This window comes from Anomaloglossus baeobatrachus, chromosome 4 (assembly GCF_048569485.1).
Source record: "Anomaloglossus baeobatrachus isolate aAnoBae1 chromosome 4, aAnoBae1.hap1, whole genome shotgun sequence".
NCBI classification, from domain to species: domain Eukaryota; kingdom Metazoa; phylum Chordata; class Amphibia; order Anura; family Aromobatidae; genus Anomaloglossus; species Anomaloglossus baeobatrachus.
Window position 1 is genome coordinate 496280078 of NC_134356.1, and position 144179 is coordinate 496424256.

At 44.2% G+C, this 144179-nt stretch overlaps 1 long non-coding RNA gene across 1 annotated transcript; it reads right to left on the minus strand.

The window, feature by feature from the left end:
- Positions 1-7458: 7458 nt before the first annotated feature.
- Positions 7459-100996, minus strand: LOC142301729 (uncharacterized). The gene is made up of 4 exons (XR_012752873.1): positions 100899-100996; positions 51426-51596; positions 50877-51040; positions 7459-7532 (listed from the first exon to the last, which is right to left on the minus strand). It is a non-coding gene; the product is annotated as an uncharacterized LOC142301729 (long non-coding RNA).
- Positions 100997-144179: the final 43183 nt, after the last annotated feature.

Below are 144179 nucleotides of genomic sequence, written 5' to 3' on the forward strand. Positions count from 1 at the left end.
TGCTCACCCACTGGGCTGCATTACCTTGACAGATGCAGAATCTCTGGCTGAATGTAGCTGGTGGGTATCTCATAGATGAAGTACCATCATTCAGCTACAACCAATGGGAAGACACCCTTTTTTATGCCCATCCTGTCTGCAGACCACTGCCAGACATAGCTATGAACCTCTGGTTATTTTTACCCCCAGTTCAGTTTTATGATTTTGTGTGCTTGTTACCTGACTACGTTTCCTGCTTGCTGTTTATGTACCTTGTTGGCCGATCCGCATTTCACCTTTGCTTGTTTTCTGATTAAGTCCTGGCCGTCCCATTCTGTTCCTGTTCCTCAATTAATGTTTTGACCCTGCCTGACTACTATTCTCTGGAACTGCAGCCTTCCACAGGTATTAATCACCTTGGGCCCTGTGCAATTCCTAATTCCTGTATAGGGGTTAAAGGGTTTCAGGGTTCTAGGGGTCCTGCTTGGGGAGTGGCTTCCCTCTAGCCTATCATTTACAGCCCATCTGAGTGTGTGGATCAAGGAAGGCGATACACCATGCTCTTTGCAGAAGGCCATGTGGGCCAGGATAGTGCTTTAAAAATTGCTGGACAACCAGGTTCAACACGTGAGCCACACAAGGCACGTGTGTCACATTGTCACAGCGAAGGGCCGCACCCATGTTTGCATCATTGTCGCACCCGGCCTTCCCTGGCTGCTGGTTGAGTGGAGACAACCATTGATGAAACTCGGTCTCCAGAGCTAACCGTCCACAACTTCTCAGCGGTGTGACTCACATTTCCCATACATTTCAAAGTAAACCTTTGACCGCCTGATGGCATTGAGCTCTGCTGCCAGCATAGTAAGGAGGTGTGTGGTATTCCTTGTGCGCAGTTACAAGGAAGGGTGGCCTGACCACACAGGGTTTGGGCAAAGGTGGAGGACCCACACGAGATTGAAGAGGCAGAAGCAGTGTATTAACTTCTACATACAGAAGGATTGACACAACTCGTGGGGACGGCAAGACTTGTACAGCAGACCCTTCTCCATCTCTCCCCACAGTAACCCATTGCCCAGTCAGCGACATGCAACGCCCCTGTCCATGCTTACTGGGCCAATTATCTGTGGTGAAAAGCACCCTGTCACACAGAGTTTCTCAAGGAATCAGTGATGTTTAGTGCGATATGCTGGTGTAGCGCGTGCACGCCTTTGTTGGAGAAGGAGTGGCGCCTGGGCATCGGCTCTTGGGGCACTGCGATGGGCATAAGGTCTCGAAAATCCTCGGTTATAAAGGTTGGAAAGGCAGCATTTTGTTAGCCAACAGTTTCCAGATGCTGAAAGTCAACCTCTAAGCCATGTCATGCCCTTCTAAAAGCATGTAAAACACAGTAAGGGGACTCCAACCACAGTCTCCCTCGTTTCCACTAACTGGGCCACACACACCCCACTTGACTGGCATCAGTTGACCCAATTTTCAAGATGAAAAAGATGCTTTGCATGAAGCACTCTCAAAAATACGCGTGCCTTTCCCGTCCCCTGGCTGACCCAGGGGAAGAAAAGTCCTCTGAGAGCCATGACTTGTTCATCTTGGTTCTTTTAGAAACACAGCGAGGGGACTCCAACCACAGTCTCCCTCGTTTCCACTAACTGGGCCACACACACCCCACTTGACTGGCATCAGTTGACCCCCTTTTTAAAAAGAAAAAGATGCTTTGCATGAATCACTCTCAAAAATACGCGTGCCTTTCCCGTCCCCTGGCTGACCCAGGGGAAGAAAAGTCCTCTTAGAGCCATGACTTGCTCATCTTGGTTTTTTTAGAAACACAGCGAGGGGACTCCAACCACAGTCTCCCTCGTTGCCACGATTTGGGCCACACACACCCCACTTGATTGGCATCGGTTGACCCAATTTTCAAGATGAAAAAGATTCTTTGCATGAAGCACTCTCAAAAATACGCGTGCCTTTCCCGTCCCCTGGCTGACCCAGGGGACGAAAAGTCCTCTTCGAGCCATGACTTGTTCATCTTGGTTTTTTTAGAAACACAGCAAGGGGACTCCAACCACAGTCTCCCTCGTTGCCACTAATTGGGCCACACACACCCCACTTGACTGGCATCGGTTGACCCAATTTTCAAGATGAAAAAGATGCTTTGCATGAAGCACTCTCAAAAATACGCGTGCCTTTCCCGTCCCCTGGCTGACCCAGGGGAAGAAAAGTCCTCTGAGAGCCATGACTTGTTCATCTTGGTTCTTTTAGAAACACAGCGAGGGGACTCCAACCACAGTCTCCCTCATTTCCACTAACTGGGCCACACACACCCCACTTGACTGGCATCAGTTGACCCAATTTTCAAGATGAAAAAGATGCTTTGCATGAAGCACTCTCAAAAATACGCGTGCCTTTCCCGTCCCCTGGCTGACCCAGGGGAAGAAAAGTCCTCTGAGAGCCATGTCCACATTGTCAGTGGACAGACACGTGTGCTTATCTGCCAGCAGACCCCCAGCAGCACTGAAGACAAGTTCCGAGAGAACGCTGGCTGCAGGACACGACAAGATCCCCAAGGCGTACGTGTCGAGCTCAGGCAATTTATCCAGATTGGAAGCCTAAAATGAGCAGGGCTCAAGTTGCACAGTAATGGCATCGATGTTTCCTTGCATATACTCATATATGTGTCTCCTCCTCTTTTTCCTTGTCCAGCTCTTTGTTTTCGCATGAGTATATGTCCTTGTCACTTTCCCATGTGTTTGTGTTGTGTTGTGAGTTGTTTATCACCTTTTGGACACCTTTGAGGGTGTTTTCTAGGTGTTTTTATGTGTTTGTGATTGCCTGCCATTGTTTCCTATGCAGTTCGAGTTCGGTTCGTCGAACGTTCGACGAACCGAACTCGAACGGGAGCTCCGTTCGGCGAACCGACCTCGAGCCGAACCGGGACCGGTTTGCTCAACTCTACTTCTGACAATCACAGCATACATCGAATTAAACAATTATTACAACTTTCTTAAGCTTTTCCCTCAGACTCGCACCCTGAATGCTGTAAATCAATTATAGCTATATTTAATCAGAAGTGTTAGAATTAAAGGGGCTGAACATGATTTTCTTCGTGGCTTATTCTTTAATAATGAAGTCAGCAAAGTCAATATTTATTCTGTCTTTTTCTCAATAAAAAAGAATATACGGGTGTTCCCAGATACAATATTTTCACATTGAAATGCAATATTTTATGTTAAATGGATGTAGTCTATAGAAATATAATTACTTATTTTACATTGACCCTGTGTAACCTCAGAAGTACATGGTTTAGATCTGGAATTTCCCATAGTTTCTTACTAGTTTGATGAGTAAAGTATTTTTTGGACTAAAAGACTAAGTTTTTTTTCCCCAAATTGAGGAGAAAAATGGGGTTACGTCTTACAGTCGAAATGTAAGTTACCTGGCTCTCTGTAAGGGGGCTGTGGCGGTGGTGGAGAGTAGAGATGAGTGAACCAGTTCGACAAAGGTTTGTTAATTTCAAGTTCAGTAAGAGCCCGAGCTTTTCCCTGATTTGTTTTAAAACAATGTTGCTATTTTTTTATAACATGTTATTCTTTTGGATAGGATTGTGGTACTGTATGATGAATTGGGGGATGTGTTTAATGAGAGTAGGAGGTGGGGACTCAAGAAAAGCCAGACGCACAAGGTTCCATTTTTTTCCTTAACATTATTTGCGGATGTTGCTGCAGTCAACCACGGCCCAGCAAACATCCACAACATTCAGACACAAGGTCTTGTATCATTGGCTGCCTAAGTCACGTCTGTCTGGATATAAAATGCAGACGTGCGGCGTTGGTGCCATTTTGTGAATGTTAAACATTAGGGAAGTTGCTACTGCCTCTACTGTCACCACTGCTAGCAGACAGTTTTTCTAAGGATTTCATGATAGGTAGTTGAGATAGATAGGAGAGTGATAGTGTAGAATAGGGACATGAAGAGTAGGGAAAGCTGTGTGCAACACAAACAATAGTGTATATTTGTAGTCTGTGCCAATTGTTGCTACTTTTTCTGTTGCCTGACCTTAATTTTTGGAATTGTGGAGACTCCAACCAGGGTCTCAAAATTGTCTATTGCCTGTAATACCATAGTTCTGGGAGCAAAAGGCCTATGCCTGTCTATCATCTTGCTTTTTCTGATGAAGGTAGAAATGTTGATTCAGGCCTTGTTACAGGGCCAATCCCAAGCATCCAGGTTGCTTTGTTGGACTATTTGTAGTCTGTCGCTAATTAATTTCACTTTTCCTGTTGCCTGATCTTAACTTTTGGAAATGTGGAGATTCCAAGTAGGGTCTCAAAATTGTCTTTTGTGTGTAGTGCCAAGGTTCTAGGAGCAAAAGGCGTATGCCTGTCTGTCATCTTGCTTTCTCTGGTGAAGGTAGAAATGTTGGTTTAAGTCTTGTTACAGGGCTGGTCCCAAGCATCCAGGTTGCTTTGTTGGACTATTTGTAGTCTATGCCAATTGTTTTCACTTTTCCTGTTACCTAACCTTTATTTTTGGAAATGTGGAGTCTTCAATTACGGCCTCCAAATTGTATTTTGTCTGTAATGCCAGGGTTCTAGGAGCAAGAGGCTTAGGCCTGTCACTCATGCATCTCTTGATTTTTTAAACTGAAAATGCCAAGCTATATTCTGTGTGTAAGTCAACGCAATGAGGCAGTGTTTAAATTAATATGGATTGAAGAACACAGTCACACAGCTGCAAAGTTGTGAACCACTATCCAGGCACAGATTGATCAATGACTATCTCCACTGAAACTTGAGTCAGGGAAGGAAATATGCGATAACGGTGCAAACCTGGTAATGGCACTACGCCTGGGCAACATTGCATGTTCACTGCATGGATCAACTTGGTTGTACAGAAATTTCTAAGGTACTATTCCAGCCTGGATGCGCTTCTGCAAAAGACACGGTCGCTGTATGCTCACCTGTTAAAATGGAAATGCCAGCCCACGTTTTGTGTGTTGCATGGAGCATACTTGCTTGGTATGCAAACACACTATGGAGAAGGGGGGAGTAACTGATGCTGTTATGTGTCTGCAATGTTTTTAAATATCAAGATTCCAAGGTAGGTCTCCAAGTTGTGTCTTGTCTGTACTGGTAGGAGTATATTAGCATCAGCCCTACACCTGTCTCTCATCCACCTCTCTATTTCTTATGTCAATAGTCTAGGAAGCTAATGGCTATGCCAAAACAGTAGTGCTGTGCTGTAAAATGTATTATTGCTGTTTTGGAAGCTTTTCAATCCCCCTAAAGGTGTTTTCTCTGCCTTGTGTTTGGCCTCCAATTGAATCAATAAGGTTAGAAAATTACAGTTGGGCAAAGGATTTGGTGAATGTATCGTTTGTTCGGTAAGGCTTGGCGAGCCGGACTTTGAAGGTTTCGCTCATCTTTAGTGGAGAGGGGTCACATCAGATAGGATTAAAGAACAAAATGATGTGGGGTCCCCCCTATTTTTCATAACCAGCACAGGTAAAGCAGCAGCTGTAGGCTGCAATCCTCACTTGTCAGCTTTACCTCGGCTGATTATGAAAAATTAAGGGGATCCCACACTTTGTTTTTTAAATTATTTATAATAATTTTAAAAAATGGTGTAGGTTCCCCTAAAATTTTTCATAACCAGCCAAGGCACAACAGACAGCTGAGGATTGCAGGATGCAGCTGCTGCTTTACCTCTGCTGGTTATGAAAAATAGGGGAGAACCCACATCATTTTTTGCTTTAATTATTTATTTTTTGGATAAATAGCTTTACTATCTATCTATTTATCCATGTATATATCTTTGCACATCATTTGCACATAAAAGCAACTTTCATTTCAGTATCATGCTTTTTTTCAGGTACGTGTCATACGGATGTCACACAGATATCACACACACGCATGGCACACGACTAACACATGGATAACAGACACACGGATGGACAAAACGGACTGTGTGTTTTTTAACAGACATGTGAAGGAGGCCTTAAGGGTACTTTACATGCTGCGATATCGGTACCGATATCGCTAGCGAGTGTACCCGCCCACGTCGGTTGTGCGTCATGGGCAAATCTCTGCCCGTGGCGCACAACATCGCTAACACCCGTCACATGGAGTTCCCTTCCCTACGACGTCGCTCTGGCCGGCGATCCGCCTCCTTTCTAAGGGGGCGGTTCGTGCGGCGTCACAGCGACGTCACACGGCAGCCGTCCAATAGCAGAGGAGGGGCGGAGATGAGCAGCCGGAACATGCCGCCCAACTCCTTCCTTCCTCATTGCCAGTGGACGAAGGTAAGGAGATGTTCGTCACTCCTGAGGTGTCACACATAGCGATGTGTGCTGCCACAGGAACGATGAACAACATCGTACCTGCAGCAGCAATGATATTTGGAAAAGGAGCGTCGTGTCGACGAGCAATGTTTTTTCCCTTTTTTGCGCTCGTTGATCGTCGCTCCTTGGTGTCACACGCTGCAATGTCGCTAACGGCGCCGGATGTGCGTCACTATCGACGTGACCCCGACGATATATCGTTAGCGAAGTCGCAACGTGTAAACCACCCTTTAGTCCTAGTCCGACCCGGAGTTTTAGTGTTCTCCTTTGATAACTGCTGTTTAATATATGTACTTACAGAATATATGTAGAATATAGAACACAGAGGTACAGTACTTTTGAGATCTAACATGTGAAATATTCCCATGGGTAGAGATATTTCTGACAGATATAATTATAGCTCTGCTTTCTAAAACACATACATTGTCCTTGATTGTCCTTGTCTAGTAGAAAGATAATACTTTAATAAAAATAGTCTGTTTAGACCTGGTCTGCTTTATAATGGTGGATTTCACATAACTGGGAGACTGGAGCAATCCAGTATAAAATGTAATCTTATGCACTGTGTCTATGCTTTTGCTTGATTTCTGACTGTAGTGCTGATACAAATCTGCTCCCTGAAAAGGGTTCATAAATAACAATTGGAATTATACAATTCATCTTACAAATCATATTGGGATGAAGGCAATGAAAAAACAATTCAATAAAAATTGTAAGATAATAGAGTTTGATGTTCACAGTCTTATCTTCCAGGGAAATGTAAAATATTGTTACTATTTGCTGTTTGCAAAGTCACAGCTGTAATAAAGATTAATTTTACAGACTAGGAGGATGCTTGCTTGCATTGGTGGTCTGTTTTTCGATGGCAAACCAAGCAGTAATTTCGGTTAAGAACACAAGTAGTTCATAATTTCCGGAAGCACATAAATTGAGAATAATTATACCGCAGATGTACAGTGGAAACACATCTGTTCACTTGTAGGCATTTGAATAATGCTGTGTGATCAAAACTTTAGACCAAGAGGTAAATTTGACACAAGTATTTTTCAGGTTGCCAAACTCGGATTTTTACAAATAGCAGAACAGGAAACGACTTGACTTTCAACTAAGTTCAAACACCTTTTACTTCTCATTAATTTAACCCACCTTGTAATAAATCCGAGAGAAAATCTGCCTGATTGCTTTTCATTCGAGGCTGCTGACATAATGTGCTTCTCTTCTGTAAGAAAACATGTTAGCGGATATTAGATGTCACTTGCTTTAAACAACAGGTCGAAGGATTAATTACTTTAGACTGCACTAAATGAACAGTATTAGAACATATTAATCATGCTAAACAAAGAACTTTGATTGTGAGTATATGGCCTCACTTCTATTATTGTTCTACTGTGTTTCCCATTCTCTGTGGTGGGGAACGTTAGGTTTCCAGATGCTACCTGTGCAGTGCTCAAAAATGACCCAGGTGGACTTGCCGACGTCTGTGGCTACTGGCATATACTTTGCTCTGCTATCTCTTAGGCCCATTTCACACGTCAGTGATTCTGGTACGTTTGTGCTTTTTTTAAGGCCTCTGCCACACTCACGTGAAAATCACGCACGTGCTGAGAGACACGTATTTCCCCTGCGTGTTGCGTGCAGGTAAGTACGTGTCTCTGGTACGTGCGGGACACGTGTGTTCTACATGTGCTATCCGCGATAGCACACGTAGAACCGGTAATTAACATACTCACCTGGTTCTTCCTGATGTCCGCGCTGCTGTCCGTGGTGCTGATCCTCGGTCTCCAGCCCTCCCGTCTCCCAGCTGCTGCTGCTGCCAGGCAGTGAAGTGAATATTCTATGAGATTAATGAGCGGCGGTCGGCAGCAAGAGGCAGCAGCAGCAGAGACAGGAGGGCTAGAGAAGGTGAGTTAATGTTTTGTTTTTCTTTCACTGACACGTGTGTTTTCTCCGACGCGTGTCACACGGGACCGCATCCACACTACACTCGTGTGGTACGGGTGCGGGCCATGTGACACCCGTGCTGCGGGAGAAAACACTGACATGTCAGCGCTTTGAAAAACGCACACACGTACAAACGCACACGGACACACGTTCCGTGTGGTTTTACGTGTGTGTGCCTGCTACAATATGGTAGCATTGCTGAACGTGTCTCCGTGCCGTCGGTACGTGTAAAAAATGACAAACACGTGTCGGCGGCACGGATGTGTGTCGCAGGCCTAAAACGTACCAGAATCACTGACATACGCAGACCCATTCTAATCAATGGGTCTGCTCACACATCAGTGATTTTTCACTGAACGTGTCTCCGTGCAGCGCGTACCCTTGGCCGTGATTCTGCACAGAGACATATCAGTTTTTCTCTGGCATCACTGATGACCCACGGACCACACTATGGTGTGGTCCGTGTGTGATCAGTGAAACACGTACCAGAAAATCAAGGACATATTAAATATTCAAAATTTTCAGCTTACCTTGCCTGTGATTCGCTGTGCCTGCTCCGCTCTTGGCAGCTCCTGCCTGGCTCATGAATATTCATGAGAGCAGAAAATGACGACCAGGAGGTAGGTGCTGAGAGCGGTGGGCGGATGCTGGAGAGCCGAGGAGTTCAGCACCATGGACAGCAGCAGTGAAGGCAGGGGAGTAATGTCCATATGCAATCACGGATCATGGATTGCACATGGACAAGCCACGTGTACCGTGAATCACGGAACACGGAGGGACATGTGCGTGTTTTACACGTCAGTGAAGAACGTCAGTGTTTTTCACTGACGTGTGAAATGGGCCCCAGGCCTCTTTCACACATCAATGCAAAACACACATGTTTTGCATGGTCCGTGGTGTAGGTGCGTATGTGTGTCCGTGTGTGTGTTTAGCGGGTGCTGTTAGTGTGCTATCTATGTGACATCCATAGCACATTAATAACATGATCTTCTATACTTACCTGTCCATGGTGCTGCTGTGTCCAGCGCTGCTGCTGCTTCCGGTCCAGTGCATATGCAATGAGCATAATGAGCGGGGGTCAGAAGCAAGTGACAGCAGTGTCGAAGACATCAGCACTGCAGACAGGTGAGTATAAAAAAATCATTTTATTTCACAGGCACGTCATTTTCTCCGGTACGTGTCACACTGATGTCACACGGATCACATCAGTGTATGGTAGGTGTCATGTGCTGCCAGAGAAAAATGGACATGTCGATGTGTGGAGCACACGGACACATGTATGCTCCATACGGACACACAGTCCATAGGAAAACATGCACATGTGCGCAAACCCATTGATTTAATGGGTATATGTGTCCCTGTGTCTCCGGTATGTGTGAAAACCGACATAACATGTATCGGAGACACGGATGTGTGAATGGGGCCTTAAAGGAAGCCTGACACATACAGAAACACTATTTATCTGCATATATAGGGTTAATCTGCATGTTAATAGCATTTAAATTCAAAAATTTTAGTCTTCAGAATTTTTATTCTGCCAACAGCCAATCATTTCCAGTCATTGGGGCTGTGCAAAGTGAACTTACCGTCCCAATAAAAGGGTTTGTAGGTCCATGGATCCCTGCCCTGAAGACACTGATCATTGCGGAATCATAATAATGTGAATTGTGTTTAAGTATGCAATGCAATTATGCATAAAGTGTAAGTGTGGCCAGCTAGTAGCCAAGTTAGATAATGCTTCCCAGTAAAGATAATAGGTTCTGCCTAGTGACAGGATGACTTAGGCAGGGAACAGTTAAGTTTTGTGGGTTGCCCACAGGAGAAGGAGCCAGCTGCAGGAAACAGCCGGAGAAATAGTTAGAAAGCTGTACTAGTGGAAAGTTTATCAAGAAGAATAAGTGTGCAAACCCGTCAGATACCTTATGCTGAAGAAGGTGGATGTTTGATGAATTTAAGGCCTGACCCTTAGGGTCAAACCGGGAAGAACGTATGCAAGGAGGACTCCAGTCAAGGACAGGTAGAGGGTCACCTCCGTTCCCAAGTCAGGAGTACCTGACCCAAACTCTAGAGAGGTTTCCTTAAAAGGGGGAATATTAATATATACCTGAGTGAACAGGACAGCTTAGAGAGTACAGTAGAGGAGCTTTGTCCAACGGCCATCAAAACTGTTATACAGAACAAGTCTCTTGGGGGGGGGGGGCGAGACCATGATCATGCTGGACTCTATGACTTTACTGTTTGAAACTGTGGTGCCAGGCAGCAAGTAGGAGTATGAGTAATAAAGAGCAATGGTAACAGGAACGATGGATCAGCCTAAAGGGAAACTGTGCCTTGAGGTTGATTGTAATGTAAAAGACTTGTTTAAGTATTGTGCCCAAAGTGATGGTGTGTTGGAATTAATGTGTGAAATATTAAGTAAAAGACTGTTGAAAAAGAAATCAGTATCTGTGTTTGTGACTCCCCAGCAGAAGAATCTTGGTCAGCAGAAGAGCCTAAACAGGTAGGGCCTGTACACACAAAGACCACACAACCAGCCAGGACCACAGTAACCACGACTCTGGAGGTGGCCAGCGTCTGGACAACTGAAGGACTGAGCCCTCGCCTGCGACTATTGCCTCGAACCACCTCCACATAATCACTTACTGTACAGTGAGCATGTCTGTAATTACGTCACTGCAATGTGATTGACAGCTGGATTTGCAGTGTACATTATCAAAGCAGGCTGTCACAATCATCTTGCCAGGGATTGAATACAGCTGGGTTCACTGTTAGGGCTTGCTCACTTTAACGTTCAAATAAAACGTGCTGTGTGAGAAAATCTCACATTGCACTTGGACCAATGATAATCATTGATGAAGGTCTGAAATGCTATTTTTTTACTTATTTATCTTGTATTTTTATTTTTTTCTCATACCGATTCAGCATGAGCAAAAAGTCGCAGCATGCTGTGATTGGGAGCATCTCTCAGAACACGCCCACACAAGTCTATGGGTGGGAGTATATGGAAAAATGAATCTCTCCTCCTCATCAGTGCTCCGATTCTCACATGTGAAATAGTTGGAGGACAAGGAATGACAATCGGATTACGCTTGCAGCAGAGATTGAGCCGAGTGCCATTAGCATATTGCATTTAAAAGTGTAGCGTTTTAAAAATTATATATCGATGTAGCAATGGTTAAAAGACATAGACCACAGCACGGAGATATCACTGCACAGAAAAGTGTAATTTGACATCTAACTCAAGATCATTCGATGGCCTTTGTAATGTTAACTTATCTTAATCCACTTAAAGGGAACCAACCACCAGGATTTTCCCACATAAAAGTAATGGTAGTGCCATGTTGGCACTAGCATAGGGATTACAATCATACATTCACTTTTCAGATTGGATCTTTGATTGCAGAAAAATACTTTGATAAAGGTCTAGAGATTGGTGAATTCTTTGATTGACATGTGCAACAGGGCGCCCCTTTGTGGGTCAGGTCCTACGTGTAAATTCCTCCTCAGGCGTCCTTTTGGTTGAAACTTTTTCTTTATTCTAATTTTGCATGGTGCTGCCATTGCCGCTGTTGGCGGCGCATGCACATTGCTAGAGTCTTCATTGTAATGGCACTGGAGTCCACGCATGTGCGCACCGTGATCTCCTGCGCCATTTTACTGCAGAAACTGTGGAGAAAATTATGAGCGGCATCAACGCATTCACAGAAGAAAAAAAAAAATCTGCGCATGCGCCAATGCCACTCATAGTCTTCTCCACAGTGTCTTCAATGAAATGGCGCCGGAGATCGTGTACGCTCATGCACTGACTCCGACACTATTTTAATGCATGCCTGCCCCATAGCACACGTCAATCATGCAATACATCAATTCCTGGACCTTTATCAATGTTCTTTTCTGAAATAAAGATCCAATCTAAAAAGTAAAGGTATGAGTTCATTCACCATACTAGTGACAGTATGGCACTGACTTTTCTTTATATGGGAAAATCCTAGTGGTTGGTTCCTTTTAAAAAGCACCTTTCACAGGCTTTTACATTATGAACTATACATTCCTGCATATTTTTGAAGTAATAAATATTACCACATTTTTCTTTCCACTTTATAGTGGAGATACAGGGTGCAGAAATTACTCGCACCTTAAGATCTTTTTTTTATTATTCAACTGAGGTTGGTGTCGGAAAATGATAGGTAAGAACTACGGATTAATATGTGTACCCATCAAAAAGGCAACAGTTTTAAAATTTTTAATTATTATAGGGATTTACTTTTTTTTGGATACATATTCAACTGAGCAGTTTATTTCAGTCAACTTTGTGGGAATGTACTCTCAACCCACTATGACTCTCCCCAGTCATAAAAAGGCTCTGACATAGTCTTTAAAAAGTGGAAAAATATATGCCTACAGAGATGGTCAGAACTGTGCCAGCCTGGTGACCACGCAGACAACACCTCCATTCCTGGTGCATCACTAAGAGGAGCGCCATCCGGAACTTCCTGTCAGTGACACGCTGAGAGTGAAGCCATCAGAGCTTCCGACCAGCGGACAGAGTAATGATCATAGACCCAGCTGGTGACCTAAGGTGGAAGATCCTACTACTATATATGCCTTCCTCTACACAACAAGCATTACCCTGATAATAGCAAAGATGGTGACCATCCAAATTTTTGGCCCCTATGGCAATGAGCATCACTTCATGTATAACAAGGGTTAAATGAGGAGGCTGATTTTACCACTTGTTTGTGAACATTATGATCAGTAGAATGAGAAGGGGGAACATATAACCCTTTGCCATTCAGCATGTACAGATACGTCCAGAAATATTTGGACAGTGACACAAGTTTTGTTATTTTAGCTGTTTACAAAAACATGTTCAGAAATACCATTACATATATAATATGGGCTGAAAGTGCACACTCCCAGCTGCAATATGAGAGTTTTCACATCCAAATCGGAGAAAGGGTTTAGGAATCATAGCTCTGTAATGCATAGCCTCCTCTTTTTGAAGGGACCAAAAGTAATTGGACAAGGGACTCTAAGGGCTGCAATTAACTCTGAAGGCGTCTCCCTCGTTAACCTGTAATCAATGAAGTAGTTAAAAGGTCTGGGGTTGATTACAGGTGTGTGGTTTTGCATTTGGAAGCTGTTGCTGTGACCAGACAACATGCGGTCTAAGGAACTCTCAATTGAGGTGAAGCAGAACATCCTGAGGCTGAAAAAAAAGAAAAAATCCATCAGAGAGATAGCAGACATGCTTGGAGTAGCAAAATCAACAGTCGGGTACATTCTGAGAAAAAAGGAATTGACTGGTGAGCTTGGGAACTCAAAAAGGCCTGGGCGTCCACGGATGACAACAGTGGTGGATGATCGCCGCATACTTTCTTTGGTGAAGAAGAACCCGTTCACAACATCAACTGAAGTCCAGAACACTCTCAGTGAAGTAGGTGTATCTGTCTCTAAGTCAACAGTAAAGAGAAGACTCCATGAAAGTAAATATAAAGGGTTTACATCTAGATGCAAACCATTCATCAATACCAAAAATAGACAGGCCAGAGTTAAATTTGCTGAAAAACACCTCATGAAGCCAGCTCAGTTCTAGAAAAGTATTCTATGGACAGATGAGACAAAGATCAACCTGTACCAGAATGATGGGAAGAAAAAGTTTGGAGAAGAAAAGGAACGTCACATGATCGAAGGCACGCCAAATCCTCTGTAAAACATGGTGGAGGCAACGTGATGGCATAGGCATACATGGCTTTCAATGGCACTGGGTCACTTGTGTTTATTGATGACATAACAGCTGTCAGGTTTCCGGGTTTTCCAGTTCTCTTTTGACAAAAGCTTGCCCTCGGTTAACATGGAGTTTACTGTTCTGTTGCCCTACTTCCTGTCCAGCTGCTTAAAAGGCCGCCTCTAAGCCTAGTCCAGTGCCTGAGTATACTGCTTGCTGTGTGCTCCTGCCTTGCTGCTTCTAATTCCTGATTGCCTTTGGATCCTCCTGAAAGAATGCCGACCGACTCTGGACCATACCCGGTTTCTTCAAGCTGTGCCTGGACTCCGTCTGCCGTCTGTGTTCAGCACTTCTGCCCGGTTCCTTCTGGTTGGTAACCACTCTGGACTATCATCCCGTACGGACACTCCTGGACTTTACCACTTGCCCCTTGTGTCCCGGCTGCTGCGCATTTAGGCCTTCCGGGGTGATTGCCGGACAGTCCCTGTATAGGGGTTCGCTCTGGTGGTCTCCCTGGGGGAGTCCGGTGCGTGGTCCCGGGAATTCCCTTCGCTCCGTTTCGGGAAAGTATTTCGTGTGTTTGTTCTGCTGTGTTTGTTCCGTTCTGTACCTACCGTGGTTACATATTATAAACATCTTGTACCAAGAACTCGTCTCTGGTTGTCATTGCCCTAACGCTATCGAAATCCTCAGAACATACAATAGTATTACAACAGCAGACAAGAGTAGCCGGATGAATTCTGAAGTGTACCGGGATATACTTTCAGCCCAGATTCAGCCAAATGCCGCAAAGTTGATCATTCGGCGCTTCATAGTACAGATGGACAATGACCCCAAGCATACAGCCAAAGCTACCCAGGAGTTCATGAGTGCAAAAAAGTGGAACATTCTGCAATGGCCAAGTCAATCACCAGATCTTAACCCAATTGAGCATGCATTTCACTTGCTCAAATCCAGACTTAAGACGGAAAGACCCACAAACAAGCAAGACCTGAAGGCTGCGGCTGTAAAGGCCTGGCAAAGCATTAAGAAGGAGGAAACCCAGCGTTTGGTGATGTCCATGGGTTCCAGACTTAAGGCAGTGATTGCCTCCATAGGATTCGCAACAAAATATTGAAAATAACAATATTTTGTTTGGGTTTGGTTTATTTGTTCAATTACTTTTGACCTCCTAAAATGTGGAGTGTTTGTAAAGAAATGTGTACAATTCCTACAATTTCTATCAGATATTTTTGTTCAAACCTTCAAATTAAACGTTACAATCTGCACTTGAATTCTGTTGTAGAGGTTTCATTTCAAATCCAATGTGGTGGCATGCAGAGCCCAACTCGCAAAAATTGTGTCACTGTCCAAATAGTTCTGGACCTAACTGTATATCAATATAATGAGGAAAGTGTAATGTGCCGCCTTCTCATTATGCTATTTCTTGTAATGCTCATATTCAATGAGTAATATCAACCTCCCTTCATTATCCTTAAAGTGATGCTCATTGTTTTAGGGGACTAAAATGGGGTCTTTAAGTTATATTAACAAATATGGCAGCCATTTAAATTATCAAACCAATGGTCATTGTATAGGGGAAGGCTATTAGTAATACTTACCTACCCAGAGTAGGTTTCCCACCTTCAGTCTGCAGCTTCTTCTGTGAAAATTCTCACTCCTTTGGTTGCTGAGAAGCTCTGATGTTGTTTTACAACTATGTTCCCAATATGTAGGTGAGAAGAAGTGCAGGGAGAGAGGTGTTCCTGATAGTGATGTGCTGGAATCTAAGACATTGTCAGCACAGTCCCTTGACCACACTGATGCCATTCTAACCATCTCTAAGAGCTGTTTATATTGGGCAGAACTGTGGGTGTATACTTTTCCTACATTATCCTACTGTCGATCAAAATCATAGTGTGTTGAAAGTAGAGATGAGTGAACCTTTCAAATGCCAAATCTTATTGAACAAACGCTACATTCGCCAAACTGTTGCGGATATGAATGACGAACCTTTTCAAATCCCATTGGATTCAATGGGAGACCAAACCTAAGGCAGAAAAAAACACCTTTAGGGGGATCAAAAAGCTCTCAAAACAGCAAAAATACATTTTACAGTGCAGCCCCATTGTTTTGGCATAGCCATTAACTTCTTAGACTATTGCCATAAGAAATATTAAGGTGGATAAGAGACAGGTGTAGGGCTGGTGCTCTCATACCCCTATCAGTACAGACAAGATACAACTTGGAGATAAATCTTGGAGTCTTGAGTAGAGTTGAGCGCGGTTCGTGGTTCGAGGTTCTCCAGTTCGGGGCTCGAGTGATTTTTGGGGCTGTTCGAGATCGAACTAGAACTCGAGCTTTTTGCAAAAGCTCGATAGTTCTAGATACGTTCGAGAACGGTTCTAGCAGCAAAAAGCAGGGCTTTTTACAGCTACAGTGTGCAGGAGCCATCGCTGGCAGCCTGCCAGAAGCTGGTAACCAAGATAAACATCGGGTATCCAAGCAAAGCGCTTTGGTTAGTAACCCGATGTTTATCTTAGTTACGTGCAGGAAGCCCACACTTCCCCGCTCAGCTCGCTCCGCCCCCTCCTGCCCGCGGCATGTACACATACACACACACACATACACACACACACACACACACACACACACCCCGCTCGGCTTACCTGCGGTGATGAAGTCCCGCCATCCCGACCTCAGCGCTGTCACTGTCCTCCATGGCCGCCGCTTGTCACATCACCTCTCGCTTCCGACCCGAGACTAACTAGCGGTGACGTCACGGACCTCTCGCGATACTTGGTGTGAAGGCGCCGGGCGGTCATTGAGCTCAGTGACAGGGGCTGTCAGTGTGCTGGAGATCAGCGCAGGTAATGTACCTCGCTGACAGCAGCACTTGTCATGCCCTGCAGAAACCTGGGCTGACCCATTGATGTTAGCTCAGGTCACTGCATTGCTCTCCCAGCCAAATGGGGAACATTCTGCTCTTCATTGACTGGGACAGTGTGGGTCGTCATGGCAACCCCTTGGATTACACCAGACCTGGATTTGTTTTTCATTCTAATAAATTGGTTAAAGAGGGAATGTTTTGGGGAGTGTTTTTTCAAATAAAAATGTGTTTGTCGTCTATTTTTTTTTATTACTGACTGGGTTGGTGATGTCGGGTATCTGATAGACGCCTGACCTCACCAACCCCAGGGCTTGATGCCAGGTGACATTACACATCTGGTATTAACCCCATATATTACCCCGTTTGCCACCGCACCAGGGCACGGGATGAGCTGGGGCGAAGCACCAGGATTGGCGCATCTAATAGATGCGCCACTTCTGGGGCGGCTGCGGCCTGCTATTTTTAGGCTGGGGAGAGTCCAATAACCATGGACCTCCCTAGTCTGAGAATATCAGGCCCCAGCTGTCTGCTTTACCTTGGCTGGTGATCCAATTTTGGGGGACCCCTACGTGTTTTTTTTTTAAATTATTTATTTAATTTAAAATAACAGCGTGGGGTGCCCTCAGTTTTGGATTACCAGCCAAGGTGAGGTTGCCAGCTGTGGTCTGCAGGCTGCAGCCGTCTGCTTTACCCTAGCTGGCTACAAAACTAGGGGGAACCCTACGTCATTTTTTTTTTCATTTTTTTGGCTAAATACAAAGCTAAGCACCCCTTAGTGCCACATGAAAGGCACCAAAGGGTGCTCCACTTTTTCTCCACTTTTTCTCCATTTTTTTCTCCATTTTTTTCTCCACTTTTTCTCCACTTTTTCTCCACTTTTTCTCCACTTTTTCTCCACTTTTTTCTCCACTTTTTCTCCACTTTTTCTCCACTTTTTTCTCCATTTTTTTCTCCACTTTTTCTCCACTTATTCTCCACTTTTTCTCCACTTTTTCTCCACTTATTCTCCACTTTTTCTCCACTTATTCTCCACTTTTTCTCCACTTTTTTCTCCACTTATTCTCCACTTTTTCTCCACTTTTTCTCCACTTTTTTCTCCACTTTTTCTCCACTTTTTCTCCACTTTTTCTCCACTTTTTCTCCACTTTTTCTCCACTTATTCTCCACTTTTTCTCCACTTATTCTCCACTTTTTCTCCACTTATTCTCCACTTTTTCTCCACTTATTCTCCACTTATTCTCCACTTTTTCTCCACTTTTTCTCCACTTTTTCTCCACTTTTTTCTCTACTTTTTCTCCACTTTTTTCTCCACTTATTCTCCACTTTTTCTCCACTTTTGCTCCACTTTTGCTCCACTTTTTCTCCACTTTTTTCTCCACTTATTCTCCACTTTTTCTCCACTTTTTCTCCACTTTTTCTCCACTTTTTCTCCACTTTTTTCTCCACTTTTTTCTCCACTTATTCTCCACTTATTCTCCACTTATTCTCCACTTATTCTCCACTTATTCTCCACTTTTTCTCCACTTTTTTCTCCACTTTTTCTCCACTTTTTCTCCACTTATTCTCCACTTTTTCTCCACTTTTTCTCCACTTTTTTCTCCACTTATTCTCCACTTTTTCTCCACTTTTTCTCCACTTTTTTCTCCACTTTTTTCTCCACTTATTCTCCACTTATTCTCCATTTTTTCTCCATTTTTTTCTCCACTTATTCTCCACTTTTTTCTCCACTTATTCTCCACTTTTTCTCCACTTTTTCTCCACTTTTGCTCCACTTTTTCTCCACTTATTCTCCACTTATTCTCCACTTTTTCTCCACTTTTTTCTCCACTTTTTTCTCCACTTATTCTCCACTTTTTCTCCATTTTTTTCTCCACTTTTTCTCCACTTTTTTCTCCACTTATTCTCCAATTTTTCCTCCACTTATTCTCCACTTTTTCTCCACTTATTCTCCACTTTTTTCTCCACTTTTTTCTCCACTTATTCTCCACTTATTCTCCATTTTTTCTCCATTTTTTTCTCCACTTATTCTCCACTTTTTTCTCCACTTATTCTCCACTTTTTCTCCACTTTTTCTCCACTTTTGCTCCACTTTTTCTCCACTTATTCTCCATTTATTCTCCACTTTTTCTCCACTTTTTCTCCACTTATTCTCCAATTTTTCCTCCACTTATTCTCCACTTTTTCTCCACTTATTCTCCACTTTTTTCTCCAGTTTTTTCTCCACTTATTCTCCACTTTTTCTCCACTTTTGCTCCACTTTTTCTCCACTTATTCTCCATTTTTTTCTCCACTTATGCTCCACTTTTTCTCCACTTATTCTCCACTTTTTCTCCACTTTTTCTCCAATTTTTTCTCCACTTTTTCTCTACTTTTTCTCCACTTTTTCTCCACTTATTCTCCACTTATTCTCCACTTTTTCTCCACTTTTTCTCCACTTTTTCTCCACTTATTCTCCACTTTTTTCTCCACTTATTCTCCACTTTTTCTCCACTTATTCTCCACTTTTTTCTCCACTTTTTTCTCCACTTTTTCTCCATTTTTTTCTCCACTTATTCTCCACTTATTCTCCACTTATTCTCCACTTATTCTCCACTTATTCTCCACTTTTTCTCCACTTTTTCTCCATTTTTTTCTCCACTTATTCTCCACTTATTCTCCACTTATTCTCCACTTTTTCTCCACTTTTTCTCCACTTTTTCTCCACTTTTTTCTCCACTTATTCTCCACTTTTTTCTCCACTTATTCTCCACTTATTCTCCACTTATTCTCCACTTATTCTCCACTTTTTCTCCACTTTTTCTCCACTTTTTCTCCACTTATTCTCCACTTATTCTCCACTTTTTCTCCACTTTTTCTCCACTTTTTTCTCCACTTATTCTCCACTTTTTCTCCACTTTTTTCTCCACTTATTCTCCACTTTTTTCTCCACTTTTTTCTCCACTTATTCTCCACTTTTTCTCCACTTTTTCTCCACTTTTTCTCCACTTATTCTCCACTTATTCTCCACTTTTTCTCCACTTTTTCTCCACTTTTTCTCCACTTATTCTCCACTTTTTTCTCCACTTATTCTCCACTTATTCTCCACTTTTTCTCCACTTTTTCTCCACTTATTCTCCACTTTTTCTCCACTTTTTTCTCCACTTTTTTCTCCACTTATTCTCCACTTTTTCTCCACTTATTCTCCACTTTTTTCTCCACTTTTTTCTCCACTTTTTCTCCACTTTTTTCTCCACTTATTCTCCACTTTTTCTCCACTTATTCTCCACTTTTTCTCCACTTTTTTCTCCACTTTTTTCTCCACTTTTTCTCCACTTTTTTCTCCACTTTATTCTCCACTTTTTCTCCACTTATTCTCCACTTTTTCTCCACTTTTTTCTCCACTTATTCTCCACTTTTTTCTCCACTTATTCTCCACTTTTTCTCCACTTATTCTCCACTTTTTTCTCCACTTTTTTCTCCACTTTTTCTCCACTTTTTCTCCACTTTTTCTCCACTTATTCTCCACTTTTTCTCCACTTTTTCTCCACTTTTTCTCCACTTATTCTCCACTTATTCTCCACTTTTTCTCCACTTATTCTCCACTTATTCTCCACTTTTTTCTCCACTTATTCTCCACTTTTTCTCCACTTATTCTCCACCTTTTCTCCATTTTTTTTCTCCACTTATTCTCCACTTTTTCTCCACTTTTTCTCCACTTTTTCTCCACTTTTTCTCCACTTTTTCTCCACTTTTTCTCCACTTTTTCTCCACTTATTCTCCACTTTTTCTCCACTTATTCTCCACTTTTTCTCCACTTATTCTCCACTTTTTCTCCACTTATTCTCCACTTATTCTCCACTTTTTCTCCACTTTTTCTCCACTTTTTCTCCACTTTTTTCTCTACTTTTTCTCCACTTTTTTCTCCACTTATTCTCCACTTTTTCTCCACTTTTGCTCCACTTTTGCTCCACTTTTTCTCCACTTTTTTCTCCACTTATTCTCCACTTTTTCTCCACTTTTTCTCCACTTTTTCTCCACTTTTTCTCCACTTTTTTCTCCACTTTTTTCTCCACTTATTCTCCACTTATTCTCCACTTATTCTCCACTTATTCTCCACTTATTCTCCACTTTTTCTCCACTTTTTTCTCCACTTTTTCTCCACTTTTTCTCCACTTATTCTCCACTTTTTCTCCACTTTTTCTCCACTTTTTTCTCCACTTATTCTCCACTTTTTCTCCACTTTTTCTCCACTTTTTTCTCCACTTTTTTCTCCACTTATTCTCCACTTATTCTCCATTTTTTCTCCATTTTTTTCTCCACTTATTCTCCACTTTTTTCTCCACTTATTCTCCACTTTTTCTCCACTTTTTCTCCACTTTTGCTCCACTTTTTCTCCACTTATTCTCCACTTATTCTCCACTTTTTCTCCACTTTTTTCTCCACTTTTTTCTCCACTTATTCTCCACTTTTTCTCCATTTTTTTCTCCACTTTTTCTCCACTTTTTTCTCCACTTATTCTCCAATTTTTCCTCCACTTATTCTCCACTTTTTCTCCACTTATTCTCCACTTTTTTCTCCACTTTTTTCTCCACTTATTCTCCACTTATTCTCCATTTTTTCTCCATTTTTTTCTCCACTTATTCTCCACTTTTTTCTCCACTTATTCTCCACTTTTTCTCCACTTTTTCTCCACTTTTGCTCCACTTTTTCTCCACTTATTCTCCACTTATTCTCCACTTTTTCTCCACTTTTTCTCCACTTATTCTCCAATTTTTCCTCCACTTATTCTCCACTTTTTCTCCACTTATTCTCCACTTTTTTCTCCAGTTTTTTCTCCACTTATTCTCCACTTTTTCTCCACTTTTGCTCCACTTTTTCTCCACTTATTCTCCATTTTTTTCTCCACTTATGCTCCACTTTTTCTCCACTTATTCTCCACTTTTTCTCCACTTTTTCTCCAATTTTTTCTCCACTTTTTCTCTACTTTTTCTCCACTTTTTCTCCACTTATTCTCCACTTATTCTCCACTTTTTCTCCACTTTTTCTCCACTTTTTTCTCCACTTATTCTCCACTTTTTTCTCCACTTATTCTCCACTTTTTCTCCACTTATTCTCCACTTTTTTCTCCACTTTTTTCTCCACTTTTTCTCCATTTTTTTCTCCACTTATTCTCCACTTATTCTCCACTTATTCTCCACTTATTCTCCACTTATTCTCCACTTTTTCTCCACTTTTTCTCCATTTTTTCTCCACTTATTCTCCACTTATTCTCCACTTATTCTCCACTTTTTCTCCACTTTTTCTCCACTTTTTCTCCACTTTTTTCTCCACTTATTCTCCACTTTTTTCTCCACTTATTCTCCACTTATTCTCCACTTATTCTCCACTTATTCTCCACTTTTTCTCCACTTTTTCTCCACTTTTTCTCCACTTATTCTCCACTTATTCTCCACTTTTTCTCCACTTTTTCTCCACTTTTTTCTCCACTTATTCTCCACTTTTTCTCCACTTTTTTCTCCACTTATTCTCCACTTTTTTCTCCACTTTTTTCTCCACTTATTCTCCACTTTTTCTCCACTTTTTCTCCACTTTTTCTCCACTTATTCTCCACTTATTCTCCACTTTTTCTCCACTTTTTCTCCACTTTTTCTCCACTTATTCTCCACTTTTTCTCCACTTATTCTCCACTTATTCTCCACTTTTTCTCCACTTTTTCTCCACTTATTCTCCACTTTTTCTCCACTTTTTTCTCCACTTTTTTCTCCACTTATTCTCCACTTTTTCTCCACTTATTCTCCACTTTTTCTCCACTTTTTTCTCCACTTTTTCTCCACTTTTTCTCCACTTATTCTCCACTTTTTCTCCACTTATTCTCCACTTTTTCTCCACTTTTTTCTCCACTTTTTTCTCCACTTTTTCTCCACTTTTTTCTCCACTTTATTCTCCACTTTTTCTCCACTTATTCTCCACTTTTTCTCCACTTTTTTCTCCACTTATTCTCCACTTTTTTCTCCACTTATTCTCCACTTTTTCTCCACTTATTCTCCACTTTTTTCTCCACTTTTTTCTCCACTTTTTCTCCACTTTTTCTCCACTTTTTCTCCACTTATTCTCCACTTTTTCTCCACTTTTTCTCCACTTTTTCTCCACTTATTCTCCACTTATTCTCCACTTTTTCTCCACTTATTCTCCACTTATTCTCCACTTTTTTCTCCACTTATTCTCCACTTTTTCTCCACTTATTCTCCACCTTTTCTCCATTTTTTTTCTCCACTTATTCTCCACTTTTTCTCCACTTTTTCTCCACTTTTTCTCCACTTTTTTCTCCACTTTTTCTCCACTTTTTCTCCACTATTTCTCCATTTTTTTTCTCCACTTATTCTCCACTTTTTCTCCACTTATTCTCCACTTTTTTCTCCACTTTTTCTCCACTTATTCTCCACTTTTTCTCCACTTTTTTCTCCACTTATTCTCCACTTTTTCTCCACTTTTTCTCCACTTTTTCTCCACTTTTTCTCCACTTTTTTCTCCACTTTTTCTCCACTTTTTCTCCACTTATTCTCCACTTTTTCTCCATTTTTTTTCTCCACTTATTCTCCACTTTTTCTCCACTTTTTCTCCACTTTTTTCTCCACTTATTCTCCACTTTTTCTCCACTTATTCTCCACTTTTTTCTCCACTTTTTTCTCCACTTTTTCTCCACTTTTTTCTCCACTTATTCTCCACTTTTTCTCCACTTATTCTCCACTTTTTCTCCACTTTTTTCTCCACTTTTTTCTCCACTTTTTCTCCACTTTTTTCTCCACTTATTCTCCACTTTTTCTCCACTTATTCTCCACTTTTTCTCCACTTTTTTCTCCACTTATTCTCCACTTTTTTCTCCACTTATTCTCCACTTTTTCTCCACTTATTCTCCACTTTTTTCTCCACTTTTTTCTCCACTTTTTCTCCACTTTTTCTCCACTTATTCTCCACTTTTTCTCCACTTATTCTCCACTTTTTTCTCCACTTTTTTCTCCACTTTTTCTCCACTTTTTTCTCCACTTTTTTCTCCACTTTTTCTCCACTTTTTCTCCACTTATTCTCCACTTTTTCTCCACTTTTTTCTCCACTTTTTTCTCCACTTATTCTCCACTTTTTCTCCACTTATTCTCCACTTTTTCTCCATTTTTTTTCTCCACTTATTCTCCACTTTTTCTCCACTTATTCTCCACTTATTCTCCACTTTTTCTCCACTTTTTCTCCACTTTTTCTCCACTTATTCTCCACTTATTCTCCACTTTTTCTCCACTTTTTCTCCACTTGTTTCTCCACTTATTCTCCACTTTTTCTCCACTTTTTTCTCCACTTATTCTCCACTTTTTTCTCCACTTTTTTCTCCACTTATTCTCCACTTTTTCTCCACTTTTTCTCCACTTTTTCTCCACTTATTCTCCACTTATTCTCCACTTTTTCTCCACTTTTTCTCCACTTTTTCTCCACTTATTCTCCACTTTTTTCTCCACTTATTCTCCACTTATTCTCCACTTTTTCTCCACTTTTTCTCCACTTATTCTCCACTTTTTCTCCACTTTTTCTCCACTTTTTTCTCCACTTATTCTCCACTTTTTCTCCACTTATTCTCCACTTTTTTCTCCACTTTTTTCTCCACTTTTTCTCCACTTTTTTCTCCACTTATTCTCCACTTTTTCTCCACTTATTCTCCACTTTTTCTCCACTTTTTTCTCCACTTTTTTCTCCACTTTTTCTCCACTTTTTTCTCCACTTTATTCTCCACTTTTTCTCCACTTATTCTCCACTTTTTCTCCACTTTTTTCTCCACTTATTCTCCACTTTTTTCTCCACTTATTCTCCACTTTTTCTCCACTTATTCTCCACTTTTTTCTCCACTTTTTTCTCCACTTTTTCTCCACTTTTTCTCCACTTTTTCTCCACTTATTCTCCACTTATTCTCCACTTTTTCTCCACTTATTCTCCACTTATTCTCCACTTTTTTCTCCACTTATTCTCCACTTTTTCTCCACTTATTCTCCACCTTTTCTCCATTTTTTTTCTCCACTTATTCTCCACTTTTTCTCCACTTTTTCTCCACTTTTTATCCACTTTTTTCTCCACTTTTTCTCCACTTTTTCTCCACTATTTCTCCATTTTTTTCTCCACTTATTCTCCACTTTTTCTCCACTTATTCTCCACTTTTTTCTCCACTTTTTTCCCACTTATTCTCCACTTTTTCTCCACTTTTTTCTCCACTTATTCTCCACTTTTTCTCCACTTTTTCTCCACTTTTTCTCCACTTTTTCTCCACTTTTTTCTCCACTTTTTCTCCACTTTTTCTCCACTTATTCTCCACTTTTTCTCCATTTTTTTTCTCCACTTATTCTCCACTTTTTCTCCACTTTTTCTCCACTTTTTTCTCCACTTATTCTCCACTTTTTCTCCACTTATTCTCCACTTTTTTCTCCACTTTTTTCTCCACTTTTTCTCCACTTTTTTCTCCACTTATTCTCCACTTTTTCTCCACTTATTCTCCACTTTTTCTCCACTTTTTTCTCCACTTTTTTCTCCACTTTTTCTCCACTTTTTTCTCCACTTATTCTCCACTTTTTCTCCACTTATTCTCCACTTTTTCTCCACTTTTTTCTCCACTTATTCTCCACTTTTTTCTCCACTTATTCTCCACTTTTTCTCCACTTATTCTCCACTTTTTTCTCCACTTTTTTCTCCACTTTTTCTCCACTTTTTCTCCACTTATTCTCCACTTTTTCTCCACTTATTCTCCACTTTTTTCTCCACTTTTTTCTCCACTTTTTCTCCACTTTTTTCTCCACTTTTTTCTCCACTTTTTCTCCACTTTTTCTCCACTTATTCTCCACTTTTTCTCCACTTTTTTCTCCACTTTTTTCTCCACTTATTCTCCACTTTTTCTCCACTTATTCTCCACTTTTTCTCCATTTTTTTTCTCTACTTATTCTCCACTTTTTCTCCACTTATTCTCCACTTTTTTCTCCACTTTTTTCTCCACTTATTCTCCACTTTTTCTCCACTTATTCTCCACTTTTTCTCCACTTTTTCTCCACTTTTTCTCCACTTTTTCTCCACTTTTTTCTCCACTTTTTCTCCACTTTTTCTCCACTTATTCTCCACTTTTTCTCCATTTTTTTTCTCCACTTATTCTCCACTTTTTCTCCACTTATTCTCCACTTTTTTCTCCACTTATTCTCCACTTTTTCTCCACTTATTCTCCACTTTTTTCTCCACTTTTTTCTCCACTTTTTCTCCACTTTTTCTCCACTTATTCTCCACTTTTTCTCCACTTATTCTCCACTTTTTTCTCCACTTTTTTCTCCACTTTTTCTCCACTTTTTTCTCCACTTTTTTCTCCACTTTTTCTCCACTTTTTCTCCACTTATTCTCCACTTTTTCTCCACTTTTTTCTCCACTTTTTTCTCCACTTATTCTCCACTTTTTCTCCACTTATTCTCCACTTTTTTCTCCACTTTTTTCTCCACTTTTTCTCCACTTTTTCCTCCACTTATTCTCCACTTTTTCTCCACTTATTCTCCACTTTTTTCTCCACTTTTTTCTCCACTTTTTCTCCACTTTTTTCTCCACTTATTCTCCACTTTTTTCTCAACTTATTCTCCACTTTTTCTCCACTTATTCTCCACTTTTTCTCCACTTTTTTCTCCACTTATTCTCCACTTTTTTCTCCACTTTTTTCTCCACTTATTCTCCACTTATTCTCCACTTTTTCTCCACTTTTTCTCCACTTATTCTCCACTTATTCTCCACTTTTTCTCCACTTTTTCTCCACTTTTTCTCCACTTATTCTCCACTTTTTTCTCCACTTATTCTCCACTTTTTCTCCACTTATTCTCCACTTATTCTCCACTTTTTTCTCCACTTATTCTCCACTTTTTCTCCACTTATTCTCCACTTTTTCTCCACTTATTCTCCACTTTTTTCTCCACTTATTCTCCACTTTTTCTCCACTTATTCTCCACTTTTTCTCCATTTTTTTTCTCCACTTATTCTCCACTTTTTCTCCACTTATTCTCCACTTTTTTCTCCACTTATTCTCCACTTTTTTCTCCACTTTTTTCTCCACTTATTCTCCACTTTTTCTCCACTTTTTTCTCCACTTATTCTCCACTTTTTCTCCACTTATTCTCCACTTTTTCTCCACTTATTCTCCACTTTTTTCTCCACTTTTTTCTCCACTTTTTCTCCACTTTTTCTCCACTTATTCTCCACTTTTTCTCCACTTATTCTCCACTTTTTTCTCCACTTTTTTCTCCACTTTTTCTCCACTTTTTTCTCCACTTTTTTCTCCACTTATTCTCCACTTTTTCTCCACTTATTCTCCACTTTTTCTCCACTTTTTTCTCCACTTTTTTCTCCACTTATTCTCCACTTTTTCTCCACTTATTCTCCACTTTTTTCTCCACTTTTTTCTCCACTTTTTCTCCACTTTTTTCTCCACTTATTCTCCACTTTTTCTCCACTTATTCTCCACTTTTTCTCCACTTTTTTCTCCACTTATTCTCCACTTTTTCTCCACTTATTCTCCACTTTTTTCTCCACTTATTCTCCACTTTTTCTCCACTTATTCTCCACTTTTTCTCCACTTTTTTCTCCACTTATTCTCCACTTTTTCTCCACTTATTCTCCACTTTTTTCTCCACTTATTCTCCACTTTTTCTCCACTTATTCTCCATTTTTTCTCCACTTATTCTCCACTTTTTCTCCACTTATTCTCCACTTTTTTCTCCACTTTTTTCTCCACTTTTTCTCCACTTTTTCTCCACTTATTCTCCACTTATTCTCCACTTTTTCTCCACTTTTTCTCCACTTTTTCTCCACTTTTTCTCCACTTTTTTCTCCACTTATTCTCCACTTTTTCTCCACTTTTTTCTCCACTTTTTCTCCACTTTTTCTCCACTTTTTCTCCACTTTTTCTCCACTTTTTCTCCACTTTTTCTCCACTTTTTCTCCACTTTTTTCTCCACTTATTCTCCACTTTTTCTCCACTTTTTCTCCACTTTTTTTCCACTTTTTTCTCCACTTTTTCTCCACTTTTTCTCCATTCTTTTTCTATGGTCGGTCTACCCATTAGCTCTGCCATGCACACTGTAGCTCTACACCTACTGCACATGTTACTTTATGATTGACATCTCTTTCGTACCAGAGCTGTCTAAGTCTACTCTGACCCCATATTTGTCATTACTATATTGTCCTTGTACTGTATTATGACATTTGTATCATGTGTTTCATTTCTTGCTGTGTTGCAATTTTTTTGCTGCATCCCAATTGTACCTCTACATTGTTCGAGTTTATGTTATTGTTCTCTCACTCTTATGTGATACTGATTATTGTCATTTTTCATGATTACATGCAGATAAGTCCAATCTGACGAAGGCTCAGGCCGAAACGTCATTTGTAACTTGTTTTGGACAAAAACATATATGCTTATGAAAATTTTTTTTTTCTTAATACGGACCAATAAAGAGTGATTTTGCATTACTATCCGTTGTGACTTACTGACTTAGTCTGGGAGATTTAGAGTGCCGAGGTTACTCACTAATTTTATCTATTATTACCTCTGAGCACCTATATACAAGTGAGCAGAGCTTCCTCTACAGTAGTTCTCCTGATTAGGCATGCCCTTACCTCATGAGCAGGGCATTGCAGCTTTGGTAGCAACCATTACGACATGGACTCTGCTGCTGTGGACCCGAGAAGAGTGAGTGCAGATTCATTGCACCCACACTCCTCACATGAAGGGTCCGCACTCCTAGAAAATGGGGGATACATTCCCTGAGTGTCTCCCCCCCATATTCTAGACGGTCCAGAGTCGTCGTGGGACCCCTTTATTTTTTTTCTTACAATAAATTGGTGAAAGAGGAAATGTTTTGGGGACTGTTTTTTCAAATAAATTTCTTTTGTCGATTTTTTTTTTTTGTTAGTACTGACAGTTTATGATGTTGAGTATCTAATAGACGCCATGACATCACAAACTGCTGGGCTTGATCTCAGGTTACTTTACAGCTAGTATCAACCCGATTTATTACCCCGTTTGCCACTGCACCAGGGCACGGGATGAGCTGGGGAGAAGCGCCAGGATTGGCGCATCTAGTGGATGCGCCACGTCTGGGGTGCCTGCGGCCTGCTATTTTTAGGCTGTGAAGGCCCAATAACTATGGACCTTCCCACCCTGAGAATACCAGACCACAGCTGTCTGCTTTACCTTGGCTGGTGAGCCAATTTGGGGGGGACCCTACTTTTATTGTGTAATTATTAATATTTATACAATAATTATAAAAAAGAGCCTGAGGGGACCTCCACATTGGATCCCCAACCACGGTAAAGCTGCCAGCTGTGGTTTTCAGGCTACAGCCGTCTGCTTTACCCTAGCTGGCTATCAAAAATGGGGGGACCCAACGTCATTTTTTTTAACTATTTTTTAAATAGAAAAAATTAATGGGCTTCCCTGTATTTTGATTGCCAACCAAGGTAACGGCAGGCAGATGGGGGTGGCAACCCATAGCTGTCTGCTTTATCTGCGCTGAGAATCAAAAATACCGCGGAGCGCTACGTCATTTTTTTAAAGATGTATTTTTACAGCACTGTGATGTCCAGCAATCAAAATACAGGGAAGCCCGTTTTATTTTTAGTTATTTAAATAAATAATTAAAAAAAATATATATGGGCTCCCGCTGCATTTTTTGTATTGCTAGCTAAGGGTAATCCAAGCAGCTACTGGCTGCTAACCCCCACTGCTTGGTGTTACCTTCACTGGCAATGGAAAATCCAGGGAAGCATTTTTTATTTTTTTTGCCAAAAAACTACAAAAAAGGACGTGAGCTTCGCCATATTTTTGTATGTTAGCCAGGTATAGCAGGCAGGTGCTGGAAGAGTTTGATACAGCGCCAGAATATGGCGCTTCTATGAAAATGCCATTTTCTGAGGCGGCTGCAGACTGCAATTCGCAGCAGTGGGGCCCAGAAAGCTCAGGCCAACCTGTGCTGCGGATTCCAATCCCCAGCTGCCTAGTTGTACCTGGCTGGACACAAAAATGGGGCGAAGCCTACGTCATTTGTTTTCTAATTATTTCATGAAATTCATGAAATGATAAAAAAAGGGCTTCCCTTTATTTTTGGTTCCCAGCCGGGTACAAATAGGCAACTGGGGGTTGGGGGCAGCCGTACCTGCCTGCTGTACCTGGCTAGCATACAAAAATATGGCGAAGCCCACATAATTTTTTCAGGGGGCAAAAAACTTCTGCATACAGTCCTGGATGGAGTATGCTGAGCCTTGTAGTTCTGCAGCTGCTGTCTATCTGTATGGAGAAGAGCAGACAGCAGCTGCAGAACTACAAGGCTCAGCATACTCCATCCAGGACTGTATGCAGAATTTTTTTGCCCACCAAAAAAATGACGTGGGCTTCGCCATATTTTTGTATGTTAGCCAGGTACAGCAGGCAGCCACGGGCTGCCTCCAACCCCCAGTTGTCTATTTGTACCCGGCTGGGAACCAAAAATATAGGGAAGCCCTTTTTTTTTAATTATTTGACTTATTTCATGAAATAATTAAAAAACAAATGACGTGGGCTTCGCCCCATTTTTGTGTCCAGCCGGGTACAACTAGGCAGCTGGGGATTGGAATCCGCAGCACAGGTTAGCCCGAGGTTTCTGGGCGCCTCTGCTTCGGATTTCAGTCCGCAGCCGTCCCAGAAAATGGCGCTTTCATAGAAGCGCCATCATCTGGCGCTGTATCCAACTCTTCCAACAGCCCTGGAGCCGCGTGGCTTGTTGGGTAATCATGAGTTAATACTGGCTTTGTTTTACTAGCCAGTATTAAGCCAGAGATTCTTAATGTCAGGCACGTTTGACCCGGCCATTAAGAATCTCCAATAAAGGGTTAAAAAAAACACCACACAGAGAAAAAATACTTTAATAGAAATAAATACACAGACACATTAGAGACTCCATCTTTATTACCCCCTGTCAGCCCTCCACGATCCTGCTCTTCTGTCTTCTTTCTTTCTAGTGTAGTAGTAGTGACGATTGTAGTGAGGATGATGTTCACCAGCCCATCATGGGCTGGGAAACCTCATCCTCAGTACAATCCTCACTACAATCGGGAAGCAGCGTGCAGCCTTCACTCCGTGAGTGATCACTGCTGGCTGTCAGCGGTAACAGCGGTAACGCTGACAGACACGTTACCATAGCAACGGTGCTCTCGGAGCCGCGGTTAGCGGTGACGTCACCGCTAACTGTGTTGCTATGGCAACGGTGATCTCCGTTAATGACCGGCTGTGTCAGCCGGTCCCTAACGGAACGGGGAGTCGACCGTGTGCTAGAGCATGTCGCCGGTACACGGCGATACACATATGTGCACCGTGTACCGGAGAGATGCACTCGCAGGTCCTACATGACGTGTCATAGTCATGTGACCAGTCTGTAGCCAATGAGATAATAGCCACGTGACTGGTCACATGGCTATTTTGACGTCACGATAGGTCCTGCATCTCTGCTGGCAGTGCAGGTCACCGGGAGGATTCAGCAATCATCGGATGGAATAGCGGCAGGAGACAGAGTGCAGAAGGGATCGCGAGGACCGGTAAGTGTTATGGCAATGTTTATTAACTGTTTGTGTACATTTATAATGCATTTTTATGTGTTTGTGATTGCCTCCCATTATAGCCTATACGTTCGAGTTCGGTTCGTCGAACGTTCGACGTCATCCATTAGGGTGACGTTTCCTGTGTTCATATCATTGAAGGGCTCAACCTGGTCCTTAAGGGCACAGGGGGCTGGTGATAGCTTTATCGTCTCCTCTTTTGCCCAGTGGCATGCCATCCTGCTAGTGCAAATGCCAAGGTCAGTGAGAGTTTGTGTGGTGGATGGATCTTTTTGCCCAAGGCCTGTGTAGATTGGAAGGGGTAAGTAGGGTTAGGCGTCTGATGCTTGTCACGCAAAGACACCCGTGGCTCAGCACGCTAGGGTCAGGTGCCGGGCTTCCACCTCCTACCGTCTTGTCCTACTAGTGCAGCCCAGTGGAGTCAACTGGGCTGCGGCAGCTGCACCATCTGTTATCTTTTTCGGCTGCCCAGTTAACGCTACCGGTGTGACCACCTGGCCTGACGTGTCCTTTACACACGTGGCCAGTCGAGAGGTGACCAGAAACGCTAATCGGGGAACCGCTCGGTCTGATGTGTCCTAGACATGTGGCCGAAAGGGTGCTTTCGCGGCGGTCTGTCGGTCAGCGCTACCTGGTCACCACTCGGTCTGTTTTCCCAGCACACATGATCAGTGTAGCACCAGATACACCGAAACGATGACTGGGTTATCGTCCGTCTGACGTGTCCCTACACATGTGACCGGTTCCCAGGTCTCCTGGGTTATCTCAGAGCCACCCAGCTCTGTATTCTCCGCCTAACCTTTGGGTTGCCAGCAGCTCCTTTGTCATGTGGAGCACGGTGGGCCCGAACTGGCGATTGGGATATTTACTGCCTTATCCTGATGTGCCAGTTCCCCCATAACACAAACAGGATGTAGTCTAGCATTTCAGTTTTAAAAATCAAGAGATGTATGAGTGACAGGATTAGGCATCTTGCTCCCACACTTCTTCCAGTGTAGATATGAAAGAGCTTGGAGACCCATCTTGAAGTCTTAAGATTTAAAAACATTTCAGGCAGACAGCAGGACAGTGGCATCAATTCCCCCCCCATTTCCTCATAGAATCTTTGCACAGGATTGATGCATTGTCCATGCAACACACAGGATGTGGCCTGGCATTTCAATTTTAAAAATCAAGAGGTGGATGAGAGACAAGTATAGCGCTGTAGTACAGACAAGACAGAGCTTGGAGACCCATCTTGGAATCTTGAGATTTATAAACATTTAAGACAGATAGCAGGACAGTGGCATCAATTGTCCCCCTCCCCTATTTCCCCATGGTGTCTCTGCACAGCAGTAAAGTATGCTTCATTCAACACACAAGATGTGGCCTCGGTGTCTCATATGGGTCAAAATCACCTGGCATAATCACTTCTGTAACACCTGACAAGCTCTCACTTACCCCGACTGTAACGGGTAAACAAGTGGTGGTTCTGTGGTTGGACCCCTGTATGAGAATAGTTTTGACAGTGACGCAGGAGGAGGATGAAGCAGCAGACATGGTTGATTTGTCGGACGGTGGATGGGTAGAACTGGTAGTCAGCACCTTAAAGCAGTAAGATTTCCACAGTAATGCACGTTGGTTGCCCATGTGCCAGTTCATACATGAAGAAGTCAATTGAATTTTTGCCTCTGCTGAGTTGTTGTTTACAATGTTAGCAGATAATGATAATTGAGTCATCCTTTGCAGTCTCAAAAAAGGTCCAGGTAAGGCAACCCTTCCTGTGAACTGCAGACTCGTGACCGCTGCTGGCCACAGCCAGGGTTTGCAACAGTTATCAACCAATAAACTCACTATTTTTTATGATTTTTTTGTCACAATGATACATCCAAGTTTTCTTTTTTTAGGGTTTTCCATGGGACTCATACAATATTGCCATCATTATGCATTTTAAGATTACATTTTGGAGACTTGTTATTCCTGTTCATTCTCTTTTAACCCCTTATCACCGAAGCCTGTTTTCACTTTGCTGACATGGCCAAATTTTAGAATTCTGATTAGTGTCATTTTATGTGGTAATAATTCTGAAACGCTTCAGTGGATCTCAGTAATTCTCAAAATGCGTTTTTGTGACACATTGTACTTCATGTTGTTTGTAAATTTAGGATGACATTTTTTATGTTTAATTGTGAAAAAATCAAACTTTTGGGGAAAATGTTGCATTTTTTCAAACTTTTAATTTTTATGCCCTAAAACCAGAGAAATATACCACTTAAAAAATTCATAAATAATAAGTCCCATATGTCTATTTTATTTCAGCACGATTTTTCAAACTTTTTTTTGTTAGGAAGTTAGAAAGATTAAAATATTATCAGCATTGTCTCATTTTTCCAACAATATTTACAAAGTCATTTTTTTAAGGCTCCACACCATATTTGTAATGACTTTGAGGGGCCTTTATGACAGAAAATATCCAAAAGTGACACAATTTTAAAAGCTACACCCATTAAAGTGCTCAAATCCACATTCAAGAAGTGTATTAACTGTTTTGTTTTTGCACAGGAATTAAAGCAGTGTGGAATAATAAAACTGGAAATGGTACTTTTTCCCAAATTTGCTTTTGTCTCACATTTTGCATTTTCATGAGGGTATCAGGCAAAAATGTCCATACATTTTGTTGTGCAATTTCCTCTGAGTACACCGATGCCCAGTATGTGGTGGAAAACTACTGTTTGGATGCACAAAAAGAAAGGAGCTCCATTTGACTTTTGAAGTGCAATATTGGTTAAAATAGTTACAGACAACATGTCGCATTTGCACAGCCTCTTCTATCCTTAAACAGTAGAAAGTCCCCACAGGTGAAAACATTTTGGAGACTTCATGCCTCAGGAAATTTGTTTAGCGGTGTGGTAAGCACTTTGAATGCACAGGTGCTTCACACAGTTTTATAGCATTGAGCAATAAAAAGGAAAAAATAAATTTTTCCCAGAAATATTGCTTTTGTCCCAAATTTGTAATTTTCACAAGGGTAACAGAACAAAATAGACCATACAATTAGTTGTGCAATGTTTCCAAAGTACACTATTAAACTAGTTCGGGGTGGAGTTTATCTTTGCAAAGATTATTTGCTATGTGTATGCGTATCTAGGCTAATTTATCTTAATGGAATATGTATCATTGGATCAGGATGTATATATATATACACACACTATATGATGGTTTAGGGGATTTATCTATTTATTCTTATAAGTAGGGGAGACTTTTTCCCTCTGTTTTCTTTATGTGGGATTGTCATCTATCTGGCTATATTTTTTATCGCAGAGATCCCCATTGAATAATTGGTTTTTCTCTATATGGGATTATTGTATATTGAGAGATTGTACTTATCTCTCTCCCTCCCTCCTTCTTTCAGATCTACATTGAATGTTGGCATAGACTCATGGATCCTATTTACAAAACCTCCTGATGAACCCCTTGGTGCTACCATACAAGGGGGGAAATGCGTCGAGGTATTAGAGGTGTTAGCTGTATCTTGAGGACTTGGGCTATCAATCAAGCACAGTATGTATGATGGACTATTGAAAAAATGGAAATCGATTGATACTATGAAGAATGATGAAATAATTTCTCTGAGGTCGGATTTCCAGTGAAGATGTGATAAATCAATTCATCCATCAAGAATTTATATCAAGGATTATCCTCCAGTAGTTGGACTCTTATCTAATCTCTGGCATCTTTTTCTCTGTGCTTCCTTGATTGCTGAAAAGGAAAATCTTCAGATTAACAGTTCAGAGGATGTTTAGATATTAACGCGAAGTCTCTGTTCTGTGGGGAATGACCATTTAGGCATTCCTTTATGTGCATTGTATTTAAATTTATAGGTCAGCTGACGGATTGCATTTAATGTGATGTCTCTGTCCTGTTGGGAGTGACCTGGGAGGCATTCCATTGTGTACATAGTTTGGAAAAGGTACCTTTGTATTTCTCCTGGCACTAACTAGTCTCTGTTGGCGATAATGGTGTTCGACCAGCGGGCATTGTGGTAAATCAATAGGGGTTTCAGAGGTAACCTTAGTCATCAGGTGAATATATCTTTTTAGGTGTCGTAAACTGGGTAATCTATCGGAGCTGGACATTGAGACGAAAATCATTTTTTTGCCTCTATGCTCAGCTCCTAAGAGGAATTGGCAAGTGGATATACACATGTTTGAATAAGAAAAATATTGTAATTTTCAGCAATTTCTAACCTTATTATATCTTCTACCATATCTGAATTTTTGGTCTCTGGTTCCCTTGTTTATCTGAAACATTGAGTCTCCTGCCTATCAAGGGAGAAGTTTATAATCTTGGGTGAATCAGGAATCTTGGTGTTGGGAAAAGTTATGTATGTATTAATATCTATCTATTGCCTATATATATGGGATTGAACCTAGTGGAGATACCGAATATATTTATGTGTCTTTGGGTGGTTTTTTTTAGCTTCATGTAATAAAGTTTATCTTTTTAATATTGGGTTTTTTTTCTTCTTAAAATAATTAATGACCCCTTCCATATATCTATATATTTAGAAAATTGATTTTTGCCTTAGTATGGCTAGCTTTTTGACTGGGCCAATTAATATCACCTCATGGGATAGTGAGGCGGAGGAGGTATTTTCTGTACAAGCTGATCATCCTAACTTTAATCTTACTCCTAATATTCGTGGTACCTAAAAAGAACTAACTTCCTGTTATAAACAATACTTGAAATCATGGTGGGAGATTAAAGGATTGGAGAACTATATTAAAAATAATATCGTTCCTAAGGGGTTACGAATTAACATTAACCCTTCCCCAAGGGCAAGCAGTAAGGAGCTTTTAAAAGCCTGGCAAGCTGAATCCATAGCTTCCTCTTTGAGGTTTATGGGCTTGCTCCTTGAGGAGGAGAGAAAGCTGTTCAGGGAAGCAGAGAGAACCTTGAATAGTCTGATTGAGAAAACCTTGGGTTTTAAATCCAATCCTGAATTCAATAAAAAAGAGAGTATTTTGCAGGGCGATATTGAAAGGTATCAAAATCAACTGAAAACTATGAAACATACTCAATTTCAGAGAGACCATAGGGAGTTTCAAACTGATAAAGCCTACAATTTCTCCGATAAAACCATTAAAAACACTATTGAAGCGTCATCATCTGAAACTGATATATCAGACTCTGAGGGGACGAAAAGAAAGTTCAGAACCAGAAACAAAGGAGGAGGGGAGCAGAGTAGAAGAGGAGGATGGTGGGATCAGAGGGAAGGATGGGGACCAGCTGTGAGAACCAGGAGCAATACAAGGAACAATCCACCGGTAGAAGGTGGGGGAGCAGTTGGTGGTGCTACACCCTCTATGGCCTCTTCCTCTTTGCCTTTGTCACCTTTTTTAGGACAGCAGGCACCCAACAACCTCCTCAACAAGAGTCGAGTACAGTAGGGTCTGATGGTTTGGGACAAATTGTTAATTTGAGTCGACAGACTTTCTCAATAGAGGAAGTACAATTGTTGTCAAAGGGGCTTTCATTTGTACCCACGACACCATTTAATCTGTTTTCTTGGGTAAAGGATTTGAATTTGTTTTGTCGTAAACTTAAATGGAAAAAGTTTTTTAAGTCGAATACTAGGGAGCAATGTCTGGCTCTGGGAGTGGAGGAGGCTGATATGGAGGTATTTGGTGACCTTATGGACCTTGTGAACAATAGTCCATCAGAGTTGGGAAATGGCCCCTTTACTGAATTAAGAAGGAAAAGCACTAAGATGCCTCCTTCTGGGGACTATGATAAGATTGAATTATTTTTACAACTGGTGGAAAAGGATTTTAGTAAGGTGAAGTCTCATAATAGGAATGTGTCCCCTAACCTCAGTCAGCGGGAGTGGGTAGCCTTGGATAATTTGGAAAAGAATAGGAGTGTTGTCCTCAAATCCTCAGATAAAGGGGGCAACATGGTTATCTTGGACCACGAGGATTACAATTCTATGTGCATGAGTATCTTGAATGATGTTAATACCTATGGGATCCTAAAGACCGATCCCACTGAGAGATTTTGTAAGGATTTAGTTGAAATTTTGGATGAGGCTTTGGATGGTGGTTTGATCTCAGCCCAGGAACATAGATTCCTGGTTCCCGTCCATCCGGTGGTACCTACCTTCTATGCACTTCCTAAATTGCATAAGGGGGTGGTGCCACTAAAGGGGAGACCTATTGTTGCCGGAATAGGCTCAATTGGTCAGAACATCAGTATCTATATTGACAAAATATTGCGGCAATTTGTCGTGTCACTATGGGGAGATAAGGTATGCACACCAGTGACTATGTAAGGGGAATACATGAAATAGCAGAAACTGCTGTGTGAATACTGACTTGAAAAATCCAATAGCTATATGTAAGAGTGAAAATGTGAAAAATGGAATCTGCATTACTGCCATGAACATATGAATCAAGAGAAATTTAGCTACTGAATTGATCAATGCAATAGAGCCCCAACACTACGCCAAAGTATTTCTCTACGTTGGGGTCCCTAGCTTGTGTGTGTCCTCTCATGCAGTTAAAAAACTTACCGTGTATGGGAAGCTGAGACCCAGGCTATTTATGCGTATGATATGGATTGGCAATAGGTGTGGTTGGGGAGGGTTCACAAACGAAAAACTACTAACAATAAGGAATAACGTTTGGAACACCATTCTAAGTCTGAACTGGGTGCAAAAACCTAAAAAAACATCACTATGGGGAGATAAGGTATGCACACCAGTGACCACCAGGCTAACTGCATGAGAGGACACACACAAGCTAGGGACCCCAACGTAGAGAAATACTTTGGCGTAGTGTTGGGGCTCTATTGCATTGATCAATTCAGTAGCTAAATTTCTCTTGATTCATATGTTCATGGCAGTAATGCAGATTCCATTTTTCACATTTTCACTCTTACATATAGCTATTGGATTGTTCAAGTCAGTATTCACACAGCAGTTTCTGCTATTTCATGTATTCCCCTTACATAGTCACTGGTGTGCATACCTTATCTCCCCATAGTGATGTTTTTTTAGGTTTTTGCACCCAGTTCAGACTTAGAATGTTATTCCTTATTTGTCGTGTCACTGTCCACGTACTTAAGGGATACATCAGATCTTTTGCTGAAATTAGAAGGGATGACAGTAGACCGGGGAACGTTTTTGGCGTCGATCGATGTGGAGGCCCTGTCACTGTCCACGAAAAACTATGTTGGGAAAACGCGACGTGAATTACGGAGGCGTATAGGAGATCATTTGGGGGATATCCGCCACAAACGGGATACCCCCGTTTCTCGGCATATTAGGGAAATCCATGGAGGAGACTCGAGTGTTTTGAAATTTGGGGTCCTTGAAGTGATCACACAAAATGAGAGAGGGGGCAATTGGGATAATAAGATCCTCAGACAGGAAACTTAGTGGATCTTTCGTATGGGGTCCGTTCAACCTTTTGGTCTTAATGAGAGTCTAACTTATAGTTGTTTTTTGGATTGATCAGTTTGGAGATTTCCTCTAGGGTAAGTTAGAGAGGTAGTTGATATTACAACCCCTGAGGGAGATGTTTCTTCCCCATGCTTCTCCGGTGTAGGGCACAGTAATTTTTAAAAAAGTTAGCAGTGGACAGACTGCGATGTCTGTCCATTATGTATAAGCCCAGAGCTTATTTAGGAAAGGGCTTTATCGTTAGTATGAGAAAGCTAATAAATGCCAGCATGATATGGTGGAAGGAAAAATTTGAGTTACCTATAGGGTGGGGAATGTCCTCAGACTATGGGATTAGTGTATAGCCCTAGAATTATATGAGCTTATTTTACTGTTATAGTGTGTATTTACAGTGGTGGTGCTATCTAATATAATATAATGGGATTTCTGATAGTGTATATTTCCCTATACAGGGTTACATTTTGGCCATGTATTTTGAATATTGAATGAAGGATTTAGCCTGGGCACCATATGTATGCAGGACTGGGACTGAGGGGAAATCAATTAGCTAAATGGTTTTGGACAGTCTGTCTGCTAAAATTATACCTCTTAATGAACGGTTGTCACACTGTCAGTTATATGGAGATGTTTGCCTTATTAGCCCACTCATGTGCAGTACTTTTAGTGCTGCACTATGCAAATCTACGTTCTGCCGTTTGGTGAATACCGCTGGCCACGTTGGAGATGTAGCAAAGCGCATGCGCTGTAAAGTGCCTGGGCTTACTGACGTCCAAAAGGACGTGGATCCTAGGCAGCGTTCATCCACCTGTTTGTGTGGATGACATGATGGAGCGCGTGCGCAGCTGCGATGACTAGTGGGCGGTCTGAGGCTGGGTGGTTCCCGCACACATTTAAAAGCTGGCTTGAGGTCGGCAGCTGACGTGCTGCTAATCTGGAAACTCCATGACAGGGGATATCATGGCAGGCTGCCTGCCCTTGCTGTTGAAGGATTTCTGAGCCTGGAAAATATTGCGGTATCACTCCTTCACAGCTCTGTATTTTCTATCTGGGGTATTTAGGGTAAGTGGTATTTATGGCATCTCTCCGGTTTTTTAACCAGCTGATTTCCCTGCTTAGTTCGGGGTGGAGTTTATCTTTGCAAAGATTATTTGCTATGTGTATGCGTATCTAGGCTAATTTATCTTAATGGAATATGTATCATTGGATCAGGATGTATATATATACACACACTTTATGATGGTTTAGGGGATTTATCTATTTATTCTTATAAGTAGGGGAGACTTTTTCACTCTGTTTTCTTTATGTGGGATTGTCATCTATCTGGCTATATTTTTTATAGCAGAGATCCCAATTGAATAATTGGTTTTTCTCTATATGGGATTATTGTATATTGAGAGATTGTACTTATTTCTCTCCCTCCCTCCTTCTTTCAGTTCTACATTGAATGTTGGCATAGACTCATGGATCCTATTTACAAAACCTCCTGATGAACCCCTTGGTGCTACCATACAAGGGGGGAAACGCGTCGAGGTATCAGAGGTGTTAGCTGTATCTTGAGGACTTGGGCTATTAATCAAGCACAGTATATATGATGGACTATTGAAAAAATGAAAATCGATTGATACTATGAAGAATGATGAAATAATTTCTCTGAGGTCGGATTTCCAGTGAAGATGTGATAAATCAATTCATCCATCAAGAATTTATATCAAGGATTATCCTCCAGTAGTTGGACTCTTATCTAATCTCTGGCATCTTTTTCTCTGTGCTTCCTTGATTGCTGAAAAGGAAAATCTTCAGATTAACAGTTCAGAGGATGTTTAGATATTAACGCGAAGTCTCTGTTCTGTGGGGAATGACCGTTTAGGCATTCCTTTATGTGCATTGTATTTAAATTTATAGGTCAGCTGACGGATTGCATTTAATGTGATGTCTCTGTCCTGTTGGGAGTGACCTGGGAGGCATTCCATTGTGTACATAGTTTGGAAAAGGTACCTTTGTATTTCTCCTGGCACTAACTAGTCTCTGTTGGCGATAATGGTGTTCGACCAGCGGGCATTGTGGTAAATCAATAGGGGTTTCAGAGGTAACCTTAGTCATCAGGTGAATATATCTTTTTAGGTGTCGTAAACTGGGTAATCTATCGGAGCTGGACATTGAGATGAAAATCATTTTTTTGCCTCTATGCTCAGCTCCTAAGAGGAATTGGCAAGTGGATATACACATGTTTGAATAAGAAAAATATTGTAATTTTCAGCAATTTCTAACCTTATTATATCTTCTACCATATCTGAATTTTTGGTCTCTGGTTCCCTTGTTTATCTGAAATATTGAGTCTCCTGCCTATCAAGGGAGAAGTTTATAATCTTGGGTGAATCAGGAATCCTGGTGTTGGGAAAAGTTATGTATGTATTAATATCTATCTATTGCCTATATATTTGGGATTGAACCTAGTGGAGATACCGAATATATTTATGTGTCTTTGGGTGTTTTTTTTAGCTTCATGTAATAAAGTTTATCTTTTTAATATTGGGGTTTTTTTCTTCTTAAAATTATTAACCCATATGTACCATATGTAGTGGAAAACTAGTTTTTTGGGGGCATGGCTGGGCTTGGAAAGGAAAGAGAACCATTTGACTTTTGGAATGTAAAATTGGCTGAAATAGATAGCGGACACCATGTGACATTTAGGTTTATGTATATGACTGCTGAACTAATAATACTGGAAAAACAGTGAGAAGGGGAATGTATAAAATATATATTAAAATTTTTTGGATACCTGCAGTTTTGGAGGTTGTTTGTGTGATCTTTAGGGAGGTAATGTAGATCCAAAGTGGTATGTAGAGTTCCATTAGTATAGTCTGATGAAGAGGGCCTGAATATCTTTTAAATTGATGGATTGTGCTCCTGTTTTGCCCCTTACTGGCTTCCATAGCTTTCAGCGAGTGAAATCACCCAGCTTTCCCTTGTGCGTGGTCCCTGAAGGAAGTAGTTTTCTGTCCGGAACTCTCCTCCACGTGTACTGCGATTCACTGCCCAAACCCGAGCGCCCACTGCTCCCATCAGATCCATGGTGCCTCTAACCACACTCCTAAGGAAAGTCTATTCCTGTTTATCCAGTGTTCGCATAACTGACCACCACTACAAGGCAATCGCACACTTACTTTACCTGCTTCTCCTGCCCAAAGCAGATCTTTAGTCATTTTACTAAGCCTGTAAACAGTCAGACTATCTTTGTCTTTTTACAGCCTCTTAATCCTCCTTTGGACACCACATTTAATCTTATCTAGGCATTACATATTTGGGCACCCTGATCATACAGCCTTCATATGCCAGGTACTAGCATCACTGTACTATCCTGTCTTGTAAGTTTTACCTAATTCTAACCTCCCCCTATTCATTGGTTTTATTCCCTTAGGCAACATTCTGCCACCTATAACATGCTGCCCCTCCATAGTCCACTATTTAGGGAAACTACAAATCCTATCCCCATCTGGGAACCCAAAGGCAAGTTTACACTTATAATCCCACTGTAATCCATTACCCCATCCCCGTCTCCCCTCCACCCCTTTTTTTGTCTCATACTCATTTTAAACCTTTTGTTTTTTCCTATACTAGTGGAACTCTGCATATCACTTTGGATCTACATTACCTTGGAAGGAGCACCATTCGACTTTTGGAGTGAAAAATTGTCTGATATAGATAGCAGATTTAGAGATGAGGTGAGCACCTTGAACTCCCAGGTGTTTCAGAGAATGTTTTAAAATTGAGCCATGAAAATTAAAGAATACATTTTTCCCACAAACATTATGCTTTTGTCCCACATTTTTAATTTTCATAAGGATAACTGGAGAAAATGGAATACACAATTTGCTGTGCAATTTCTTCTGCGTATACTGATATCCAAAATGGGGCTGAAAACTACTTTTTGGGTGCACCCCAGCGTTCTGAAGGGACATAGCACCTTTTGAATTTTTTTGAGCGCCATTTTGGCTGCAATAGATTACAAATGCCTTGTCACATTTGAATAGCCCCTGGCATGACAAAAGAGCAGAAACCCCCCCAAAGTGATTCCATTTTAAAAAATAAACTTCTAGAGGAATTTATCTAGGGTTATGATGAGCATTTTTCCCCGCCAGGTAATTCACAGAATTGTATAACATTGGGCTAATTAAATTAAAGTTTCCCATTTTTTTCAATACAATGTTCATTTGTCCCTAAGTTTATAATTTTAAAAAGGTAATAGAAGAAAACAAGCCATAAAATTTGTTATACAATTCCTCCTGAGTTTGCCAATAAAACCTATAGTTAGTAAAATAAATATTTGATACACTGCCAATTTTGCGAGGTTTCCCACCTACAAAGAACTTAAAGGTTTGTCATTTTTATCCTAGGTACACTTCAACTTCAACAGAGAGAAGCTAAAAAAATCCAGAAAATCACGTTGCATTATTTTTAAATAATTAATTTGCATTTTATGCATGAAATAAGTATTCAGCAAGAATTCTAGCTCTCACAGACCTGTTATTTTTTCTTTAAGAAGCACTCCTACTATGAACTCATTACCCATATTAATGGCACCTGTTTGAGCACATTATGTGTCCACACACTCAATTAATCACACGCCAACCTCTCCACTATGGCCAAGACCAAAGAGTTTAAGGATACGAGAGCCAAAAGTGTAGACCTGCACAAGGCTGGAATGGGTTACAGAAAATAAAGCAAGCAGCTTGGTGAGAAGGCATCAACTGTAGGTGCAATTATTAAAAAATGGAAGAAACACAAGATGACTGGGGCTCAATAGAAGATCTTGATTCATTGGGTAAGGATGATTCTGATAAAGGTCAGGAATCAACCCAGAACTATATGGGAGGACCTGGTCAATGACCTGAAGATATCTGGGACAAAAGTTTCAAAGATTACTGTTAGTAACACACTTCGCCATCATGGATTAAAATCCTGCAGGGTATGCAAGATCCCTGTGCTCTCACTAGCACTTGCCCAGGCCTATTTAAGTACACCAATGACCATTTGGATGATCCAGAGGAGGCTTGGGAGAAGGTCATGTGGTCATATGAGATCAAATTAGAACCTTTTGATATCCACTTCACTTGCCGTGTTTGAAGGAAGAGGAACGATAAGTGCAAACCCCAAAACACTGTCCCAACCGTGAAGAATGGGGTGGAAACATTACACTTTTGGGCTGCTTTTCTGCAAAGGAGACAGGACAACTTCATTGTATTGAAAGGAAGATGGATGGTGTCATGTATCACGAGATTTTGCTAAACTACTTCTTTCCCTTAATAACAGCATTAAAGATGGGTCGTAGAGAGGTCTTCCAGCATTATAGTGACCAGAAACACACAGCCAGGGCAACTAAGTAGTGGCTCTGTAAGAAGCATTTCAAGGTCCTGGAGTAGTCTGTCTCAGACAGACTAAGAACTACCTTGTTCGAAACGCGTCCTCTCGGTCACGCTCTGAACAATGCTTGGACTTTATAATATGTTTCAATACATTTCTATAAGTTTTAATCTAACTTCCTGGACTTTGTCGCTGGAATTCCGGATTTGTTTATTTTCCTCACTGTATGTGGTTGAAAACAACTTTTACGGCACAGTGGAAATGTCAGAAGGGAGAGAGAGCCATATTGCAGTGCATATTTTGTCAGAATGGTTTGACAGTGCCATGTCATATTGGCAGAGTCCCTAAAGTGCTTGAAAAGAAGACCACCTCATAAGTGACCCCATTTAACAACTGACACCCCTAAATGAATACATCTCTTCATACTACATGTGCCTCAGAATTGTATACCATTGGGTCGTGAAAAATAATAATTACATTTTTACCACTAAAAAGTCATTAGCCCAAAGTTTTTAATTTTTAAAATGGATAATAAGAAAAAAAAATGACAATTTGTTGTTCAATTTCTCCCAACTGCACCAATACCTTACCTGTAATCTTGAACTACTTTCAGGCACAGTGAAAAGCTCAGAAGGGAAGGAGCACCATAATATAATTCAGATTTTGCTGTTATACGTTTTTGGGTGACATGTTACATTGGCAAAACTCTGAGGTGCCAGAACAGCAGACCTCCCCCATAAGTGACCTCATTTACACCTCTCTATTAATTAATTTAGTATTGCAGTGACCATATAGACATCAAAGGTGTGGCTTAGAATTTTATACCATTAGGCAGTGAAGAAAAAATAATTACTTTTTTACCACAAAAAATTTAGTTTTAGCCCCATATTTTGCATTTTCAAGTAGCAAAATTGAAAACAATGGCACCTAAATGTGTTATACAATTTCTGCTGAGCGTGGCAATACCCCATGTGTAGCTGTACAGTACTGATTAGCCACACAGTGTGCCTTGTGAGGGAGGGAAGGAATGCTATTTGACCTTTGGGGCACAGATTTTCCTAGAATAGTTTGCAGACTCCATATACAAAGCCCCTAAGTTCCAGAAGAGCAGAATCCCCCCTCAATTGTCAATATTTTAGAAATGATGCCTGTATGTGAATTAATCCACAGGTATAGTGACTAATTTGTCTCCATGGGTGTTTTCCACAAACAAGCAGCAATGGATGTTGCTGAGTGAAAATTGAAAATCTGCCATTGTTGTGTGTGTATATGGTAGTGCCCATATATTATGCCCAGCTCGTGCTTCTGGTAAATTAAGTGGGCTTTCCTCACTACAGAAATGTGATTTTATCCTGATGAAGGAGATGTTCATTCTCTGAAACGCATAGACTAATAAATAACGAACCAGAAACATTGCTTTACTGTCACTTATTCCACGGCAGTGCGGATTAGCCCCATTTCTTCTCATATTCAGTCGTCTATCCATGTTGGGGTGTTGCAGCCCCCATTTTATGACTTTATAGTGATTGGAACGGGCGTCTCTCTGGCATCGGTGGATGCCACACAGCTGCTCCTTTCCACTACAGTGTTCCTTTAGCAATCTGTACTAGTAAAGGTCCAAATGTCTATTGTCTTGATTGCTAACACCTCATTAAATATATTTCTATTTCAATAAGATTTGAGCGCCAAGTTTTGATTTAGTGGATTTTGGGATAAGATCTAACTTAGGCACCACAAACTATAGCAGTGCCACAGTACATGTTGCATCCTACATTTTCATTGACAGATGTCTGATGGAAAACTTTTTTTTGAGTGGAATGAGTTGAAGCTTTTATTGGGAATATTTTAAATGACATTTTGGATCACATCCTGTGCTCTACGCTGAGCCCTTACTTTGACATTTACATCTAAATTTCTAAATGACAGGATTCAGCCACTCGAGAAGGGTGGTCCCGATACCCCGCAGAAGCTGCACCAAAACAAAGGCCTACAAACAGGGCCTGTGACTTGCCCAATCTACGGCGCTGTTATACATGTGGGCGCCTTGGACATATGGATAAAAATTGTCTCCAAAAATGAGGCCCCATGCTTGGAGCCCATCTGCCAGCTCAGCTGGTCAAGGTCTGTGACATACAGAGCCAGGGACTACGAGACACTGGTTCATCCATTACCCTGGTAAGCCCAGTTATTGTTTCCCCAGAAGACCATTTACGAGATTCCCAATTATCCATCTCCCTGGCTGAGGGCCAGCGCTCGGACATTGCTCTGGCATGTGTGCAGTTGGACCTAGCGATGGACCAGGGAGAGGTCGAGGTGGAGCTTATGGACAGCCTCCCCACACCTGGTATTTTGGGGACTAACCAGGAAGCGATCGATGTGGGACTTGTGAATAGTCTCCCCATACCTGTAATTGTTGAGACTGACCACAGCATGGCTGATGTGGATCTTAGGATCAGCATCCCCACACCTATTATTTTGGGGTCTGACCAAGAAGAGGTCCATATGGAGCTTATGGACAGCCTCCCTACACCTGTTATTTCGGGGACTAACCAGAAGGAAGTTGAAGTGGGGTTCATGGATGGCCCACCAAGCCTGTTGTTTCAGATACCACCCAGAGGGAAGTGAAAGTGGGGCTTGTGGATTACCTGCTCACACCAGTTATTTTGGAGTATGACCTAGTACAAGGACTATCCAGCCAGTTTGTAGCAGCCATCACCCTCTTCCAAGCCAAGCAGGACCCTGATGTGGATCTTTTTAACATCTTTTCCAAGGATAATTCACATTCCCAGTCTCCATCATCCATTTCTGAGCTAATAACCATGAGTAAGCCTAGCCAGACTGTGGCTATTGACTGGGGGAAGTTTGATAATAAGAAATTTATGCAAGCCCACCTCATGGACCCCACCTTAGTGCTTGTCCGCAATATGGCTGATCAATCTGGGGGAGATAATCAGGGGGTGGTGTATAGATGCGAGCATCTGTTGCTGACCTCACCATTAAAAAGGACAATGCCGTCAAGAGGAGAAGGATGATCGGAAGCCTATCCTGTCTGGTTAATATTAAGAAGGGGGAGGAATGTGACGACATGGACTCTCAGTGCCTAGCATGGGTTAACTTTCTTAAAATTCAGCCAGACATAAAGACAGTTTGTTTACAGCTGGGGGATAATGTCTCATTGTTCTACAAGACTCTTGGGAGTTTAGTATTGAAGTTTTTGTTGACTCATGTAATTGCCTTGGCTAATGAAGGCCAGACACACAGATAAATCAATTATGCAAACCTCCCATTGTATTACTAAGTGAATTGCTAGATGTGATGTAACTTACTTGTCTCCCACTTGTCTCTGGATATTTGAATATGGCTTTAAATCTAGCCAATATATCTAGCCAATAAGAGATCATTCTTATCCACCAATTGTGAAGACCCCAATGGTCTGAATGGAGAGCTCATGGGTATAAGAAGCAGGACTGTCCATTGCCCTTGCCCAGGGAGACTCTTGCTACATGCTACCAATCTAGGACCTGCGTATCCGATTGGCAAGCCATAACTAAACCTGGATTGTAACACTATATGGACTTCAGCATCGAATGCAAGGATTCGGCTTTGATATCAAGGACTACCTAAGGAAGGAATTTAGCTTGGGACAATCCAGTCATCTGACTACAGACTTTGCGGACCTCAGCCAGCTTCCTAAATCTGGTGTTATTCCATTCTCGGTGGGTGCCCGCCGAAAGCGGGGTGCTGCTGGGTTGAATTAAGTAGCCCTGGAAGCTCTGAGGCACGGGCATTCTAAATCCCTGGTGAGCCAGCGGAAGGGTGAGACTCTGTTGCCTGTAACATTTTGTGTTTTGCTGGTTATGTCCTATGTGCCGTTAATTGTTTGGGGATCCTATAAAATCTTAATATTGTGATTCCCTCACCCTGTGTTGTCTGAGTAGTGTTCCGCCCACGGTTAAGGAGGTCGGGCGTTCAGTTGGGATGAGCCCTGGGCCATGCTGTCTTTCTAAAGGTGGCCGGACCAGCGGACGAGAGCACCCACTGACCCCCGTGTCTCCACAAACACTTAAAAAAAGTTTTTAATCACCATATTTTGAGAGCTATCATTTTTTTCACTTTTCTGCCTACAAAGTTATCTGAGGGCTTGCTTTTTATGGAATGAGTGGAAGATTTTATATGTACCATTTTTGGGCACATAACATTTTTAATCGCTTTTTATTCCCATTTTTGAGAGGCAGAATGAACAAAAAACAGCATTTCAGAAATAGTTTTTTTGTTTTTTTATACCGTTCATGGTTTACTAAATATGATAACACAGTTTTATTCCTTGGTTAGTACAATTACCACGACACCACATATATGGGTTATTTTTATATTTGGCTTCCTTCATACAATAAAAACAAATGTATTTTAGAAAGAAAAAAATGATTTTGAATCGCTATTTCCTGACAGCTATAGCAATTTATTTTTTAGCTGACTGAGCTATATGGCAGCTTTGTTCTACAGGTTGCAATGACCTTTTTACTGACACCATACTTATTTATATTTGACTTTTCGATCGAATCTTATTCCACTTGTTTGATGGTTTAATGAAAAAAACTTAATTTTTACCACATTTTTTTTATGGTGCTCACTGGAGAGGTTAACTTGTGTGACAGATTTATAGATCGGGTTGTTCTGGAAGCTGCAATGAAAAATATATGTACTTTTTTAGTTTATTTTTGTTTTTACATAAATATACGTGTTAATTAGTAAAATGTATTTTGTATTTTTTTATTACTTATTTGGGGATAATTTTTTTATATTTTTACAATTTGTTTTTATTGCGCCCAGGGAAGGGGGTACTCAGTCCCGCGCGGTAACAAATGGGAATGTCACTCTGGTGGCCATTGCCCGGTCCCGTGCCCTGGGGCTCCTTTTCATCAAAGGGGTATTTACAGGGGTGAATAGAGTTAATGTCATGTGATGCTACCTGCGCGTTGCGGTTAAGGATAGAGAACCGCTGCTGCTAAATGTGGGTACTCCCAGAGCTGGTGGTGATTGCAGCAATGATGTTTGGCCCTCCGCAGGTAGTGCCGTGCCTGCGAGATGATGAGGGATAATAAAGGAGACCACAGCAGATTGTCTTTACAGTCTCTACTCACTTGGACCCAGGAGTTGCTGATTCAGGTCCCTTGGAGTATCAGTGCCAATGTAGTGACCCAGGTTGCTCTGTCCCCGGCACTCTCTGTTGGTTGGGTCCCCATAGCGTGGAGCGTTTGGGCACCGACTGGCCCTTTTGGGTTAGAGTCTCCTTCTCCATACGGTGGGCATTGTGGATCCTGTGGGAAGGTACGTGTCTGAAAACCGATCCTAGTTTACTGCTGATGCCCTCGGATTATTTGGTTCGGTGAAGTCCATGAAGGTGTCCTCACCGAGCAGGTATTTATCAAGCTATGTAGAACTGGTGCCTGATCTAGGGCCCTGTGCCCCGTGCATGCTCCGGTCCCAGTGGTATCTCCGGTACCCGACCATGTGACCTCCCTCCTGTGCCCCCCGGGTCACCACTGCACAGACCCAGCTCAGGCATGTCTGCACACCTCTCTTGTGTGCCACACTTTTCGACTTTCTACTGACTGCTGACCCCTCCCACTAGGCTGGATAATCCCAGGAACTTGTTCCTTTCCATGACAACCATCCCCTTACATGGTTAACCCTCTATGCTTGCTGTGGAGTAGAGAACTAGGATTTTAGTTGTGCTTTGGTGGTAGAGGCACTGGTACTCCAGGTCCCAGGGGGTAGGTCCTGCATCCCCTAGAGGATGCAATTCCTTATAGTTCCCTGAGGGTCTCCGGGGCGCTTCATTTTCACTTTATTTTTACTTTTTTCCTTAGTGGACACTACTTTTTATTAGTCTGATTGCTGGTGTAATGTATTGCCATGCCCAAGTATGGAAATATAGCAATACATTACACCTGTCAATGGGACACCGATAAAAACTCCTGTTAGACCATGCTCTTGGCATGTCTAACAGGCCACCATAGTCATCATTTGACCACGTGTTTCCATGGGAACAATTGGGACTCTATGATCATGTCGTGTGTGTTCTGATGAGGTGGCAGATTGAGCACAATCCTTCTCCCAGCCTCCTAAATGCTGAAATCTCTCTTGATTGAGGTATTTAGGAAGTAAAACAACCAGGGGTGGTGCAGGCATGGGCCCTTGCCATGATAGCTGGAGCTCGGCTATCATATCACAGCTTCTATACCCATGCTGGTACATCCATTTGCGGTAACACACTGCAATAAAGGTCTTATCAGTATGGCCAATGATGAGAGGGCATTAAAGGCAAGCTAGTGCGATTATGCCAATTTATCACTATGTCTCATTACCTTTTCTTCCTGTTTATTGTATACTTTTTCTTAATAAAAACAAATAACAACTGAAGTAATGATGAAACAGAGGAGGAAATACTGGGCACTATCCACATTCAGCGGTTAATGGTCAGCATTCTGAAGTCATATACATCGAATCTGTCCATTAAGTACTGGCTCATGAGAGAAAAAACAACAACAGAAGAAAAACACTTGTAGAACATAGAAAAGTAGAATGGAAAGGCACTCACCGAGTTTATAGTGTACAAAAATCCTTTATTCCATCATTAGATAAAACAGTGTAGGCAATGGGGAAGGGGGGGTGTACGAGGCACGTTGGACGATGGCCGTTTCGCGTCTCTATACGACGCTTCTGCGGGTCCACATGTTTTATGAACAACTGCAGTAATTATTACTATGAAAACAAAAATGAAATGAAATAACAGTTCAACACTTTATTTGAAGGTTTATACATATGGTATAAAGAGTGCTGCATTATCATATTAGGTGATTAGTGTGAATAATGTCTGACAAAGCATGTTAGCTCTTATTTCTCATTGTGACATCTCATTATTCCAGGTAGTGATTTGCAAGGGAAGTGCCAGATTAATTATATTTTGTGCAAACAGCACCATGATAAAACACAAACACCACCGTGATAAGTGAGCAGATTAATTTTATTTAGATATACCTAATGGTAATGGAACTATTACACAACTGCTCCTGCATGTAATTGGAACATTGGATGCTTCAGTTAATGTTCATTTTACACTTTTTAAAACCACAAAACATTGACCTACCTCAAGAAAAAATCATTAGTTCTTTGTCCTTGCCTAATCTTTTTCATGAGCGAACGGCTACTCTGTATCATGGTTTCCTGCTTGTGTACTTGAAGATTGACAGCTTCCAAGCATGGTTTCCTTGTCTAGGAACCTGGCCTCCTCTGATAGACTTCAGAGATGATCATCATCCTAGGCAATAAGAAGTAAACTATAATTTTAAAAATCCCTCTGTTCGCCATAGATTTTTAATGAAAGGTTAATTACAAAGTTACTTGTTTTTGCAAGCATTTTGTAAGAGATAAATAATATTGCTGAAGAGAAAGTGTATTATTTCTCTGAGATACAGGTGCATCTCAATAAATTAGTGTATCATCAAAAAGTAAATTTATTTCCATAATTCAATACAAAAAGGGAAACACATATATTATATAGAGTCATTGCAAACTGAGTAATCTATTTCAAGTGTTTATTTCTGTTAATGTTGAAGATTATGGCTTACAGCCAATGAAAACCCAAAAGTCATTATTGACATTGACTAATTCATAATAATAACAATAATGACAATTCCTAAGGACACAAGATACAACCAGCAACAGCGCTGATGCGCTTGCATACCATGTACATTATCCTCAAGGCATCTTCTTTAATGCACCAGTGCTACAGTGCACCTCATCTCTCACCCTCCAGTCCAGTACAGCGACTTTTGATTAAGACCCAGGCAGGTCAAAAACGTCGGATGACTACACAGTCGCGTTTCTTTGTTAAATAAATTCTTCAATTTGCATAACAACTATTGAGTGCAGTGAATTCGTTTGATATATGACTTTAGGGTCTCAGACCCAATCTTCACTTGCACCATCATCATTATTGTCTGTGTGCAGACCAATTCTCTGAATATATTAGAAACAGTTGTTGGCAGAAAGGCAATGAACATACAATCAAAGTGCTCAAAACAAGGACATTGACCTAACCTGGTTGTGGCTTAGTGGAGAGGGAAACTGCCCACAGGAGGCCGCCTGATGAAATACAACTCACGAGAGTACCCCCGTTCCATGAAGGGCCACTGGACCTTCCGAAATACTCATTCTCCAATGTCACTGACAAAACTTTTTTACCAGATGATAAGTATGCATATCTTCTGCATTCAACCAGGAGTTATAATCCGGACTATAACCCCTCAATTTAACAAGATACTGCAACCGATATCTGAGACATCTCAAAACCAGGACTCGCTTAACCTTATCCCCCCGATCATCCTCCAAATTCACCTAAATTATGTCCCGAATACCAGGCATCCCCTCAAACCTTTTAATGAGACAGTGATTGGAGGAGTTATTGATACTCCATGACTCTGAGAGTTGGAGTTTGACCGTCACAAAATTAAGGATTTTGATTGCCTTATACAGAATATCAAATTTGGGAGCAAATTTCTTAGATGGTAATTTAATGCATAGATTTTTTGAGGATAACCAAACAAATTTTCGCACCCTCAAGACAGGAACCCTGCTACGTCTGTGATCCGGTTAGAAGTCATCATAAGACTTTTTTCAACTTTCAATTTCCCTTCATGGCTTAATCAAATGTAAAGAAAATCTCTATTCCTTTGGTCCAAAGGACTTAAAACTGGAAATGTTTCAAAAAAACAGGATGAAAACCCTTGCAGCAGAAAGAAGGCAAGATACTAGTAGCTGTAGAGGGGCAAATATTGAGAGTGAACTCAGCAGAAGACAGAAAATCCTCCCCGTCCTACTGATTAGATGAACAAAACATCTTAAATAACATTTTACATCTTGGTTCTTCCTTTCTGTCTGCCCATTAGTCTTCCTATGATAAACTGAGGAGAATGAAAGTTAAATACCCAAACTAGACCAAAAACTAAGCCAAAAGCTAGCTAAAAACTGAATCCCTCTATTGGAAATATTGTTCTTAGGTACTACATATTATTTCACAATATGTGGGATGAATAATGTAGTTAGACACTTAGCCGTAGGCAATCTTTAAAGAGTAACGAAATAAACGATCTTGGTAAAACGGTCCACCACCACACACACTACAGAATCACCACCAGAAATAGGTAGATCAGTGACCATGTCCATGGAAAAGTGCATCCATGACAGAGACGGGACCTCGTTAGGTAGGAAAAAACCCACCAGGTAATAGAGAGAAGATTTGATCCTGGCGCAAACTCATTTACGGACTTACTCATCAACCCTCTTACAAGCATTTTGCCACCAAGAGGCCCTCAAAATAGCCCGTCAAATGGTAGAAGAACCCAGGTGACTGGCCAACATGGAATCATGCACTTCATTAAGATGATCTGTGCATAAAGAGGATGGTACAAAATGTTTGTTCACAGATAATCTCTCTGGTGCACTATCCTGAGCCTCCTGAATGCGCTGTCTGAGAGGAATCCACAGAAAACCTCCCACCACCCCTTCACTATGAATCTTAACCAATTTTTGTTCTTCAGTTCCAGAACAAAGCTATGTGACAAAGCATCATCCATAACATTCTTAGATCAAGGGAGATTTGTCCCAGAAAAGTCAAACTGGGTGAAAAAAGGGCCAACTGGGCCTGTGTCGTGTTTTAGATCTTTGGTGGCGTCAACATACAGCAGGTTTTTATGGTTGATAATAACTGTAACCTTATGTTTAGCCACCATGTAACCAATGTTTTCACTCCTCAAATACTCTCTTAACTGCCAGAATCTCTCGGTCCCCAATATCATAGATTGATTCAACTTCTGAGAACAACGTCTGAGAAAAAATAGCACAAGGATGAAGGTAACAATCTTTCTTGTGTGAGAGAACTGCACTCATCGCAACAGAAGAGGCATCTATCTCAACTACAAAAGGCAATCAACCTTGGGTTAACTGAGATTCAGAGTTTTAAATAATGCGATTTTGAGAGCAGCAAAGGCCTCCCCAGTCTCTTCAGACCAAGAGGAAAAATCATTACCCTTCTTGGTCATATCGGTAAGTTTTAAAATAACTGAGAAATTCTTCACAAACTTTTTATAGTATCTAGCTAAACCTAAGAATTTCTAAAATGCTCCTAAGTTAAGTAGGTTGTACCCAATCCAGGACGGCCTGTACCTTTATGGGGTCCATCTAAAACCCAGATGAAGTAAATCGAATGACACAAAAAAAGTACCTGTTAAACCTCAAATTTATATTTCTCCAGTTTTAGAAATAAATTATTGTCATAAAGAATTTGAAGAATGTGCTTATGATGCTTCTCATGAGAACATGAGTAAATCAATATGTCTTCCAAATAAATCACAAAAAATCTACCTATAGAGGTTGAAAAATATCATTAAGCTGTGAAAAACTGCTGGAGCATTTAGGCCCCGTCACACACAGGGATAAATCTTTGGCAGATCTGTGGCTGCAGTGAAGTCATGGACATATTGTTCCATTTGTACACAGCCACAAACCTGGCACTGATTGTCCACAATTTCACTGCAACCACAGATCTGCCACAGATTTCTCTCTGTGTGTGACAGGGCCTTTAGTCAACAACATCACCAAATTTTCAAAGTGACCTCTGGCGTATTGAACAGGGTTTTCCACTCATCTTCTTTTCAAATATGTATGAGGTTATACGTCCACCTAATAAAAAGTTTAGAAAATGATTTGGTTTCAACTAGTTGAAAAAAGAGGTCAGGTATAAAAAATCAAAGAATATGGATTGCAAACAGTGATCTTACTAACATCTCCAAAATCCAAGCATGGATGCAAAGTTCCATTTTTTTCTTAACCCTCTGGTGGGAACAATATTTTTAATAACAAGTTTGGGAATAATGTGCCCGTCAGGCGCAGGCTAGAAAAATAACTATAATATCTAATTTTTGTAATTTCAGTGATCTAAAAGTGATCAGAGACCTTCATAGGGATGCAATAAAAGAGACTACACATTATCAGGTGCAAAACAAAACCATTTACTCAACATAAAAGTAATAACTCTGAAATACACACATTTCAAAACTCCCACCAAATAGTCCCCAGTTATAACACATAATGGTTAGTGATGAGCGAGCATGCTTGTCACTACTCGGTACTCGCACGAGTATCACTGTACTCGGGCTGCTCGGCGGGGACCGAGTAATCTCGCGATACTCGTGCTTTACTCGTGGTCTTCATTTCTGCATGTTGGCGCTCTTTTGAGAGCCAGCCCTCATGCAGGGATTGGCTGGCAGACCACTGCAATGCCACAGCCCTGTTAGTTGTGGAATTGCAGTGATTGGCCGGCCTGCACAGCATCACCGAGCCTTTATATAGGCCGGCGCGCTGTGCTCTGCTCACAGCTATTCTGACAGTGAGTGTAGGGAGAGTGTCGCTGATTCAGGGAAAGCTTTGCGGCCCTTTATAGCTTTTTCAGTTGCAGGGCTGCAAACAGTGTGACCAAAAGTCCTTCTCAGGACTATTCTAGTTGTATACAGGCAGGCAGGGTATAGCCAGGTCGGCGTACAGTAGCAGAGTCCTTCTCAGGACTATTGTTGCTATATACAGGCAGGGTATAGCCAGGTCTGAATACAGGCTAGTGACCAAAAGAGTCCTTGTCAGGACTATTGTAGCAGTATACAGGCAGGCAGGCAGGCAGGGTAGTGGTGACCGTATACCAGCCTTCATATCTGGGGCTGGTGTACACAGTGTAAAACAGTCCAGATAGTGTCTGACTTGTCTGTACTGTAATTGTCGCTCCCCAAAAAAACCTGTTAGGTTATTATTGCGTCCGTGCTTGGTTTTTAAAACCGCACGTGTGTGCCTGTTGGTGGCAGCGTACAGGTGCACTGGTGTGCGTTTACCAAACTATTATATAACGCACAAGTGTAGTGTATAATACACGTCAGTCAGCAGTGGCTGATAGTGTCAGAGTTCTTAATTTTTGCTCCTAAAACCTGTGTTAGGTTATTATTGCGTCCGTGCTTGGTTTTTAAAACCGCACGTGTGTGCCTGTTGGTGGCAGCGTACAGGTGCACTGGTGTGCGTTTTTACCAAACTATTATATAACGCACAAGTGTAGTGTATAATACACGTCAGTCAGCAGTGGCTGATAGTGTCAGAGTTCTTAATTTTTGCTCCTAAAACCTGTGTTAGGTTATTATTGCGTCCGTGCTTGGTTTTTAAAACCGCACGTGTGTGCCTGTTGGTGGCAGCGTACAGGTGCACTGGTGTGCGTTTACCAAACTATTATATAACGCACAAGTGTAGTGTATAATACACATCAGTCAGCAGTGGCTGATAGTGTCAGAGTTCTTAATTTTTGCTCCTAAAACCTGTGTTAGGTTATTATTGCGTCCGTGCTTGGTTTTTAAAACCGCACGTGTGTGCCTGTTGGTGGCAGCGTACAGGTGCACTGGTGTGCGTTTACCAAACTATTATATAACGCACAAGTGTAGTGTATAATACACGTCAGTCAGCAGTGGCTGATAGTGTCAGAGTTCTTAATTTTTGCTCCTAAAACCTGTGTTAGGTTATTATTGCGTCCGTGCTTGGTTTTTAAAACCGCACGTGTGTGCCTGTTGGTGGCAGCGTACAGGTGCACTGGTGTGCGTTTTTACCAAACTATTATATAACGCACAAGTGTAGTGTATAATACACGTCAGTCAGCAGTGGCTGATAGTGTCAGAGTTCTTAATTTTTGCTCCTAAAACCTGTGTTAGGTTATTATTGCGTCCGTGCTTGGTTTTTAAAACCGCACGTGTGTGCCTGTTGGTGGCAGCGTACAGGTGCACTGGTGTGCGTTTTTACCAAACTATTATATAACGCACAAGTGTAGTGTATAATACACGTCAGTCAGCAGTGGCTGATAGTGTCAGAGTTCTTAATTTTTGCTCCTAAAACCTGTGTTAGGTTATTATTGCGTCCGTGCTTGGTTTTTAAAACCGCACGTGTGTGCCTGTTGGTGGCAGCGTACAGGTGCACTGGTGTGCGTTTACCAAACTATTATATAACGCACAAGTGTAGTGTATAATACACGTCAGTCAGCAGTGGCTGATAGTGTCAGAGTTCTTAATTTTTGCTCCTAAAACCTGTGTTAGGTTATTATTGCGTCCGTGCTTGGTTTTTAAAACCGCACGTGTGTGCCTGTTGGTGGCAGCGTACAGGTGCACTGGTGTGCGTTTTTACCAAACTATTATATAACGCACAAGTGTAGTGTATAATACACGTCAGTCAGCAGTGGCTGATAGTGTCAGAGTTCTTAATTTTTGCTCCTAAAACCTGTGTTAGGTTATTATTGCGTCCGTGCTTGGTTTTTAAAACCGCACGTGTGTGCCTGTTGGTGGCAGCGTACAGGTGCACTGGTGTGCGTTTACCAAACTATTATATAACGCACAAGTGTAGTGTATAATACACGTCAGTCAGCAGTGGCTGATAGTGTCAGAGTTCTTAATTTTTGCTCCTAAAACCTGTGTTAGGTTATTATTGCGTCCTTGCTTGGTTTTTAAAACCGCACGTGTGTGCCTGTTGGTGGCAGCGTACAGGTGCACTGGTGTGCGTTTACCAAACTATTATATAACGCACAAGTGTAGTGTATAATACACGTCAGTCAGCAGTGGCTGATAGTGTCAGAGTTCTTAATTTTTGCTCCTAAAACCTGTGTTAGGTTATTATTGCGTCCGTGCTTGGTTTTTAAAACCGCACGTGTGTGCCTGTTGGTGGCAGCGTACAGGTGCACTGGTGTGCGTTTTTACCAAACTATTATATAACGCACAAGTGTAGTGTATAATACACGTCAGTCAGCAGTGGCTGATAGTGTCAGAGTTCTTAATTTTTGCTCCTAAAACCTGTGTTAGGTTATTATTGCGTCCGTGCTTGGTTTTTAAAACCGCACGTGTGTGCCTGTTGGTGGCAGCGTACAGGTGCACTGGTGTGCGTTTACCAAACTATTATATAACGCACAAGTGTAGTGTATAATACACGTCAGTCAGCAGTGGCTGATAGTGTCAGAGTTCTTAATTTTTGCTCCTAAAACCTGTGTTAGGTTATTATTGCGTCCGTGCTTGGTTTTTAAAACCGCACGTGTGTGCCTGTTGGTGGCAGCGTACAGGTGCACTGGTGTGCGTTTACCAAACTATTATATAACGCACAAGTGTAGTGTATAATACACGTCAGTCAGCAGTGGCTGATAGTGTCAGAGTTCTTAATTTTTGCTCCTAAAACCTGTGTTAGGTTATTATTGCGTCCGTGCTTGGTTTTTAAAACCGCACGTGTGTGCCTGTTGGTGGCAGCGTACAGGTGCACTGGTGTGCGTTTTTACCAAACTATTATATAACGCACAAGTGTAGTGTATAATACACGTCAGTCAGCAGTGGCTGATAGTGTCAGAGTTCTTAATTTTTGCTCCTAAAACCTGTGTTAGGTTATTATTGCGTCCGTGCTTGGTTTTTAAAACCGCACGTGTGTGCCTGTTGGTGGCAGCGTACAGGTGCACTGGTGTGCGTTTACCAAACTATTATATAACGCACAAGTGTAGTGTATAATACACATCAGTCAGCAGTGGCTGATAGTGTCAGAGTTCTTAATTTTTGCTCCTAAAACCTGTGTTAGGTTATTATTGCGTCCGTGCTTGGTTTTTAAAACCGCACGTGTGTGCCTGTTGGTGGCAGCGTACAGGTGCACTGGTGTGCGTTTACCAAACTATTATATAACGCACAAGTGTAGTGTATAATACACGTCAGTCAGCAGTGGCTAATAGTGTCAGAGTTCTTAATTTTTGCTCCTAAAACCTGTGTTAGGTTATTATTGCGTCCGTGCTTGGTTTTTAAAACCGCACGTGTGTGCCTGTTGGTGGCAGCGTACAGGTGCACTGGTGTGCGTTTTTACCAAACTATTATATAACGCACAAGTGTAGTGTATAATACACGTCAGTCAGCAGTGGCTGATAGTGTCAGAGTTCTTAATTTTTGCTCCTAAAACCTGTGTTAGGTTATTATTGCGTCCGTGCTTGGTTTTTAAAACCGCACGTGTGTGCCTGTTGGTGGCAGCGTACAGGTGCACTGGTGTGCGTTTTTACCAAACTATTATATAACGCACAAGTGTAGTGTATAATACACGTCAGTCAGCAGTGGCTGATAGTGTCAGAGTTCTTAATTTTTGCTCCTAAAACCTGTGTTAGGTTATTATTGCGTCCGTGCTTGGTTTTTAAAACCGCACGTGTGTGCCTGTTGGTGGCAGCGTACAGGTGCACTGGTGTGCGTTTACCAAACTATTATATAACGCACAAGTGTAGTGTATAATACACGTCAGTCAGCAGTGGCTGATAGTGTCAGAGTTCTTAATTTTTGCTCCTAAAACCTGTGTTAGGTTATTATTGCGTCCGTGCTTGGTTTTTAAAACCGCACGTGTGTGCCTGTTGGTGGCAGCGTACAGGTGCACTGGTGTGCGTTTACCAAACTATTATATAACGCACAAGTGTAGTGTATAATACACGTCAGTCAGCAGTGGCTGATAGTGTCAGAGTTCTTAATTTTTGCTCCTAAAACCTGTGTTAGGTTATTATTGCGTCCGTGCTTGGTTTTTAAAACCGCACGTGTGTGCCTGTTGGTGGCAGCGTACAGGTGCACTGGTGTGCGTTTTTACCAAACTATTATATAACGCACAAGTGTAGTGTATAATACACGTCAGTCAGCAGTGGCTGATAGTGTCAGAGTTCTTAATTTTTGCTCCTAAAACCTGTGTTAGGTTATTATTGCGTCCGTGCTTGGTTTTTAAAACCGCACGTGTGTGCCTGTTGGTGGCAGCGTACAGGTGCACTGGTGTGCGTTTACCAAACTATTATATAACGCACAAGTGTAGTGTATAATACACGTCAGTCAGCAGTGGCTGATAGTGTCAGAGTTCTTAATTTTTGCTCCTAAAACCTGTGTTAGGTTATTATTGCGTCCGTGCTTGGTTTTTAAAACCGCACGTGTGTGCCTGTTGGTGGCAGCGTACAGGTGCACTGGTGTGCGTTTACCAAACTATTATATAACGCACAAGTGTAGTGTATAATACACGTCAGTCAGCAGTGGCTGATAGTGTCAGAGTTCTTAATTTTTGCTCCTAAAACCTGTGTTAGGTTATTATTGCGTCCGTGCTTGGTTTTTAAAACCGCACGTGTGTGCCTGTTGGTGGCAGCGTACAGGTGCACTGGTGTGCGTTTTTACCAAACTATTATATAACGCACAAGTGTAGTGTATAATACACGTCAGTCAGCAGTGGCTGATAGTGTCAGAGTTCTTAATTTTTGCTCCTAAAACCTGTGTTAGGTTATTATTGCGTCCGTGCTTGGTTTTTAAAACCGCACGTGTGTGCCTGTTGGTGGCAGCGTACAGGTGCACTGGTGTGCGTTTACCAAACTATTATATAACGCACAAGTGTAGTGTATAATACACGTCAGTCAGCAGTGGCTGATAGTGTCAGAGTTCTTAATTTTTGCTCCTAAAACCTGTGTTAGGTTATTATTGCGTCCGTGCTTGGTTTTTAAAACCGCACGTGTGTGCCTGTTGGTGGCAGCGTACAGGTGCACTGGTGTGCGTTTACCAAACTATTATATAACGCACAAGTGTAGTGTATAATACACGTCAGTCAGCAGTGGCTGATAGTGTCAGAGTTCTTAATTTTTGCTCCTAAAACCTGTGTTAGGTTATTATTGCGTCCGTGCTTGGTTTTTAAAACCGCACGTGTGTGCCTGTTGGTGGCAGCGTACAGGTGCACTGGTGTGCGTTTTTACCAAACTATTATATAACGCACAAGTGTAGTGTATAATACACGTCAGTCAGCAGTGGCTGATAGTGTCAGAGTTCTTAATTTTTGCTCCTAAAACCTGTGTTAGGTTCTTAGTGCGTCCGTGCTTGCATTTAAAAACCGCACGTGTGTGCCTGTCGGTGGCAGCGTACAGGTGCACTTGTGTGCAATTTCCAGAAACTTTGATATAACGCACAAGTAGTGAATATACACGTCAGCAGTGCACAGCATTGCAAAATGCGCAAGGGCATTGGCAAGGAACAAGGAAGTGGACGTGATGGTGGTGCAGGCAGAGGCCGAGGTCGTGGGCAAGCTCTAATTTCGCCACAACAAAGGGCCACATCTAGTCGCTCGCACGTCCTGTCCCAAATTCTTGGGGCCCGCAGCAGTACACCGCTCTTGAACCAAGACCAGTGTCAACAGGTTGTTAGTTGGATAGCGGATAATGCTTCCAGTCAGATTGGCACCACCACAAACACTCTGTCTTCCACACGGTCAAGTGTCAGTAGCCGTGATACTGCACCGCACATTTCTGAACCTGATCCTCCTTCCTACCACCAGGCTGAGTACACGTCCTCCTCGGACATTAATGATCCCACACTTGGACACTCGGAAGAGCTGTTCACGTTTCCATTCACACATTCTGGCCTCTCGCCAGCTCATATTGAAGTGGGTCATGAGGAGATCGTCTGTACAGATGGCCAAATATTTGAGCAGCCACGTTCTCACGAAGTTGGCAACGTGTCTCAACAAGTGGTGGACGATGATGAGACACAATTGTCAGCAAGTCAGGAGGAGGAGCAGGGTGCGGAAGAGGAAGACGACGTGGTGGATGATCCAGTAACTGACCCAACCTGGCAGGAGGATATGCAGAGCGAGGACAGCAGTGCACAGGGGGAGGGAGGCGTAGCATCACAACAGGCAGTAAGAAGCAGGGTGGTGGCCCCAGGCAGAAGTCAGGCAACCGTTCCCCGGAACAACACGACGACACAAGGTGCCTGTACAAATGTTAGGTCTTCACGAGTCTGGCAGTTTTTTAAGTTGGATCCAGATGATTCAAAAAAGGCCATTTGCAACACCTGCCGTGCCAGCATCAGCAGGGGTACCAAAACTAGCAGCCTGACCACCACCAGCATGATCAGGCACATGTCAGCCAAGCACCCGACTTTGTGGGAAGTACAACAGAGTCGAGGAGCAGTGCTTGCTGATGTCACTGCTACGTCTTCGCTGGTTGTGCATGCGAGCCAATCCTCTGTCCATGCTGCCTGCGAACAAGCCTCCTCCACTCCTGCACCTGCAGTTGCCTACGCAGAAAGAACACCATCATCAAGCACGTCCTTGTCCCAGCGCAGCGTTCAGTTATCCATTCAGCAAACCTTTGAACGCAGGCGCAAATACACTGCCAACACCCCACATGCCACAGTTCTAAATGCTAACATTTCGCGACTGCTTGCGCTGGAAATGTTGCCTTTTAGGCTGGTGGAGACAGAAGCATTCCGTGACCTGATGGCGGCAGCTGTCCCACGTTACTCGGTCCCCAGCCGCCACTATTTCTCCCGGTGTGCCGTCCCCGCGTTGCATAACCACGTGTCACAAAACATCACACGTGCCCTGAACAACGCTGTTTCACCCAAGGTCCACCTAACCACAGACACGTGGACAAGTGCTTGTGGGCAAGGCCGCTACATCTCGTTGACGGCACACTGGGTTAATATTGTGGAAGCTGGGACCCAGTCTGAGCGAGGGACGGAACACGTCCTTCCCACACCAAGGTTTGCAGGCCCTACCTCAGTCAGTGTTTCACCCACACTCTACAGCTCCGGAATGTCATGCTCTTCAGCCTCCTCCTCCTCCTGCGCATCCTCATCCACTGTGCCCTCCACACCAGTCACAAGCTGGAAGCACTGCAGCACTGCCTCGGCGAAGCGGCAACAGGCTGTGCTGAAGCTAATCTGCATAGGTGACAAACCCCACAATGCAGAAGAGCTGTGGACAGCTCTGAAACAGCAGGCAGATCACTGGCTCACACCTCTGAACCTAAAGCCAGGAAAGGTCGTTTGTGACAATGGCCGGAACCTGGTGGCGGCTTTGAGGCGAGGCCAGCTGACACATGTTCCATGCGTGGCCCATGTGCTCAACCTCGTGGTTCAGCGGTTTATAAAGTCATACCCAAAGCTGTCTGATCTGCTGGTAAAAGTTCGCCGCCTGTCTGCACATTTTCGAAAGTCACCTACTGCTTCAGCCGGCCTTGCCGGCTTTCAGCGCAGTTTGCATCTTCCGGCTCACAGACTGGTGTGTGATGTCCCCACGCGTTGGAATTCAACTCTGCACATGTTGGTCAGGATATGTGAGCAGAAGAGGGCAGTTGTTGAGTACCTGCATCACCTAAGCCGTCGGGAAATGGGTCAAACTCCACACATAACACCTGAGGAGTGGAGATGGATGTCAGACCTATGTACCATCCTCCAAAACTTTGAGGACTCCACCAAGATGGTGAGTGGTGATGACGCCATTATTAGCGTCACCATACCGCTACTCTGCCTTCTAAAACGGTCCCTGCTGAAAAACAAACATGATGCATTGCAGGCGGAGCGCGATGAGTTGCAGCAAGAAACAGTAGTGGGTGTGGGTGATAACACACAGCCCAGCCTCGTCTCATCACAACGTGCAGTGGAGGACTATGACGAGGAGGAGGATGAAGACATGGAGCAACTCTCCGGCCAAATTGAGGATATGACATGCACACCAGTCATATCCTCGATTCAGCGTGGCTGGCCAGAGGACAGGGTAGATGAGGAGGAGGAGGAGGAGGAGGAGGAGGAGGAGGACAGCATGTTCAGTCATCTTGTTGGTCAGGCTACTGAAGTCCTGGCTGTTAAGAGTCTGGCGCACATGGCTGACTTTATGGTAAGCTGCCTGTCTCGTGACCCTCGCGTTAAGAACATCTTGGCCGACAATCATTACTGGTTGGTAACACTGTTAGACCCACGCTACAAGGAGAACTTTTTGTCTCTTATTCCCGTGGAGGAGAGGTCAACCAAAATGCAGCAGTTTCGGAAGGCCATACTCACGGAAGTAGGCAAAGCATTCCCCTCACAAAACGCTAGCGGCATAGGTCAGGAATCAGTGGACAACCGAGGCGTACAGCCGAGAGAGGCACAAGTCCAATCCGCCAGAGGTAGGGGAACAGTCTTTAAGATGTGGGACAGTTTTCTCAGCCCCTCACGTACCACAGCCCCTGAGGTGCGGGGTAGTGCCACAAGAAATCCTAAGTTTGCCCAGATGCTGAAGGAGTACCTTGCAGATCGAACAACTGTACTCCGACATTCCTCTGTGCCTTACAATTATTGGGTATCCAAGCTGGACACGTGGCATGAATTGGCTCTCTACGCCTTGGAAGTCCTGGCCTGCCCTGCTGCTAGCGTTTTGTCAGAGCGTGTTTTTAGTGCCGCAGGTGGAATCATTACAGATAAACGCACCCGCCTGTCAACTGAAAATGCTGACAGGCTGACTCTGATAAAGATGAACAAGGGTTGGATTGGGCCAGACTTCACCACACCACCAGCAAATGAGAGCGGAGTTTAAAGTTTGCCATGTACCTCCACTCACCCATGGGTACACTTCTCGACTTTGGATAATCGCTGGACTGCTCCTCCTTCTCCTCATGCGCCATCATGATGACCGTTACAATAGTTAGGTCTTTGTTTCAGGTATACCCCCAGTGGTAAATTTTTTCGCCCATTCTTTGCAGAATGGACATTACAACGACAGGAGACCCGCTCCTTTGCAATGGGAACAATGTTTTGAGGCCCTCATGCACGTCTCTACCCAGGGACAACGTGGAGCCTCCCAATTTTTGGCTGCCCTGCCTAAGGGCTATACTGAAATACACCCACTTCCTTACAATGGGCACTTCAGGTTTACAGGCCATCATGCACGTCTCTATCCAGGGACAATGTGGAGCCTCCCAATTTTTGGCTGCCCTGGCAAAGGGCTATACTGAAATAGACCCACTTCCTTACAATGGGCACTTCAGGTTTACAGGCCATCATGCACGTCTCTATCCAGGGACAATGTGGAGCCTCCCAATTTTTGGCTGCCCTGGCAAAGGGCTATACTGAAATAGACCCACTTCCTTACAATGGGCACTTCAGGTTTACAGGCCATCATGCACGTCTCTATCCAGGGACAATGTGGAGCCTCCCAATTTTTGGCTGCCCTGGCAAAGGGCTATACTAAAATAGACCCACTTCCTTACAATGGGCACTTCAGGTTTACAGGCCATCATGCACGTCTCTATCCAGGGACAATGTGGAGCCTCCCAATTTTTGGCTGCCCTGGCAAAGGGCTATACTGAAATAGACCCACTTCCTTACAATGGGCACTTCAGGTTTACAGGCCATCATGCACGTCTCTATCCAGGGACAATGTGGAGCCTCCCAATTTTTGGCTGCCCTGGCAAAGGGCTATACTAAAATAGACCCACTTCCTTACAATGGGCACTTCAGGTTTACAGGCCATCATGCACGTCTCTATCCAGGGACAATGTGGAGCCTCCCAATTTTTGGCTGCCCTGGCAAAGGGCTATACTGAAATAGACCCACTTCCTTACAATGGGCACTTCAGGTTTACAGGCCATCATGCACGTCTCTATCCAGGGACAATGTGGAGCTTTCCAATTTTTGGCTGCCCTGGCAAAGGGCTATACTGAAATAGACCCACTTCCTTACAATGGGCACTTCAGGTTTACAGGCCATCATGCACGTCTCTATCCAGGGACAATGTGGAGCCTCCCAATTTTTGGCTGCCCTGGCAAAGGGCTATACTAAAATAGACCCACTTCCTTACAATGGGCACTTCAGGTTTACAGGCCATCATGCACGTCTCTATCCAGGGACAATGTGGAGCCTCCCAATTTTTGGCTGCCCTGGCAAAGGGCTATACTGAAATAGACCCACTTCCTTACAATGGGCACTTCAGGTTTACAGGCCATCATGCACGTCTCTATCCAGGGACATTGGTGAACCTCACAATTTTGGACTGCCCTGGCAAAGGAAAATACTACAAAGACTCACTTCCTCAAAATGGGCACATTAGACTCAAGAGGCCTTCATGTACGTCTCTTCTCAGGGACATCGGAGTGCCACACAATGTTTTCACGTAAAATCTTTCATGTATTAATCTCAAAAAGTAACATACACCAGCTCTATCTCACTATTGGGTATGTGCCCTTAACATTTCTGCCATGAAAAATCATTTTGGGGTCATTTTGGAAGGTTTTCTGGTGAGTCCGTAAAAATGGCATAAAACGCGGACAAAATTGTTCACAGCTGTGACTTTTGAGTGATAAATGCTTCAAGGGGTCTTCCCCATGCTGTTGCCATGTCATTTGAGCACTCTTCTGAGACTTTTGTGCCATTTTTAGGGTTTCTCCATGCTGCCGGGAGGTCATTTCACAAAAATACTCGGGTCTCCCATAGGATAACATTGGGCTCGTTGCTCGGGCCGAGTACACGAGTATCTTGGGAGGCTCGGCCCGAGCTTCGAGCACCCGAGCTTTTTAGTACTCGCTCATCACTAATAATGGTTATTAAAAAGAGAAAAAATTGGCAAAAAAACATAATTTCAAGGCACCTAAAATAATATTACACATAATTATTCGGAATTAGATCCTGAAGTTTCCCCAGAAAAAACAAAAACATTTGCAGAGTAAAGAGCAAGAATTGCACATCCTTTTTGCATGTATCAGGCAGATTGCCTCATGACATTTGAGACATTCATAATTAGAAAGCCTTCTGTGTCTGCTTTCCATGGTGCTGCATCCCCTTCTTTTGGGAGGTGGTACAGGTGTTGGATTTTCATTATCAATATCTGATCGGAATCTTCTGAGCATAAAGGTCCAGTCACACTAAGCAACTTACCAGCGATCCCAACAACGATAGGGATCGCTGGTAAGTTGCTAGGAGGTTGCTGGTGAGATGTCACACTGCGACGCTCCAGCGATCCCACCAGCAACCTGACCTGGCAGGGATCGCTGGAGTGTCGCTACACGAGTTGCTGGTGAGCTTACCAGCAACCAGTGACCAGCCCCCAGTGCCGCGTGGAAGATGCTGCGCTTGGTAACTAAGGTAAATATCGGGTAACCAACCCGATATTTACCTTGGTTACCAGCGCACGGAGCTACACGTGCAGAGAGCAGGGAGCAGCGCACACTGAGCGCTGGCTCCCTGCTCTCCTAGTTACAGCACACATCGGGTTAATTACCCGATGTGTCCTGCAGCTACATGTGCACAGAGCAGGGAGCAGCGCACAATGCTTAGCGCTGGCTCCCTGCTCTCCTAGCTACAGCACACATCGGGTTAATTAACCCGATGTGTCCTGCAGCTACATGTGCACAGAGCAGGAGCCGGCACTGACAGTGAGAGCGGCGGAGGCTGGTAACAAAGGTAAATATCGGGTAACCAAGGACAGGGCTTCTTGGTTACCCGATGTTTACTGTGGTTACCAGCCTCCGCAGAAGCCGGCTCCTGCTGCCTGCACATTAGTTGTTGCTGTCTCGCTGTCACACACAGCGATCTGTGCTTCACAGCGGGACAGCAACAACTAAAAAATTGCCCAGGACATTCAGCAACAACCAACGAACTCACAGCAGGGGCCAGGTTGTTGCTGGATGTCACACACAGCAACATCGCTAGCAACGTCACAAAAGTTGTTCGTTAGCAGCGATGTTGCTAACGATGTTGCTTAGTGTGACGGGGCCTTAACTTGAAGGTGAGAGGGGATACCGATGGTTTTCATACTTCTCCTGCGTAGCTCTCCAAGCACTAGTTTATGGGCCAATTTTTTCAGGTACACTCGTCTACAGAGTAGTTCAAGCTGGTTTTCAATGTAAATGGTTTGTGAATTTTTACCACCCAAATTTAACATAGCGAAAAATATGACCATTGGCCAGGGCTTGGTGTTTATGCTGACGCTGAAAGGTGAGCACATCTGATCAGCTGTATCAACACCCCCTTTGGTTGCATTATAAAATGTAATCATCTCTGGGGTTTTTTGGGCTTCAGATTTAGGATCGATAGCATCATCATTATGAAGCATTGAGAGAAGAAGTACATTTTTTTTTCGCGTGGTACATAGGAAATTAAAACCTTTCCATTATGGAATGCAAACTTACTGCTATACTGTTTTCTCCCTTTCACACTAACATGCTGTGGCGGCAATTCTTTTTTATATTTTCTTACAGTTCCGACATATGAAAGCTTCTGCGTTTTTAGGTAATCAATAAGATCACAATTTGAAAACCAATTGTCAGCTGTTATATTACGACCTGATCCAACTAAGGGCTCAGACTTTCTTTTCACAACATAAGTGGGTTTGTTGCTGACACAGTAAGGACCATCTGGCTGTTTTCCAGCAAAAATTTCAAGGTTGTATGTGTAGGTTTTACTGGAATCAAAAAGGGCATACATTTTTGTTGCGTATTTGCTAGGCTTTGATGGAATGTATTGATGCGCATCTGCCACGAAAACCAGGGAGCATTTCGTCAATAGTGACACTCTCCCCAGGGCGAAAGTTTTTCTTACAGTTTTCCACAAATTTTTGGAATAAATCGCGAATTGGAGCAAGCCGGTCATATGTTTTACGTTCGGTTCATGTAGTTCTGTCATCAAACCGAAAGTAACGAATTAGAACCTTGAATCTTTTTAGAGACATAACAAGGCTACATTTTTCAATTCCATCACCATCTTTACTCCAAAGTTCCTCCAAACTTTGTCGATTTGCCCTATAATCTCCTGCAGGGTATAATAATCCAAAAAAAGCATGCAGTTCGATTTCATCCGTGGGCTTGATGATTCTGTTACAGATGAACTTGTCCTTTATATTTTCTATATATTGGTTTGTGTATATGACAATAGAGTCCAGAATGTCATCTATGAAAAAAGTATTCCAGCATTCAGCTGCAGTTTTCGCATTACTTGCTGTTCCCAAAACTGAAGGAAGGTGAGTGACAAAGTTTTGAGGTTCCCTACATTTTTTCATGGGTGGATTCTTGTTCCATTTGGTTTTTTTATCTTTTCCCATATAATATGATTCTACATCTTCATCCTCATCACTGTCACCATCTTGCTCTGTTTCAGAATTTAATTCACATACTTCCACCTCATCATGAGAATCAATCTCACTTTCTTCTCCTAAATCCTCATTCATTGTGGGGTCTGCATCATCATCATCATCTAACAGCATGTTTCTCATTTCCTCCACATGATGGGGTTTTGATAAATCATACATTTTCCTCTCCATTTCAGAAGATAATATGAAGCAAGAGAGAGAATATGTGTTAGGGAATAATGTGGCTGAGAAGCACTTTAATTTGCAAGAAAATCTGCCTTATTTATATGAAATATCCACAAACCTTCCACTATCCATTCATAAAAGTAGCTAAATAAACAATTCTGATGACTAGAGATGAGGGAACCGGCCTTGATTCGGCTCGAGTTTGGTTCGCCGAACGGAAGTCCCGTTCGAGTTCGGTTCGGCGAACCGGTTCGGCGAACCACTCGAACCGCATAGGAAACAATGGGAGGCAATCACAAACACATAAAAACACCTATAAAACACCCTAAAAGGTGTCCAAAAGGTGACAAACAACTCACAACACAACACAAACACATGGGAAAATGACAAGGACATATACTCATGCGAAAACAAAAGAGCTGGACAAGCAAAAAGAGGTGGAGACACAGATATAGGCATGGCACGCCCTTCTAAAATCATGTAAAACACCGCAAGGTGACTCCAAGCGGAGTCTCCCTTTTTTCCAAAAATTGGGCCACACACACACCCACCCCTTCAGTGGCAGCACTTGTGCCCCAGTTGTACACTTCACAGCTAGATTTGCATCAAGCACATTCAAAAATATGCCATCCTTAACCGTCCCCAGGATAACACCGGGGTAGGTAGCTAACTCTTTCCTGATCCCAGCTCTGTTCATCTTGGCTCCTTTTAAAAAACACAGCAAGGGTTACTCCAAGAAGAGTCTCCCTTTTTTCCGAAAATTGGGCCACACAGACACCCACCCCTTCAGTAGCAGCAGTTGTGCCCCAGCTGTACACTTCACAGGTACATTTGCATCAAGCACATTCCAAATCCACAAGCATTTACTCTCCCCAGGATGACACAGGGGTAGTAAATTCCTTGTGGATCCATGACTTGTTCATTTTGATGAACGTTAGTCTGTCCACATTGTCACTGGACAGATGTGTGCGCTTATCTGTCAGCACACACCCAGCAGCACTGAAGACACGTTCAGAGACAACGCTGGCAGCTGGACACGACAAAATCTCCGAGGCGTAAGTGGAGAGCTCTGGCCATTTTTCAAGATTTGAAGCCCAAAATGAGCAAGGCTCCATTTGCAAAGTAATGGCATCGATGTTCATTTGGAGATACTCCTGTATCATCCTCTCCAGCCGTTGACTATGTGTCAGACTTGTTGTCTCTGGTGGCCTTGCAAAGGAGGTTCTAAAAAAATTATGAAAAGATTCAATAAAATTGCTGTTACCAGCACCAGATACGGTGCTACTGGTACGGGTAGACTGTTGAAGATGACGAGACCGTCCCATGTTTGGCAAGTTACAACTGGGAGATTCACTCCCTGCACCTGCATGGTTGTTTGGTGGAAAAGCCGAGCTAAGATCGAGTAACAGCTTCTACTGATACTCCTGCATACGTGCGTCCCTTTCTATGGCTGGAATTATGTCACAAAATTTGGACTTGTACCGGGGATCTAATAGTGTGGCAAGCCAGTAGTCATCATCACTTCTAATTTTGACAATAAGAGGGTCATGTTGGAGGTAGTGCAGCAAGAAGGCACTCATGTGTCTTGTGCAGCCATGCGGACCAAGTCCACGCTGTGTTTGTGGCATAGAGGTGCTAACCGTTCTTTCTTCCTCTGACATCTCCCCCCAACCTCTTTCAACTGAAATTTGACCGAGGTCTCCCTCATCCGCTGAGTCTTTCATGTCCATGGACAGTTCGTCCTCCATTTCTTCATGTTCTCCTGCACCTTCCTCAACATTTCACCTGCTACCATGCGCCCTTGTTGATCCCTGTCCCCCATGGTCCCATGCCTGCCGCGTTGGTGATGATGAATGCCTGGACCTTGGTGATGTTGTTGTGTCTTGCGCATATGAATCCTCCTGTAGTTCCTCCCCTTCCTGTTGTCCCACCCCCTGACTCCGAATAGTGTTTAGCGTGTGCTCCAGCATGTAAATGACTGGAATTGTCATGCTGATAATGGCATTGTCAGCGCTATGTCGAAACTTTGCAGAAGGGTGCATAGGTCCTTTATCTGATTCCACTCCATCAGGGTGATCTGCCCCACCTCTGCATCTCATTGGCCCAGGCTATATGTCATGACGTATTACACCAGGGCTCGACGGTGCTGCCACAGTTGCTGTTACATGTGGAGTGTCGAATTCAAGCGTGTCAGCACATTGGATTTCAGGCGATGAACCAGCAGGCCGAAAGACTTCTGGAGTGATGCAAGTCGCTCAGCAGCGGTGGTTGAACGGCGGAAGTGAGCAGACAGTTTTCGTGCCCGGTTCAGAAGGCCATCTAGGCCGGGATAGTGTGTTAAAAATTGCTGGACAACAAGGTTCAACACGTGAGCCATACAAGGCACGTGTGTCACCTTGCCCAGGCGAAGGGCCGCACCCAGGTTTGCAGCATTGTTGCACACGGCCTTACCAGGCTGCAGGTTGAGTGGAGACAACCATTTATTAAACTCAGTCTCCAGAGCTGCCCACAACTCAGCCGCTGTGTGACTCTTATTTCCAAGACCTTTCAAGCTAAAGACCGCCTGATACCGTTGCGCTCTGCTGCCAGCATAGTAATGAGGAGTGCATGATTACTTCTGCGCAGTTAGAACGCTGGTGGCCTGACCAGGCAGGCTTGGGGCGGAGGTGGAGGACCCAGACGAGGTGGAGAAGGCAGAAGCAGTGGCGGAACTTGGACAGAGGATTGACACACAAGTCGTGGGGACGGCAAGACTTGTGCAGCAGATCCTTCACCATCTATCAACATAGTTACCCAGTGCCCAGTCAGCAACATGTAACGTCCCTCTCCATGCTTACTGGTCCACGTATCGGTGGTGAACTGCACCCGTTCACACACAGAGTTTCTCAAGGAAGCGGTGATGTTGTGTGTGACATGCTGGTGTAGCGCAGGCACACCTTACTTAAAGAAGTAGTGGCGACTGGGCATCTGGTACTGGGGCACAGTGACAGACATAAGGTCTCTAAAATCCTGTGTGTCCACCAGGCGGAAAGGCAGCATTTCGGTAGCCAAGAGCTTACAGAGGGATAAAGTCAACCTCTTAGCTTTGTCATGGGTCGCAGGAAATGGCCTTTTATTTGTCCACATCTGAGGGACAGAGATCTGGCTGCTGTGTGTAGACGGTGTTGAGTAGGGTGTCCTTGGAAAAATGCAGGTTTGTGAGGAAAGTGCAGGCGTAGACATGATGTTGCCTTCATCCAACGTTGGTGCTATCGATGTCTGAGAGAGCTGTACACACGCTCTTGTTTCCCCTTCCAAACCAACTGATGACCTACCAAGCAAACTGCCTGTTGCGGTTACAGTGGTGGAAGTTGTGCGTGGAAAACCAGGTGTGACAGCTGTCCTCACAGTCCTAGAAGATGAAGAGCGCGCGGATGCACTGGAAGGGGCAGGCGGTGGATGGTTCGCTCCGCTAGGCAGCATTGCAGCACGGTGAGCTTCCCACTGGGACATATGATATTTATTCATGTGACGATTCATGGAAGAAGTTGTCAAACTGCTGAGGTTTTGCCCTCTACTAACAGAATCACGACAAATTTTACAGATCACATAATTTGGGTGATCTTTTGCTATGTCAAAAAAGGACCAGGCTAGGCAAGGCTTAGAGGGCAAGCGACCTGCTGATCCACCCCGACTAGTGCTCAGAGGCAGAGTGGTGGCTGAGGATGCAGTTGTAGACGTGCTACCAGTGCTCCGACTCTGTCCAGGAAGACGCAAGGTAACTTCGTCGTCGGTTGCATCCTCCTCCACCACCTCTGTTGACCTCCTCGAGGTTAAGAATTATGTGGGTTGCACCTCTAGAGCTTTGAGAGCCAGGATCTCTGAGCATGTTCGGATTCCCTCTACAGCCCTGGATAGTAATTCATTAAATTACGTAGCGTTGGTGAAAAAGCGCTCATTTTCTGGTCTTACCAGGCATTATATAGAGTGTCATTCAGCAGACTTTTCATCATTGAGGATTACAGGTGTGGAATATGTACCCAGACCCCCCCGAGGGGGGGATTGGTTTCAGGCTCTTTTGCTAGCAGAGGCTAAATGGATCTTGCGGTTAGATTCGAGATACCCAGGCGGTTTTATTACCGCTCCGATCTGCGATATATTTTCTGATTCTGGCTCTTTGGGGATTTTTTATTAGCGGATGTTCATTGGTGTATCCTTATTTTTAAGGGAGAATCCCCCCTCCTCCCCCCTTCCCTCCCCCTTGTTCTCCTTATATGTGAGTATATAAATTGGGGTTTGGCTTTGAATATAGAATTGCAGTGGCATTTGCCACATATATATATATATATATATATATATAAAAATATAATAAATAAATTTAAAAAGATAAAAAAATAAAAAATAAGAAAATGCATAAAACCCTTTTTTTTTCTTTCCGTATTTTGAGTACTCCAAGGGGACGTGACATATAAATGGTATAGCATGTGGTTTGAAATTAAATCGCACCTTGATATACATTTTCATCCCAATGGGAATATTTACTTATTTAATTATGCATATGAACATGGGAATTGATATATAGATAGATATAGATTAATACATTTTTACAATAAAAAGAATGAGAAAATAAGGAGATAAAATAAACTAATAAAGGAATAAGGATGTTAGTAAATAAACATAAGGTATTAACAAATATATATATATATTTTTTCATATATGCATTTTTATGTCTTATGCGAATATTTTGGGGATTTCATGTTTACAAATGAGAATTTTCTCTTCTGAAGCGTATTTATGTATTCTTGGGGGGATTTTTTGCCCACCTGATGATGAGTTTGAATATAAGCTGCCTTAATACCTGGGTGCTCACCCATATATACACTGATATATCTGCTGATATGTCCATTTGATTCTGTTATTTGGAGAGGTTGTGTCGCTGCTCTCACCCCCTCCTTCCTCCCATTTTGTCATTGTTGTTGATGAACATGTATGTATATGTATGTTTTTCTGTGGGGTTAAATGTATATGTATGTATTTATATATGTTTTTTAACCATGTATTGTTCTGCCTGTTCATCTCTTGCAATTATGAGTGAAGGTTTACACCCACTTCCAGTTGTTTGCAATTAGTGGTGACCAGTTTTTTTCCTGTGTCCAAGTAGTGAGCTAGTCTATTTTAGTAGCTGAGTGGTATACATGGATTACTTATGATTAAGGACTCTTTGCTTTTAATATGGAAGTACGAAACGCGTAAAGTTTCCATGGGGTAATACCCTCCTTTTGTTTACACGGATGGAACCTTTTTAATATTTACCAATAAAGCTTCAACATTTTATTCAGAGGTATTTGTGCCGGATCCTTTCCTCCTTCTTTGCATTTCAGTTCCAAACCGGATGGGACTTACCGGTGGAACCTAGGCACCCGCAGGGACTGGCAGCCCGAGGAACAGGTGAGCTGAGGATACCCCCATCCCTGACCTCCTCGAGTGCCTGACTGTGGGTTGACAGTAGGTGGGATCTAGAACTTCCTCATCAATTGTTGTGTTTGCATTCCCCTCACCCTCAGACCGAGCCTCTTCTTGCCCTGACAGAATATTTAAGTTGTCATCCCAATCTGGTATCTGCGTCTCATCATCATCAGTATGTTCCTCATTGTCTATAACAACAGGTGTTACAGTTTGTGAAAAAGGGTCAACAATATGCTCAGAAACTTGGTCCTCATCGCCTAAATCAGAGTCACAAAGATTCTGGGCATCACTGCAGACCATTTTCTGGTCTGTACTCACTGTAGCTTGGGAGCAGACCTCTGATTCCCAGGCTATAGTGTGACTAAACAGTAGAGTTGAGCGCGGTTCGTGGTTCGTGGTTCTCCAGTTCGCGGCTCGAGTGATTTTGGGGCATGTTCTAGATCGAACTAGAACTCGAGCTTTTTGCAAAAGCTCGGTAGTTCTAGAAACGTTCGAGAACGGTTCTAGCAGCCAAAAAACAGCTAAATCATAGCTTGGTTTCTGCTGTAATAGTGTAAGTCACTCTGTGAATCAAACTATTATCACATTTCAGTGTATAGTGTGCGTGAACAGCGCCTTCAGATCACTGCTGTTTCTATAATGGCGATCGCCATTTTTTTTTTTTTTTTTTCTTGTCTTCCTTCCCTAAGCGCGCGCGTCTTGTGGGGCGGGCCAGCATGTCAGCCAATCCCAGACACACACACAGCTAAGTGGACTTTGAGCCAGAGAAGCAACGGCATGTGTGATAGGATCTGCATGTCACATGTCCCTGCATTATAAAACCGGACATTTTCTTCACGGACGCCATTATCTGCCTTCTGCGTCTTTGGTGTCAGACATCACTGTCGCAGCTCCGTCTTCCTGAGTCCTATAGCCGATACAGCTGTATGCGCTGCATACACAGCGTTAGACAGCTTAGGGAGAGCACTTTATAGCAGTCCTTTTAAGGGCTCCAACCGGCAGGGTCAGAGAGCCATAGGTGACAGGTCCTGCAAACAGCAACAGCGTCTGTGTAGCCCAGGTCAGGGATTTCCTACCTGCATTTCACCATTAGGAGGGAATAGAAAGGCAGTCTTCCATTCCTCTACCCAGAGCACCACAATCCTGCCACTGTACCCTCTTGTCCTCTGCACACTCCAACTGATAACTAAGCCATTATACTAGCAAACACTCAGTGTACCTAGTGGCATCCTATACGTGGCTATTGGACTTTGCTATAGTCCCACTAGTGCAAAGACATTTGCAGAGCGCGTCTGCCTGCATTGCACACTACAACTCATTCTAACCAAGCCATTATACTAGCAAACACTCAGTGTACCTAGTGGCATCCTATACGTGGCTATTGGACTTTGCTATAGTCCCACTAGTGCAAAGACATTTGCAGAGCGCGTCTGCCTGCGTTGCACACTACAACTCATTCTAACCAAGCCATTATACTAGCAAACACTCAGTGTACCTAGTGGCATCCTATACGTGGCTATTGGACTTTGCTATAGTCCCACTAGTGCAAAGACATTTGCAGAGCGCGTCTGCCTGCGTTGCACACTACAACTCATTCTAACCAAGCCATTATACTAGCAAACACTCAGTGTACCTAGTGGCATCCTATACGTGGCTATTGGACTTTGCTATAGTCCCACTAGTGCAAAGACATTTGCAGAGCGCGTCTGCCTGCGTTGCACACTACAACTCATTCTAACCAAGCCATTATACTAGCAAACACTCAGTGTACCTAGTGGCATCCTATACGTGGCTATTGGACTTTGCTATAGTCCCACTAGTGCAAAGACATTTGCAGAGCGCGTCTGCCTGCGTTGCACACTACAACTCATTCTAACCAAGCCATTATACTAGCAAACACTCAGTGTACCTAGTGGCATCCTATACGTGGCTATTGGACTTTGCTATAGTCCCACTAGTGCAAAGACATTTGCAGAGCGCGTCTGCCTGCGTTGCACACTACAACTCATTCTAACCAAGCCATTATACTAGCAAACACTCAGTGTACCTAGTGGCATCCTATACGTGGCTATTGGACTTTGCTATAGTCCCACTAGTGCAAAGACATTTGCAGAGCGCGTCTGCCTGCGTTGCACACTACAACTCATTCTAACCAAGCCATTATACTAGCAAACACTCAGTGTACCTAGTGGCATCCTATACGTGGCTATTGGACTTTGCTATAGTCCCACTAGTGCAAAGACATTTGCAGAGCGCGTCTGCCTGCGTTGCACACTACAACTCATTCTAACCAAGCCATTATACTAGCAAACACTCAGTGTACCTAGTGGCATCCTATAAGTGGCTATTGGACTTTGCTATAGTCCCACTAGTGCAAAGACATTTGCAGAGCGCGTCTGCCTGCGTTGCACACTACAACTCATTCTAACCAAGCCATTATACTAGCAAACACTCAGTGTACCTAGTGGCATCCTATACGTGGCTATTGGACTTTGCTATAGTCCCACTAGTGCAAAGACATTTGCAGAGCGCGTCTGCCTGCGTTGCACACTACAACTCATTCTAACCAAGCCATTATACTAGCAAACACTCAGTGTACCTAGTGGCATCCTATACGTGGCTATTGGACTTTGCTATAGTCCCACTAGTGCAAAGACATTTGCAGAGCGCGTCTGCCTGCGTTGCACACTACAACTCATTCTAACCAAGCCATTATACTAGCAAACACTCAGTGTACCTAGTGGCATCCTATACGTGGCTATTGGACTTTGCTATAGTCCCACTAGTGCAAAGACATTTGCAGAGCGCGTCTGCCTGCGTTGCACACTACAACTCATTCTAACCAAGCCATTATACTAGCAAACACTCAGTGTACCTAGTGGCATCCTATACGTGGCTATTGGACTTTGCTATAGTCCCACTAGTGCAAAGACATTTGCAGAGCGCGTCTGCCTGCGTTGCACACTACAACTCATTCTAACCAAGCCATTATACTAGCAAACACTCAGTGTACCTAGTGGCATCCTATACGTGGCTATTGGACTTTGCTATAGTCCCACTAGTGCAAAGACATTTGCAGAGCGCGTCTGCCTGCGTTGCACACTACAACTCATTCTAACCAAGCCATTATACTAGCAAACACTCAGTGTACCTAGTGGCATCCTATACGTGGCTATTGGACTTTGCTATAGTCCCACTAGTGCAAAGACATTTGCAGAGCGCGTCTGCCTGCGTTGCACACTACAACTCATTCTAACCAAGCCATTATACTAGCAAACACTCAGTGTACCTAGTGGCATCCTATACGTGGCTATTGGACTTTGCTATAGTCCCACTAGTGCAAAGACATTTGCAGAGCGCGTCTGCCTGCGTTGCACACTACAACTCATTCTAACCAAGCCATTATACTAGCAAACACTCAGTGTACCTAGTGGCATCCTATACGTGGCTATTGGACTTTGCTATAGTCCCACTAGTGCAAAGACATTTGCAGAGCGCGTCTGCCTGCGTTGCACACTACAACTCATTCTAACCAAGCCATTATACTAGCAAACACTCAGTGTACCTAGTGGCATCCTATACGTGGCTATTGGACTTTGCTATAGTCCCACTAGTGCAAAGACATTTGCAGAGCGCGTCTGCCTGCGTTGCACACTACAACTCATTCTAACCAAGCCATTATACTAGCAAACACTCAGTGTACCTAGTGGCATCCTATACGTGGCTATTGGACTTTGCTATAGTCCCACTAGTGCAAAGACATTTGCAGCACGTCTGCCTGCGTTGCACACTCCAACTAATTATAACTAAGTTGCATTGTCAGGGATATTTATTCTTTATTATTCTGCTGTTAATAAAGCTAGACCACCACTGCAATCTTCACCACCTCTCAATTTTTACTACCACATTTTCAGTCCACAATCTTGTCGCAATCAACATGAGTGGCAAAATGACAGATGCTGGTGGAAAGGGGAAGAGGCGTGGTGGAAAAGGCAAAAAAGGTTTTGTCCGTGGGGAAGGTGGCAAAGCTCCATTATCATCTGCTGAAGATAGACCATCTACCAGCAAAAGTAAGATGTCTACTACTTACCGTGGACAATCCGATGTGCTCCCTTTGTTACGGACACGAACAACAGGAACAAAGGTAGATGATGGGCAAAAAAGGAAAATGCTTGAATGGATCTCAAGTGGTCCAACAAGTGCCCTCTCTGCCACTTCAAGTACCGCATCCAAAAAACACCAGTCCTCTGAGTTGTCATCCCAATCAAACTTGCTTTCTCCCAGCTCTGAAGTCTCCATCAGCCCTGCACAGTATGGTGGAACTGAGATGGCTGAGTCTGCAGAGCTATTCAGTCACACTATAGCCTGGGAATCAGAGGTCTGCTCCCAAGCTACAGTGAGTACAGAACAGGAAATGGTCTGCAGTGATGCCCAGAACCTTTGTGACTCAGATTCAGGCCGTGAGGACCAAGTTTCTGAGCATAATGTTGACCCTTTGTCACAAACTGTAACACCTGTGGTTATAGACAATGAGGAACATACTGATGAAGATGAGACGCAGATACCCGATTGGGATGACAACTTAAATATTCCGTCAGGGCAAGAAGAGGCTCGGTCTGAGGGGGAGGGGAGTGCAAACACAACAATTGATGATGACGTTCTAGATCCCACCTACTGTCAACCCCCAGTCAGGCACTCGAGGAGGTCAACAGAGGCGGTGGAGGAGGATGCAACCGACGACGAAGTTACCTTGCGCCTTCCTGGACAGAGTCGGAGCACTGGTAGCACGTCTACAACTGCATCCTCAGCCACCACTCTGCCTATGAGCATTATTCGGGGTGGATCAACAGGTCGCATGGCCTCTAAGCCTTGCCTAGCCTGGTCCTTTTTTCACATCGAAAAAGATCGCCCAACTCATGTGATATGTAACATTTGTCATGATTCTGTTAGTAGAGGTCAAAACCTCAGCAGTTTGACAACTTCTTCCATGAATCGTCACATGACTAAATATCATAAGTCCCGGTGGGAAGCTCACCGTGCTGCAATGCGGCCTAGTGGAGCGAACCATCCACCGCCCGCCCCTTCCACTGCATCCGCGCGCTCTTCATCTTCTAGGACTGTGGGGACAGCTGCCACACCTGTTTTTCCACGCAAAACTTCCACCACTGTAACCGCAACAGGCAGTTTGCTTGTAAGGTCGTCAGTTGGTTTGGAAGGGGAAACAAGTGAGTGTGTACAGCTCTCTCAGACATCGATAGCACCAACGTTGGATGAAGGCAACATCATGTCTCCGCCTGCACTTTCCTCACAAACCTGCATTTTTCAAGGGACACCCTACTCAACACCGTCTACACACAGCAGCCAGATCTCTGTCCCTCAGATGTGGTCAAATAAAAGGCCACTTCCTCCGACCCATGACAAAGCTAAGAGGTTGACTCTATCCCTCTGTAAGCTGTTGGCTACCAAAATGCTGCCTTTCCGCCTAGTGGACACACAGGATTTTAGAGACCTTATGTCTGTCGCTGTGCCCCAGTACCAGATGCCTAGTCGCCACTACTTCTCTAAGAAAGGTGTGCCCGCGCTACACCAGCATGTCGCACACAACATCACCGCTTCCTTGAGAAACTCTGTGTGTGAACGGGTGCATTTCACCACCGATACTTGGACCAGTAAGCATGGACAGGGACGTTACATGTCGCTGACTGGGCACTGGGTAACTATGGTGATAGATGGTGAAGGGTCTGCTGCACAAGTCTTGCCGTCCCCACGACTTGTGTGTCAATCCTCTGTCTGTCCAAGTTCCGCCACTGCTTCTGCATCCTCCACCTCATCTGGGTCCTCCACCTCCGCCCCAAGCCTGCCTGGTCAGGCCACCAGCGTTCTCACTGCGCAGAAGGAATCACGCACCCCTCATTACTATGCTGGCAGCAGAGCGCAACGGCATCAGGCGGTCTTTAGCTTGACATGTCTTGGTAATAAGAGTCACACAGCTGAGGAGTTGTGGTCAGCTTTGCGGTCCGAGTTTAATAAATGGTTGTCTCCACTCAAACTGCAGCCTGGTAAGGCCGTGTGCGACAATGCTGCAAACCTGGGTGCGGCACTTCGCCTGGGCAAGGTGACACACGTACCTTGTATGGCTCACGTGTTGAACCTTGTCGTGCAGCAATTTTTAACACACTATCCCGGCCTAGATGGCCTTCTGAACAGGGCACGAAAACTGTCAGCTCACTTCCGCCGTTCAAGCGCCGCAGCAGAGCGACTTGCATCGCTCCAGAAGTCTTTCGGCCTGCCGGTTCATCGCCTGAAATGCGATGTGGCGACACGCTGGAATTCAACTCTCCACATGTTACAGCGACTGTGGCAGCACCGCAGAGCCCTGGTGCAATACGTCATGACGTATAGCCTGGGCCAACGAGATGCAGAGGTGGGGCAGATCACCCTGATGGAGTGGTCTCAGATCAAGGACCTATGCACCCTTCTGCACAGTTTCGACATGGCGACGAATATGTTTAGCTCTGACAATGCCATTATCAGCATGACGATTCCAGTCATTTACATGCTGGAGCACACGCTAAACACTATTCGGAGTCAGGGGGTGGGACAACATGAAGGGGAGGAACTACAGGAGGATTCATATGCGCAAGGGACAACAACATCACGAAGGTCCAGACGTTCATCATCACCAACGCAGCAGGCATGGGACCATGGGGGACAGGGATCGACAAGGGCGCATAGTAGCAGGCGAAATGTTGAGCAAGGTGCAGGAGAACATGAAGAAATGGAGGACGAACTGTCCATGGACATGGAAGACTCAGCGGATGAGGGAGACCTTGGTCAAATTTCAGTTGAAAGAGGTTGGGGTCAGATGTCAGAGGAAGAAAGAACGGGTAGCACCTCTATGCCACAAACACAGCATGGACTTGGTCCGCATGGCTGCGCAAGACACATGAGTGCCTTTTTGTTGCACTACCTCCAACATGACAGTCGTATTGTCAAAATTAGAAGTGATGATGACTACTGGATTGCCACACTATTAGATCCCCGGTACAAGTCCAAATTTTGTGACATAATTCCAGCCATAGAAAGGGACGCACGTATGCAGGAGTATCAGCAGAAGCTGTTACTAGATCTTAGCTCGGCTTTTCCACCAAACAACCGTGCAGGTGCAGGGAGTGAAGCTCCCAGTTGTAACTTGACAAACATGGGACGGTCTCGTCATCTTCAACAGTCTACCCGTACCAGTAGGACCTTTTCTGGTGCCGGTAACAGCAATTTTATGGAATCTTTTCATAATTTTTTTAGACCCTCTTTTGCAAGGCCACCAGAGACAACAAGTCTGACACATAGTCAACGGCTGGAGAGGATGATACAGGAGTATCTCCAAATGAACATCGATGCCATGACTGTGCAACTGGAGCCTTGCTCCTTTTGGGCTTCAAACCTACAAAAATGGCCAGAGCTCGCAACTTACGCCTTGGAGATTTTGTCGTGTCCAGCTGCCAGCGTTGTCTCTGAACGTGTATTCAGTGCTGCTGGGTGTGTGCTGACAGATAAGCGCACGCGTCTGTCCAGTGACAATGTGGACAGACTGACGTTCATCAAAATGAACAAGTCATGGATCCAGAAGGAATTTACTACCCCTGTGTCATCCTGGGGAGAGTAAATGCTTGTGGATTTGGAATGTGCTTGATGCAAATCAAAACATCCTGTTTGCAACTAGGGCCCAAGTGCTGCCACTGATGGGGTGGGTGTCTGTGTGGCCCAATTTTTGGAAAAAAGGGAGACTCCGCTTGGAGTAACCCTTGCTTGCTGTGTTTTTAAAAGAAGCCAAGATGAACAGAGCTGGGATCAGGAAAGACTTTGCTACCTACCCCGGTGTCATCCTGTGGACGGCTAAGAATAGCGTATTTTTGAATGTGCTTGATGCAAATCAAAACATCCTGTTTGCAACTAGGGCCCAAGTGCTGCCACTGATGGGGTGGGTGTCTGTGTGGCCCAATTTTTGGAAAAAAGGGAGACTCCGCTTGGAGTAACCCTTGCTTGCTGTGTTTTTAAAAGAAGCCAAGATGAACAGAGCTGGGATCAGGAAAGACTTTGCTACCTACCCCGGTGTCATCCTGGGGACGGCTAAGAATAGCGTATTTTTGAATGTGCTTGATGCAAATCAAAACATCCTGTTTGCAACTAGGGCCCAAGTGCTGCCACTGATGGGGTGGGTGTCTGTGTGGCCCAATTTTTGGAAAAAAGGGAGACTCCGCTTGGAGTAACCCTTGCTTGCTGTGTTTTTAAAAGAAGCCAAGATGAACAGAGCTGGGATCAGGAAAGACTTTGCTACCTACCCCGGTGTCATCCTGGGGACGGCTAAGAATAGCGTATTTTTGAATGTGCTTGATGCAAATCAAAACATCCTGTTTGCAACTAGGGCCCAAGTGCTGCCACTGATGTGGTGGGTGTCTGTGTGGCCCAATTTTTGGAAAAAAGGGAGACTCCGCTTGGAGTAACCCTTGCTTGCTGTGTTTTTAAAAGAAGCCAAGATGAACAGAGCTGGGATCAGGAAAGACTTTGCTACCTACCCCGGTGTCATCCTGGGGACGGATAAGAATGGCGTATTTTTGAATGTGCTTGATGCAAATCTAGCTGTGAAGTGTACAACTGGGGCACAACTGCTGCCACTGAATGGGTGGGTGTGTGTGGGGCCCAATTTTTGGAAAAAAGGGGAGACTCCGCTTGGAGTAACCCTTGCTTACATTGTTTTTAAAAGAAGCCAAGATGAACAAGTCATGGGTCAGCAAAGACTTTGCTACCTACCCCAGTGTCATCCTGGGGACGGCTAAGAATAGCGTATTTTTGAATGTGCTTGATGCAAATCAAAACATCCTGTTTGCAACTAGGGCCCAAGTGCTGCCACTGATGGGGTGGGTGTCTGTGTGGCCCAATTTTTGGAAAAAAGGGAGACTCCGCTTGGAGTAACCCTTGCTTGCTGTGTTTTTAAAAGAAGCCAAGATGAACAGAGCTGGGATCAGGAAAGACTTTGCTACCTACCCCGGTGTCATCCTGGGGACGGCTAAGAATAGCGTATTTTTGAATGTGCTTGATGCAAATCAAAACATCCTGTTTGCAACTAGGGCCCAAGTGCTGCCACTGATGGGGTGGGTGTCTGTGTGGCCCAATTTTTGGAAAAAAGGGAGACTCCGCTTGGAGTAACCCTTGCTTGCTGTGTTTTTAAAAGAAGCCAAGATGAACAGAGCTGGGATCAGGAAAGACTTTGCTACCTACCCCGGTGTCATCCTGGGGACGGTTAAGAATAGCGTATTTTTGAATGTGCTTGATGCAAATCTAGCTGTGAAGTGTACAACTGGGGCACAACTGCTGCCACTGAAGGGGTGGGTGTGTGTGGGGCCCAATTTTTGGAAAAAAGGGAGACTCCGCTTGGAGTAACCCTTGCTTGCTGTGTTTTTAAAAGAAGCCAAGATGAACAGAGCTGGGATCAGGAAAGACTTTGCTACCTACCCCGGTGTCATCCTGGGGACGGATAAGAATGGCGTATTTTTGAATGTGCTTGATGCAAATCTAGCTGTGAAGTGTACAACTGGGGCACAACTGCTGCCACTGAATGGGTGGGTGTGTGTGGGGCCCAATTTTTGGAAAAAAGGGGAGACTCCGCTTGGAGTAACCCTTGCTTACATTGTTTTTAAAAGAAGCCAAGATGAACAAGTCATGGGTCAGCAAAGACTTTGCTACCTACCCCAGTGTCATCCTGGGGACGGCTAAGAATAGCGTATTTTTGAATGTGCTTGATGCAAATCAAAACATCCTGTTTGCAACTAGGGCCCAAGTGCTGCCACTGATGGGGTGGGTGTCTGTGTGGCCCAATTTTTGGAAAAAAGGGAGACTCCGCTTGGAGTAACCCTTGCTTGCTGTGTTTTTAAAAGAAGCCAAGATGAACAGAGCTGGGATCAGGAAAGACTTTGCTACCTACCCCGGTGTCATCCTGTGGACGGCTAAGAATAGCGTATTTTTGAATGTGCTTGATGCAAATCAAAACATCCTGTTTGCAACTAGGGCCCAAGTGCTGCCACTGATGGGGTGGGTGTCTGTGTGGCCCAATTTTTGGAAAAAAGGGAGACTCCGCTTGGAGTAACCCTTGCTTACATTGTTTTTAAAAGAAGCCAAGATGAACAAGTCATGGGTCAGCAAAGACTTTGCTACCTACCCCGGTGTCATCCTGGGGACGGCTAAGAATAGCGTATTTTTGAATGTGCTTGATGCAAATCAAAACATCCTGTTTGCAACTAGGGCCCAAGTGCTGCCACTGATGGGGTGGGTGTCTGTGTGGCCCAATTTTTGGAAAAAAGGGAGACTCCGCTTGGAGTAACCCTTGCTTGCTGTGTTTTTAAAAGAAGCCAAGATGAACAGAGCTGGGATCAGGAAAGACTTTGCTACCTACCCCGGTGTCATCCTGGGGACGGCTAAGAATAGCGTATTTTTGAATGTGCTTGATGCAAATCAAAACATCCTGTTTGCAACTAGGGCCCAAGTGCTGCCACTGATGGGGTGGGTGTCTGTGTGGCCCAATTTTTGGAAAAAAGGGAGACTCCGCTTGGAGTAACCCTTGCTTGCTGTGTTTTTAAAAGAAGCCAAGATGAACAGAGCTGGGATCAGGAAAGACTTTGCTACCTACCCCGGTGTCATCCTGGGGACGGCTAAGAATAGCGTATTTTTGAATGTGCTTGATGCAAATCAAAACATCCTGTTTGCAACTAGGGCCCAAGTGCTGCCACTGATGGGGTGGGTGTCTGTGTGGCCCAATTTTTGGAAAAAAGGGAGACTCCGCTTGGAGTAACCCTTGCTTACATTGTTTTTAAAAGAAGCCAAGATGAACAAGTCATGGGTCAGCAAAGACTTTGCTACCTACCCCGGTGTCATCCTGGGGACGGCTAAGAATAGCGTATTTTTGAATGTGCTTGATGCAAATCAAAACATCCTGTTTGCAACTAGGGCCCAAGTGCTGCCACTGATGTGGTGGGTGTCTGTGTGGCCCAATTTTTGGAAAAAAGGGAGACTCCGCTTGGAGTAACCCTTGCTTGCTGTGTTTTTAAAAGAAGCCAAGATGAACAGAGCTGGGATCAGGAAAGACTTTGCTACCTACCCCGGTGTCATCCTGTGGACGGCTAAGAATAGCGTATTTTTGAATGTGCTTGATGCAAATCAAAACATCCTGTTTGCAACTAGGGCCCAAGTGCTGCCACTGATGGGGTGGGTGTCTGTGTGGCCCAATTTTTGGAAAAAAGGGAGACTCCGCTTGGAGTAACCCTTGCTTACATTGTTTTTAAAAGAAGCCAAGATGAACAAGTCATGGGTCAGCAAAGACTTTGCTACCTACCCCGGTGTCATCCTGGGGACGGCTAAGAATAGCGTATTTTTGAATGTGCTTGATGCAAATCAAAACATCCTGTTTGCAACTAGGGCCCAAGTGCTGCCACTGATGGGGTGGGTGTCTGTGTGGCCCAATTTTTGGAAAAAAGGGAGACTCCGCTTGGAGTAACCCTTGCTTGCTGTGTTTTTAAAAGAAGCCAAGATGAACAGAGCTGGGATCAGGAAAGACTTTGCTACCTACCCCGGTGTCATCCTGGGGACGGTTAAGAATAGCGTATTTTTGAATGTGCTTGATGCAAATCTAGCTGTGAAGTGTACAACTGGGGCCCAAGTGCTGCCACTGAAGGGGTGGGTGTGTGTGGGGCCCAATTTTTGGAAAAAAGGGAGACTCCGCTTGGAGTAACCCTTGCTTGCTGTGTTTTTAAAAGAAGCCAAGATGAACAGAGCTGGGATCAGGAAAGACTTTGCTACCTACCCCGGTGTCATCCTGGGGACGGATAAGAATGGCGTATTTTTGAATGTGCTTGATGCAAATCTAGCTGTGAAGTGTACAACTGGGGCACAACTGCTGCCACTGAAGGGGTGGGTGTGTGGGGCCCAATTTTTGGAAAAAAGGGAGACTCCGCTTGGAGTAACCTTGCGGTGTTTTACATGACTTTAGAAGGGCGTGCCATGCCTATATCTGTGTGTCCTCCTCTTTTTCCTTGTCCAGCTGTTTTGTTTTCGCATGAGTACATGTCCTTGTCACTTTCCCATGTGTTTGTGTTGTGTTGTGAGTTGTTTGTCACCTTTTGGACACCTTTGAGGGTGTTTTCTAGGTGTTTTACTGTGTTTGTGATTGCCTGCCATTGTTTCCTATGGGCTCGAGTTCGGTTCGTCGAACGTTCGACGAGCCGAATTCGAGCCAGACCCCCCGTTCGGCGAACCGCCTCGAGCCGAACCGGGACCGGTTCGCTCATCTCTACTAAACAGCTCTGCAGACTCAGCCATCTCAGTTCCACCATACTGTGGAGGGCGGATGGAGACTTCAGAGCTGGGAGAAAGCAAGTGTGATTGGGCTGACAACTCAGAGGACTGGAGTTTTTTGGATGCGGTAGTTGAGGTGGCAGAGAGGGCACTTGTTCGACCACTTGAGATCCATTCAAGCATTTTCCTTTTTTGGCCATCATCTACCTTTGTTCCAGTTGTTCGTGTCCGTAAAAAAGGGAGCACATCGGATTGTCCACGATAAGTAGTAGACATCTTACTTTTGCTGGAAGATGATCTATCTTCAGCAGATGTTAATGGAGATTTGCCACCTTCCCCACGGACAAACCCCTTTTTTCCTTTTCCAACACGCCTCTTCCACTTTCCACCAGCATCTGTCATTTTGCCACTCATTTTGATTGCGACAAGATTGTGCACTTAAAATGTGGTAGAAAAAATTAAGAGGTGGTGTAGATTGCAGCGGTGGTCTAGCTTTATTAACAGCAGAATAAACAACAATAATAATCCCTGACAATGCAACTACGGCCCTTAAACTGGCAGCAGTGTTTGCTAGTATAATGGCTTATTAACATTGAGTTTGAGTGTGCAATGCAGAGGTTCTGCAAATAGATTTGCACTAGTGGGACACTAATGGAAGTCCAACTGCCACTTTTAGGATGCCACTAAGTTTACTCAGTGTTTGCTAGTATAATGGCTTAGTAACAATGAGTTTGAGTGTGCAATGCAGAGGTGCTGCAAATAGCTTTGCACTAGTGGGACACTAATGGAAGTCCAACAGCCACTTTTAGGATGCCACTAAGTTTACTCAGTGTTTGCTAGTATAATGGCTTAGTAACAATGAGTTTGAGTGTGCAATGCATTGGTGCTGCAAATAGATTTGCACTAATGGGACACTAATAGAAGTCCAACTGCCACTTTTAGGATGCCACTAAGTTTACTCAGTATTTGCTAGTATATTGGCTTAGTAACAATGAGTTTGAGTGTGCAATGCAGAGGTGCTGCAAATAGCTTTGCACTAGTGGGACACTAATGAAAGTCCAACTGCCACTTTTAGGATGCCACTAAGTTTACTCAGTGTTTGCTAGTATAATGGCTTAGTAACAATGAGTTTCAGTGTGCAATGCAGAGGTGCTGCAAATAGATTTGCACTAGTGGGACACTAATGGAAGTCCAACTGCCACTTTTAGGATGCCACTAAGTTTACTCAGTGTTTGCTAGTATAATGGCTTAGTAACAATGAGTTTGAGTGTGCAATGCAGAGGTGCTGCAATTGCTTTGCACTAGTGGGACACTAATGGAAGTCCAACAGCCACTTTTTGGATGCCACTAAGTTTACTCAATGTTTGCTAGTATAATGGCTTAGTAACAATGAGTTTGAGTGTGCAATACAGAGGTTCTGCAAATAACTTTGCACTAGTGGGACACTAATGGAAGTCCAACTGCCACTTTTAGGAAGTCATCAAGCTTACTCAGTCGTTGCTAGTATAATGGCTTAGTAACAATGAGTTTGAGTGTGCAATGCAGAGGTGCTGCAAATAGCTTTGCACTAGTGGGACACTAATGGAAGTCTAACAGCCATTTTTAGGATGCCACTAAGTTTACTCAGTGTTTGCTAGTATAATGGCTTAGTAACAATGAGTTTGAGTGTGCAATGCAGAGGTGCTGCAAATAGATTTGCACTAGTGGGACACTAATGGAAGTCCAACTGCCACTTTTAGGATGCCACTAAGTTTACTCAGTATTTGCTAGTATAATGGCTTAGTAACAATGCGTTTGAGTGTGCAATGCAGAGGTGCTGCAAATAGCTTTGCACTAGTGCGACACTAATGGAAGTCCAACTGCCACTTTTAGGATGCCACTAAGTTTACTCAGTGTTTGCTAGTATAATGGCTTAGTAACAATGAGTTTCAGTGTGCAATGCAGAGGTGCTGCAATTGCTTTGCACTAGTGGGACACTAATGAAAGTCCAACTGCCACTTTTAGGATGCCACTAAGTTTACTCCGTGTTTGCTAGTATAATGGCTTAGTAACAATGAGTTTCAGTGTACAATGCAGAGGTGCTGCAAATAGCTTTGCATTAGTGGGACACTAATGGAAGTCCAACAGCCACTTTTTGGATGCCACTAATTTTACTCAATGGTTGCTAGTATAATGGCTTAGTAACAATGAGTTTGAGTGTGCAATACAGAGGTTCTGCAAATAGCTTTGAACTAGTGGGACACTAATGGAAGTCCAACTGCCACTTTTAGGATGCCACTAAGCTTACTCAGTGTTTGCTAGTATAATGGCTTAGTAACAATGAGTTTGAGTGTGCAATGCAGAGGTGCTGCAAATAGCTTTGCACTAGTGGGACACTAATGGAACTCTAACAGCCACTTTTAGGATGCCACTAAGTTTACTCAGTGTTTGCTAGTATAATGGCTTAGTAACAATGAGTTTCAGTGTGCAATGCAGAGGTGCTGCAAATAGATTTGCACTAGTGGGACACTAATGGAAGTCCAACTGCCACTTTTAGGATGCCACTAAGTTTACTCAGTGTTTGCTAGTATAATGGCTTAGTAACAATGAGTTTGAGTGTGCAATGCAGAGGTGCTGCAAATAGATTTGCACTAGTGGGACACTAATAGAAGTCCAACTGCCACTTTTAGGATGCCACTAAGTTTACTCAGTATTTGCTAGTATATTGGCTTAGTAACAATGAGTTTGAGTGTGCAATACAGAGGTGCTGCAAATAGCTTTGCACTAGTGGGACACTAATGGAAGTCCAACTGCCACTTTTAGGATGCCACTAAGTTTACTCAGTGTTTGCTAGTATAATGGCTTAGTAACAATGAGTTTCAGTGTGCAATGCAGAGGTGCTGCAAATAGATTTGCACCAGTGGGACACTAATGGAAGTCCAACTGCCACTTTTAGGATGCCACTAAGTTTACTCAGTGTTTGCTAGTATAATGGCTTAGTAACAATGAGTTTGAGTGTGCAATGCAGAGGTGCTGCAATTGCTTTGCACTAGTGGGACACTAATGGAAGTCCAACAGCCAGTTTTTGGATGCCACTAAGTTTACTCAATGTTTGCTAGTATAATGGCTTAGTAACAATGAGTTTGAGTGTGCAATACAGAGGTTCTGCAAATAACTTTGCACTAGTGGGACACTAATGGAAGTCCAACTGCCACTTTTAGGAAGTCACTAAGCTTACTCAGTCGTTGCTAGTATAATGGCTTAGTAACAATGAGTTTGAGTGTGCAATGCAGAGGTGCTGCAAATAGCTTTGCACTAGTGGGACACTAATGGAAGTCTAACAACCATTTTTAGGATGCCACTAAGTTTACTCAGTGTTTGCTAGTATAATGGCTTAGTAACAATGAGTTTGAGTGTGCAATGCAGAGGTGCTGCAAATAGATTTGCACTAGTGGGACACTAATGGAAGTCCAACTGCCACTTTTAGGATGCCACTAAGTTTACTCAGTATTTGCTAGTATAATGGCTTAGTAACAATGAGTTTGAGTGTGCAATGCAGAGGTGCTGCAAATAGCTTTGCACTAGTGGGACATTAATGAAAGTCCAACTGCCACTTTTAGGATGCCACTAAGTTTACTCAGTGTTTGCTAGTATAATGGATTAGTAACAATGAGTTTCAGTGTGCAATGCAGAGGTGCTGCAAATAGCTTTGCACTAGTGGGACACTAATGGAAGTCCAACAGCCACTTTTTGGATGCCACTAAGTTTACTCAATGGTTGCTAGTATAATGGCTTAGTAACAATGAGTTTGAGTGTGCAATGCAGAGGTGCTGCAAATAGCTTTGCACTAGTGGGACACTAATGGAAGTCCAACTTCCACTTTTAGGATGCCACTAAGTTTACTCAGTGTTTGCTAGTATAATGGCTTAGTAACAATGAGTTTCAGTGTGCAATGCAGAGGTGCTGCAAATAGATTTGCACTAGTGGGACACTAATGGAAGTCCAACTGCCACGTTTAGGATGCCACTAAGTTTACTCAGTGTTTGCTAGTATAATGGCTTAGTAACAATGAGTTTGAGTGTGCAATGCAGAGGTGCTGCAATTGCTTTGCACTAGTGGGACACTAATGGAAGTCCAACAGCCAGTTTTTGGATGCCACTAAGTTTACTCAATGTTTGCTAGTATAATGGCTTAGTAACAATGAGTTTGAGTGTGCAATACAGAGGTTCTGCAAATAACTTTGCACTAGTGGGACACTAATGGAAGTCCAACTGCCACTTTTAGGAAGTCACTAAGCTTACTCAGTCGTTGCTAGTATAATGGCTTAGTAACAATGAGTGTGAGTGTGCAATGCAGGGGTGCTGCAAATAGCTTTGCACTAGTGGGACACTAATGGAAGACCAACTGCCACTTTTAGGATGCCACTAAGTTTACTCAGTATTTGCTAGTATAATGGCTTAGTAACAATGAGTTTGAGTGTGCAATGCAGAGGTGCTGCAAATAGATTTGCACTAGTGGGACACTAATAGAAGACCAACTGCCACTTTTAGGATGCCACTAAGTTTACTCAGTATTTGCTAGTATAATGGCTTAGTAACAATGAGTTTGAGTGTGCAATGCAGAGGTGCTGCAAATAGCTTTGCACTAGTGGGACACTAATGGAAGTCCAACTGCCACTTTTAGGATGCCACTAAGTTTACTCAGTGTTTGCTAGTATAATGGCTTAGTAACAATGAGTTTCAGTGTGCAATGCAGAGGTGCTGCAATTGCTTTGCACTAGTTGGACACTAATGAAAGTCCAACTGGCACTTTTAGGATGCCACTAAGTTTACTCAGTGTTTGCTAGTATAATGGCTTAGTAACAATGAGTTTCAGTGTGCAATGCAGAGGTGCTGCAAATAGCTTTGCACTAGTGGGACACTAATGGAAGTCCAACAGCCACTTTTTGGATGCCACTAAGTTTACTCAATGGTTGCTAGTATAATGGCTTAGTAAAAATGAGGTTGAGTGTGCAATACAGAGGTTCTGCAAATAGCTTTGAACTAGTGGAACACTAATGGAAGTCCAACTGCCACTTTCAGGATGCCACTAAGCTTACTCAGTGTTTGCTAGTATAATGGCTTAGTAACAATGAGTTTGAGTTTGCAATGCAGAGGTGCTGCAAATAGCTTTGCACTAGTGGGACACTAATGGATCTCTAACAGCCACTTTTAGGATGCCACTAAGTTTACTCAGTGTTTGCTAGTATAATGGCTTAGTAACAATGAGTTTCAGTGTGCAATGCAGAGGTGCTGCAAATAGATTTGCACTAGTGGGACACAAATGGAAGTCCAACTGCCACTTTTAGGATGCCATTAAGTTTACTCAGTGTTTGCTAGTATAATGGCTTAGTAACAATGAGTTTCAGTGTGCAATGCAGAGGTGCTGCAAATAGCTTTGCATTAGTGGGACACTAATGGAAGTCCAACAGCCACTTTTTAGATGCCACTAAGTTTACTCAATGTCTGCTAGTATAATGGCTTACTAACAATGAATTTGAGTGTGCAATACAGAGGTTCTGCAAATAGCTTTGCACTAGTGGGACACTATTGGAAGTCTAACTGCCACTTTTAGGATGCCACTAAGTTTACTCAGTGTTTGCTAGTATAATGGCTTAGTAACAATGAGTTTGAGTGTGCAATGCAGAGGTGCTGCAAATAGCTTTGCACTAGTGGGACACTAATGGAAGTCCAACTGCCACTTTTAGGATGCCACTAGGTTTACTCAGTGTTTGCTAGTATAATGGCTTAGTAACAATGAGTTTCAGTGTGCAATGCAGAGGTGCTGCAAATAGATTTACACTAGTGGGACACTAATGGAAGTCCAACTGCCACTTTTAGGATGCCACTAAGTTTACTCAGTGTTTGCTAGTATAATGGCTTAGTAACAATGAGTTTGAATGTGCAATGCAGAGGTGCTGCAAATAGATTTGCACTAGTGGGACACTAATGGAAGTCCAACTGCCACTTTTAGGATGCCACTAAGTTTACTCAGTGTTTGCTAGTATAATGGCTTAGCAACAGTGAGTTTGAGTGTGCAATGCAGAGGTGCTGCAAATGCTTTGCTTTAGTGGGACACTAATGGAAGTCCAACTGCCACTTTTAGGATGCCACTAAGTTTACTCAGTGTTTGTTAGTATAATGGCTTAGTAACAATGAGTTTCAGTGTGCAATGCAGAGGTGCTGCAAATAGCTTTGCACTAGTGGGGCACTAATGGAAGTCCAACAGCCAGTTTTTAGTAACAATGAGCTTGAGTGTGCAAAGTGCAGGAGAGTACAGTGCCAGGTTTGTGGGACTGGGTAGAGGAAAGGAAGCCTGCCTTTCTATCCCTCCTAATGGGGAAATGCAGCGAGGAAATCCCTGACCTTAGCTACACAGACGCTGTTATCTTGTGTAGCTGTTAAAATCTGTTTCCACGTACCTGACTGTCACATATGGCTCTGAGCCTGCTGTAATTAGCCCTTACAAGAGCTGAAAGAAACGGCTATCCCTATTCTGTATAGCGCTGTGTATAGAGCGTACACAGCAGTATCGAAGACAGGAGCTACGCCAGCGGTGACTTACACCCAGACGCAGAAGGCAGATAATGGCGTCCAGAATGGCAGATGCCCGTATTTATAATGCAGGGACATGTGACATGGACATTCTATCACACATGCCGTTGCTTCTCTGGCTAAAATTCCACTTAGCTGTGCATTGGCTGACATGCTGGCCCGCCCCACTACACGCGCGCGCTTAGGGAAGGAAGACAAGGAAAAAAACAGAAATGGCGATCGCCATTATCCCAGCAGCAGTGATCTGAATGCTCTGTTCCCGCACACTGTACGCTGAAATTTCATAATAGTGTGAGTCACAGAGTGACTTACACTATTACAGCGGAAAGCCAGCTAGTAATTAGCTTGGCTTTTTGCTGCTAGAACTGTTCTCGAACGTAACTAGAACTATCTAGCTTTTGCAAAAAGCTCGAGTTCTAGTTCGATCTAGAACAGCCCCCAAAATCACTCGAACCGCGAACTGGAGAACCACGAACCGCGATCCGCGCTCAACTCTAGTGATGACGAAAAAAATAAAATACCAACCTTAGGCTATGTGCAGACACTGCGTTTTTTCGACGCTGCGTTTTTGTGCGTTTTTTAGTGCTAAAAACGCAGCGTCTTTAAAAACGCATAAAAAGCGCATGCGTTTTTACCGCGTTTTGGTGCGTTTTTGGCTGCGTTTTGCTGCGTTTTTTCTCACTGCGTTTTTCTGCGTTTTTTTTATCAGTGAACATTGCCATTAAAGATTGTTGAAAAAAAAAAAGGTCTGATGTCATTTCCTTCTTCCATATGTTCTTCATTCTCCACTAGGAGAGCAGACAGCTGCAGAACTACAAGGCTCAGCATGCTCCATCCAGGACTGTATTGTGGAGGGTGAGTCAGGGGGAGCAGACCTACAAGGCTCAGCATACTCCATTCACTAGTGGATGCAGGACAGCAGACAGCAGCTGCAGAACTACAAGGCTCAGCAAGCTGCATCCAATAGTGTATGCAGGAGAGCAGACAGCAGCTGCAGAACTACAAGGCTCAGCATCCTCCATCCAATAGTGTATGCAGGAGAGCAGACAGCAGCTGTCGAACTACAAAACTCAGCATCCTCCTTCCAGGACTGTATGCAGGAATTCTTTGCCCCCCTAAACAAAAAAAATGACGTGGGCTTCATCATAGTTTTGTATGCTAGCCGGGTACAGCAGGCAGGTATTGTCTGCCCCCAACCCCCAGCTGCCTATTTGTACCCGACTGGGAACCAAAAATATAGGGAAGCCCTTTTTTTTTTAAATTATTTCATGAATTTCATGAAATAATTAAAATAAAAAATGTTGTGAGCTTCGCCTAATTTTTGTGTCCAGCCAAGTACAACTAGGCAGCTGGGGATTGGAATCCACAGTTCAGGGTTCCCATGCTTTCTGGGCACCCCCGCTGTGAATTGCAGTCTGCAGCCACCTTAGAAAATGGCGCTTTCATAGAAGCGCCATCTTCTGGCGCTGTATCCAACTCTTCAGCTGCCCTGGTGACGGTGGCTCGCTGGGTAATAATAAGGTTAGGGCTGGCTTTATATTATCAGCTGGCCCTAAGCCCGAAATTCATGGTGTCACGCCAATATTAGACCTGGCCACCATGAATTTCTAGTAAAGATAAAAAAAACCCACAACACACAGAAAAATATTTTTATTAGAAATAAAACACAACACAATTAGTGACTCTATCTTTATTGAAATAAAGAGCCCCCCTCCACAGTAATCCTGGGTCAGGGTCCCGCGCCATCCAATCCGGATCCAATATCATCTTATCGGTTTGCTGGAAGGTAAAGCGATCAGATGATGTGTCAGGTTCAAGTGCCTGAATCACATCACACATCAGCTGATTGCATAAAAGCCGTTTATACAATCAGCTGATGCATCAGTGCAAAAAAAAAAAAAAAAACTCACTTATGTGCTGATTACCGGCAGCTCTTGGAGCGAGTCTGATCCCGTCCAATCGCTGCAGGAGCTGCCGGTAATCAGGGATGAAGTGTCCTGACGGCATCCGCTGACAGGTTAAGCCGGCCGGGCTGGCGTCAGCCCGAGACTTACGATCAGCTGACGCGTCAGGTGACTGTGTCAGGTGATCCATCGCCAGGTCCTGCAGGCATACGTACCCGGGGAGACTGCACACAGCCAGAGCGGCGGTACCGGGAAGAGGAGCTCGGAGCGGGCATGGCACCGGGAGTCTGCAGACAGGTGAGTATGACTTTTTTTTTTCTACTGTTCACTTTTGTTTTCGCAGCTGCCTCCACCTCCTGTCCAGACATGGTGCCGCACGGCAGCATACATGCACAGGACTGGAGGTGGAAGCGGCGGTGACGGTACCGGGAGGATTCACGCTTCTGTATTTACTGACAGAAGGAATCCTCTTCCTGTACATGTCACTTTACTACCTACCTCCTGCGTTTATAGCTGCGTTTTTGGTCTTAGAAATGCACCAAAATGCACCAAAACGCAGCTATAATAACAATTTGCGTTTCTCATTGCGTCTTTCAACATCCCATTGCACTCAATGGATGAAAAACGCGGTGAAAAACGCGGGAATAATTGACATGCTGCGTTTTTGTGGTCACCACAAAAACGCAGCTGAAAAAAAACGCTGTGTGCAGACAGCAAAAATGAAAACTCATAGACTTTGCTGGGGGAAGCAAAGTCATGCAGTTTTCTGGGCAAAAACACACCCGAAAAATGCGCAAAAACGCCGTGAAAAACGCACTGTGTGAACTTACCCTTATAAAGTGTGATGTGTTCGGGAACAATGAGCCTGAGAAGCCAGCACAGGTATATCTGCCCTCCTGCAGCTCTGTAGACCAACTGTGGTATCAGGTTTCACACAGCAGCTAGAGCCAGGAGACTACCTGGAGAGAGGGGATTTCCTGAAAATCTGGTGAGGAGGGAGAAATGAAAGTAAAAGAGAAGCGCCTGTCAGGCACATTAATCCCCTCCGAGGGTTAACAAAGAAAAACCCCACAGCTACTGGAGAGGTGGATGGCCGTATATGCTCCCGGACAAGACTATTTTGGATATACTCCTTTAATGCATCTCTTTATGAAAGAGAGAATTAAACAAACCAAGCTTAGGCATTTTGACACCTGGAATAAAATGGATTGTGCAATCATATGAATTTCTCACTCAGTCTCAGAAAACACATTCTCAAAATCCTGAATAAATCCAGGAAGATGAGAACTCACAGATGCCAAGGACTTGGATAAGCAACTGGAGGATCAAGAATTCCCCAAAGACTTAGGGTACCTTCACACTTAGCGATGCAGCAGCGATCCGACCAGCGATCTGACCTGGTCAGGATCGCTGCTGCATCGCTACATGGTCGCTGGTGAGCTGTCAAACAGGCAGATCTCACCAGCGACCAGTGAACAGCCCCCAGCCAGCAGCGACGTGCAAGCGACGCTGCGCTTGCACGGAGCCGCCGTCTGGAAGCTGCGGAGACTGGTAACTAAGGTAAACATCGGGTATGGTTACCCGATGTTTACATTAGTTACCAGTGTGAGCAGGGAGCAGGGAGCCGCGCACACTGAGCGCTGGCTCCTTGCTCTCCTAGCTACAGTACACATCGGGTTAATTAACCCGATGTGTAATGCAGCTACATGTGCAGAGAGCAGGGAGCCGCGCACACTGCTTAGTGCTGGCTCCTTGCTCTCCTAGCTGCTGTACACATCGTGTTAATTAACCCGATGTGTACAGCAGCTACATGTGCAGAGAGCCGGAGCCGGCAGCACAGGCAGCATGAGAGCTGCAGAGGCTGGTAACTAAGGTAAATATCGGGTAACCACCTTGGTTACCCGATGTTTATCTTGGATACAGCTTACCTCAGCTGTCAGACGCCGGCTCCTGCTCCCTGCTTGCTTCATTTGTCGCTCTCTTGCTGTCACACACAGCGATCTGTGTGTCACAGCAGGAGAGCGGCTTTGAAGAAAACGAACCAGGGCTGTGTGTAACGAGCAGCGATCTCGCAGCAGGGGCCAGATCGCTGCTCAGTGTCACACACAGCGAGATCGCTAATGAGGTCACTGCTGCGTCACAAAAAGCGTGACTCAGCAGCGATCTCGGCAGCGAGCTCGCTGTGTGTGAAGCACCCCTTAGGGGTACTTCTCACATAGCAAGATCGCTAGCGAGATTGCTACTGAGTCACAGTTTTTGTGACGCTCCATTGACCTCATTAGCGATCTCGCTGTGTCTGACACTGATCTGGCCCCTGCTGTGAAATCGCTGCTCGTTACAAACAGTGATGGTTCATTTTTTGGACGTTACTCTCCCACTGTGAAGCACACATCGCTGTGTTTGACAGCGAGAGAGCAACGATCTGAATGTGCAGGGAGCAGAGAGCCGGCGTCTGGCAGCGTGCGGTAAGCTTTAACCAAGGTAAATATCGGGTAACCAAGCAAAGTGCTTTACTTGGTTACCCGATATTTACCTTGGTTACTAGCGTCCGTGGCTCTCAGGCTGCTAGTGCCGGCTCCCTGCTCTCTGCTCCCTGCACACAAAGCCAGAGTAAATATCGGGTAAATAAGTGAAGCGGTTTGCTTATTAACCCGATGTGTACCCTGGCTAAAAGTGCAGGGAGCCAGCGCTAAGTGGTGTGCGCTGGTAACCAAGGTAAATATCGAGTAACCAAGTGCTTGGTTACCCGATATTTACCTTAGTTACCAAGCGCAGCATCGCTTCCACGCGTCGCTACTGGCTGGGGGCTGGTCACTGGTTGCTGGTGAGATCTGCCTGATTGACAGCTCACCAGCGACCATGTAGCGATGCACCAGCCATCCTGACCAGGTCAGATCGCTGGTCGGATCGCTGGAGCGTCGCTAAAGTGTGACGGTACCCTAAATCTCCCGAGTGTCCCAACTGATGGTACAATTGTGTTTCACCAACCATGGTATGCTTAACACTATTTTATCAGGTAAAGAAGACTATGACTGAAGTGGATTCTTAGTGTTACGAGCGATCATACCCGCTCCCGTCGTTTGTGCATCACGGACAAAGTCGTTAATTCCCCGTCACACGCACTTACCTCCCAGACAACGTCGCTGTGGGCGGTGAAGATCCTCTTCCTGTAGGGGGAGGGACGTTCGGCATCACATCGACATCACACAGTGGCCAGCCAATAGAAGCGGAGGGGCGGAGATGAGTGGAATGTAACATCCCGCCCACCTCCTTCCTCCCGCATTGCCGGCAAGATGCAGGTAAGCTGCAGTTCATCGTTCCCGGGGTGCCACACGGAGCGACGTGTGCTGCCTCGGGAATGATGAACAAACAGAGCACAGAAGGAGGACCGACAGTTTGAAAATGAATGACGTGTCAACGAGCAACGATAAGGTGAGTATTTTTGCTCGTTCACAGTCGTTCGAAGGTGTCACACGGTGCAATATGTCAAATAATGCCAGATGTGCATCACTAACAACGTGACCCCAATGACATAGTGCCCGATATATCATACCGTGTGATGCTGGCATAACTCTCCAAACTTCATGCACACATTCTTGACCTTAGAAGTAACATAATTTGATGCAAGGGGAGAATTAACAATAGCTGACACCTGAATAGGATACCGCAGAGTAGAAACACTGTAGCCACATTCAATAGCAAAATCACTATCAATGAGATAGGTGGAGCCTGAATCTACAGAAGTAACAATAAACCCAGATTTAGTACTCAAACACACTTGTAGAATAAAACCTAGATATATGCACAAAAGATAATTTCAGACTCTTAGAAACTGTCATAACACCTTAAAATCCTTTTTTTTTTCTTTAAGAAATTAATTCTTGTACTTCAAACACTGAATCATGACATGATCAGAACAATCGCAGAACAAGCAAAAAACGAGCAGGGTTTTCCAGTTTAGTTGCTTTCTAAGACACTCAGTAGGCAACAAATCCATAGGCTCATTTGTGTCCACCGAATGAGAGTAAAAACTTATTGACACACCCCTATATGTGTTGTTATCTCTAAGACATCTGTCTAAATGAATAGCCAGTGACATTGTGTTCTCCAGTGAACATAGGGAGGGATTATAAGTAATCTTGTCTCTGACTTTACTATAAAGTCCCTGACAAAACTGACTGCAAAAAGCTAGATTGTTCCAGGAAGTGTCCACTTGCCAGCTTCTGAACTGAGAGAAATAGTCCTCCACAGAATCGGACTGGCTACCAGAGGAACCACCAGTAATACCAGGCCTGGCTGCGGCTACCTGCATTGAACTCCGGAGCTATCACCTGAACTCCGGAGTGCAGCCTGGACTGAACTCAGGGTTTGCACGACTGAACCGCGAGTGCTGACTGATTCCACAGCTATTGCGGTTCAGTTCATGTCACTGCTGTGGACAGGCAAGGCTGAGCTCTGGAGTTCAATGCAGGTAACTGCAGCTAGGCCTGGTATTACTGGCGGTACCTCCGGTAGCCAGTCCAACACTGGTCCTCCCCCTTATGATTACCTTGAGTCAACTTACGGATCACTGGCACAGCAACTGGAATCTTATCGGGGTCATCATAAATGAGACCCAGTGCAGAAAAGAAATAGTTTACGAAGGGAAATATTGGATAATCCTCAGGCAAAGAAAATGCCAAATCAAAGACATAAGTATGCCTACACGCTGAATTTCCCCTCCAGAAGACACTGGATAGAGGTAAAAATACAGTTTACATGAAGAGGAAAAAAATTTAAAACTTACTTTAATCCCTGTCAAAGTAGTCTGATAATTTTACCTTGGGTTTGGAGATAACCTTTGGATGGGAGGTAACCTTTGCAGCAGTGGCGAATGCATGTTGTTGCTGTTTAATTCCACTACTTCCAATGTCATGGCTTGTAATTGCAAGGCTAAGACAGCGTCCGTAGCAATGTCTCAGCACACACAAAAAATTGCCTGGGCTGATGATAATGTTATGCACACATGGTACTGGTATATAACATAAAAAAGGTCTTATTTAACAATACTACACCTAATCCACCTGGTTCTCATACAGACTAGTAGTTCTAGCTGTGCAGCCCTTAAATGCCCATGCACAGACTGAAGCAACCCTAGGTTTTTGACTCATATGACCACTCTGACCTTTTGCTTCTGGAATGGCTATCAAGGGTTCCACTTACCTTCTTAAGAATCCGGGAAAGGCGAAGAATAAAATAAGGTAAACCTGCCAGGAGAAAAACAAAGCAAACAGGCTGTAGTTTCAATAAAGGTCCACTTCAGAAATATCACCAGCAGGAGATGTAAGCCCAGGGACGCTATAAATAGTTATACCAGCCGGGTTATGAGGCAACTAAATGACAGCATTAGAAAGAGTTGTTGGCAGGAAGGCAATGCACACGCAGTCAAAGTGTTCAGAACCATGACATTCGTTGAACCTGGCTGTGGCTCCATCTAGCCAAATGCAGAGGTTTTTTTCCCAAGGTGCCTTGCTGTGGAAATATCCTGAAACCTTGTAGTGCATTACATCATGCAACTTTGTGTAGTGGTACAAAACAGAGTACAGGCGTTGTAATCTATTAGCTCAATCTAGCCAAAAACAGAGTTTTTCTCAGTGTGTCTTGCTTTGGCAATATCTCTGAAACCTTATACTGCATTGCATATGACATCTTTGCATAGTGGTAAAAAACAGCTGCATACAAGCTGTGTTATAATTGTTCTTTGCTTACAGACCATGTATTATTCTGAACTTGTTTGTGTGCCAAAGAATGAAGAAAACCTCTAATAGGGGATGTGGCCGTGGTGGTGGTGCTGATGTTTTAGCTGCTTCAGGGCAGGAATGTGGTAGATGTGTGCCTGCTACACTCCAAACTGAAACACCTTCCTGATCTGCATGCTGGCTGGTCTTCATAATTTCTTAGGTACGAGTTCCTCTGCACGAATGGTTAGGACAGAACATGTTGATGTCATGTTTTAGATTATATGGCTACCAGTGCCTCCAATTTCTTTGCATTGTCTTCTACCCAGTCCACACCTGAAAACTCATAGTTGTTCTTCTAAGTTCCATGGTCATATTTCTTACATCTGAACCCATTCAAAATCAGTCAAGCCGTTTGAGACAGAAGTCATGGCAGCAGTCACTTATTCTTTTTGATGACTCTGCGGCTGGGATCCTGTTGCCCATCCTCCTGACCGTGTCCCAGAGGTGTAAGAGACCGAGTGCACTGACACCCAACCACTTGTTGGATTGAAGGATTAGTCTATGGGAGGGCTGGTGGATCATCACACCACAGCTCACAGGATGATGAAACACAGGTACCAGCTGCTGCTGCTTTTGTCAATGTGCAGAGTGGGAAAGAGGACAGGGCTGAGGAGTGGGAGGAAGACAATGTGAGGAATGATGAAGAGGTGTTTGACCCCACCTGAAGCAAAGGCTGTGATAGTGATGTGCGCAGTTCCAATAAAGAGGAGGTGTTTAGATAGATGATCCAGCAGCAGCATTGGGCAAAAGTCCTGTGAAAGGTCAACAGCCATTAATTTGGCTGCTACTTCCCATTGGTAAAAACCTCAAGCAAAGCCAGCTCAAAGGATCACCCTGGCATGCCATTTGTCCTGGGAATGTGCTAATGAGAGTAGTGGTTTTCAAGATGTCAGAGCCTGAAGAGAGGGAAAAATCTTCTCAACCTGAGTACCACATTCATGATGCATCATCTGATTTCCAAGCACAAGCTGCACTGGAGTAGTTTCCTGATAAATCAGAAAATAACTCCGGTTCCATCTTTTCCCTCGTCTTCTGCTGTGTTGAGTCCTTTTCAGCTACGGTGTTGGCATGTTTTATACACTCATCACTAGGGCCACCTTCCTCCCCGCAAGCACATGATGTGAATATAGCAGTGAAGTATTAAAACTTAACCTTTAATATGATTAGATAAAAACACATAAACAAAAAAAAATGTGCCCGTGCATTAAAACACTGTTAAATTACAGTGTACCTCAGGTGACCCCTAAACCAAGAGAATATAATTCCAGGTGACAACTATTTTCCTACCCAGTGGGGAGGGGAAATCAAAACAAAGGGACAGATGCCAAAACAAATGTTGTATATAGGATGGACCCAAGATATTGTCAACTCCAAAATATTCAACTATGGATTGATCTAACCAAGTCCAGCCGCGTTCATCCAATCAGTGTATCATCCACTCCAGTCAGAAAAAAATGGGTCAGGAGCAGGGCTTTGCTTCCTAATAATGTGCTAGCCCTAAAACACATAGCTACTGCCCTAACAAGGGCAGTCCACAGCTAACCCTAAATCATGATGACACCCATTCAGTCCTGGTGCCTCCCAACGCGTTTCGCAGCTTCTGGCTCATCAGGGGAGATATGTACACCATTCAATTCTAGAAACAGGACTTAGATATTCCCTAACTGATCCCAGCTAGGTATACAAAATGACTGACCAGATCACATCACAGACCAGGGCTTAAAAACCCTCAGTCGCACACTCCAATCCAATCAGCTCCCAGATTAACACTCCATCAGCTGCACTCAATTATCCTTAACTATTTAGTGCCTGCCTTTCAGCTGTAACCATGCATCCCTCACACTTACCCTGATTGTTTGTTAGAAGGTTGTCGCATGTTTCCTGGCACGCACGCTTACCGAATACATGGAACGCAAATCCCTTCCGGTTTTTGCTCGGATAGCGATCATGTGACCAAAACGTCATCATGACAAGCCCAGGGCTGTAAAAACAACATGCCCTCAATAATTCGAGCATGGTTATGTGGATGCTCACGTCACCATAAAGCGACCAAGTGATGTTACCAACAAGCACAGGGCCCTAGCACTCCCTCTAATTTTTTAGAGAGTCATTACCCACTGAGGAGTCAAATAGGCTCAGGGAGAACGGGGGACTGAAAACAGGTCCACAAATTATTAATCTGCCCTCCCGTGAGCTGAGCAGTAGCAAACATACTGTATTAGAAAATGGCTTTTCTTTTGTACTTACGACTGAGCTCGACATTTTCTCATGTACAAAGGATTTGAATATTTTTGCTAGAAATCTTAAGTGGAGACAATTCTTCTGTAAACAGGATCAGAGAACTAGCACGGAACTGGGGGTCCCAGTGGACTTACTTCCAGAAATAAGATTGTTATAGGGACTGAGTACTCCTGATCCCAATATGGAGGGTCATGGACCGTTCACTATGTATAGAAATAAGAGCACCAAAATGCCACCATCTACCAATGACATGTCGAATGCTGACATCTTTATTCATTTGGTCAGTAGAGCTCTTATGTCCTTGGTAGAAAAGAGAAAATACTATAGTTTCATCTGTAGTAAGGAAGAGATGCAGGCAATTAAGAACTTGGAACAGGATCACCACATTGTTATTAAACCTTTAGAAAAGGTGAACCTACAGCTAGGCCTGGTGGTGTGTGATAACAGCCAAGATATTTACTTCCATCACTGAAGTATGGCCGAGTCACCTCTTTATCATGGCCACAGTACCACAAACCCAAAAATGGAAATGGAGTCTTAAGGTCACTTTTCACATAGAAATAAATCTTTGGCAGATCTGTGGTTGCAGTGAAATCATGGACATATTGTTCCATTTGTACACAGCCACAAACCTGGCACTGATTGTCCACAATTTCACTGCAACCACAGATCTGCCACAGATTTATCTCTGTGTGTAAAGTGGCCTTAAGTCCATTATTCAAAGCTGTCGTATTCAGACATAGCTGCCTGCTCTGAACAATATTGTTTTAAAAATAAATGCTTTGGATTCCCGGGATACACACTGAGCAGCATGGGTGAGCTGCTTCAAGGGTAAATGGCTGGGACTGGTAGTAGCTGGCTTAGCTCCAGCTTGAGTCCAAATCCAACTATGAGCTTTTTAAATGCAGCAACTAGACTGTCCACCATTGCAGCAGAAAATTGGCTCCTGTGTGGGATCTGTTAAAACAGGCAAAGAATCTGTGCCCTGCTAAAAGTGCAGAATAGGCACCTGAGGGTCATGGCCATCTTTCATCAACATCACCCCCTTGAAGACGAGCAAAGCAGTGTTAACTTTGACAAGCCAGGCACCTGGCACTTCTGTTTTTTGAGCACTCTGTTTTATGGGGTTCCATGGTTCATCTCAGTTTTAATTGGGTGCTGTGTGGGGGATCTCAGGCAATGTGAGCTATGAGAGTCAACTGGGTAAACAGGCTGTTTAGGGACCTTTTTACAATTTGGTGCTCTGTGGTGGAACTCTGTCAATCTTGGCTCTGTGGGGAATTTGGAATACAGGCTACATAGGGTGAATTTGTTAAACTTCTTGCTCAGTGAGGGAAGTCTGGCAATCTTGGGTGTGTGGAACAAATAGTTAAAAAGGTTCTGTTGACGCCTACCTTTTCAACTTACACTTTGTGGTTAAACTTTGGCAAATTTGGCTGTGTGGGGCAACTGTTTAAACAGGCTCAGTTGTGGCCTGGATTTGAAAATTACACTCTGGGGTTAAACTGGCAATCTTGACTGTGTGGGTGAACTAGGAATACAGGAACTCTAAGGGCTCTTTTTTAAATTGTTGGTCCGTGGAGAATCTTTGACATCTATCTCTGTGGGGTCACTGGTATAATTTTTAGTTTCTTCCTTTAATTGCTATGTAACAATAATTACTATAGTGACTAGAGATGAGCGAACCGGTCCCGGTTCGGCTCGAGGCCGGTTCGCCGAACGGAGGTCCCGTTCGAGTTCGGCTCGTCGAACGTTCGACGAACCGAACTCGAACTGCATAGGAAACAATGCCAGGCAATCACAAACACAGAAAAACACCTAGAAAACACCCTCAAAGGTGTCCAAAAGGTGACAAACAACTCAAACACATGGGAAAGTGACAAGGACATATACTCATGCGAAAACAAAACAGCTGGACAAGGAAAAAGAGGAGGACACACAGATATATGAGTATATGCAAGGAAACATCGATTCCATTATTGTGCAACTTGAGCCCTGCTCATTTTAGGCTTCCAATCTTGATAAATTGCCTGAGCTCGCCACGTACGCCTTGGGGATCTTGTCGTGTCCTGCAGCCAGCGTTCTCTCGGAACCTGTCTTCAGTGCTGCTGGGGGTCTGCTGGCAGATAAGCACACGTGTCTGTCCAATGACAATGTGGACATGGCTCTCAGAGGACTTTTCTTCCCCTGGGTCAGCCAGGGGACGTGAAAGGCACGCGTATTTTTGAGAGTGCTTCATGCAAAGCATCTTTTTCTTTTTCAAAAGGGGGATCAACCGATGCCAGTCAAGTGGGGTGTGTGTGGCACAGTTAGTGTAAACGAGGGAGACTGTGGTTGGAGTCCCCTCACTGTGTTTCTAAAAGAACCAAAATGAACAAATCATTGCTCTCAGAGGACTTTTCTTCCCCTGGTTCAGCCAGGGGACGGGAAAGGCACGCGTATTTTTGAGAGTGCTTCATGCAAAGCATCTTTTTCTTTTTCAAAAGGGGGGTCAACCGATGCCAGTCAAGTGGGGTGTGTGTGGCACAGTTAGTGTAAACGAGGGAGACTGTGGTTGGAGTCCCCTCGCTGTGTTTCTAAAAGAACCAAAATGAACAAATCATGGCTCTCAGAGGACTTTTCTTCCCCTGGGTCAGCCAGGGGACGTGAAAGGCACGCGTATTTTTGAGAGTGCTTCATGCAAAGCATCTTTTTCTTTTTCAAAAGGGGGGTCAACCGATGCCAGTCAAGTGGGGTGTGTGTGGCACAGTTAGTGTAAACGAGGGAGACTGTGGTTGGAGTCCCCTCGCTGTGTTTCTAAAAGAACCAAAATGAACAAATCATGGCTCTCAGAGGACTTTTCTTCCCCTGGGTCAACCAGGGGACGTGAAAGGCACGCGTATTTTTGAGAGTGCTTCATGCAAAGCATCTTTTTCTTTTTCAAAAGGGGGGTCAACCGATGCCAGTCAAGTGGGGTGTGTGTGGCACAGTTAGTGTAAACAAGGGAGACTGTGGTTGGAGTCCCCTCGCTGTGTCTCTAAAAGAACCAAGATGAACAAGTCATGGCTCTCAGCGGACTTTTCTTCCCCTGGGTCAGCCAGGGGACGGGAAAGGCACGCGTATTTTTGAGAGTGCTTCATGCAAAGCATCTTTTTCTTTTTCAAAAGGGGGCTCAACCGATGCCAGTCAAGTGGGGTGTGTGTGGCACAGTTAGTGTAAACGAGGGAGACTGTGGTTGGAGTCCCCTCGCTGTGTTTCTAAAAGATCCAAAATGAACAAATCATGGCTCTCAGAGGACTTTTCTTCCCCTGGGTCAGCCAGGGGATATGAAAGGCACGCGTATTTTTGAGAGTGCTTCATGCAAAGCATCTTTTTCTTTTTCAAAAGGGGGGTCAACCGATGCCAGTCAAGTGGGGTGTGTGTGGCACAGTTAGTGTAAACGAGGGAGACTGTGGTTGGAGTCCCCTCGCTGTGTTTCTAAAAGAACCAAGATGAACAAGTCATGGCTCTCAGAGGACTTTTCTTCCCCTGGGTCAGCCAGGGGACGTGAAAGGCACGCGTATTTTTGAGAGTGCTTCATGCAAAGCATCTTTTTCTTTTTCAAAAGGGGGGTCAACCAATGCCAGTCAAGTGGGGTGTGTGTGGCACAGTTAGTGTAAACGAGGGAGACTGTGGTTGGAGTCCCCTCGCTGTGTTTCTAAAAGAACCAAGATGAATAAGTCATGGCTCTCAGAGGACTTTTCTTCCCCTGGGTCAGCCAGGGGACGTGAAAGGCACGCGTATTTTTGAGAGTGCTTCATGCAAAGCATCTTTTTCTTTTTCAAAAGGGGGGTCAACCGATGCCAGTCAAGTGGGGTGTGTGTGGCACAGTTAGTGTAAACGAGGGAGACTGTGGTTGGAGTCCCCTCGCTGTGTCTCTAAAAGAACCAAGATGAACAAGTCATGGCTCTCAGCGGACTTTTCTTCCCCTGGGTCAGCCAGGGGACGGGAAAGGCACGCGTATTTTTGAGAGTGCTTCATGCAAAGCATCTTTTTCTTTTTCAAAAGGGGGGTCAACCGATGCCAGTCAAGTGGGGTGTGTGTGGCACAGTTAGTGTAAACGAGGGAGACTGTGGTTGGAGTCCCCTCGCTGTGTTTCTAAAAGAACCAAGATGAACAAGTCATGGCTCTCAGAGGACTTTTCTTCCCCTGGGTCAGCCAGGGGACGTGAAAGGCACGCGTATTTTTGAGAGTGCTTCATGCAAAGCATCTTTTTCTTTTTCAAAAGGGGGGTCAACCGATGCCAGTCAAGTGGGGTGTGTGTGGCACAGTTAGTGTAAACGAGGGAGACTGTGGTTGGAGTCCCCTCGCTGTGTTTCTAAAAGAACCAAAATGAACAAATCATGGCTCTCAGAGGACTTTTCTTCCCCTGGGTCAGCCAGGGGACGTGAAAGGCACGCGTATTTTTGAGAGTGCTTCATGCAAAGCATCTTTTTCTTTTTCAAAAGGGGGGTCAACCGATGCCAGTCAAGTGGGGTGTGTGTGGCACAGTTAGTGTAAACGAGGGAGACTGTGGTTGGAGTCCCCTCGCTGTGTTTCTAAAAGAACCAAAATGAACAAATCATGGCTCTCAGAGGACTTTTCTTCCCCTGGGTCAGCCAGGGGACGTGAAAGGCACGCGTATTTTTGAGAGTGCTTCATGCAAAGCATCTTTTTCTTTTTCAAAAGGGGGGTCAACCGATGCCAGTCAAGTGGGGTGTGTGTGGCACAGTTAGTGTAAACGAGGGAGACTGTGGTTGGAGTCCCCTCGCTGTGTTTCTAAAAGAACCAAAATGAACAAATCATGGCTCTCAGAGGACTTTTCTTCCCCTGGGTCAACCAGGGGACGTGAAAGGCACGCGTATTTTTGAGAGTGCTTCATGCAAAGCATCTTTTTCTTTTTCAAAAGGGGGGTCAACCGATGCCAGTCAAGTGGGGTGTGTGTGGCACAGTTAGTGTAAACAAGGGAGACTGTGGTTGGAGTCCCCTCGCTGTGTCTCTAAAAGAACCAAGATGAACAAGTCATGGCTCTCAGCGGACTTTTCTTCCCCTGGGTCAGCCAGGGGACGGGAAAGGCACGCGTATTTTTGAGAGTGCTTCATGCAAAGCATCTTTTTCTTTTTCAAAAGGGGGCTCAACCGATGCCAGTCAAGTGGGGTGTGTGTGGCACAGTTAGTGTAAACGAGGGAGACTGTGGTTGGAGTCCCCTCGCTGTGTTTCTAAAAGATCCAAAATGAACAAATCATGGCTCTCAGAGGACTTTTCTTCCCCTGGGTCAGCCAGGGGACATGAAAGGCACGCGTATTTTTGAGAGTGCTTCATGCAAAGCATCTTTTTCTTTTTCAAAAGGGGGGTCAACCGATGCCAGTCAAGTGGGGTGTGTGTGGCACAGTTAGTGTAAACGAGGGAGACTGTGGTTGGAGTCCCCTCGCTGTGTTTCTAAAAGAACCAAGATGAACAAGTCATGGCTCTCAGAGGACTTTTCTTCCCCTGGGTCAGCCAGGGGACGTGAAAGGCACGCGTATTTTTGAGAGTGCTTCATGCAAAGCATCTTTTTCTTTTTCAAAAGGGGGGTCAACCAATGCCAGTCAAGTGGGGTGTGTGTGGCACAGTTAGTGTAAACGAGGGAGACTGTGGTTGGAGTCCCCTCGCTGTGTTTCTAAAAGAACCAAGATGAATAAGTCATGGCTCTCAGAGGACTTTTCTTCCCCTGGGTCAGCCAGGGGACGTGAAAGGCACGCGTATTTTTGAGAGTGCTTCATGCAAAGCATCTTTTTCTTTTTCAAAAGGGGGGTCAACCGATGCCAGTCAAGTGGGGTGTGTGTGGCACAGTTAGTGTAAACGAGGGAGACTGTGGTTGGAGTCCCCCCCCCCCCCCCCCCCCCCCCCCCCCCCCCCCCCCCCCCCCCCCCTCGCTGTGTCTCTAAAAGAACCAAGATGAACAAGTCATGGCTCTCAGCGGACTTTTCTTCCCCTGGGTCAGCCAGGGGACGGGAAAGGCACGCGTATTTTTGAGAGTGCTTCATGCAAAGCATCTTTTTCTTTTTCAAAAGGGGGGTCAACCGATGCCAGTCAAGTGGGGTGTGTGTGGCACAGTTAGTGTAAACGAGGGAGACTGTGGTTGGAGTCCCCTCGCTGTGTTTCTAAAAGAACCAAGATGAACAAGTCATGGCTCTCAGAGGACTTTTCTTCCCCTGGGTCAGCCAGCGGACGTGAAAGGCACGCGTATTTTTGAGAGTGCTTCATGCAAAGCATCTTTTTCTTTTTCAAAAGGGGGGTCAACCGATGCCAGTCAAGTGGGGTGTGTGTGGCACAGTTAGTGTAAACGAGGGAGACTGTGGTTGGAGTCCCCTCGCTGTGTTTCTAAAAGAACCAAAATGAACAAATCATGGCTCTCAGAGGACTTTTCTTCCCCTGGGTCAGCCAGGGGACGTGAAAGGCACGCGTATTTTTGAGAGTGCTTCATGCAAAGCATCTTTTTCTTTTTCAAAAGGGGGGTCAACCGATGCCAGTCAAGTGGGGTGTGTGTGGCACAGTTAGTGTAAACGAGGGAGACTGTGGTTGGAGTCCCCTCGCTGTGTTTCTAAAAGAACCAAGATGAACAAGTCATGGCTCTCAGAGGACTTTTCTTCCCCTGGGTCAGCCAGGGGACGTGAAAGGCACGCGTATTTTTGAGAGTGCTTCATGAAAAGCATCTTTTTCTTTTTCAAAAGGGGGGTCAACCGATGCCAGTCAAGTGGGGTGTGTGTGGCACAGTTAGTGTAAACGAGGGAGACTGTTGTTGGAGTCCCCTCGCTGTGTTTCGAAAAGAACCAAGATGAACAAGTCATGGCTCTCAGAGGACTTTTCTTCCCCTGGGTCAGCCAGGGGACGTGAAAGGCACGCGTATTTTTGAGAGTGCTTCATGCAAAGCATCTTTTTCTTTTTTAAAAGGGGGCTCAACCGATGCCAGTCAAGTGGGGTGTGTGTGGCACAGTTAGTGTAAACGAGGGAGACTGTGGTTGGAGTCCCCTTGCTGTGTTTCTAAAAGAACCAAGATGAACAAGTCATGGCTCTCAGAGGACTTTTCTTCCCCTGGGTCAGCCAGGGGACGTGAAAGGCACGCGTATTTTTGAGAGTGCTTCATGCAAAGCATCTTTTTCTTTTTCAAAAGGGGGCTCAACCGATGCCAGTCAAGTGGGGTGTGTGTGGCACAGTTAGTGTAAACGAGGGAGACTGTGGTTGGAGTCCCCTCGCTGTGTTTCTAAAAGAACCAAGATGAACAAGTCATGGCTCTCAGAGGACTTTTCTTCCCCTGGGTCAGCCAGGGGACGGGAAAGGCACGCGTATTTTTGAGAGTGCTTCATGAAAAGCATCTTTTTCTTTTTCAAAAGGGGGGTCAACCGATGCCAGTCAAGTGGGGTGTGTGTGGCACAGTTAGTGTAAACGAGGGAGACTGTTGTTGGAGTCCCCTCGCTGTGTTTCGAAAAGAACCAAGATGAACAAGTCATGGCTCTCAGAGGACTTTTCTTCCCCTTGGTCAGCCAGGGGACGTGAAAGTCACGCGTATTTTTGAGAGTGCTTCATGCAAAGCATCTTTTTCTTTTTCAAAAGGGGGCTCAACCGATGCCAGTCAAGTGGGGTGTGTGTGGCCCCGTTAGTGGAAACGAGGGAGACTGTGGTTGGAGTCCCCTCGCTGTGTTTTACATGCTTTTAGAAGGGCATGACATGGCTTGGAGGTTGACTTTCAGCATCTGCAAACTGTTGGCTACCAAAATGCTGCCTTTCCAACACCTGTGGTTATAGACAATGAGGAACATACTGATGAAGATGAGACGCAGATACCCGATTGGGATGACAACTTAAATATTCGGTCAGGGCAAGAAGAGGCTCGGTCTGAGTGGGAGGGGAGTGCAAACACAACAATTGATGATGAAGTTCTAGATCTCACCTACTGTCAACCCACAGTCAGACACTCGAGGAGGTCAACAGAGGCGGTGGAGGAGGATGCAACCGACGACGAAGTTACCTTGCGCCTTCCTGGACACAGTCGGAGCACTGGTAGCACGTCTACAACTGCATCCTCAGCCACCACTCTGCCTCTGAGCATTATTCGGGGTGGATCAACAGGTCGCATGGCCTCTAAGCCTTGCCTAGCCTGGTCCTTTTTTGACATAAAAAAAGATCGCCCAAATTATGTGATCTGTAACATTTGGCATGGTTCTCTTAGTAGAGGTCAAAACCTCAGCAGTTTGACAACTTCTTCCATGAATCGTCACATGAATAAATATCATATGGCCTGGTGGGAAGCTCACCGTGCTGCAATGCGGCCTAGCGGAGCCAACCATCCACCGCCTGCCCCTTCCAGTGCATCCGCGCGCTCGTCATCTTCTAGGACTGTGGGGACAGCTGTCACACCTGTTTTTCCACCCACAACTTCCACCACTGTAACCGCAACAGGCAGTTTGCTTGGTAGGTCGTCAGTTGGTTTGGAAGGGGAAACAAGTGATTGTGTACAGCTCTCTCAAACATCGATAGCACCAACGTTGGATGAAGGCAACATCATGTCTCCGCCTGCACTTTCCTCACAAACCTGCATTTTTCCAGGGACACCCTACTCAACACCGTCTACACACAGTAGCCAGATCTCTGTCCCTCAGATGTGGTCAAATAAAAGGCCACTTCCTGCGACCCATGACAAAGCTAAGAGGTTGACTCTATCCCTCTGTAAGCTGTTGGCTACCGAAATGCTGCCTTTCCGCCTAGTGGACACACAGGATTTTAGAGACCTTATGTCTGTCGCTGTGCCCCAGTACCAGATGCCTAGTCGCCACTACTTCTCTAAGAAAGGTGTGCCCGCGCTACACCAGCATGTCGCACACAACATCACCGCTTCCTTGAGAAACTCTGTGTGTGAACGGGTGCATTTCACCACCGTTACTTGGACCAGTAAGCATGGACAGGGACGTTACATGTCGCTGACTGGCCACTGGGTAACTATGGTGATAGATAGTGAAGGGTCTGCTGCACAAGTCTTGCCGTCCCCACGACTTGTGTGTCAATCCTCTGTCTGTCCAAGTTCCGCCACTGCTTCTGCATCCTCCACCTCATCTGGGTCCTCCACCTCCGCCCCAAGCCTGCCTGGTCAGGCCACCAGCGTTCTCACTGCGCAGAAGGAATCACGCACCCCTCATTACTATGCTGGCAGCAGAGCGCAACGGCATCAGGCGGTCTTTAGCTTGACATGTCTTGGGAATAAGAGTCACACAGCTGAGGAGTTGTGGTCAGCTCTGCGGTCCGAGTTTAATAAATGGTTGTCTCCACTCAACCTGCAGCCTGGTAAGGCCGTGTGCGACAATGCTGCAAACCTGGGTGCGGCCCTTCGCCTGGGCAAGGGGACACACGTACCTTGTATGGCTCACGTGTTGAACCTTGTCGTGCAGCAATTTTTAACACACTATCCCGGCCTAGATGGCCTTCTGAACAGGGCACGAAAACTGTCTGCTCACTTCCGCCGTTCAAGCGCCACAGCTGAGCGACTTGCATCGCTCCAGAAGTCTTTCGGCCTGCCGGTTCATCGCCTGAAATGCGATGTGGCGACACGCTGGAATTCAACTCTCCACATGTTACAGCGACTGTGGCAGCACCGCCGTGCCCTGGTGCAATACGTCATGACGTATAGCCTGGGCCAACGAGATGCAGAGGTGGGGCAGATCACCCTGATGGAGTGGTCTCAGATCAAGGACCTATGCACCCTTCTACACAGTTTCGACATGGCGACGAATATGTTTAGCGCTGACAATGCCATTATCAGCATGACGATTCCAGTCATTTACATGCTGGAGCACACGCTAAACACTATTCGGAGTCAGGGGGTGGGACAACAGGAAGGGGAGGAACTACAGGAGGATTCATATGCGCAAGACACAACAACATCACCAAGGTCCAGACGTTCATCATCACCAAGGCGCCAGGCATGGGACCATGGGGGACAGGGATCAACAAGGGCGCATGGTAGCAGGCGAGATGTTGAGGAAGGTGCAGGAGGACATGAAGATATGGAGGACGAAATGTCCATGGACATGGAAGACTCAGCAGATGAGGGGGACCTTGGTCAAATTTCAGTTGAAAGAGGTTGGGGGGAGATGTCAGAGGAAGAAAGAACGGTTAGCACCTCTATGCCACAAACACAGCGTGGACTTGGTCCGCATGGCTGCGCAAGACACATGAGTGCCTTCTTGTTGCACTACCTCCAACATGACCCTCGTATTGTCAAAATTAGAAGTGATGATGACTACTGGCTTGCCACACTATTAGATCCCCGGTACAAGTCCAAATTTTGTGACATAATTCCAGCCATAGAAAGGGACGCACTTATGCAGGAGTATCAGCAGAAGCTGTTACTCGATCTTAGATCCGCTTTTCCACCAAACAACCGTGCAGGTGCAGGGAGTGAATCTCCCAGTTGTAACTTGACAAACATGGGACGGTCTCGTCATCTTCAACAGTCTACACGTACCAGTAGGACCGTATCTGGTGCTGGTAACAGCAATTTTATGGAATCTTTTCATAATTTTTTTCGACCCTCCTTTGCAAGGCCACCAGAGACAACAAGTCTGACACATAGTCAACGGCTGGAGAGGATGATACAGGAGTATCTACAAATGAACATCGATGCCATGACTTTGCAAATGGAGCCTTGCTCATTTTGGGCTTCAAATCTAGAAAAATGGCCAGTGCTATCCAGTTACGCCTTGGAGATTTTGTCGTGTCCAGCTGCCAGCGTTGTCTCTGAACGTGTCTTCAGTGCTGCTGGGGGTGTGCTGACAGATAAGCGCACGCGTCTGTGCAGTGACAATGTGGACAGACTGACGTTCATCAAAATGAACAAGTCATGGATCCAGAAGGAATTTACAACCCCTGTGTCATCCTGGGGAGAGTAAATGCTTGTGGATTTGGAATGTGCTTGATGCAAATCTTGCTGTGAAGTGTACAACTAGGGCACAACTGCTGCCACTGAATGGGTGGGTGTGTGTGGGGCACAATTTTTGGAATAAAGGGAGGCTCCGCTTGGAGTAACCCTTGCTTACATTGTTTTTAAAAGGAGCCAAGATGACCAAGTCATGGTTCAGCAAAGACTTTATCTACCTACCCCGGTGTCATGCTGGGGACGGTTAATTATGGCGTATTTTTGAATGTGCTTGATGCAAATCAAAACATCCTGTTTGCAACTAGGGCACAAGTGCTGCCACTGATGGGGTGTCTGTGTGCCCAATTTTTGGAAAAAAGGGAGACTCCGCTTGGAGTAACCCTTGCTTGCTGTGTTTTTTAAAAATGATACAAGATGAACAGATCTGAAGGCAAGATGAAGGCAACATCATGTCTCCGCCTGCACTTTCCTCACAAACCTGCATTTTTCCAGGGACACCCTACTCAACACCGTCTACAGACAGCAGCCAGATCTCTGTCCCTCAGATGTGGTCAAATAAAAGGCCACTTTCTGCGACCCATGACAAAGCTAAGTGGTTGACTCTATCCCTCTGTAAGCTGTTGGCTACCGAAATGCTGCCTTTCCGCCTAGTGGACACACAGGATTTTAGAGACCTTATGTCTGTCGCTGTGCCCCAGTACCAGATGCCCAATCACCACTGCTTCTCCAAGAAAAGCATGCCCGCGCTACACCAGCATGTCGCACACAACATCACCACTTCCTTGAGAAAATCTGTATGCGACAGGGTGCATTTCAACACAGATACTTGGACCAGTAAGCATAGACAGGGTCATTACATGTCACTGACTGGGCACTGGCAAACTATGGTGAGAGATGGAGAAGGGTCTGCTGTACAAGTCTTGCCGTCCCCACGAGTTGTTTCAATCCTTCTTCTGTATGTAGAAGTTAATACACTGCTTCTGCCTCTTCAACCTCGTGTGGGTCCTCCACCTTGGCGCAAACCCTGTGTGGTCAGGCCACCCTTCCTTGTAACTGCGCACAAGGACTACCACACACCTCCTTACTATGCTGGCAGCAGAGCTCAATGCCATCAGGCGGTCAAAGTTTTATTTTGATATGTATGGGAAATGTGAGTCACACCGCTATTCCAGAGAATAGTAGTCAGGCAGGGTCAAAACATTAATTGAGGAACAGGAACAGAATGGGACGGCCAGGACTTAATCAGAAAACAAGCAGAGGTGAAATGCGGATCGGCCAACAAGGTACATAAACAGCAAGCAGGAAAAGTAGTCAGGTAACAAGCACACAAAATCATAAAACTGAACTGGGGGTAAAATTAACCAGAGGTTCATAGCTATGTCTGGCAGTGGTCTGCAGACAGGATGTGCATAAAAAAGGGTGTGGTGTCTTTCCATTGGTTGTAGCTGAATGATGGTATTTCATCTGTGAGATACCCACCAGCTACATTCAGCCAGAGATTCTGCATCTGTCAAGGTAATGCAACCCAGTGGGTGAGCATAACCTGCGTCCACCTGCGCCGCTGGCATCGACTCCTCTCCCATCATCAGCACTATTCATGAAAGGAACACGTTGTCACCTGGCGACCGGAGTACAAATTGACGGAGCGGACTCCGTTGGTGACTTAACAGCCGTGTGTGGCAATGATGCAAACCTGGCTGCGGGCCATCCTCAGGGCAATGTGACACACGTGCCTTGTATGGCTCACGTGTTGAACCGAATTCTCCAGCAATTTTTAAAACACCATCACGGCCTACATGGCCTTGTGCAGCGGGCACGCTCGCTATGTGCTCACTTCCATCGTGCGCACACAGCAGCTCAACAACTTTCATCACTCCGGAAGTCTTAGGGTCTGGCAGTTAAACGCCGGAAATGCGATGTTCCGACACGCAGGAATTGGAATCTGCACATGTTGCAGCGTGTGTGGCAGCACCGCAGAGCCCTGCTGAAATACGGTATGACATATAGCCTGGGATAACTTGATCAAGAGGTGGTGCAGATCACGCTGCTGGAGTGGTGTCAGATCAAGGACCTATGCACCCTGCTACACAGTTTACAAATGTCGACGAAGATGTTTAGCACTGGCAATGTCATTCTCAGCGTGACAATTCTGGTCATCTAGATGATGGAGCACACTGTAATTATTATTCGGAGTCAGGTGTTGGGACAAGAGGAAGGGGAGGAAGTACAGGAGGAGTCATATGCGGAAGGGATAACAAGATCTACGAGGTCCAGATGGTCAGCGGCACCTATGCGGCATTCATGGTGAGGGAGAGGGATTAACAAGGGCGCATAGTATCAGCAAAAAGTGTTGATGAAAGTGCAGGAGCCCATGAAGAAATGGAGGACGAACTGGCGATGGGCATGGAAGACTCAGCAGATGAGTGAGAGCTTGCTCACATTTCGGTTGTGCGAGGTTGTGGGGAGAGGGCAGAGGAAGGATGCACGATTCTCACCTCTCTGCCACCAACACACCAAGGACTTGGTCCTCCTGGATGCACAAGACACATGAGCGCCTTCTTGCTGCACTACCTACATGACCCTCGGATTGTATGAATTTGAAGTAATCCTGAATACTGGATTGCCACACTGTTAGATCCCCGGTACAAGACAAAATTTGGCGAACTAATTCCTGCCATAGAAATGGACGCACGTATACAGGAGTATCTGCAGAATGTGGTACGCAATCTTAGATCTACTTTTCCACTAAACACCAGTGCTGCACAGAGTGAATCTCAACGCTTTGTCATGGATAGGAGGAAATGGTCTTTTACTTGTCCACATCGGAGGGACCGAGGGATGGCTGCTGTGCTGAGATGGCGTTGAGTACGGTGTCCCTGCACAGTTGCACTTTTGGTCATATCCCAAAATGAGTTGAAAAAGGACAGATGCTGTTGGAAAGGGGAACAGGTGTGTTGGAAAGGGGAAAAAAGTTTTGGTCCGTGGATTTGGTGGTTAAGCAACTGTAACATTTGCTGAAGAAACACCATCTGTTACAGTGGGACTGGCAGATTTGGATAAAGTGGTATATAATCTGTGATCGCTATATAACGAAAATTAATAAGAAAAGAAAGAGAAAGGTATATATCCCCATCAGCAGTCAGTGTCCACCGTGCTCCCAGTTGGAAAAGGAGAGGTTGGCAACTGGAAGGTTTGGTGGAGGATACAGAGCTGTGTGGCTATGAAACTAATAGTAGCCTGAACCGAGTTAGACGCCATTCGGATCTGGAGACTGTGAGCCCTGTTAGCGTCACAGGGTCCACATGCCCACCCAGCCCAGGAACTCCCTGTTAACAACACAGGGGCCATTGAGTACGCTGACCGTGTGCGTAGGGGCACACTTGTGGACAGCAGGCGCATCAGCAGCAGCAGGCCTGTTAATGCCACTGGGCTGCACAAGCAGGACTGGTAGGACAGGAGCTGGTCTTAACCGTTCTGCGTTACCAACTGTGGTGGTGGCCTGCATCGACACCCTATCCCTGCCTACCTCTGGCCTAAAGCCGCAATGGGTTCAACACATGGAGGTGTGCTCTTTCAGAGCATAATAGAAGACTGCGCACCTCCTTGTTGGCTCCAGCCCCTTTTATAACCTGGGTCCGCCCCAAACCAGGGTGAACCACAATGCACCTCCTGGAGACAAAAGTAGAGTGACACGTCATGAGTGGCATAACTAGCGTCCTATTTGGAACCGCAACTTCAATGATGACCTCATGGCTGCCATGACCCAAACACCTCACCAGTCATCGTCTGACCATCAATAATGCGGTGACAAGTCATAGGTGTGGGCCTCTGCAAGCCATTTGGGAGTACACCTGATGCCCTGTGGTCTATATGGGACCCCCACATCAGGGCCAGGGCCAAAGAGTTAATTACCGGACCTAGTCTCTGATGCAGGAAGTGCCTGAGCATGCTCAGTAGCATGAAATACAGTCTCTGAAAAAAGACTATCAGCTTTAGCATGGTGTCTAGGCACAAAACAGAACTTAGACCCGGCACGGAATGCAAGCACCTGTGCAAAGAGGCTTTTCACACTTAGTGTGGGAGCATGCGCTGTATCCCGAAAAGAAGACTTAGCGTCAGGAATAACACAGTCAGGCTGAGCATACTCACTAGGCGAAACACTGTAATTATGCTGCAGCTGGGGTACATCGGCACACGCATGCGCACTAGCTGCCTCTCCACACTTAGACGTGGAGGGGAAATTGATCTTGGAGATGCTGTCTATGAACAGAAGGAAAAGCTAAAGGAAGCCTGACTTTCTATCCCTCCGAATTATGAAATGCAGCAATGAATTCCATGAGTTTGCTATAACATTAGCGTAGCAAAATGTGCATGAGGGTGTCAAGTAGAGGTGCTAGAAATAGCTTGTCACCAGTGGGGCACTAATGGAATACAACAGCCAGTTCTATGATGCCACTAAATGGCAGTATTTTGTGCTATCATTAAAGCTTATTAAAAACAGAGCAGGAGGGTGTCATGCAGAGGTGCTGCACATAGATTTGCAGTAGTGTGAATAGACAAAAGTACAATAGCCACGTTTAGGATGCCACTAGGTACACTGAGTGTTTGCTAGTATAATGGCTTAGTTTAAAAAAGTTGGAGTGTGCAATGCAGGCAGACGTGCTGCAAATATCTTTACAATAGTGTGAATAGACAAAAGTACAATAGCCACGTTTAGGATGCCACTAGGTACACTGAGTGTTTGCTAGTATAATGGCTTAGTTTAAAAAAGTTTGAGTGTGCAATGCAGGCAGACGTGCTGCAAATATCTTTACAATAGTGTGAATAGACAAAAGTACAATAGCCACGTTTAGGATGGCACTAGGTACACTGAGTGTTTGCTAGTATAGTGGCTTAGTTTAAAAAAGTTTGAGTGTGCAATGCAGGCAGACGTGCTGCAAATATCTTTACAATAGTGTGAATAGACAAAAGTACAATAGCCACGTTTAGGATGCCACTAGGTACACTGAGTGTTTGCTAGTATAATGGCTTAGTTTAAAAAAGTTGGAGTGTGCAATGCAGGCAGACGTGCTGCAAATATCTTTACAATAGTGTGAATAGACAAAAGTACAATAGCCACGTTTAGGATGCCACTAGGTACACTGACTGTTTGCTAGTATAATGGCTTAGTTTAAAAAAGTTGGAGTGTGCAATGCAGGCAGACGTGCTGCAAATATCTTTACAATAGTGTGAATAGACAAAAGTACAATAGCCACGTTTAGGATGCCACTAGGTACACTGAGTGTTTGCTAGTATAATGGCTTAGTTTAAAACAGTTGGAGTGTGCAATGCAGGCAGACGTGCTGCAAATATCTTTACAATAGTGTGAATAGACAAAAGTACAATAGCCACGTTTAGGATGGCACTAGGTACACTGAGTGTTTGCTAGTATAATGGCTTAGTTTAAAAAAGTTGGAGTGTGCAATGCAGGCAGACGTGCTGCAAATATCTTTACAATAGTGTGAATAGACAAAAGTACAATAGCCACGTTTAGCATGGCACTAGGTACACTGAGTGTTTGCTAGTATAATAGCTTTGTTTAAAAAAGTTTGAGTGTGCAATGCAGGCAGACGTGCTGCAAATATCTTTACAATAGTGTGAATAGACAAAAGTACAATAGCCACGTTTAGGATGCCACTAGGTACACTGAGTGTTTGCTAGTATAATGGCTTAGTTTAAAAAAGTTGGAGTGTGCAATGCAGGCAGACGTGCTGCAAATATCTTTACAATAGTGTGAATAGACAAAAGTACAATAGCCACGTTTAGGATGCCACTAGGTACACTGAGTGTTTGCTAGTATAATGGCTTAGTTTAAAAAAGTTGGAGTGTGCAATGCAGGCAGACGTGCTGCAAATATCTTTACAATAGTGTGAATAGACAAAAGTACAATAGCCACGTTTAGGATGCCACTAGGTACACTGAGTGTTTGCTAGTATAATGGCTTAGTTTAAAAAAGTTGGAGTGTGCAATGCAGGCAGACGTGCTGCAAATATCTTTACAATAGTGTGAATAGACAAAAGTACAATAGCCACGTTTAGGATGCCACTAGGTACACTGACTGTTTGCTAGTATAATGGCTTAGTTAAAAAGAGTTGTAGTGTGCAATGCAGGCAGACGTGCTCTGCAAATGTCTTTGCACTAGTGGGACTATAGCAAAGTCCAATAGCCACGTATAGGATGCCACTAGGTACACTGAGTGTTTGCTAGTATAATGGCTTAGTTATAATGAGTTGGAGTGTGCAATGCAGGCAGACACGCTCTGCAAACGTCTTTGCACTAGTGGGACTATAGCAAAGTCCAATAGCCACGTATAGGATGCCACTAGGTACACTGAGTGTTTGCTAGTATAATGGCTTAGTTATAATGAGTTGGAGTGTGCAATGCAGGCAGACGTGCTGCAAATATCTTTACAATAGTGTGAATAGACAAAAGTACAATAGCCACGTTTAGGATGCCACTAGGTACACTGAGTGTTTGCTAGTATAATGGCTTAGTTTAAAAAAGTTGGAGTGTGCAATGCAGGCAGACGTGCTGCAAATATCTTTACAATAGTGTGAATAGACAAAAGTACAATAGCCACGTTTAGGATGCCACTAGGTACACTGACTGTTTGCTAGTATAATAGCTTAGTTAAAAAGAGTTGTAGTGTGCAATGCAGGCAGACGTGCTCTGCAAATGTCTTTGCACTAGTGGGACTATAGCAAAGTCCAATAGCCACGTATAGGATGCCACTAGGTACACTGAGTGTTTGCTAGTATAATGGCTTAGTTATAATGAGTTGGAGTGTGCAATGCAGGCAGACGCGCTCTGCAAACGTCTTTGCACTAGTGGGACTATAGCAAAGTCCAATAGCCACGTATAGGATGCCACTAGGTACACTGAGTGTTTGCTAGTATAATGGCTTAGTTATAATGAGTTGGAGTGTGCAATGCAGGCAGACGCGCTCTGCAAATGTCTTTGCACTAGTGGGACTATTGCAAAGTCCAATAGCCACGTTTAGGATGCCACTAGGTACACTGAGTGTTTGCTAGTATAATGGCTTAGTTTAAAAAAGTTGGAGTGTGCAATGCAGGCAGACGTGCTGCAAATATGTTTACAATAGTGTGACTAGACAAAAGTACAATAGCCACGTTTAGGATGCCACTAGGTACACTGACTGTTTGCTAGTATAATGGCTTAGTTAAAAAGAGTTGTAGTGTGCAATGCAGGCAGACGTGCTCTGCAAATGTCTTTGCACTAGTGGGACTATAGCAAAGTCCAATAGCCACGTATAGGATGCCACTAGGTACACTGAGTGTTTGCTAGTATAATGGCTTAGTTATAATGAGTTGGAGTGTGCAATGCAGGCAGACGCGCTCTGCAAATGTCTTTGCACTAGTGGGACTATAGCAAAGTCCAATAGCCACGTTTAGGATGCCACTAGGTACACTGAGTGTTTGCTAGTATAATGGCTTAGTTATAATGAGTTGCAGTGTGCAGAGGACAGGAGGGTACAGTGCCAGGATTGTGGGTATGGGTAGAGGAATGGAAGCCTGCCTTTCTATTCCCTCCTAATGGTGAAATGCAGGGAGGAAATCCCTGACCTTTGCTACACAGACGCTGTTGCTGTTTTCAGGACCTGTCACCTATGGCTCTCTGACCCTGCCGGTTTGAGCCCTTAAAAGGACTGCTAGAAAGTGCTCTCCCTAAGCTGTCTAATGCTGTGTATGCAGCGCATACAGCTGTATCGGCGATAGGACTCAGGAGGACGGAGCTGCGACAGTGATGTCTGACACCAAAGACGCAGAAGAGATAATGGCGTCCTGGAGGAAAATGTCCGGTTTTATAATGCAGGGACATGTGACATGGACATCCTATCACACATGCCGTTTCTTCTCTGGCTAAAAGTCCACTTAGCTGTGTGTGTGTCTGGGATTGGCTGACATGCTGGCCCGCCCCACTACACGCGCGCGCTTAGGGAAGGAAGACAAGGAAAAAAAAAAAAAAATGGCGATCGCCATTATAGAAACAGCAGTGATCTGAAGGCGCTGTTCACGCACACTATACACTGAAATGTCATAATAGTGTGATTCACAGAGTGACTTACACTATTACAGCGGAAACCAAGCTAGGATTTAGCTGGTTTTTTGCTGCTAGAACCGTTCTCGTACGTTTCTAGAACTATCGAGCTTTTGCAAAAAGTTCGAGTTCTAGTTCGATCTAGAACAGGCCCCAAAATCACTCGAGCCTAGAACTGGAGAACCTCGAACCACGAACCGTGCTCAATTCTAATAGTGACAGAAACTCTTTAAGTCATTTACCTATCCACATTTGATTGCAGGGCAATTTGCATACCCATTTAGGTTACTTTGCAGCCCATTAGCTCTTACTACGACCATTTTACAGCCCCGAACTTGGGCTCTCCATTGACTGGTATGGGGTTTGTTGTTTGGGGTTAAGTTCAGTGTAACGTTCGCTCACTGATCTAGATTTTTTTCCCCCGTTCTGGTTCAGCGAACTTGATCATCCACGGGGTTCGCTCACTAGTGAGTAGTGCATACATATAGAGAGGCAAGATGAATCAGACATATCTGCAGCAAAACAATGAAAATATCCAACCAGGTGTAGTTACTATGGGCTACCCACTTTAGTTGCATATATACCAAACTAGAAGGTGGCCCGATTCTAACACATCGGGTATTCTAGAATTTATTGTGTAGTTAATGTATGATTTTTGTTATATATATAGATGTTGTTGTGTGTAGTTGCCAAGTGTTTGTGTAGGGCGCTGTAAATGTTCTGGGTGTTGTCTGAGTGTGGGAGTGTGCGAGAGCGGTGTTGTTTGTGTGTTTAGTTGTGTGTGTTGCGTTGTTTGTGGAGCGCTGTGTGTCTTCAGCGTTGTGTGTGTGTGGTGCTGTGTGTTTTGCACAGTTTGTGTGGGTGTGTGTGTGTGGGGTGCGTGTGTGTGTTTTGGGGGGATGTATGTTTTGTGCAGTGTGTGTGTGTTGGAAGAATAGTCCAGGGGAGAGAGGAGTATAAAAGGAGGAGTAGTCCTGGGGGGAGAGGAGGATAATAGGACGAGTAGTCCTGGGGGGAGAGAAGGATAATAGGAGGAGTAGTCCTGGGGGGAGAGGAGTCCAATAGGAGGAGAAGTCCTGGGGTGGGGGGAGAGGAGTGTATTAGGAGGAGTAGTCCGGGGAGGAGTATAATAGGAAGAGTAATTCTGGGGGGAGAGGAGGATAATAGGAGGAGTAGTCCTGAAGGAAGAGGAGTCTAATGGGTGGAGTAGTTCTGGGGGGAAGGTGTCTAATAGCTGGAGTAGTCCTGGGGGGAGGTGTCTAATAGGTGGAGTGTTCCTGGGGGGAGGTGTCTAATAGGTGGAGGAGTCCTGGGGGAGGAGTCTAATAGGAGGAGTAGTCCTGGGGGGAGGAGTATTATAGGAGGAGTAGTCCTGGGGGAAAGGAGTCTAATAGGAGGAATAGTCCTGGGGGAGAGGAGTCGAATAGGTGGAGTAGTCCTGGGGGGGAGGTGTCTAATAGGTGGAGTAGTCCTGGGGGTGAGGTATCTAATAGGTGGAGTAGTCCTGGGGGGAGGTGTCTAATAGGTGGAGTAGTCATGGGGGGAGGTATCTAATAGGTGGAGTAGTCCTGGGGGGAGATGTATAGGTGCCTGATGTGTACGGGGGGCGTGGCCGAGCGGGCAAAGTGTGCGGGGGCGTGGCCGAGCGGGCAAAGGGTGCGGGAGGCATGGTTGAATGGGAAAAGTGTGCGGGGGGCGTGGACGAACGGGTGTGGCGCCCTTGACCCGGTCAGGCGCCATTGAGTACTGCATCCATGCTGGGATAGTACTTCCAGGTAATCCTAATGGCCAGAACGAGGTGTGTATGCACAGACACATAGCAACCAGTTCTCCCACACCAGTAGATGGGACCCTTGGGTAGTCTCCAGAGGGTGCTCGCCTTCAAATCTTGTCAAGGGGTGTAGCGGAGGGGCTAGGAGCTAAAGTGCAGAGGTTGTCACGAAAGGAAGAGGAGAGCCAGTCTGGTTGTCGTGAACGGCAGTCGCGAGGTACATACACGCTCTCCCACTAATCAGACCCTGCACGGGGTAGTAACCGTTAGCTGGGAAGAACGGTCACCTGGTAGAAACAGTACAGTGTTCCTGGCAACTAGGCATGTACGGGGTACAAGTCCCTAGAGCAGACTCCAGTTTAACTACCTGCTAAACCTGCTGGTGAGGGGAACTACAAGTACCTCACCAACCTCAGAGTCCGAGCCTCAGCAGCAACGCAGGGACCCATAAGGGGACAGAGCCTGAAGCCTACTCACTTGGTCCAAGCTGCCGGCAAATGGGGCAAACACAGGGGAGAAAAGGCAACAGCGACTCCCTAGATAGACCCCCATGGTTCTCCACATCAGAGGGTTATCTGAACACAGAGTGCTAGGAAGGCGAGCTAAAAGGTTACCCTCAGACTGGACCGAAGGAACCCTGGTCCTACCTGGTTCATCACAGCAATATCTGAAGTGAGTAAAAACCAGTTAAAAGACTTTTGGACTCAGCCTGTGTAATTCCAGGACCCGCTATCCTGCTCACCCGAGCCTCTGGGGCCTGCCTACCTCACGGGAGGCTACATCAACTGGCTGCAGACGCCATCAGCCCCAGACGCTCCCTGACTGCAAGCCGTGAGTGGCGTCACAACATATATAAAAACTGACATTACCTGTTCACCATATTGAAGAAGTCCTGTGGCATCTCCAAACAGGATCGGCACCCCTGGGGCGTCACACAGGCAAAGTGTGCGGGGGGCGTGGCCGAGCGGACAAAGTCTGCGACGGCTGTGGCCGAGCGGGCATAGTGTGCGGGGGGCATGGCCGGGCCAAGCCGAGCGGGCAAAACGTGCGGGGGCCGGGGCCGGGACGAGCCGAGCGGCCAATGCGTGCTGGGGCGGGGCCGGGACGAGCCGAGTGGACAATGCGACGGTTGTCACTGTAATGACATCATTTTGGAGCAAGACAGACAGACAGAATAAGGCAATTATATATATATATATATATATATACTAGAAGGTGGCCCGATTCTAACGCATCGGGTATTCTAGAATTTACGTATTGCGTAGTTAATGTATGATTTTGTGCAATGTGTGTGTTGCGCAGTATGTGCGTATATTTATGTATGCCGTGGTGTTTGTGTGTTGGGTGTTGTGTGTGTGCGGCGTTGTCTGTGTGTGTGTGGGTGTCTGTGTAGGGCGGTGTTTGTGGTTCCCAGTGTGTGTGTGGTGTGTAGTGCGGTGCGCGTGTGGCGGTGTGTGTGTGTTTTGAGGGAAAGTGTGCACTCCCATCGTGCTCCATCCCCCATGCTGCGCACCCCCCATCGTGCTCCTTCCCCCATGCTGCGCATCCCCATCGTGCTCCTTCCCCCATGCTGCGCATCCCCATCGTGCTCCATCCCCCATGCTGCGCACCCCTCATCGTGCTCCATCCCCCATTCTGCGCACCTCCCATCATGTTCCATCCCCCATGCTGTGCACCCCCCATCGTGTTCCATCCCCCATGCTGCGCACCCCCCATCGTGCTTTATCCCCCATGCTGCGCACTCCCCCATCGTGCTCCATCCCCCATGCTGCGCACCCCCTATTGTACTCCAACCCCTATGCTGCGCACCCCCTATCGTGCTCCATCCCCCATGCTGCGCACCCCCCATCGGGCTCCATCCGACATGCTGCGCACCCCCCATCGTGCTCCATCTCCCATGCTGGGGCCGCCGGGGGCGGGTCCGAGCGTGGCAATGTGTGCCAGGGGCGGGGCTGAGCGGGCGAGGCGTCAGCGTATGCCGGCTCTCTGCACATGTGTACCGGGAGTTGGTGTACGCTGGTAACCATGATACAAATCGGGTAACTAAGGGAAGCGCTTCCTATAGTTACGCGATGTGTATTATGGTTACCAGCGTACACCGGCTCCGTCACGATCCCGGAATCGCAAGGTTATGTCCGCCGGGGGCGGGGCCGAGTGTGCCAACGTGTGGCGGGGCGAGCGGGCGAGGCATCAGCGTATGCCGGCTCCCTGCACATGTGTACCGGGAGCCGGTGTACGCCGGAGCGGGGCTAAGGGGGCGAGGCGTCAGCGTATGCCGGCTCCCTGCACATGTGTACTGGGAGCCGGTGTACGCTGGAGCGAGCGATGCGTGCGGAGGGCCAAGGCGAGCGGCTAATCCATGCGGGGGGCGGGGCCAGGCTGAGGCGAGCGGCTAATCCGTGGGGGGGGCGGGGCCAGGCCAAGCCCAGCTGCAATCCGACAGTTGTCACTCTAACGACACTGTCACGGTGACACTGTCACGGTGACACAATTTTGGAGCAAGACAGACAGACAGACAGACAGAATAAGGCAATTTTATATATAGATAAGAATATAATATACATCGAAACCCTGACAATGCCATGACGCAGCCGGCGGAAAGGTACAAGGGACACTGCCATAGAAGCTCCCTACACCCGACGCGACAGAGTACAGTAAGCCCCGACCCACAGGAGGCCCCAAAGCGCAGGTCAGTGACCCAACTACGCCACAGAGACACACAGGGATGGAGACCGGAGGAGATGCAACTGCGGCATCGCAGGGCTCCCCCGCGCCACAGAGACACACATAGTGACAAGGTCCGGAGGAGAGACAGCTGTGGCATCGCAGGGCTTCCCCACGCCACAGAGACACATAGAGGGACGGGGACAGGAGGAAACGCAGCTGTGGCGCACTAGGAACCCAGCACTCCGGGATGCAGCTCTCTCCCTAACCAACAGGGGAAGCACATGGCTACTTAAATATTAACACTGCTGTGAATGTTAATGAGCCGCTCATTTCTATTCATGAGTCACTCATTACTATTCATGAAGGGCTACTTAACATTCACTGCAGTGTTAATATTTAAGTATCCATGTGCTTCCTCTGCATTCATTGGTGGTTAGTGGGAGAGCTGCATCCCAGAGTGCTCATGAGCCAATCTTTACTATTCATGGCCAGTGAGAAATAAAGCCACACACACACACACACACCACAACTCCCACACAGCCCAACACGAACACACACACACCGGCACACACAAACCACCATGCACACACACCGCCATGCACACACACACACACACACACACATCCCTGCTCAAATCAAACGCGCCCCACACACACACACAACCACCCAAACACAGGTGCACCTACACACAGCCAAACACAAGCACCCCCGCACACACACATCACTCCACAATCACACGCCACCACATACAACCGCAGCACACAGACAAATACACACACATCGCACAAAACACCCCCCCACAACACACACACATCGCCCCACATACGCACCGCAACACACACAGAACGCAATGCACACACACCATGCAACACAAACTCCGCCCTACACAGACACCCACATACCAGGATGGGGGCCATACATGGATGGAGACTACACCAGGATGGGACACAGACCAGGATGCTGCATACACAAGGTTCGTGCCTAGACCACGATGGGGCCACATACCAGGATCGGGCCACATACCAGCATCAACCCACTTACCAGGATAGGGGCCATACAAGGATGGAGACTATACCTGGATGGGACACAGACCAGGATGCTGCATACACAAGGATCCTAAACAAATAAATAGCCACTGGGTATAGATATGATTTATCAAATGATAAGTAGCAAATAAAACTAAAATCGTTAGTATGAACTTATATTCTGTTATTGACATCTTTATCATCAATTTTCTGACATTTTTTCTGATATTTTCTGCTTAATTTGGCTACTATGAGCTTTATGAAAATAATGGTACTATAAGTGAAACCTCCATGTATCTGGGTGATACACCATATTTATACGGAGCTATTGTCTCTCCAGGTGTGTATCAGAATGATTTTCTGGTGATTTAGCCAGGATCTGTATAAATACAGTATGCAATCACCTTGTAATTTTTTTTTGTGATCTATATGGGTAGCACCGACTCAAATGAGCGGGAGCAGCTTCTCAATCACAAAATTTTTTTTTATTATTGTCCTTTTTGGTATAAGGTTTTGACATACCCTCTTATGTTTGTCTCCATAAAATTCTTGTTGGAAAGGAGAGGTTGGAATGATGTTGCTGTCTTTGCACACACTGTTTTTTGTACCTTATTGACTGACATGTGTATAAGGCGGCCATGGATCATGTGATATCATGGCAATCAACTATGAGAGGATGGTGTGTGCTGATATAAGCGTCGTTTTGCGCTATTGTAACCATATAAACACCATGATGTGGGTTAGCTTATTTGCGGTTATGTAATCCGGGGGGCGGTTGCATTACCGGGTGATATAACCCGGCGCTATTGATAACCGGATGTGATTTCCCCGGCTATCAATGTGTGATCCGAGGGGTGGCGTTAGTACCATGTAGCATCACTTGGCACCATGGTAACCACATTAACTTCATGTCATGGTGTAGCTTGACTGCGGTCATGTGATCCGGGGGGGCGGGCACTATGCCGTGCGGTGAAACCCGGCACTATGGTAGCCGCATAAACAACATGACGTGGTGTAATTCAGCTGCGGTCATGTGATTTGGAGGGCGGTAACAGTGCCGGACGGCATGTCCTGGCGCTATGGTAACCGCGTAAACATTATGATCTGATCGGAGTCACATGACCGGGTGGGCGGAAGTTGCATCATACGCTATGAGTTGGTGGGAATATTTAAACTAGGGCGGTGTGCAGTAGCTCTTTTGATAGAGCGATAAGCACGGCCGCTCCAGCCACATGGTGAGTCCCCTAAATGTTTGTGTGTACAGCAGCATATGATGTGCTGACATTTATTTTGTTGCACATTCTCTCCCAGCACGGTATATAGGCTATGGGTCCATAATTGTTAGGACTGAAATTGGATGCGTCACAGATTGGTTATGTGATGAGTCCATACTAATTGGTGAGTTTTTTTATGTTCATATTTTTATTTATGGATATTATTGGTTGGCTGACATGCTGATATCTATTGTAATCTTATATATTTGGTTTCAGCATGTTATGCGAATGGTGGGTTCATTTTCTATGGGACCCTAAAAGGATGTGATACTTTTGAGACTCCCCTGAAGAGTTCTATACCTGAATGAAACGCGTCGGGAGGCACGACTGATCATTAAGGGGCATTTCTGGACCCCAGTAATTGTATTAGATGGCATCCAAATAAATTTGGTGAGACCAATTCATTTTTCTATTGTGGAGTGATGCAAGACTTATCCAATTACTAGTTGTCGCTAATGTTAATTGGCACCTATAACTATGGTTACTAAAGTCCGATTACATTGGGGGTGAAGGTCCAAGCAATTTCTTTGGCTTACATAGATCCTTTGAAGCGACAGGAGGGCCATATTCTTTTATGTCAACTGTTTGTTATTTGTGATAAATTATCACATTTTAGTGGAATTATTAAAAGTTAAATTTTAAAGGTTTTTTTTCCGTAAGTGAAAAATTTGCTACTTATCATTTGATAAATTGTATCTATACCCAGTGGCTATTTATTTGATTTTGCTCAAGAACATGGCAGGTTTTCTGAGTACTGGTAATGACACTGGCTCTTGGGCCAATGAGGCAAAAGATGTTTTCTCAGAAAAAACATTTGTACAAAAGAAATATACCCCTACTTTGAACGGTGCCTTTCGAGAATTGACTAAAATTTATAAAAGTAGGACGCAATCCTGGTGGGAGGTTCAATCTTTAGAGGTATATCTACGTGATAAGATTGTTCCAAGGCATCTGAGAATCTCCCTACAGCCTGGTTACCGGTATAGGAGCCAGGATTTAGCTACTAAATGGGAGAAAGAAGCCACAGAGAGCTCCCTAAGACTCATGGCTTTACTTCTAGAGGAAGAAAAGAAAAATCTTGCAGATCTAGAAACAGCGCTTAATGAACAAATAGAAATGACTAATAGTTTTTCAAAAGAATCAGAGTTTTTGGTAAAAGAAAAGACTGTGCAAAATACGATTGAAAAATATCAGTATCATTTAAAAGATAAAAAACATAAATTTTACAATAGGGATCTGCAAGATTTTAGAGAAAATAAAATCTATAATTTTGCTCAACCATGTTTTGCTAAACCGAGTGAAACTGACTGCTCAACAACAGATACTGATGTGTCTGACTCTGAGGGCAGGAATATGGGAGCAAGAGGTAGGAAGAAAAAGAACTTTGGTAATGGTAGAGGGAGATTTAACCAACCGTACCAAAATAGCCATTTTTTAGAGCCAAGGGAGTACTTTCTCAGGAACCGCACAAACCGAGGTGGTTATCAAAATCAGACCCCAATGGATCTCAACAAGTAGTTAACCTTTCAAGTAGGGTATTGAACACAACAGAGATAAGTGTATTGAGTAAGGGCCTTTCATTCGTGCCTACAACGGACTATAATGATTTTGAGAGTGTCAAGGATCTTAGTCTCTTCATTAGGAGATTGAAGTGGAAAAAATATTTCATCAGAGACAATAAGAAAACATGCACTGATTTGGGGATTCCAGATGACATCCTTGAGGATGTCAGACTCCTATATGGTCTGGATGAAATGGGACCAGAACTGACAGGTCGAGGTCCCTTTACAGAGTGCAAATTAAAAAGCACAAAGATGCCTCCAGTCCAGAGTGACCTTAGTGCAATTGATGTCTTCTACAATCTTGTATCATGAATTGGAAAGATTAAAACCCAATCATAAGGTTAAATTCAATCTAACTAGGGAGGAGATGAAGAGCCTTGACACTTTGGGTAGGGCTAGGGATATCGTTATCAAACAATCCGACAAGGGGGGGAATACTGTTGTGATGGACCGAACTAAATATCTGGAGATGTGTTACAGCATCCTTGAGGATAGGGATAGTTATGTCAAGTTAAAAACTAATCCATCACAACAGTATTCCAAGGAATTGAGGACGATCCTTTTGACTGCCCTGGATAGAAACCTAATCAGTAAGTCCGAATTTGATTTCCTTCTTCCTAAGCATCCGGTTATGGCTACATTTTATAGCCTGCCCAAATTGCATAAGGGTATTGATCCTTTGAAGGGTAGACCTAAACTATCTGGTGTTGATAATCTAACGCAAAACCTGGGGGTCTACCTGGATGACATCTTGAAACTGTTCGTAGCAGGCTTAGGTTCCTACCTGTCAGACACAACTGACCTGCTAAAAAAATTAGAAGGACTTTCCTTTGAGGAAGAGACATTTCTGGTGGGAATAGATGTTGAGTCGTTATATTCATCGATACGCCATGACCTAGGGTTGAGGCCGCCAAAAATTTTCTCAAGTCCAGGGGGGTCCAGTGTGAGGATCACACTGGGTTTGTTCTGGACATTCTTAAATTTTGCCTGACACATAACATTTTCTCCTTTGATGGCCACACCTTCCACCAGCTCAGGGGCACAGCGATGGGGAGTCCATGTTCCCCATCCTACGCCAATCTGCTCCTGGGCTGGTGGGAGGAAACAGTGGTCTTCAGGGAGGAATGTGAATCTGTAAATAGTAACATCGGAATCTGGTACAGATTCATTGATGATATTTTTATGGTGTGGAAGGGCAGTGAAAATGAATTGAGAAGGTTCATGAAAGATCTGAACACTAATAACTTAGGCCTTTTTTTCACATTTGAAATGGATAGATCGAGGCTATCCTTTTTGGATCTGTTAATCGAGAAGGATCCTAATGGTAATCTGGTGACAAGTACTTATCGAAAGCCCACCTCGACTAATTCTTTATTGAGGTGGGAAAGTAATCATCCACTAAGCCTAAAGAAAGGCATTCCAAAAGGACAGTTCGCCAAAATCCGTAGGAACTGCTCTGAGGAAACACACTTTAGGAACCAGTCAGAGGATCTAGAGAGGAGGTTTCGGGAAAGAGGCTACCCGAGGTGGGTGGTAAAAAAGGCGGTTGACGACATCGAAAAGGTCAAAAGAACCGAATTGTTATATCCCCCCAAAAAAGTGGCAAAAGAGGATTGTAGGAATGTGATAAGATTTATAACCACCTTTAATAATGGAGCTGAGGATGTAAAGAAAATCTTAGAGAAATACTGGCCCATATTAAAAATGGATGGTGATGTGGGGGGTCTGCTTACAGACAGACCGTCCATCACATATAAGAAAGCGAGATCGCTAAAGGACCGGCTGGTCCATAGCTTTCTTCCTCCGAAAAATCCTTTTTGCGCTATACCTACTTTGAGAGGCTGCTACAAATGTAGTGGCTGTATTGCCTGCAATTTCATCACTGTTGGCAAAACATTTGTGAGCCAGGTCACCAAGAGGGAATATGACATTCGGTCTTTCATAAATTGTAGAACGAAGGGCGTGATATACAAAGCAACTTGTATATGTGAATTAGAATATGTGGGGAAAACTCGTAGAGACTTAAGACGACGGATTGGAGAGCACATTAGGGACATCAGGCTAAACAACGACACGCCACTAGCCAGACATGTAAATAGTAGGCATGATGGGGATTCCTCTGTGGTTATGTTTCAGGGCATTGATCACATTAAACCTTTGCCTAGAAGAGGAAACTGGGACAGGAGGTTACTACAGCAAGAATCAAAATGGATTTACTGGTTGAAGACCCTTTCCTCTAATGATCTGAGTGAAGAACTTTCATTTGCACCCTTTATTTAGTGGTGATGTAGGGAACTGTAGTTAGGAGGGTCAGACGTCGGCCGAGTGGGGGCGCCCACACACCGTTCTATCTTATGGTGCCAACCCCCATGTAATAGGTAGGGCCAGAAAAAAACAGTTAGGCCTTTAGGGTAATGGTAGTTCCTCTCACTATGGTTTATGGTTTCTTCCTCTTTTGTATCTTTATCTTTTCCTATGGGGCGAGGGTTATCCATTAAATCTGTTTGTGATCAATGCCTTATTGAAACTAAAACTAAAATCGTTAGTATGAACTTATATTCTGTTATTGACATCTTTATCATCAATTTTCTGACATTTTTTCTGATATTTTCTGCTTAATTTGGCTACTATGAGCTTTATGAAAATAATGGTACGATAAGTGAAACCTCCATGTATCTGGGTGATACACCATATTTATACGGAGCTATTGTCTCTCCAGGTGTGTATCAGAATGATTTTCTGGTGATTTAGCCAGGATCTGTATAAATACAGTATGCAATCACCTTGTAAATTTTTTTTGTGATCTATATGGGTAGCACCGACTCAAATGAGCGGGAGCAGCTTCTCAATCACAAAAAATTTTTTTTTATTATTGTCCTTTTTGGTATAAGGTTTTGACATACCCTCTTATGTTTGTCTCCATAAAATTCTTGTTGGAAAGGAGAGGTTGGAATGATGTTGCTGTCTTTGCACACACTGTTTTTTGTACCTTATTGACTGACATGTGTATAAGGCAGTCATGGATCATGTGATATCATGGCAATCGACTATGAGAGGATGGTGTGTGCTGATGCCGTTTTGCGCTATTGTAACCATATAAACACCATGATGTGGGTTAGCTTATTTGCGGTTATGTAATCCGGGGGGCGGTTGCATTACCGGGTGATATAACCCGGCGCTATTGATAACCGGATGTGATTTACCCGGCTATCAATGTGTGATCCGAGGGGTGGCGTTAGTACCATGTAGCGTCACTTGGCACCATGGTAACCGCATTAACTTCATGTCATGGTGTAGCTTGACTGCGATCATGTGATCCGGGGGGCGGGCACTATGCCGGGCGGTGAAACCCGGCACTATGGTAGCCGCATAAACAACATGACGTGGTGTAATTCAGCTGCGGTCATGTGATTTGGAGGGTGGTAACAGTGCCGGACGGCATGTCCTGGCGCTATGGTAACCGCGTAAACATTATGATCTGATCGGAGTCACATGACCGGGTGGGCGGAAGTTGCATCACACGCTATGAGTTGGTGGGAATATTTAAACTAGGGCGGTGTGCAGTAGCTCTTTTGATAGAGCGATAAGCACGGCCACTCCAGCCACATGGTGAGTCCCCTAAATGTTTGTGTGTACAGCAGCATATGATGTGCTGACATTTATTTTGTTGCACATTCTCTCCCAGCACGGTATATAGGCTATGGGTCCATAATTGTTAGGACTGAAATTGGATGCGTCACAGATTGGTTATGTGATGAGTCCATACTAATTGGTGAGTTTTTTTATGTTCATATTTTTATTTATGGATATGATTGGTTGGCTGACATGCTGATATCTATTGTAATCTTATATATTTGGTTTCAGCATGTTATGTGAATGGTGGGTTCATTTTCTATGTGACCCTAAAAGGATGTGATACTTTTGAGACTCCCCTGAAGAGTTCTATACCTGAATGAAACGCGTCGGGAGGCACGACTGATCATTAAGGGGCATTTCTGGACCCCAGTAATTGTATTAGATGGCATCCAAATAAATTTGGTGAGACCAATTCATTTTTCCATTGTGGAGTGAGGTAAGACTTATCCAATTACTAGTGGACGCTAATGTTAATTGGCACCTATAACTATGGTTACTAAAGTCCGATTACATTGGGGGTGAAGGTCCAAGCAATTTCTTTGGCTTACATAGATCCTTTGAAGCGACAGGAGGGCCATATTATTTTATGTCAACTGTTTGTTATTTCTGATAAATTATCACATTTTAGTGGAATTATTAAAAGTTAAATTTTAAAGGTTTTTTTCCGGAGTAAGTGAAAAATTTGCTACTTATCATACACAAGGATCCTGCCTATACCACGATGGGGCCACATACCTGGATGGGGCCACATACTAGCATCAACCCACATACCAGGATGGGGGCCATACAAGGGTGGAGACTATACCCGGATGGGACACAGACCAGGATAGTGCATACACAAGGATCCTACCTATAGCACGATGGAGGCACATGTCAGGATGGTGGCTACACCACGATGGGGGCACATACCAGCATGGGGCAACATCACAGCATCAGCCCACATAACAGGCCAACCCACACATCCCAACGCTACAGCCTGCAACTCACCACCACCCACAGTGGAAAAACAGAGTGGACGCCGCCCAGGAGCGAGCAGCCAGCGGACAGGTACAAGGGACACCATAGGAAACATTCTGGATGGTGCCTATACCGGGAGGCTGCCTACACCAGATTGCGTACACAGACCAGAATGAGTGCACATGTCAGGATGGTAGCTGCACCTTGATGGGGGCACATACCAGCATGAGGTCACATTAAAGCATCAACCCACATACCAGGATGAGGGTCATACAAGGATTGAGACTATACCAGGATGGGACACAGACCAGACCAAATTCCAGAATACCCGATGTGTTAGAATCGGGCCACCATCTACTGTAGTATAATATGTATATATATATATATACATACATATACAGTACAGACCAACAGTTTGGACACACCTTCTCGTTCAAAGAATTTTCTTTATTTTTATGACTCTGAAAATTGTAGATTCCCATTGAAGGCATGAAAACTATGAATTAACACATGTGGAATGAAATACTTAACAAAAAAGTGTGAAACAACTGACAATATGTCTTATATTCTAGGTTCTTCAAAGTAGCCACCTTTTGCTTTGATTACTGCTTTGAACACTCTTGGCATTCTCTTGATTAGCTTCAAGAGGTAGTCACTGGAAATGGTCTTCCAACAGTCTTGAAGAAGTTCCCAGAGATGCTTAGCACTTTTTGGCCCTTTTGCCTTCACTCTGCGGTCCAGCTCACCCCTAACCATCTCGATTGGGTTCAGGTCTAATGACTGTGGAGGCTGGGTCATCTGGCATAGCACCCCATCACTCTCCTTTTTAGTCAAATATACCTTACACAGCCTGGAGGTGTGTTTGGGGTCATTGTCCTGTTGAAAAATAAATGACGGTCCAACTAAACACAAACAGGATGGAATAGCATGCCACTGCAAGATGCTGTGGTAGCCATGCTGGTTTTGTATGCCTTCAATTTTGAATAAATCCCCAACAGTGTCACCAGCAAAGCACTCCCACACCATCACACCTCCTCCTTTATGCTTCACGGTGGGAACCAGGCATGTAGAGTCCATCCATTCACCTTTTCTGCGACACACAAAGACACAGTGGTTGGATCCAAAGATCTCAAATTTTGACTCATCAGACCAAATCACAGATTTCCACTGGTCTAATGTCCATTCCTTGTGTTCTTTAGCCCAAATAAGTCTCTTCTGCTTGTTGCTTGTCCTTAGCAGGGGTTTCCTAGCAGCTATTTTACCATGAAGGCCTGCTTAAGTCTTATCTTAACAGTTGTTCTAGAGATGTGTCTGCTGCTAGAACTTATCCTCCGCAGCAGTGGTGACTCTTGGTCTTCCTTTACTTGGGCGGTCCTCATGTGAGCCAGTTTCTTTGTAGCGTTTGATGGTTTTTGCTGCTGCACTTGGGGACACTTTCAAAGTTTTCCCAATTTTTCGGACTGACTGACCCTCATTTCATTAAGTAATGATGGCCACTCATTTTTCTTTACGTAGCTGCTTTTTTCTTGCCATAATTTAAATTCTTACAGTCTATTCAGTAGGACGATCAGCTGTGTATTCACCAGACTTTTGCACAACACAACTGATGGTCCCAACCTCATTTATAAGGCAAGAAATACCACTTATTAAACCTGACAGGGAACACCTGTGAAGTGAAAAACCATTTCCGGTGACTACCTCTTGAAGCTAATCAAGAGAATGCCAAGAGTGTTCAAAGCAGTAATCAAAGCAAACAATGGCTACTTTGAAGAACCTAGAATATAAGACATACTTTCAGTTGTTTCACACTTTTTTGTTAAGTATTTCATTCCACATGTGTTAATTCATAGTTTTGATGCCGTCAATGTGAATCTACAATTTTCAGAGTCATGAAAATAAAGAAAACTCTTTGAATGAGAATGTGTGTCAAAACTTTTGGTCTGTACTGTAATATATATATATATATTTATATATTCAAAATATGAGAGAACTGATAAGAATGTGGCACCCCTGAGGCGTCAGGTGCCACAGGGTATGGAATCCAGTAATAGGTGTGGTACTAACCCCGGGTTCCTGGAAGACCGGTGCCGGTAAATACCATTCAAGCACACACATCTATGTCCTTCTTCCCAGACTGAGTAACAGGCTAGAGACGGATTTGATGGATGGCCACCTATTGCCTATTGGTCGGGACTTAGTCTATCCGTTAGTCAGACACCTGGGAGGAGGAGGGGCTAGTCAGTGCAGTTGACGGGAGACAGACATCTTGACAGACATCTAGACAGACAGTGAGTCCGAAGTGACTCAGACGGTCCATCCTAAGTCAGTCAGAAGTCGAAGTTCAAACAAAAAGTGAAAAGTGACCTGTTGGGCTCAAGGCGTTCGGTCGGCAGGGAGAGTACAGTGTGAGTACTTATGGGACCGAGCGCCGGTGGGGTGCAGAGCCCTAGTTCAGGAAGATGCTTCATGCTCACCTGATAAATCTGCCCGGTGAGGAAATCATCAGGGTTCCTCACCAACGTTAGTGTCCGGGGCACAGCAGCAAAGAGCGAACCCGGGAACTGGGACAGAGGTGCGTTGTCTGAATTCTTCCTACACTTCTGCATGACCAACTTTCACCATACTTCAACCACCATCATTCTCCCATGAGGCTTAGCTCTACATGCGGAAGTCTATAACATCCAAGCAAAGAGCGAACCCGGGAACTGGGACAGAGGTGCGTTGTCTGAATTCTTCCTACACCTCTGCATTACCAACTTTCACCATACTACAACCACCATCATTCTACCATGGGGCTTAGTTCTACATGCGGAAGTCTATAACATCCAAGCTGCTTAATACCACCAGTCCCAGCAGTGATAGACTTTGCAGCAGCGGCTTTCCCCACATAGCCGCATAACGCAAGTGGCGTCACAAAAACATTTTTATTTTTCCCTTTTTTAAGCGACCCGCCAAAGTCACAGAACCGGGCACCGGCCACCCGTGACACGTTCCCGTGATTTAAGGACCAGGACTGAGTCCCCCAGGGCCCTTGGGTGCATCAAATGAATTTCACGTTCTGATATCCAAAGGAAGTACTGTTGGCTCTAATGTGAAAATATATTAGATCCAACATCCTTGAGGTGGTTATGAAGTTCCTTGTACAGCAAAAACACAATTTCCTTAGCAGGGTGCTCTGGCCAGTAGTGATCCTGTGGCAAATATTCAGCTACGTGGAACGTGGATGTAAACCTACAACAATTGGTTACCCAACTGCCCACATACTTTATGGATAAAATCACCATATTAAGGTTATTGGAAACTTAAGCATTTTTCAGATGAACAAGAAAAATCATATCCCATAAGAATCATCAATAGCGCATACATTTTTTATGGATAAATTGCTATTTTTACCATAGGAAATAATATTTGGTCTAGCTCCTAATGTATAAAAACATATGGTATATGGATTACATATAGATGACAATACAGCTTAAAAATTATCCATTTTTTGTGGATGAAAATCTGATTTTTTTTTCAACATTTGGGTAAATTTAGCCTCACAAAAATATTAATATTTCAATTGATTTTAAGATTATTTTATGATTTATGTCATAATTGACCCTGAATAATTAACCAATATTTTGTTCAATCTACAGTATATTTCTCAAATATTCACTTATGTTGCCAAGTCTGATTGCAAGACAAAAGTAGTTTTTGTAGCGTTTTTAGAAAATAATAACACACAAGTGTGTATCATTAAGCATTCAAGAACAGAACATGGAAAAGCAATGATGTTGTCAGAGAACAGAATTAATAATTTACTATTGCGGGAATTTAAGAGTGAATGAATTGTACACATAAAAGGTAAAGGAAAATGGGAAAAATGTAATAGAGCAGGCATTATGAAAGCAGCAAAGAATATTGGTAGGCAATTTAATTACAATACGAAACATTGATATTTTCATAGCAGGATTTTGAATTCTAACAATATTCTGACCAAAAATAATTAGTAAGTGAAAACCTACAGATGAGAAAGTGAATAGGAAATCAATTTGTAAGATGACTTTATCACAGAAGGTTTTTTTTAAAAGGTGCAATAAATATTTTTTGCTTTGGGGATTCAAACACAGGGTACATGCAATGGAGACATGTGTTATGGGGTTTACAATATGGTGTCAGGGAACTAGTTTTTACTATTGGGTTGTGGAAATTTATTCGACCAACTGTTCAGAACTCTATATTATGACTGCAAACACGTTTAGACTAGGTACAATTTCACAACCACCATTTGGATGGCTGAACAGACTAAATGCACAAAATACCATTGAACCAGTCATATATTCCCTAAATCCTATTTGTGTTTCATTCTGTTTTTACTGGCCGATTAGTGAATATATATATTTTTTGCATACAAGTTAGGCCTCTTTCACACGTCAGTGATTCTGGTATGTATGTGCTTTTTTTATACGTACCAGAATCACTGACATACGCAGACCCATTATAATCAATTGGTCTGCTCACACATCAGTGATTTTTCACTGAATGTGTCTCCATGCAGCTTACTCCCGTGGCTGTGATTCTGCACGGAGACAAGTCAGTTTTTTTTCTGGCATCACTGATGACCCACGGACCACACTATGGTGTGATCCGTGTGTGATCCGTGAAACACGTACCAGAAAATCACGGACATATTAAATATTTTCAACTTACCTTGCCTGCGATTCGCTGTGCAGCCTCTGCTCTCGACAGCTCCTGAATGGCTCATGAATATTCATGAGAGCAGGAACAGCCGACCAGGAAGTAGCTGCTGAGAGCGGTGGGAGGACGCTGCAGAGCTGAGGACTTCAGCACCATGGACAGCAGGAGCAGGGGCAGGTGAGTAATGTCCATTTGTAATCACGGATCACAGATCAAGGATTGCACATGGACAACCCACGTGTGCCGTGAATCATGGAACACAGAGGGACATGTGCAAGTTTTACACGTCAGTGAAGAATGTCAGTGTTTTTCACTGACGTGTGAAACGGGCCTAAAATAGATGTCACACTGATTGGAAAAAATGGACACATGGAATAAAAATAGTTAAAAACTGGATCTAGCACACACAAAAAATTCCGATTCCCAAGAAACCACTTTTTTTCAGTACAATTTGCTTAGATCCAACAAAATAGTAGCTGGTACTTATTTTGCTGTCTTTTTTTGTAGCTTCAAAAATAGCAGTTGTACTCAAGTAAAGGGAAGGAGAAAAACAAGAATGTAGATGGTGAATATTGATACAGGTAAAATATATCTTTGTACCGTGTTAGCCAGTAGAGATAAAAAAAAGTTTGTTTAAAAGATGGTGAATATTGGAATTTGACTACGCCTTACCGCTAAGAAAACATGAAAACATTTTTGATTTTTTAAAAAAAAATATGAGTTATTTAGCAAATAAAGGTGGCCAAATTTATCTGTGCCCAGATACCAACGTCAAGGTGTAACTCTTACCTGGGTCCTACTCTAAATGCTATGCCTCTCTTGTCCAAACCAAATTATTATATGGGCTAGAATAGAACCAGCAAAAAGAAAATAAAACACACCTGAAGTAACTGGAAGGAGTGCGCAGACACAGTTATTTTTGTAGCTGGGAGGAAATAAAAATAAAAAATATTATTCTCCCAACTCCCCTCATCTTTTCTGCCACCCACAGCTTCCCACTCAGTCTGGAGCTGGCTCCCTATGTTTCATATGGTACCATGATATGCGTCTCCTCGCAGTATTGTGTTGTTGTTTGAGGTTTAGTCAGCACCGGAGGCTTTCAAAAGTGAAGGTTGAAGAGAATAATTCTGGCGTCAAATGAAGAAAACAAGTTTACATAGTTTACATAGTTACTTAGGTTGAAAAAAGACCTAGGTCCATCTAGTTCAACCTTCCTCCACCAGTTCTACATTTAGTCACTAAGTTATTTTATAACCAACAATGTTTTGTGTACTGAGGAAATCATCCAGCCCTTTTTTAAAAGCTGTTATAGTATCTGCCGTTACTACCTCTTGTGGTAGTGTATTCCACAGTCTGACCGCTCTAACTGTAAAGAACCCTTTCCTATTTAGGTGTCGGAATCGCTTTTCTTCCACTCGCAGTGAGTGCCCCCTGGTCCTTAGTATTGTTTTCGGAAGAAATAAGTCATGTGCCAGTATAAGGCTGGATTGGGTGGTGAGGCAACAGGATAATTGTGAGACAAGGTAAGTATAAATTTGTATTTATTTTTTCCCTTCGTTTATTATGCTCTTGGTTCTGTAGCGACCTTATTGCATATTAAATGTCTTTTACCTGCAATTGGAGCACATTCGATTTGCATTCAGAAAATTCTATGAAAATTGAATTGTCCAGTGAAATTATCAGATTTACTCACCTCTAATGCTATATAAACTTATTTAACAAGATAGTAGTATAGGTTAAAACAAATGCACAGGACACATAATGCAAACATTTCCAAACCTTGGAGTTAAAAGGAACCAACCACTAGGTTTTTACCCAATAAACTGACTGGATACAGTGCCATAATGGTGCTAGGATGCTCATTAAAATGATACCTTTAGATAAGAACTTCAAGGCTTATTTGCAGAATAATGCCTGTTCAAACCTTCAGAAATTATGTAATTTGTGCACAGACTTGAAAGGATTTTTTCGGGAAAGGACTTTGTGGTGGCACGATGGCTCAGGGGTTAGCACTGCAGTCTTGCAGCATTGGGGTCCTGGGTTAAAATCTCACCAAGGACACCATCTGCAAGGAGTTTGCATGTTCTTCCTGTGTTTGCGTGGGTTTCCTCTGGATACTGCAGTTTCCTCCTACATTCCAAAAACATACTGATAGGGAACCTAGATTTTGAGCCCCAATGGGGACAGTGTTGCCATTGTATGTAAAGCACTGTGGAATTAACAGCGCTTTATAAATGAATATATATATATATATATATATATATATATATTGTTGGTTGAGTCCTCTGTTATGATTGCTTTTCCTGCCTTGCCTCCTTTTCTTCATTTAAACTTCTCACCACTGTTGTCAGTTTTGCTATTGGCAGCGTGTTCGCAATGCTATGGGGACATTGTTTTCAATAAAATGGTGCCAGAATCAGAGTATGTGCATACCGCGAGCCCTGGCTCCATTTTATTGAAGACACTGTGGAGATAAATATGAGTGGTGGAAGCGAGTGAACAGCCTGAATTTTTTTATCAGCGCGTGTGCCATCGCCACTTATAGTTATATCTCTAGAGTTTGCTCAGTAAAATGGTGCCAGAGATCGCAGTACTTGCATGTGATGATTCCGGCATCACAACATCACAATAGCAATGTGCATGCGCTGCAAACAGCAGTAATGATGGGGGCAGGACAAAATTTAAAGAAAAGGGGCAAGCCAGGGGGAGGAATGATAATAGAGGATCCGACCCACAAAGTCCCTCCTTGATGCTCAAGCCTGTGCACAAATTAAGCTGTTTCTGACGGTTTGAACAAGGATTATTCTGCAATAAAGCCTCGAATTTCTAAACTAAGGGTCTCATTTTAAGGCCAGAGTCACACTTGCAAATGACTCGGCGAGTCTCTCATCGAGATCACCCTGGGAGTCCGCACACTCTATGGACAGGAGCTTCTGAGCTGCATGTATTTCTAAGCAGCTGACCTGCTTCTGTCCAAGAGTGTGCGGCTGTGTCAGGTGATGCCGATGCGAGACTCACCGAGTCATACCCAAGTTTGACTCTGGCCTAATCAGCATCCTATTGCCATTATAGCACTGCCTCTCGTTTATAGGGCAGAAACCTGCTTGCTGGTTCCCTTTAAGTAGAATGTTTTTTAGAAATGCTTATACTGGATAATACAGTATGTTATGTAATATCTTGATTGTACAAAACAATCTATTACTATTAGTAGTAGCAGTAAAGGTAATGGTAGATACGCAAGGAGTAAATTGTAAATTTAAATGACCAGTTTTTGGGTCCAGAATTATTACATTATTTTGTTTAATACCATGCTTAATGTGGACTTTATTGCTGACTCTTGTTTTATTTCATGTATAGATGAAGTCATTGGTTTCCATTAAAAAAAATGATTTTTGTAATTTTGGACACCTTAGTAACACTCGCTTTACATGTACTTTAATTAAATGCCATTTTATTGCTCACCATTTTAGCAGAGATTGGCTGAAAAAAATAATTATTTGCATTCAAGGTTAGCTGGTAATTTTTACATACTCTAAATACTGACTATAGAAGAGCCAATCTTTAAAAATTCCCTTTTGATTGCAAATCATTTAATTCACTTTGAATCTTAAAAATAGTGAATTGATTTACCAGCTCTTTAAAAAGATATTACTCTCATTATTATATTATTTATCTAGAGAATAGAGAATCTTGAGACCAATCTCACATACATAACAGTAAAATACTGCTGACAGTACATTGCTTTTTTTAACCCATGCACCAGACTGCAATACCTACATAGTGAGAAACCATAAATCCAACAGGTAGGTATTGAATTATGAATGGGAATTACAAATAAAATTCCAGTGTATTTTGAAACGCATATGAGCAATTGCAAAAAAAGTAAA